Source organism: Benincasa hispida, chromosome 2, assembly GCF_027475165.1.
Source record: "Benincasa hispida cultivar pf3 chromosome 2, pf3_genome.v1.1, whole genome shotgun sequence".
In the NCBI taxonomy this organism is placed as follows: Eukaryota; Viridiplantae; Streptophyta; class Magnoliopsida; order Cucurbitales; family Cucurbitaceae; genus Benincasa; species Benincasa hispida.
Window position 1 is genome coordinate 12,258,954 of NC_143479.1, and position 144,179 is coordinate 12,403,132.

The following is a 144,179-nucleotide window of genomic DNA, read 5'->3' on the forward strand; positions in this document are numbered from 1 at the left end:
AAAACCAAACACCTTATTCACTTCTCACTACCCAAATTGGAGTTGGAGCTGGTAGAATTTGATGCAATTGGATTGCATGATATTTCAGGATATATCATATAAGCTTCAGTTGAAAGACTCCAACACAAATTGACTTAATTTGCTGAGAAATTCTGGTCGTAAACTAGTGACCTCCTCTCCTTTTTTCTATAATTCAAGCTTGTTTTGAGTCCCACAACTCAATCTAAGGCTTCAAGAGAATAGTAGAAAAGACCTTATGGTGTTTCACAAACAAATAAAAAGGAGATTGCAGCTGAAGATTAAGATTCAAGAGGTTTTTCAAAGGTATGTGTTAAAACCCTCTTAATTCTCTGTGAACGTGCTTATTTTGATGTCAAAATTAAGGAATTGGAATGCCTAATGATCCAGTTTTCTTCCGCTGCATGTATTTGTATTCCAACACTGAAATGGTGCCTCTGTCCAAAAGTACACTCCCAGGGAGGGCTCGTCGCAATATTGATTGAAGCTTTCAAAATTAGCCCTAAAATCGCCTCTCCGTTCAATTTCGACACAACATTGCATATATAGGCAGTAGTTGCAGCGTTGCGACGCTGGGAGTCAGCATTGCAATGCTTACGCTAAAAAAAAAAACACGAAGCGCACGTGTTTCCTTTCGGAGTGTCGTGACGTTCTCAGTAGCGTCGCGATGCTGCCTGTTTTGTAATCCCCTCGAGTCTTCAGCGTTGCGGGGCAGAGTTGCAACGCTACGCGTGATGTTGCCCTGTTTTCAGTCTTTGCCTTTTCTTCACTTTTTCACCCTTGATCATTGCCCTATGTCAAAGTTTTGACCTCCTTGGTGTATTTTGGCCATGAATCCTAAAAAATTGATTGTTACAATCAAATTTCTCGATTTTCTACAATTAAACATAAAAAGCATCAAATATCTCATATTAAGCATAAAGCTAACAATTCTAAGCCCAAAGAATGCACTTTTGGAGTGCGTTTCAGCTCCCTAATCAGATAAATCCCCTAAATGGTAGGCCTATTGAGTTGGCTATCATGGCCACTCTCACCCATACAAATCAAAGGAGTGTCATCATAAACACAAATTACTCAGGATTAAGGTCAAGTCTCCTATGATCAACCTAGTAAAATATTAGTTTCTTTAAGTAATGGTGTTATAGAGATAAAATAATTATTTTGTGGTCCAATCTATGTATAAACTTTTTTATACATGATACTCTCACTCACTTGACTTTACATGAACAATATGGTTCATATTGTTTGTAACACTTACATCTCATGTAACAATTATAAAGTGGGTCGTATCCGCAGTGTTACCAGGATAAGGCACCTAACCTTCATCTATTTATTGCAGACCTTTTAGGTTATTACTTGAACATGAATCACCTGTATGTCAACCACATATTGTTCAAGTGACATCGTATAATCTTGGATCTTAATTTATTAGATTGAATTATTATTGTCTCAATGTCAAATAAAATACTTTTGATTTTATTAGATAAATGATTTATGTTAACAAAGCTATAAACCATGAGATACACTAGATTTAGGACATCAATCCTAACAATCTTCCACTTGTCCAAAGCTAGTGGAATTTATCAAAATACAATAAAAGATAAGTGAGAAAGTAAAGTATCAATATACAATGTAAAGTAAAGTATTAATATACAAAACAATTAACTAGAGCATACAATATACTTAATAAAGTCTCCCACTTGCCCTATCTTAGATGACTCATATCTCGTAGACCCAAACCCTCCAAATGACCCTAAAAAACTCTAGCCGTGAGAGCTTTTGTAAATGGATCAACAATATTGCACTATGAGGCAATCTTTGTGATGATCACATCTCCCCGCTGCACAATCTCTCTAATAAGATGATACTTGCACTCTATATGATTTCCAGTTTGTGGCTAAGAGGCTCCTTGGAGTTTGCCACGGCACCACTGTTATCACAATAAAGTGTGATGGGCAAGGACATATTTGGAATAACTTCCGAATCCATGAGAAATTTTCTGAGTCAAGTGACTTATTTAGCAGCTTCACAGGCAGTTGCATACTCAGCCTCCATAGTGGAATCCATAATACAACCTTGCTTAATATTATGTCATACTACAGCTCCTCCATTCAGAGTGAGCAATGATCCTGTTTTGGATTTCCTTGAATCTCTGTCAGTCTAAAAATCAGGGCGAATGTATCCTGTAAGGATCGAATCATTAGCACCATACACAAGTATATAGTTTCTCATTCTCCTAAGATACTTGAGAATCGCTTTAACTACTATCCAGTGATCAAATCTTGAATTTGATTGATATCAACTGACTACTCCCATTGCATAACAGATGTCAGGTCTAGTACATAATATGGCCTACATAAGGCTACTGACTACAGATGCATAGGGAATTCGTCTAATTTATTCAATCTCTTATGGTGTCTTAGGACACTGTTCCTTAGACAAGATAATTTTGTGTCTGAAAGATGACAAACCCTTCTTGAAATTTTGCATAGAATATCTGACAAGCACTTTGTCAATATAGGATGCCTGAGACAAGGCTGGTGACTTGTTCTTTCGATCCCTTATAATTTGGATCCCTAGAACAATTTGTACTTCACCTAAATCTTTCATTTGAGATTGAATAGCTAGCCATTTTTTAGTGGTAGTCAGGTAACTCACATTATTCCCAATGAGTAGGATATCATCCACATACGACACAAGAAAATCTACTAACTGTTGATGATCTTCTTGTAAACATAAGGCTCATCAATATTTTGATTAAAGCATAAGATTTGATGCAATATTAAACTTTATGTTCCAAGATCGAGATGCTTGTTTCAATCCATAAATAGACTGATTAAACTTGCAACCTTTTGCTATTGATCTTGTTCAATGAATCACTCTGGTTGGGTCATGTAGACAGTTTCGTCAAGATTATCATTCAAAAAGGCAGTCTTGACATCCATTTGTCATATCTCATAGTTATAATATATGGAAATATATAAGAGAATCCATATAGACTTAATCATAGCAACAAATGAGAAAGTTTCTTCATAGTCCGCTCCTTAAACCTAGGTATAACCCTTTGCTACTAGTCTCGCCTTAAAGGTTTGCATCTTTCCATCTACATCTTGTTTCCTCTTGTATATCCATTTGCAACCTATGGGTTTAACTCCATCGGGTTGATCTACAAGTTATCAGACAGAATTGGAGTGCATAGACTTCATTTCTTGATCCATGGCTTTGATCCATTCATTTTTGTTAACATCGACCATTGTCTTATTGTAAGATGGTGGATCCTTAACCCTAACATCTAATATAACAGTTTGAGTTTATGTTAAACCCAAATAGCGAGTAGGTTGGGTTATAATCTTTCCACTACGTCAAGGCTCTTTCAACATTTGAGAAATATGTGTTTGACTAGATGAAGCAACATCAACAGCCCTTGTTGAAGTGTTGGCCTCTTCAACAACTTTTGTTGAAGTTTCAATAGTTTCTCTGGAAATTTCATTTAATACGATTTGGCTCCTTGATTTATGTTATCTAATGTGGTTTTCTTTTAGGAAAATAGCATTTATTGATATGAATACTTCGTTTTCTTTTGGATCAAAGAACATACCACCTCTCATTTCTTTAGAGTAACTTACAAATAGGCATAATCTCGAACGTGGTTCTGATTTCTTTGGATTTTCCACAAGCACATGTGTTGGGCATCCCCAAATTCTGAGATGTCGTAAACTACTTTTACGACCTCTTCATAATTCAAATGGTGTTCTAGTAACACTTTTTGATGGAACCTGGTTTAAAAGGTAAGCTGTAGTCTCCACTGCATAACTCCAGAGCGAGATAGGTAGAGAAGCATAGCTCATCATAGAGCAAATCATGTCCAACATGGTTTCATTTCTCCTCTGATACACCGTTTTGTTGAGGTGTACCAGGTGCTGAGAGTTGATATGTGATTTCATGTTTTATCAAATAGTTCTCGAATTCAATAGCCATGTACTCTCCACCTCGATGTGATCGAAGTGTTTTAATTTTTTTACCTAACAAATTTTTAGCCTTATACTCTTTGAAATTTTCAAGTGTGTCAGACTTATGTTGCATTAGGTAAACATGCTCATATCTTGAATAATCGTCCGTAAAAGTGACAAAATATTCAAATCTTTCTCTGGCTTTTACACTTATCGGACCAAAAAGGTCTGAGTGTATAAGCTCCAAGGGTTCTTTGGCTTTATAACCTTTTTCAGTAAAAGGTCGTGTTGTCATTTTTCCTTCTAGATAAAATTCATATACAGGTAAAGAATTTTCTTCTAACTCGTTTAAAAATCCGTTCTTAACCAACCTCTCAATCTTATTGAGATTAATGTGACCTAGGTTTAAATGCTAAAGATGAGAATTATCTCTAGGAGAACTTTTTTTTCTTTCTTAGTTTTAGTGGTTGTAGTGTTGAACATTTCAATATTGTGGAACATTTTAGATACTAACGACCTTAGTACATATAGGTTGCTTTTGTTTGTTGTAGAACAAATATCAATACCATTTTTTGAAATAAATGCTTTATCCCAAATCAAAGATACATTAAAAGAGTGTTCTAACAAACATGAAATTGAAATCTAGGAACAGAGTAAACATTGTCTAACAACATAAACTTTGATTAAAAAAACAATTTCAAACTCCCAACTACAACCATCGAGATAACCTCTCCTGTTTCAATCCGTATAGTCATCTCTCCCGCTGCCAACTGTATCCAGGAACTAGTTCCCTGTAAAGAAGTGTAAACATGGTTAATGGCTTGTGAATCAAACATCCAAGTACGATTATCATTTTCCACCAAACACGCTTCCAGAACCAGTAAATCATATTTACCTTTTTTTTTTCTTCTTTTATCAGTCAAATATTTTTGGCAATTCCTTTTCCAATGCCCATCTTGGTTGCAATGATAACAGGTTCCTTTTGCAACTTTGACCTTCTTGCCCTTTCGGGCAGCATCAACAGTGGTGGCTTTATTCCCCTTTCCACCTTTCTTCTTTTTCCACTTTTTTCACACTAGATGAAGAGGTAGGCACAAATTTAGTTCCAAACTTCAAACCTCTAATGACTTTTTTTTTTGTTGGAGAAGGCAACATTTGTCTCCCCATTATTTCTTTTGGCTTTCATTAAAGACTTAAAAATCTGTAGCTCGTTAAGGAGGGTGGTGAGGTTGTAGTCAATTTTATGTTGAGGTTGATGCCCTAAATCTCGTAGGTCTTATAGTTTGTAAATACTTGTATGAACAAACATTTGTGATCTATAATATATAATATTTTATTCATTTCAGTCTATGAAATATTTGATATTTTAGTTGCATTAACCACAAACCAATAACTTAAGATCCATGGTTATCATTGTAACTTAAACATGTATGTGGAGACATACAAGTAGATCTTGTTTTAAATGATAACCTAAATGGTTTGTAGTATATGGATAAAGAGGGATACCTTATCCTAATGACACTACGAGTATGACCCGTTTTGTAGGTGTTACAAATGTTGTAAAGTGCTACAAATGATCTGATCCTGATCATTCATGTATTAGACATGCGAACGGGGATATTCTATACAAAGGAGTTTGTATAAGACCGGACCACGAAATGTTTAGTCTCGTTATATAACGTCGTTCATAATTGAGACTTTCATTTCACTAGGATGACTATAGGTAACATTACCTTAATCTTGAGTTATTTATGAACTCCTGCCTATGAGGACGGTCATTTGATTTGCATGGGTGAGAGTGGCCAGATCGTCGACTCAACAAGCCTACTATTTTGGGGATTCGTCTGATTGGGGAGCTCAGAACTCAACTATACAAGATGAAATTCACTCATTCTCCGAAGCAGTGGTAAGTAGATAAATTTCTCCCTTAAGGGCTGATTCCGGGTCTTAAACAATGTGGCGCCACACCCTCTCTTGGCCCGCTAGGGATTTAGTCATATTGGGACTGTGATCTATTGTTCATTAAAGGAATTAGTGGTACTTAAGGAGTTATATGTAACTATAGAGGCAAAACGATAATTTGGCCAAACTATACTTACGAGTGATTTGTGAAGGGTCATCGTATTGTTGACTGGTTATATCCAATGGACACAGAAATATATCTATAGTGCGAAGAGTGCAATTGTCGGTCTTTAGTGGAGTGCTCGACAGTTAACGGATGGTGGATAATGTGATTAAAGAGTTTAGTCAGTTATTCACGTACCGTTGAAGCTTCAAGTTACATGTCCATAAGGTCCTTTTGGTAGCTCAATGAATTCAAGTTGAGAATCAGTTTTTGGGTTAATTTGAAATGTTCAAATTAATAAGAGAGAATTTTATTATATATGATATAATTAAATTAATTAAATTATATATGATATAATTGATATAATGTATTTGATATATTATTGTTTGATTGGAGGAACTAATATTTGAATATGATTCAAATATGATTTTTATGAATTAGATTCATATTTATTAAATTTAATATAAATATGATTTATATTAAATGCCATAAAATAAAGAAAGAAAACTATGGTTTATATATTGTATATGATGCAATATTAAAACTATAGGTTATAAATATCGCATGATAAGTTAGTTATCATATTTATTTATATTTATTTAATTATTTGATAATTTAAAATTTTTTTTCACAATAACCACCCTTAGTGGGTAGTTGCACGATTTTTATGGCAAAGTGGAATAAAGATGAAAATTTGTTTTTCTAATTATTCTACGAAACACGACTCAGATTATTAACTATCGAGTGACTATATGATAGCATCGAGTTTACTAGATAGCTTGAGAGACTAAACGATCGAGTATCTAGTCTATGTGATAGATTTCATTTTCTACATGATAGTGCTGCCCATTACTCAACTGTCTCCCCTTCCACTCTAAATCTTCCCTCAAACCCAAATAAGCCAAAGCCCACAACTTCTGGGTTCTCACACCGAGAATACCAAGGTAATCTTGTGGTTGTGTCCGATTGTTCGAGGATCGAGTTGCTGCTCATTGCTGCCTGAGGGAGATCGAGTTCTTGCTCGTTGTGTTCGTGCTTGATTGAGGGATTGAAAAATGGTTATTCAAAGGTATTGTCTCTTTATCCTTTGTATTTAATTCAAAGCATGCTGCAATTTATGATTTAATGCACAATCTGTTTAGTATGATTGTAAATGTTTATGTTCTTTCACAATAGAGTTTGGATGATCCGCTTCCGCTCATAGATCCTCTCTAATTCCTTCAATTTGTTCATAACACGACTGCTACTGAATTGCAGAAAGTTGTTTGGCAGCGATTGCAAGAAAAAGTTCACCTGACTGAGCTTATTTTTTAGACTTCCATTCATTTCAGCATTATTGAAATGGTTCATCGTGTTAAAGACATGTTCTCTAACAGGCAATCCTTTAGCCATCCGCGCACTGAAGATGAGCTTAAGAGCATCATACATGACTTGTGAGGAAGGTTTTCCAAACATGTCATGCAATATTCCATGATCTAGCGTGTAGTGATCATGGGCTCATGTTTTTTTGCCAGAACATTAGATAAGCATGCCAAAATATAGACCTTTGACTTATCATTGGCCTTGGTCCATTTCTCATAAGCACCACGAACACTTCATGATGTATTGTGCCCAGGGGCTGGAAGACATTCATCCTAAGAACGAATTTGGGGTCATCCACTGCCAAAACCGTATTCATCGTATTTTTCCAAATTGTATAATTTTCTCCAGTTAATTTTTCGACGCTAAGCAAAGTAACGATTGAGCTAAACATGCTGATACGAAAACAAATTACTTATATTAGAAACTTGTGCAAAAATTCATTTTTTATTTTAATCCAATCAGTTTAGCAAAAATTAATGAAGCCTGATATCATTGAACTTTACAATGATACATTCAATGATTGGGAATAAATGTCACTTCAGGGTGTATAATTATTCCTATCATTGAAGTGAGACACTCTCAATCAAATATTATCCCATAATAACTCCTTATTCATATAATATTTAATTACCATTCATTTGGTTAATAAATCATAACTGCCTTAATGTATTATCGTAATTGCAACCCTTCATTTTCAATCCTATAATCCCGCTCCAACCAGTCTGCCTCAGGGAAGAACATAGTTGGTGCAACTGGTTATAGCAGTTTTTTCCATTTCTGAAGTTTGTAATGCCCTTCCTCCATGCAAATATCTTCCTAAAGGAGGGTGCGCCTAGGGCACCACGAGATCGAGCATGAAGGACTTGTTACAAACCAATGAAGGAGACAACAGGATATGTTATCACACTTATTCTCCCACTTACTATAAACACTTTCTCCATTCACCTTAATATTGACCCATGTAAATACCTTCCTAAGGAGGGTGCGTCTAGGGAACCACAAGGGCGAGTATGAATCTCAACCTGTGAACTCTTTAGGAGAACATGGGTGGAAAAATGACATATCATATATATCTTTTTCCTCCTACTAAGTCTTCTACCTTTTGGGTTTATTAACTTAGAAAAAAAAAAGGCTAAATTATTTTAACTAAGTCATTGTTAAATTTGCTCAATATAACACTTATATATTGAATAGTTTAACAATATGAGTTTTTCATTAAACTCTTTTAATGAAAATAATCACCTATTGCATGCTTATAAAATATTTGCCTAATTCACCTTCCAGGTCCATTCCCAAGTAGAAGTGCTCCGTTTCTATCAACTTAAATACCTCAGCCTAGACAGGACACTCTTTAGACAAAGGTCCTTTGTGGACAATTATTTATAAATTTAATCTTTTAATTAAGTTCATTTTAATCATATTAAAACGAATAAAAGATTAACCTATTTCTAATCTCATTATAAATGCGTTTATCATAAGTCTAAGTGAATCAATTTCAAACCATTTAAAAAAAATTTGAACTTATGTTTACATACAACTCTTGATTATTGATTTTAATCTATTTCATTGAACTTATAACCTTTATAAAACAATGAATTTGTCAAAATCCTTTTTTCGTTTGCATCATGATGACTTTGACTAAATATAATGTTTATATTAATCTAAGTAATGTCATGCTCAATGCAAAGTTTATTTTTCATCTAATTATAACACTTACAATTATCATACATGAAAAATAAACAACATATTCATTTCTCTACATCATACATTATAACATTTATGATGCACGAATATGTTTACTCAAAACATGCATTCAAATAATATAACAATTATATTATAGTGCACGAGCATGCTTATGTTGATCATGTAATCATACAACATTTATATGATGCACGATCATGTTTATCCTGAGGTGGGATTTTAGAACTATATGACATACATTATGCAACATATAAAACATACAATTAAATAACATATCTCATGCATATGAAACTATATAAAAGCCATGATAGACCAAATATTGGCACCCTAATTTTAACAAAATTAAAATTACAAAGGAAAGCTACCATCCTTGCATTGGAAGAGACTTTTGCGATCAACTATTTGCCAGGTACCTTCCATGATGCACAAACTGAGTCGAACAAGGGATTTCTGCTGAACTTTACGCATAGCAGACGAAGTGTTTGATGCATGGTGCCTTGCTCGCATGGGTTTTGAGTACCGCATGTGTTGGACAATGAAACTCAATGCATGGGCATCGTCCCTCCGCATGCAGCTGTGAGCATTGCATCCACCACGCATAAGTTTCTTCACCGCATGGACATCGACTCGTCGCATAAGTATACTACCTGCCTCATGGGTTTGCGTTCAGTCTTGTAAGTGTTGACGCATGGTATGCATTGGCGCGCTTACTTTCGAGCTCCTCTGCTTTGCAAGGCCATCACCCCATTGCATGGAATGCATCCCACAGCAAGCCATCATCAAATTCCATCTTGTTGCAAGTCATCATCGTATGCCATCTTGCCTCAAGCCATCATCGCATGCCAAGATATTAGGTGCCGAGAAGACAAAATAAAACCCTCTGTTTTTCTCTGAAAAAACTGGGCTTCAGATAGCTTGTTTATGACCTCGAACGACCTAAAAGTATAGATTCGATTTCAAAAATAAAATATCCAAACAATAGGCTCTTAGATGGATAAATCAATATAAAATTTTACAATCTATGGTGCCAATAAATGAAATTATCTATCAAGCAAACTTCATATATTTTAAAGCAAAATGCAAAAAATAACCCACCTTGTGAACTGTTTTTTGTTTCAAAAAAACAAAAATGAAAAATGAAAAAAAAAAAAGGATCTGACGCCAATTGAAGGAATTGAATTCCCACGGAAGCGTGTGAACTCCTTGCATTTAGACATTCAATTTTTATGGAAACAAAAATAGTAAAATAAAGCATGCATTTGTAGGATAAACACTAAAATAAAACTATAAGCATATTAGAAAATATGAAAAAGATAATAAATCAAAACTCACATTTGTTCATTCTAGCTTTCCTCTTCCACCGTTATCAACTTGAACTTCTCCAATGAAGAAGGATGCCACCAACAAAGTTATCTTGCTATTTTTTAGGATTCCAAAGAACTTGGAATAGTGGTCTCCAAGAACTTTTGAGGATAAAAGAGTGAAAATTCTTTAGAGATAAGTGAGAGAGGAGGTGGAGGTTTTTTTTTTTTTTTTTTTTTTTTTTTTTTTTTTTTTTTTTAAAAAACCTAGCCCTAAATGGACTATAAAGATATATTTATATGGAAAAGGGTTAACCTCTTCTCCAATTATTTTCCTTTATATTCTTAGTACTAGTTAATTAAATAACCCTTATTTAATTAGTTGACACATTGGTTAAATGACCGTATATTAAATCATATTTAATATATATTTAATTAATTATCATAAATATCATATATTTATACTCACATCCAATCTCCATTATTTATTAATCAATTAATTAACCACAGACTAATCAATTAAATCATATTTAATATAGAATTAATTAACATAAAAATATCACATATTTATTCGTATACATCTCTTTATAAATCCAATTCGTATAAATCTAATATTTAAATCTTATTCAAATATATCTCTCTTATATAATTTGGATTATAGATCATATCTATAATTAACCATTATATATTAATCTCATTAATATAAAATTTTCTCATTTGATTTGAACAATTTAAATCATTTCTCATTAATATCCTTTAGTGAACTACAAGAGGACCTTATGGACCTAATTAGAAGCTCTAATGATATGAGATTAATTGATTAGATTTCTTTAATCCAATAAATCAAAATTTATTAACTACTGATCACTCCACTAAATATCGATAGTTATATATTAATGAATATAACAAATCAATAGAACGATGACCCTTCACAAATGCTCGTAACTACAGCTGGGTCAAAATATCGTTTTACCCCTGCAGTTACATCTAACTCTTTAAGTACCACTGATTCCTATAATGAACTACAATTTATAGTCCAACTATAAACTAACACATCTCGGGCCAGTGAGAGGTTGAAGCCTCGTTGTTCAAGACCTGGAAACAACTATTAAGGGAGCAATTTATCTACTTTCACAAGGAATGGGAAGGAGTGAATTCCATTTTGCGTAGCTGTGTTCCCAACTCCTTGATCAGACAAATCCACAAAATGGTAGGCCTATTGAATCGACTATCATGGCCACTCTCACCCATACAAATCAAAGGATTGTCGTCATAAACAATAGTTCACAACTCACTTAGGATTAAGGTCAAGTCTCCTTTGGTCATCCTAGTGAAATATTAGTTTGTTCAAATAACGGTGCTATAAAGAGAAACTAATTATTTCGTGGTTCGATCTATGTATGAACTTCTTTATACAGGATATCCTCACTCATACGTCTTTACATGAACAATATAGTTCATATTGTTTGTAACACTGTTATTATATTGATACTAAATCTCATTCCATGCGAAATTTCAAATCGTCATTTTATTCTATTTAAATTTTGTATATACATATTTCATAGAAATTGAATCTCAAGTCCAGAGTTTAGAATATCAAAGACTAAATTAAATTATTCATTTTTTTTAAAAAAAATTGTACCAAATTAATATTTGGTTGAAGACGAAGTATTGTTATTTTATGGGTTTTTATTAAATTTCCATAAATACATGAAATGTCGAAACAAAATTTGAAATTAAGAATTAGTCGCGTTATCTTTGTGATATTTTTTTTTCAAATTCATAAATACATGAAAATTCTTGGCAATAAAACATTTTTCTTAAAGAACAAATTTGAGAATAGTAGTATTCCTTTATGGGTTTTATTGTTAAAATTTCATAAATACATGAAATTTCTTGCTAATTTAAAATTATAAAATTGAAATCATTTGGACAAAATTAGCAATTTGAATTTCAACCATCAATAATATTTTTTTTAATTTAAAACGAGACTAAGCAATGTTCTCTTTTTGGAATTTTTAATTCCTTAAATACATAAATTTTCTCACCAAATAACGACGATGGAGATTAGAAACAATGTTTGATATTGTAATATTCTTGAGGTGTAGGAAATTATTTTGGAAATCCGAAATAAATTTCTAATTTTTCTTAATGGCTCTTATGGTACTCATAATTATTAGTCATGTCTTATTTCATAATATGAGCTAGTAAGTACGGGACATTTAAAAACAAAGCAAAATAATATTTTGTGGACCTTATTGATTTTTTTTTTTATTGAATAACAAAAGATGAAAATTGGTAACTGTTTTTTTACGGATGTTGTAGGGAGCTAGTAAGTACGAGACACATAAATGACTCCGAACTCAAATTTGGATTTTCGTAGACAAATATTTCTTTTATTAGGTGATCAATCACTCCTTTAATATGGTTGATGGTTACTCTAAAACTCTTTATTTTAAGAGAATCTTAAAAGAAGACGTCAACTGCTCTGTGTCGCGATCACACTCTCATACCATTCATTTATTACTTTTTCACTTTTTCAAATAAGTCTAAGATACAAACTACATAGGTAAAATGTTGTGGTTATTACTATTATTTCTATGGAACACGCCACAAGGTCATAAAAGTTTTCCAATGCTTAAGTACGAAGTCAATGAAGATATTAATTATTAATTTAAAAAATGGAAAAAAAGTCCAAGAAAAAGAATGAAAGATATTTCAAAAATCAAAAAGAAAAATCAGACAGCGCGTAAGAAAACCAAAGATGCGATAACGGGCGATGACAACCGTTGTTTTCCCACGACGGGCGGACTCAAGCGTCGAAATCGATTAATCGAGAGGGCACCCTAAGAGGAGCGAGGGCAAATGAGTAATTTCACAAAGCGCCACCCAAAAGCGAAAACGTTCCCTTTTGTTTCACTGTCTCCGCGTTTTATTATATTTCTTCGTGAGTTGCCCTTCTGCTATGCTTGAATGTCTGTAATTTGGAATTTCGTCTTTCGGTTTTTGGGTTTGAGCTGAAATCGATCCGTAACTTTGAAGGTGAAGTCGCTTATTGGGGCGGCTTTCGGTCGTTGATTTAGCGCCGGAGCATCATGGCGAGAGTTAACGATAATTGGGAGAGGCTAGTGCGTGCGACTTTGAAGAGAGAGCAGCTTAGAAATGCAGGGCAAGGCCATGGGAGGACTCCCAGTGGGATTGTTGGAGCTGTACCACCGTCTCTTGGAAAAACCACCAACATTGACGCTATTTTGCAGGCTGCCGATGAAATCCAAGCGGAGGACTCCACTGTTGCTAGGATCTGTAAGCATTTCATCTCTCATCCCCTCTTATGTTGTTTTTTTTTGTTTTTGTTTTTGTTTTTTTTTTGTTTTCCTGAACTGCATCATGGACATTTAGTTGGGTAACTTAGAAGTTAGATTTTTTCTATCTATTGCTGAATATTCTGTAAATGCTCTATCTTCATTTCTCACATATATGCATTGAAATATTGTTATCATTTGCCTTTTTTCTTTTTGATAGTTTTGAAACCGAGTATATGAGATATTTTAAAGACTTGCATATATTCGCATTTAATAGCTTGTGTTTTAGTAGATGGTGGAGTGGGTGGGACTTGGGAGTGTGGTCGTGTATTGTTAGGCTCTCAGTTGTCCAGATATAAAACGGAGTATATTAGTTTTTCCTAATGTAAATTTCATTTTTGAACATTGTCTTAACCTATTAGAATTTAGAATTTCACAATTTGTATTAAGTTTTTTTTTGATCAAGTCTTAAGTATCCAGGGACATGGAACAAGTGATGATGTGAAAATTTAGGACCTCTGTTTTTTAATTTTGACGATGTAACTAGCCAACTCGAGGTAGTAGTTTTTTTTTGTTTGATCCATGAGACTTTTGCAATGAAACAACCATCTGTTCTCCCATTAATCTTTTATGGTGAATGATATCTATCAATTAATTTTCAGTACATTTTATGCTATATCAAAAAAAAAAAAAGTTTCTCAAATTTATTTTTGCTCATCTCATGGAAAAGACATGGCCATGGGATAGATTCTTCTGTACGTGCATGCAATTAAAGCCGTATTTTCCCATTTTAGTGTGTGAGCAAGCGTACAGAATGGCACAAAACCTGGATCCCAACAGCGATGGTAGAGGTGTTCTTCAGTTCAAGACTGGATTGATGTCTGTTATTAAGGTATGATGTAATCTGTTTCAGATGTCCATTATCGTAAGCACTGTTGATTATAATGTAAATGTTATAATATGGTTACATTTTTGGCCTATGTTTCTGGACTATTTGTTAGTGGGATTATATTGATTTTTCTTTCTTTCTTTCATTGGTTTAAACTGGTAAGTAAAGCTTTGGTGACATGACATCTATTGCAGCAAAAACTTGTAAAGAAGGATGGGGCATCTATAGATCGTCATCGTGATATTGAACATCTGTGGGAGTTCTACAAGCAATATAAAAGACGACATAGAATAGATGATATACAGAGAGAAGAACAGAAATGGCGGGAGTCAGGAGTAATCAGTGCTAACTTGGGAGAGTACTGCCCTTATCCTTTAATTGGAATTTTCTCGTGTCCATCAATTACACATTCACTTGCACGTGATCTTTGTTGTCTTCTAAATGAACACTATAGACATGAAGGGGGGAACAATATGTTATCTGTGAATAAATGAGGAGTAGTTATTGTTTAAGCATAAATTTAGTGCCTGGTTCTTATTTCAACCCTTTGGCAGCGGTTTTGGATGAAATTTGTCTTCTCTATGCAACTATGCTACTTTCTTAAGAGATTTGCTAGAAAAGCCTTCACTTCCATAATGTTATATTGTATGATTTATTATTTTTTAAGGATACTATTATTTTGCACAATATACTATTTTTCTATCCATAATTTATTTTATTTTGCACTTAGAAAATGCCATCAGATTTGATCCCATGAGGAGTATTGTACTATTTTCTTTCTCCCTAATGTTAAATTATTTGGATGGTTGCGATCACCCTGGGTTTACCTCGTGACCACTAGGATCAGTATATTAGTAAAAGGTTTATAGAGAATGATTTCAAGTTATGGTGGTTATGTATTTAGAATTTAATATCCACGAGTGTCCTTAGAAACCAAATTTAGTTGGGGTAGGTAGTTTTACTGCAAGAATAGTCGAGGTATGTACAAGTTGGCTTAGACACTCACGAAGATAAAAAAAAGTTAATTAGATGGATGTGATAAATTCTTGAACCTCATGGTGTACTCACGTAGGGAAGAGTAAGGGTGGGGTCGATAAGGAGTGAACACTGTTGGTAGAGTGGCCTACCCCAGATATTGGTAGTAGTTAGTTAGAGAGATGTTTGGATGGGAATTGAGTATATTGTGATGGAAGGATGAGTGCATGATATGCTTTTGGTGATGATATTATATTAGATGTTGAGGACCTCTTCTCTTCTTGTTGTTGATATTTTGAGCCTGTTAATGTTGGTGGGCACGAATAAGGGTGTGGTTAAGGTTTTAAGTTGGGATTAGAGTTTGCATCTTTCGCACCTTTAATTTGCTGAGGACACCCTATTAATTTATTAATTAATTAATTATTTCTATGGGAAGGAAAGCTCCTTTACCAATCTAAATTGCTTTTGATCCTTTTTCGGAGCTATTTGTAGTCTAAATATAAATAGGGGAAACGTTCCATTATTGGCTTAAATTGTGATTCCTCAAGTTGACCCGAACTTCTTTGTTGTTTTGTGAACTAAGCTGGTTACTCGATTCTTATCTAGGGCTTCTTTTAGGTGGTGACCTGTGGAGTGTGCCCTTCTAAAACCCTGTAGTGGAAGAAGTTCAAAACAACTATCTTCTTGGAAAGTCGCCTTCTTTTCTAAGGGAGAGAGGCTTACTGGTCTAGTTGGTGTTCAGTGACGTTCCTGTATACTTTATTTCCTTGTTTAGAATCCCTGTTTTGGTGTGTAAAAATATCAAGAGATCAATGAGGAATTTCTTGTGATTAGGCTGGTGATGGATCACACTTGGTCAAGTGGGAGCTAGTTACGAAGTTAGTGGAGCTTTGATATTTAGGCATTGTAACTTCAGAGATTATGTAATGAGGCTTTGTTGTCAAAATAGCTGGAGCATTTTTACATGGAGTCACCTTTCTGGCATAGTACCATAGGTATGATCTGCACCCTTGAGTTAAGGGTTCAAGAAGAAACTTTTGAACTACTATTGCTTCGAGTTTCCATTTGTTAAATGCTCGCTTGTGGATGTCTCAAAAACCTATTCTTGGGAATATCGTTGGGTGGAAGACAAGCCCCTATGTACTTTGTTTTCCTTGCTTTATCATTTGTTGGATAAAAGATTGCATTAAGTGGCCTTTATATTACCCTCTATTGATATTTCCTTCTCGCTTTCTGTGGGCTTTTGTCATTCTGTCACTAGCCAAGAGACATCAGAGGTGGTTGCCCTTCTTCCCATCATTTCCAATCAATTGGTTTGGTTTGTCTAGGGAGAAGAAATTTCTAGGTTTGGGTTCCTTTCCTGTTTGAGGGGTTCTCTTGTAGGTTGCTTTTCCATATCCTTTGCTCCCATTCTCCCTTCTAGAGTTCCTCTACTTTATTCTCTCTTTGGAAGTTTAAAACCCTTAAGAAAGTTAATTTCTTTGCTTGACAAGTTTTGCACGTGAGCACATGTAGAATCGCTATTTTTGTAATTTCATTTAATCAATAAAATGTTCTGTTGAGACTTGTAAGAGTGAACACCTAGATCGTTTCCAACAACATTCTTCCTTTGTGTTCTGTGTTGTGCCTGAAATTGTGTATTCTTTGTAGGCAACATGATGTGGATCTTGACCATTTACTGTGTGTTTGCCAGTTCTCTTATTTCCTTTGGACTCGGGGCCTTATGTTGTTTAGGATTGCTTTAGCTCGTGGCAAAGATTGTTGTTCTATGATTGAGATACTCCTAAACTCTCCCTTTTGGGATAAGGGCAGAGTTCTATTGGGATTTTTATTTTGTTGCTATTTTGTGAGGAATTTGACGACTGGAAGCAGCAACCAGAGATCAAACTGCTCAGCCATGTCCTCTTATTGTAACTATATCCCCTTTCCTTCAGTTACATTCCGTCTCAGTTCTGCTTCCTTTTCTCTATCTATTGGCAAGCTTGAAAGCAGGTTAACCAAACAGACAGTATTCAAAGGGAGGAACTTTTCACTTATTGAGACTTTATAAGTGAACTGAATTCAATGATTCCAGAAATAAGAGTCTTTAGGAGACGCCAAATCTGTACCCAGAATATAAAAAATCTTCCAAGTCATCAAAATGAACAGTTCCGGTAGAGGAATGGTAGAATTTTTTAAGTGGCTAAGCAATTTTGGGAGGAGTTTCAAGTGGTTGCTTGGTTTAATGTATCTTTATGGTAGTCCGATAATCAAGCTTTTTTTAATTATTAGTTTGGTCCCATTCTTTTGGATTGGAGTCTATTCTTGTTCTTGAAGTTAACGTTGGGTCTCTTTTTGTAGACCTTTTATTTTATTTTATTCATTTATTTTTTTATGTCCTTTCATATTCTTTCATTTTTCTCGATGAAAACTTGGTTTCTTATAGAAACGATCTAGATGCTTGGAACCTTTTTTTTGTTTTTGTTTTTGTTTTTTTTTTGATTCGAACAACTGCTTTCATTGAGAAAAAATAGAATACAGGGGCAAAAAACACTGCCCACCAGAAACACCCCCCACTAAAGGAAAGGGGTCCAGCTAAAGATGCTTGGAACCTATTTAATAATTAGTATTGATCTACAATTCATTAATTCAATTGGAGCTCCAATGGAATTGGTAGGATCTCCTTGGAAGCATTTGGTAAATCAGGAGGTATTCTCACATTTGTTGGGTGATATTCGTTTATGAGGTTATTGTTTACAGAGGAAAACATTGGCCGAAAAATCACATCTTTTTCTCCTTAATGCTTGGAACCATGGTGCATTGGGGGAGACTACATCATTACTAGATAATAGGTTGGAAGTTGTGGGGTAAGCAATCGGAGAATAGAATGTAACACTGTTATTCAATTGGTTTAGTTTTTTTTTTTTAAAAAATTTTTTTTAGAAAGAACATTTTTCTACGTGGTGTAGCGTAATGACGAGCATTCTTGCTCTTGTTCCCCTTCTTTGGCTCTCTTATGGACAATTTGGTTTGAATTCGCAAAGCTAGTGGATGAGTATCTCTAAGTTTTGGAGTTAATTTGTGCCACTTGCGGTTTTTTAGACTTCAGATTGGAAAGAGAGTATTGAGCGTCTCTCTCGAGACAGAACACTTCTTTATTCATATCGCACTAGGATTGCTCAAGTCAAAGTCTTATCAAGTGATTTTATTGCTAAGCATTTTGATGATTATTCACCTTGAGATTTTTGTTCAACTAAACTGTTTTTACTTCTTCTTCAGAGCTTTAGTCTATATTTTGTATTATGATCCTTTCACTGTATTGACAAGTTAGAAGATTTTTATTATTGTTTCCTCTTATGTACTTTGAGCATTAGGCTCATTCATTATTTCAATGGAAAATCTTGTTTCCATTTTAAAAGAAAAAAGAAAACTACTAGTTTCATCAATACATATTTTTCTACCAAACCTCAGAAAAATATTTTTGCAACTGTTTGGAAAATGATGTGTTAGGTACTTAAGCACCTTGGAGAACCACACCCCAAAAGCTAGCTATTGGGGTGGGAGAGCCAAACCACTTAAGCACCATATTGACCATCCCATTCTAACCAATGTGGGACAAAGGCATTCCATACTACCTTGGTTCCTAACAATACCCCATCCTCAGAAAACCGACATCCCGGTGGCTACTCTGGCGGTGCTTCACTCGGCTGCACCCAGTCAGAACCCTCCACCAGTTCCACTTCAGAACATCAACAACCGGCTCTGGTACCATTGTTAGGTACTTAAGCACCTTGGTGAATCACACCCTAAAAGCTACTTTTTGTTGGGGGGGTGGTTCTCTAAGGTGCTTAAGTACCTAACATGATGTTGCCTAGATGATTATTATGTGAAAGTAGTTTTTGAAATACATTTCCTTCTGTATTTTGGTCCTCTTCTTCTTCTTCTTCTTCTTTATTTTTTTCCTGTCCACTTTAAAGTATATTATGTAAATATGCAAGTTTGACATATGGACAAGGTTTCTTATTCTGTTTATTATTAGGCAGTTGGAAGATCAAGTTTTCTTGCTTGTTGAATTTCCTTGTTTCTTGCATTTGATTAGTTTGACATCTTATCACCTTGAAATGTACATCTAATTTACATGAACTAAATATTTGATATGAGGGAGGCTAGTGATGAAATGGCTTGGAATAGAATATAGGTGTAAACCTAATGTCTGTGCATATGCCTTTTCTATATTCTTCAAGTTTCCTCGTAAGTTATGATTTTTACGTCTCTTTTTGCAGTATTTCATTAAAGTTCATATTTTTTTGTGTTCAGGTTGGAGCTTAGATATTCTGAAGCAAAGAAAGTAATTGCTAACCTTAGGGCTTTAGTTGAGGTGATGGAGGCCCTAAGCGGAGATGCAGATCCTCAAGGAGTCGGAAGATTGATTATGGAGGAGGTAGTAAATTGTAGCTGTAGCCCATTTCCTCTCAGCCTTATCATTTCTTGATTGATATCTAAGTTTTGACCTTAATTCTCTTTATGATCTTTCAGCTACGAAGAGTTAGAAGTTCTGATACTACATTATCTGGGGAATTCGTACCCTACAATATTGTCCCCTTGGATGCACAATCACTAACAAATGCCATTGGCATTTTCCCTGAAGTAGGTGAACCTTTAGTGTCTTACTCGCCTATGTGTCATTTGTTAAACTTGGCAACTTTATCTCATTCCGGTTCTTTGAATCATGCTAATCTTTCATAGTTTTATTAGGTGAGAAGTGTATTAGTTACTTCTATTTTATTTTAAAATCGAGTATTTTGATTGACTGAAAAAGTATAATGGTGATACTTAATGAATCATTAAGCTGATTAGTTATTACTAAGGCGCCTTTTCTTAGATTTTGGAATTATATTATATTTAATATGCTTACTTAGTGCTTGGTGCAAATCATATCATCTTTTTTGTAATAGCCTGACCAACTTTGTGTCAATTGGGGGAATCTTTTTATTTTATTTCATTTTATTTTTGTTGTAATCTTCCATTGACTTCACAGAGTTTAGTGCGCGACACCAGATTTTCCTATGGACTGCTCCTTTTGCCTATTCTGTCATAGAGAAAAAAATTAATGGGTAGTTTGTATTGCATTGATTAGGGAAGAGAAGGATTGGAGAATAAAGTTTAGGAGGGAAGGAATCATATATAGCGGGGTCATTGAGCTAGAAAAATGATCATGGTTGGAGATTCAAGAACACTATTCAATCCTAAGGAAGTGATTGATTCCAGCTTTTAGTAAGGCTGCACTTTTTTAAACATGAGACTGGAAAGCCTAGTTTATTTGCAACATGTTTTGAGTTATAGAAAGGAATAAGCTGTTAAAGTTGCAGTTTGTGTTACCTGTATTTGATTTGTTAGTTTGTGATTCTCAAAATTTAGTATGTAGTAACCAATCCCAACATATCTTGGTGGATAAAACTCCAGATCGATAGTTCGTGCCACTCCCCTTGCAATTGTTGAACTAAAAAGTTAGTTTGTAGTATAAAATATTGGTATCAATTATTGGAGTGGTAGTATTGAATTCTCTCTTTAAGTTTCGTCTATTTTATGATTACGTGATTGTTGTACAAGTTGGGTTTTGGCTGCTTTGGAAGATGGAAAAGCATATTGGAAAGAGAAAGATAAAAGAAAAGAATTCAGGTTGTTCAACTCCAACATTTCCTTACCATTATTCAAGGAAAAAGTCCTCCCCAAATTTCTCCAACATTCGAGATTGAGCTATGATGCTTTAGAAATTGGTTGTGTGAGGGCTCAAGTTCCAGGTATTTCTTCTAAAAAAAAATTGGGGCCTCCAATTTCGATGAAACGTTCATTGGTGTTCTGTCAGTCAACATTAAAGTTTGAAAATTCTTCAGTTCAATTTAGAAGGTACATCCCTTGCATTTCTCCTCCAAAAAGTCCTCCAATTGATTCCGACATTGATTCCACAGCAAGTGTTAGTCGTGAAGAAGAGGATTTTGAATCTCATTTGCCCATGCCAGAGATTCAATTCTTCGAAGATCATTTTGAGGAAGCAGTGAATGGCCTTTTTCAAGATTCAGCTGGAAAGAAGGGGCTGATTTCAAAGTCAGCAAGTTTCATCCCTTTGTCTCCTTCACAAATTCCATCTAACCTCAGATCAATTGTAGAAATTTGTGATATTCAACTAGGGAAATAGTTCCCTCTTTGTTTGAAGTTAAGCTTTGGTTTCTCTGGTCTTTTGTTGTCCATTTGGAATATTTGGCAGCTTTAATGTCTCAAGAAGGAAGCCTTGTCAGCCTCGCTTTTCTTCAGCATGGAGGTCTTGGCTTAGAGGTTTTATTTTTCAGTTTGCTTTGCTGACAGCGTGAGGTGGTTTTCAGCCTCGTTTAATCCCTTTGGGCAGTGATTGCTTCTGTTTTAATCGTTTTGGGAGTTGTTCTTCAGAGCTTTCTTCTTCGTATCTTCTTTGGTAGAACTTTCAAGTTCAATTTTTGAGAGCCGTTGCGGTGGAAGCTTTTCTTCAATCTGTTTTGGGCTTGTTTGAGTTAAAGGCATTTAGAATTGTGTTCATCTTGAGATATGTGTTCATTTGGAATTTTTTTAATTTTTCTTTAAAATTTAATCTTTATGATGTAATTTTATTCTAGCCTTGTATTGGCAAGTTTGTTGTTTTTATTTCCTCTCATGTACTTTGAGCTTTTGACTCTTTCATTATTTCGATGAATAGTCTTGTTTCCGTTTAAAAAAAAAAACTTCCCTTTTCTCGATTCTTCTTTTTCCTTTTCTTTTTACTCTTTTCCACTCCTTTGACCTTTGTAGAGTTTTTTTTTTTTTTTCTTTCTTTCTTTATTATTTTATTATTTTTAATTTTGTTTAGCTCGAACATTGATCTCTTCTTATTTTATCAACGGAAAGTTTCAAGTGTTCGGTTTCAGTTTTGTTAGCCATTGGAGCTGCAGGTAGTCGTTTGAGTAGCTAGATTTTTCTTGTAACTATTTTCTTGGTTTTATTGCTCTTAATTTGAGATTCTTTTTGTGGGCTTTTCTTTTTGTATGTTGTGCATTCTTTCATTTTTTTTCTTAATGAAAGTCACATATATTACTTTATTTTTGTGTTTTTTTTTTTTGAATAAAGAATCCTGGGTTTTGGAAAGAGAAATCTATATTTCTAGATTTTTCTTGTAACTATTTTCTTGGTCTTATTGCTCTTAATTTCAGTTTCTTTCTTGTTTGGCTTCTGTCGTGTGTTGTCCGATAGGGAAACGACGGAGGTAACCTCTCTTCTGTCTTTGATAGAAGAGTATAATTTTGGACTTGAGAGAAGAGATGTGCTTCAAGTTTGATCCTTTGGTAAAGTTCATTAATCATTCTCCTTTGGTTAGTTGATTGTTTTTCTAATGTTTCATGGTCCTTTGTGGAGTATTGTGGAAAGTCCGACTTTCGTGGGTCGAATATTTGTTGACAATGTTGCAATTTCTCATAGGAGGTTACTCCTTAGTCTTCATTGGTCTTATAGGCATAAATTCATCCATTTGGCTGAAGGAGAGTTGGACTCTTTGCTTGGCTAATGACTTCTTCCTACTTTTCGTGCGGATTGTGCTTCTTCAAGATTTGTTGCAGTTGTTTTAGTTGGTCGTTTGAAGATTGTTGTGAAAGATTCTTTTCAGTTTTGATTGCAAGACCTTTTGTTTTGAGAGGCCTTTATGTTTCATCTGCCTCATTAGGTTAGGTCAGCAATCCATTGTTTGTTGGAATGGTATCTTTTGTTAGTATGAGGTTCCATCTCAAAACCAATTGGCGAATGGTGTCTTTTGTTCTTGGAGCATTCTGTTTAGTTGATATCAAAGGATTTCTATTTCTTTTCAAGTGCTATTATTGGCTGTTCTGGTTGTTTTTACTATTAGTTTATTCTTTGTTTCTTTGTAATTTGAGCATTAGTCTCTTTTCATTTTATCGATGAAAAGCCTTATTTCATTTAAAAAAAAGGTTCGATCCTTTGGAGGGATTCTCGTGTAAATTTTCCTTTCGACGTTCATTGGATCCTTCTCTTGTTAGTGAGTCGGTTGGAGAATTAAGATCCCTAAGGAAGTTAAGTTCTTTACTTAGTGAGTTTTTACTCAATCATGTAGACAACTTTGGATTGACTTTCAAGAAAGACGTCAGAGTTAATGGGTCATTTCTGCTGTATTCCTTGTCAGAAGGCGGAAGAAGGCCTAGATCGTATGCTCTAGAGTTGTGATCTTTCGAGTTCCTTGTGGAACCACTTCTTCCAAGAGTTTGGCTTCGTGCATGCTTGGCAGAGGTTTGTGTAGTCCTACTTCGTGATGAAATCAATTAATCACAAAATAATAGTACATAGTTACCGGTGGAAATCTCCCTTGTTGTGATATGCTAATCACAAAGCACGAACAAAATACAAGCCTACCCACCAAACACAAAACAACCTAAATATATCCTAACTACTAGTCTACCAAATAATAATCTAAGGGTTTGGTGGTGAATTTCTCATTTTGGCCTGCTTATATCTATTTACTATTGAGTTCTCTTAGGTTGCTAGTGTTTCGATTAGGGTGTTTCTCCTCCTTTCACCATTTAGTGAGAAGGGCCAACTTTGTGGCTTGTTGGGGTGTGTTTTTGTTATGGGATCTTTGGGTAATAGAAATAACAAAGTTCTTAGGAGTATGTTTGGCCAAAGAGTTTGGAAGTAGGAGTAGAGAAGTAGGGAGTTGTGAACTTCACCACTTAAAGCATCAAATTTATACCTTATCAACTCCTTATACTGTGGGTCCTAAGAGTTCACAACTCTCTAAACTTCGTAACTCCTTACTCCTCACTATTCCACTCCTTACCCCAAACACCCCCTAGAGGGGTAGAGAAGACCCTAGTGATGTTTGGTTCTTCGTGAGGTTTCATGTTTATTTGCGGGCTTCAATTTCAAAGATTGTTTGTAATTATTCTATAGACGACATTTTGCCTAATTGGAACTCCTTTCTTTAAGTGGGGTTTTGTGTGGTGCTTTTTTTCTTGTATGTTCTTTTATTCTTTCATTTATTCTCAACAAAAGTTGTTTTTTTCTATATTATAAAAAGAAAAAAGAAAAAAAGAAAAAAACCTAGTGTTGTATGTGGCTTGCTAAATATATCTTTTTTGGCGCATCTGTTTAGGTAAGGGCTACAATATCTGCAATCAGATATACAGAGCATTTCCCTAGACTGCCTTCGGAATTTCAGATATCTGGACAAAGGAGTGCAGATATGTTTGACCTTCTCGAATATGTATTTGGATTCCAGGTTTGTATATGTATCTTTTTTGATTTTTTTCCCTGAATATTTTGAGTATAATTATGATTTAATTTAATATGCTATAGCTTGAATTATGTGGTTATTAGTTTCTTTCCCTATACAGTTCTCCTATTCTTATTGTATTGTAGCTACACCATCAAACTGGTGGAGAAACTTTTAGTCTATTGTAATAAGGCCGGTTACTCCTTGCATTTTCTCCCAACACTCATTTTTCTTTCCAATGTTTATTGAATTTATCCTGATCCATTTCTTAAAAAAAATAAAAAAAGGAACTTTTTCTCGTGAACATCAATACCAATTTATGATTGAATTCTTTGTAAGGGAACTCAATTTAATGAAGACTAAACTAAATAACGACCCCAAAAAAGCACAATGATCTGAAAACAAAACTCAACCAAGAACGATACCACAATCATCAATTATTAAATGCAGATGCTGTGGAATTACACTCTTATCAAAAGGAGTAAGTAAAGGAACTTCAGCCTTGCCAGTCGAATGAGCTTCCTCTGATTGAAATAGTTGAAAGCACAATCATCTAAAAACAAAACTCAACCAAGAACGATACCACAATCATCAATTATTGAATGCAGATGCTGTGGAATTATGCTCTTATCAAGAGGGGTAAATAAAGGAGCTTCAGCCTTACCAATTGAATGAGCTTCTTCTGATTGAAATAGTTGACAAATGTCGTTATCAAACCCATCAATTGTCTCTTCTTCATCTCGTAATTCCTCTGTTTTAGATTTTTCAAGCTCCTCACTGCTAGCACTTGCTAATGAAACCCCATCCAAGTCTTGTTTTTTGTGACGATAGTTGCTTGGAATACTAGTCGGGAGTTGTATCACAAAATTTACGTTTGAGCCAGGGATTTTAAAATCCGAAGAGGAAAAGAAGGATGAGTCAAAGAAGAGTTGTCAGACCTTTTAGGTATAAGCCCTGGGAGTTGAACTTTGACACAACATTCCTCAAGCAGATTTGAGTTCACATTTGTAGACCAAGGGTTTAGGAACAAAGTCTTTTTCCTGGCAAAATGCTTGGGGAATGGCTTGAGCAAGTTTGAACGCTTCTTTGGTTTCAACGGTTGGGAGTCGCGGAGATTCAAAATTACTTTTGCAGTGGAACAATGGAGAAGGGACTACTGATTAAAGAGGTCTGTCGTCACATGAAATTCTAGGAGAGAGATGGACTCAGCCATCCCAGTTAGTCGGCGCACCCGTTCCAGCAAGTTGGACTCAGCCAAGGTTCCCAATTCCAGCCGACGCAGCCTTCGGGTCTGCTGGACCTGATTCGAGCCACGACTGCCACCACCAGCTGAACCAGTCTGGAGCCGATCCAATCAGCGACTGCCACCTCACGCCGACCAACGGCAGCCCCCCGTTCCAGTCGGATTTGAACAGTAGCTCGGGTCAGTCATCTCCTATGATTGGTGGATTCGAAATTGGGGAGTCGTCATCATCTCACCATCAAGGTCAAGGCAGTACAATCCAAGACCAATTTACTCAACTCCAACTTCAGATTAAACAGTAGAACGAGTATTTTCAGCAACAGATAGCTGCTCTCGGAGAAGCATTGGGAATGACCTCAAATGTCTAGTCAGACCTCTCTTCAAATCCATCTATTTACTCTGGAAATTCGGTAACCTCTTTCCTTGCCTTATCTACAGCAAATTTATTTTCTGGGGCAATGAGAAATTCTACAGGTTTTTTTGTAGGGGAGAAATTAAATGGTCAGAACTACGTTTCATGGTCTCAATCCATTAAAATGGCCCTCGAGGGTCGTCATAAATTTGGATACCTAACGGGTGAAATACCAAAACCGAGACCAGGTGATCCTCAAGAATGTATATGGAAGGGAGAGGATTCTTTACTTCGGTCTATTCTAATAGGTAGTATGGAGCCTCAAATCGGAGAACCCCTACCGTCTGCTGCCACTGCGCGATACATTTGGGAGGCTGTCTAGAAGCTGTACTCCAAATGACAGAATGCTTCCCGGCTCTATAATTTACGCAAACAAGTCCATGAATGCAAGCAGGGAACGATGGACATTACGACTTACTTCAACAAGTTGTCTCTTCTCTGGCAAGAGATGAACCTATGTCGCGAGATGGTCTGGAATTGTTCTTGTAGGGGAGTCTTACATTACGAGTCTGAGGAAACCGACCGAGTCTATGATTTCCTTGCGGGGTTGAATCTAAGTTTGATGCGGTACGGAGTCAGATACTGGGACATCATCCAATACCATCCCTGATAGAAGTTTGTTCTGAAATCCGCCTCGAGGAAGACAGGTCCATTGCTATGAATAATACCTTGATTTCACCAACTGACTCTGCTGCGTTGAAAACGTCAGGTGCTGTCAATGACAAACAGAACGGCAAGCCAACTCCAATATGTGAACACTGCCAGAAGCCCTGACACACCATAGACCAGTGCTGGAAGCTGCATGGTCGTCCACCTAATGGAAAACGACGTCAGTCAGGTTCTGGACGAGCACTGGCAAGTTAACAACCAGAGGTCCTTAACCTAAGAGTCAGGAAACCAGCCAGAGTAGCTCTAGTACAGTGGGTGCGAGTGCGATCGCCCAATCAGGTACTCTTCAATCTTTTGGCCTTGTTAGTATAACTGGTAGCAAGCCGTGGATTCTAGATTCAGGGGCTACAGACCACTTAATTGGCTCCTCCAACCAATTTATTTCGTACTATCCAAATGCTGGAAATGAGAGAATCAGAATTGCTGATGGGTCTTTTGCTCCTGTGGCTGGGAAAGGCCGTCTTTCTCCCATTGAGGGTTTGATTCTACAAGATGTGCTGCATGTTCCTAAAATCTCTTATAATCTATTATCTGTTAGCAGGATTACAAGAGATTTGAAATGTCGAGTTACTTTCTCACCTGATGCTGTTGTTTTTTAGGACTTCAACTCGAGGACGACGATTGACACTGCCCGACATGATAGGGGGCTCTATTTCCTTACTGAAGATGCTTCTTCTAGGATATGTGATAGGACTAGTTTACTTTCATCATGTTTTTCTACTTCTGAAACTGATTATCTCGGACATCCTATTTTTCATTATATGAAGTATTTATTTCCCCATTCGTTTCACAATGTTAATCTCTCTAACTTGACTTGTGATGTGTATTCGGCCTAAACAACTTCGTGCCTCGCTAAGCCTTCCAAACCATTTACCCTCTTTCATAGCGACGTTTGGGGTCCTTCACTTGTTACTACCGCCACTAGCAAACGCTGGTTTGTAACCTTCATTGATGACCACACTAGACTAACTTGGGTTTTTCTTCTCACCAATAAGTCTAAAGTCACGTTGGTTTTCCAATAGTTCTATAATTCTGTAGAAACCCAGTTTAACACAAAAACCACTATGGGGTAGCTGAATGGAAAAACCGTCACTTTATCGAAGTTGCTCGCTCCTTTATGTTGTCAACTTCACTTTCGTCCTATTTATGGGGAGATGCTGTTTTAACAACAACTCATTTGATAAACCGAATGCCTTCGCGGGTCTTAAAATTTCAAACTCCCTTAGACTGTTTCAAGGAGTCCTATCCCGATAATCGGCTTATCCCTGATGTTCCGCGTCGGGTGTTTGGGTGTGTAGTGTTTGTCCATACCTATGGTCCTAATCGTACTAAGTTTACCCCCTGTACTCAGAAATGTGTCTTTGTGGGGTATCCTCTTCATCAACGTGGGTACAAATGTTACCATCCTTCCTTATGGAAATATTTGTCTCAATGGATGTGACCTTTCTCGAAGATCAACCCTTTCTCATTAGTCATCTTCTGGGGGAGAGTACTAGTTAAGAGACTAATTGGGGTCCAAGTTTACCTGAACCTGTTCCTGTCATAAGTATCAACGACATGAGTATCAAGGAATCTATTCTTCCTACTGAACAAGTCCCATGGATCAGATACTTATAGGAGGAATCTCAAAAAGGAAATAGTGTCACCTATTACTTCTCCAGCTCCGGTCTATGAGTTAGAACTGGCGTCAGTTTCAGGTACTAGTAATCTTACCCCTGATAATAGTAACGTTTGTGTTGAAAATGATACTTGTGTTGAAGATGATGTAAGTAAAGGCAGAAAAAAATGGTGACAGTACCGACGATTGTATTGAGGATGTTGTTGATACAAGGCGATTGGGTGCAAATGGGTGTTCACTTGGGACCGAGTTGTGAAGGAAATGGGGGTGCTTGAGAAAAACAACATTTGGGACCGGGTTACTCTTCCAAAGGGGCACAAGGCGGTTGGGTGCAAATGGGAGTTCACTATTAAATACAAGCATGATGGAACGATTGGCAGGTACAAGGCAAGGTTGGTTGCCAGAGGCTTTACTCAGACCTTCGGAATAGATTACTCTGAGACTTCTTCCCGATGGCAAAGTTAAACACTGTACGTGTTCTTTCAGTTGCAGTTAACAAAGACTAGCCTCTCCACCAGTTTGATGTGAAGAATGCCTTTTTTAATAGAGAATTAAAAGAAGTTTACATGAGTCCTCCCTCAGGGTTCGAGAAACAGTTTAATCACCGAGTATGTAAATTGAGGAAGTCCTTGTATGGATTGAAACAGTCTCCAAGAGCCTGGTTTGGCAGATTTACTACCTTTGTAAAATCACAAGGGTACAGTCAGGGACATTCAGATCACACCCTCTTTATGAAGAAATCAGTATTAGGGATCTGATTGCGTATGTAGATGACATTGTCATTTCAGGTAATGATGCTTCAGAAATTAACAGATTGAAGAGGAAAATGGCTGAGGAATTTGAAATTAAGGACCTCGGAAAATTGGGTACTTTCTCGGAATGGAAGTGACTTGGTCGAAAGAAGGGTTTCAGTTTCTCAACGGAAATATACTCTGGATTTACTTAAGGAGATAGGTATGACGCTGTAAACCAGTGGATACTCCTGTGGAAGCTAATGCTAAACTCAGTAACTTGAATAACAGTGTTTCGGTCAGCAAGGAGAGATATCAGTGGCTTGTTGGGAAATTAATTTATCTTTCTCATACTAGACCAGACATAACCTATGCTGTCAGTGTAGTCAGTCAGTTTATGCAGTCCCCTTACGAAGAACATATGAGAGCAGTGGAGTGCATCCTGAGATATTTAAAAACCTCTTATGGCAAAGGATTGATGTTCAGGAAGTCTGACAAACGGTGCATCGAGGCATACATGGACGCTGTTTGGGCAGGTTCTGTGGTAGACAGAAAGTCGACATCTGGGTACTGTACCTTCGTGTGGGGTAACCTTGTCACTTGGAGGAGTAAGAAACAAGGGGTTGTTACCAGAAGTAGTGCCGAGGCAAAATATAGGCCATGAGTCTGGGGATATGTGAGGAAATTTGGCTGAAATAGGTCTTAACTGATCTTGATCAAGATAGTGACTGTCCGATGAAACTCTATTGTGATAATAAAGCCGCAATAAGTATCGCCAACAACCCAGTGCAGCATGACAGAACGAAGCATGTAGAAATTGATAGGCATTTCATCAAGGAGAGACTTGACAGTGGCAACATCTGTATTTCCTATATTCCTTCCAGTCAATAGATAGCAGATGTTCGTACAAAAGGGCTTCCCAGACAGACTTTTGACTCGTGTATCAGCAAGTTGGGCCTCACTGATATCTACGCCCCAACTTGAGGGGGAGTGTTGAAAGTAAGGTTTAAGCCCTAAGGGCATTTATGTCTTTTTATTGTACTCTAGGGTTTCCTACTTTTCTATTTAAACGTACAGCCTCTGTGTATCCAGTGTATCAATTCTAATAAGAAAACTTCATATCGTGGTTTTTTCTCCCTGTACTAGGGTTTTCCACGTAACTCTGTGTGTGCCCTTTTTCTCTCTCTACCCTTCCTTTTTCATCTGTATTATTAGACACATAGTTTTCTATTGTATTTGAAATGTTCGTTTTGGGGTAAGAGGAGGATGCTATGGGTGTGTCAACCTAGTTGAGATAGCCTGGTGCACCAGTTGATCTCTATTTCTTCTTATTTGTAGTAGTTTTTTGTAATTCGAGCATTAACCTCTTTTCATTTCATCGATGAAAAGTGGTGTTTCTTTTTCTTTTTCTCTCTCTCTCCTTTTTTTTTTTTTTTTTTTTTTTTAATGTTTTCTATAGAGAATTCAAGTAATAATAAGAAGATTTACCTTTCATTCTCTCATTTGCGTTGGTTTGAAATTATCCTTGGTTGAGATGTTACTAGATTTGGTTCACGTGTTCTTCCCCAAAAAAGATTGGGAGGACTCTAGATTCATTCATTTGGCTATGTTTAAATTGTTCAGTAAAAGATATGTTGAATGTGCTATTTGGCCCCTACGGGTGGTAGGAAAAATTTGCATGTTCCAGCTGAGTAGATGGATGGTTTCATGGGAGACGATTAGAGATTTTTTGGGCAAAGCGGATTCATGTTTGCTATCCTCCTCTTGGTTCGGTGTTGGTGAGTCTGGATTTGGTTCTTTAGCTTTCGCTTTCCCAGATGATTTGAAGGTGTCCAGAAACTTACAGGACGTTTCTCAGCCATCTAACTTTGATTCTTTTTGTTGGGTTAGGAAAGATAAGAAAGTGTTGGTTATGGACTTCAACAGTGTGTTGTTTCTAGATTGTTTGCCTACTATTCTTGGAAGGATATTCGCCTCGTTTTGAAAAGGAAACGGGACTTTTCATTGAAATAATGAAAAGAGACTAATGCTCAATATACAGTGAAACAAGGAAAACGATACAAAAGGAGAACATAACAAATGCAAGTCAAATACATTTAACTATGTTGGAAAAGCAAAGATATTCCTATTTAAACTCAAATCTTGGAGAAGCTGACATATTGCTTTGAAAGAGCACACTAGGTGGATGCATTAATAAGAGCAATTCCTAGTCGATTACAAAGAACAGTCAATGCTAAAACAACCCAAACCAACCAACCACAAATTGAAAGGGAAAAATTATCTTTTTGGTCTTTGAGTTTTTAATTATAAGCCATTTTTATCCCTGAGTTTTTGAAATAAACCTTTTTAGTCCAGAGTTTTGTAAAATAGGTTTAGAAGGTCCCTCTATTAACAATTCTGTTACATACTAACAGAAAAATGAATAGATTGTTGACATGGCAAAATGACATAGAAAATGATGTATTTTTAATCTTTTTCTCTTCTTTCCTCTCTCTACCTCCTCTCTTTTTCTCTTTTAACGCAAGGAATGGATGCCCCCATTCCCTTCCCTTCCCCTTCCCTTTTTGGTGATTTCATCACCTTGCCGGACCCTCACCCTTCTTCGTAGTTCTACGTCACTACCCTAACCTCTCTCTCCCTTCTGTCTTTTTCTCTCTCATTTTTCAGCCATTTGCACACGAGCCTCAGGGGCCACCTTGGAATCAAAATCATCACCCATATAAATGGCTCAAAATCCTCATCAAAGTTGGTCAGCTCTGTTTGCAATTAGGTTATACAAAGCCCAATTGAGCAGCAAACTATCATATTTTGGGTAGGTGGAGATTGGGATTTTGCCCAACTTCTTCATGGCTAACTGATTTGGACCATCGTTCTTCTAAACTTTAAAAAATATGATTCCCAAATGAATTTCCCATCGTGGAATGGATTTTCCATTGTGGATGAATACAATAACTTTCTTTTAAACATTATTGAATTTGATGAGGTATGAGATTTTTGTTCTTGAGATCTTCTCCCACATATTCGAAGGGGATGTCTTTGATTTTGAGTGTAAGTTTGACATTCTTAACAAAAGGGTTAGCCCACATTCCATCAAGAACCACTGTTTTCCTTTGTCATGTATTTCTAAATCTTCTCTCTAGCTGAGTGAAATAAATTTACAATGATTAAGGTTTTGAGATTGCTTCAAGCCCTCCGGTGGAAGCTATAATTAAGCAATTGATGTTATGATGGCAACGTTAAAATACTTTGGGAATAAGAAAAATATATATATGGCGCAGAGAGCTAGAAAATGAGAGGGAAAGAAGAAAGAAAAATGAAGGGAAAGAAGAAAGAAAAATGAAGGGACAGAAGGGTTGGTGATGGAAGTGAAAGAGAGAGGTGAGGGCAGACACGGGTAATGAAATCGCCTGGATAGGGTGAGGGGAGGGGACTGGGGATAACCCTTCCCGGTGTCCAGGGAGAAAAATAGAGGAGGGAGAGAGAGGAAACCAAATTAGAAATATTACTTTTTCTATGTCAGCAGTCCAGCCATTTGTTTGTTTGATTTAACAGCATTGTCAGTAGATGGATTTTTTAAAACTATTTTACAAAATTCAGGGACCAAAAAGGTCTATTTAAAAATTTTAGGGACCAAAAAGGTAACTTTTCCTAAAGAAATTACAATGATACTTTTTTTTTTTTCCCTAGTATTTGTTTTTGTTTTTGTTTTTTTTTTTTCAAGTCTTCTCCTTCTCTGTATGCAACTTTCCATTAAAATAATGAAAAGTTACAACAAGCATTCAACACCCAATCCAATGACTTTGGAATCAGCTATCCTCTGAACCCCAACCAATTTCTTTTCTGTTACTGCCATTTGAGAGGTGTTCGGCGACTTCATTCCCTCTGCAATTTTCACCCATTTGAATAAAATCATACGATACTTCTAATTTAAAGAAAAAAGAATGGGTAGGACTGGGACAATGCTATCTTTTTGGTACTTCTCGCTGAAACTAGTGTTTCAACCGTTTGTTAACTCTTAATTGCTTATTTTCAGGGGGACAACATAAGAAATCAACGAGAGCATGTGGTTCTCATGGTAGCAAATGCTCAATCTCGTCTTGGCATACCTAACAATGCTGATCCGGTGAGTAGTTTCAATTATTTGAACTCTACTATCAAATTTTCTACATCATTCATAGTATGAAGTTTAGTTTTTTTTTTTCTTCTTTGTTTTTCTTAAAAATATTATTATAAGAAACAATTTCATTGATACATGAAATAATCCTACGTGTATATAAAAGACCCAGAAGATAGTTTAGGCTATGATCTTTAAGGGGCTGTAAATGTTTACAGCAAAAAGGTGCACAAAAATTAGAAGATTCTAGGATGTATTTTGAGGGCTTTGAGCCGCTCTTGAAGATTCGATCGTTTCTTTTCTCTCAAATCTTTGACAAAACCTTTGACAAAACCATGCAAATGATGTTGGTCCATATGACCGCCTTGTGATCTTTGAAGGGATGATCCATTAATGTCATTCTGATCCAACTGATTGATGCAAGAAGGGTGACCATGTTCCAACTGAGGGCACTGAAGATTTCATTCCAGATGGCATATGCAATACTTGGAAATTTTTCTTTCTTTTATCTTTTTCCTTAAAATAAAAATTGAAAGGAGACTATTGGTGGAAAAATACAAACTCCAAAAAACGAGTGAATAAGAAAAGTAATAAATAAAAGAAATTGCATAGGAAAAATAATGACATCCCGATTTAAACATGTCATATAAAGAAAAAGACAGCAAAAAGCTTAGAAAGAGAACACCATGAGGAAACATTCAAATGTTACCAAGGGAGATATTTTGTCTTAAAAAATTCTCCAATTCATTTCATCCATGGGGGCTGACGCCTGCCCAGTGCCGGAAGGTCAAGGAAGTTGGTGACCTGATGACAGGGGAGCCGGCGACCGAAGCCCCGGTGAACGGCGGCCGTAACTATAACGGTCCTAAGGTAGCGAAATTCCTTGTCGGGTAAGTTCCGACCCGCACGAAAGGCGTAACGATCTGGGCACTGTCTCGGAGAGAGGCTCGGTGCTTTGACCATATTTAAACAAAGTAACTTAGGTATTGGTGATTATAATTCCACGCCATGGAGGGAGAGGAGAATAGTATTATCTGCCTATGGTGGACTTTTTTTTTTTTAACTACTTACATGGTCAAACCATGAAATTATGCATCCAAGACTAATAGGTTAAGCCCTGCCTGACAGAGGAGAATAGTACTATCTGCCTATGGTGGACTTTTTTTTTTTAACTACTTACATGGTCAAACCATGAACTTATGCATCCAAGATTAAGAGGGACTTGAGTTGTGCATCTCATCAGCTATTGGTAGAGGAACACGTTTAACCTATATGTCTCTGTTTGCAATGCCTGACGAAGACATATCTTCCTTAGAAAGAATCACGAGGAACTTCTTTTGGGAAGGGCACACAGGAAGAAAAATAAACCATTTGGTGAAATGGGATCTGGTTACTCATTCACAGTTGGATGGAGGCCTCAGTTTTGGTGGTCTCAAAGCTAAGAACATGGCCCTATTGACTAAATGGGGTTCACGGTAGATGGAGGAAGAAGATTCGTTGTGGAGACAAGTCATAAGAAGTATCCATGGAAAAGACTCTTTTAAATGGCACACGGTGGGAAGGACCGGTAATAGCTTGAGATGCCCCTGGATTAACATCTCTAGAACTTGGAGGAAAGTGGAAGCCTTGGCTCTTTTTAAACTGGGAAATGGTACTAGAATTGCATTTTGGACTGACCCATGGGTTGATGTTCAACCCTTAAGCATCTGTTACCCAAGATTGTTTAAGATTGTTTTCTTACCAAAGGGCTCCAAGCAGCACATTGGGATCACACGTCATCCTCATGGTCTATTTTCTTTCGCCGTTTGCTCAAAGACGATGAGATTATTGAGTTTCAAGACTTGCTTGGACAAATTTCAGCTCGGAGGGTTTCGAAGAATTTCGATAGAAGAACATGGTCCTTAGAAATATTCGGTAAATTTTCTGTAAAATCCCTTACAACTCACTTGTCACCTTCATTTCCATTGGATAAATGTCTTTATAAAGCTTTATGGAAGTCTAAAAGTCCGAGGCGCGTAAATATCCTCGTATGGATTATGATATTCGGGCTCCTAAATTGCTCCGCAGTTATGCAAAGAAAATTTCCTTCTAGCTGCCTGTAACCATCTATTTGTCCTCTATGTAAAATGGAAGGTGAAGATTTACAACACTTATTCTTTGATTGCACTTATTTAGTTAACTGTTGGTGGAGATTCTTCTCCTTCTTTAACGTTGCTTGGGTAATTGGAGACACTTTCAGAACTAATGTACAATCTAAGAAGTACAGACACAGATACGGATACGATGCGATACGACAATACGTTAATTTCTAAAAAACTAAGATACGGGTATGTTGAAGATACGTTATAATTAATTGCTATAAAACTTATTTTAGGTTAGATTAAAGTAGATTCAAGAAGAGAGTGAACTTGAAAAAAAAATCCAATAACGTTGAGTGATTGTTGAGCGACTAGAGTAGATGGTAGAAAAGTAGTAGAAGATGAAGATTGAAGAATGAAGTTGAGGATGAAGGGGGTGTGAATCATGATTTAAATAGTGAGAGAGAAGGGAAGAATGAAGATTTAATTACGTTACGGGTTTTTTTTTTCAATTTTTTATGTTTTTATCATTTTTAATTTATTTTGTTTTGGATTGCTTAATTGAAGTGGTCTTTTATGTTTGGAAGTGATTTTAAAATAGGTGAAATCACTTTTGTCATTTTTAAAATCACCATGAAACGTGTTTAATCCTTCAAAACTAATTTTGACGATATGAAAATTGCATTTAAAAATGTAAAATTGAAAACTAAATTAATTTTGAGTAATTAAAAGTGTGTTTTCGAGTGATTTTAAAAATGAAAAAGTGATTTTTGATGATTTTAAAATCACTCCTAATCATGTGCTAAAATAAAATGGGTTGTGGGTTGGGCTTAAATTTGAAAAAAAAAATTGACCCACGTATCCCTTTCATGTATCTGGAAGCAGATACACGTATCTAAAAATTAAAAATAAAAATAAAAAATCAGATACTTTAAATCACGTATAAGACACGTATCTACCACATATCTGGACGTATCCGTATCTGATACCGATTCTCTGCACAATTAAAAGTATCTGTGCTTCCTAATGTGCAACGGATTTTAATGGGTTCTCTCTTAAAGAAGAGCCCTCGACTAATTTGGGTCAATATTGCTAAGGCCTTACTTGCTGAACTGTGGTTTGAAAGAAACCAGAGGGTTTTCCATGATAAAGAATCTGGTTGGTTGGATCGCTTTGAAACAACACGTTGAAATGCTTCCTCTTGGTGCACATTAAGCAAGGATTTCAAATATTACTCCATTCATGACTTATGTTTAAATTGGCGGGCTTTCATTTTCCCAAAATGACGGAGGATTGCCTCTCTGATCACTTCTATTCTAGTTTTAAATTGTCTCTTTTGTAATTGGTTTGTCAAATTGTACTTGGTTTTGTGGAGGTTTTTGCTCTGTTTTGTTTTGCCCTTTTCTTGGCTTATGTTGTAACCGTCTAATATTGTTACTCCTTTGTATGGGCTGAGTTTTAGCCTTAGATTTTTTATATTGAGGTTAGTTTTGATCGGAAATGATGAGGGCGCTAAGGGGGTGTCAACTTAGTTGAGATGTCCGGGTGTGCCTTTTGATCCTCTGGCCTATTTGCTTTTTGCTCTTAGTACAATTCTCTTGTACTTTGAACATTAGTCTTATTTCGTTTTTATTAATGAAGAGGCTTGTTTCCATTAAAAAAAGAAGCAATTGTAGAATTATACCATCTGCATAAAATGGAACTCTTTGTTTACTGCTAATATCGTCGAACCATGAGCTTATGCATCCAAGAGCTACTTGCGGTGACTTGAGTTGTGAATCTCCTTAGGCCTTGGTAGTGAAACGAACTTTACCTAATTGAGCCATAAAGCAGTTGAAGTGGCTGCAGCAACCAAGCAGCCGCTGTAGTGGGAAAGGAAAAGAAATGAGACTTACAAGATCATGAGGGTGAACCTTATAAATATTTTTGTTTTTTCTTTTTCTTGTTGGGGGGTGGGAAGAAGGTTGTACTCTCTAGTTTCTTTTTCCTGGGGCATCATATTGACTTCATTTGCATATAGATTTATAAATATTTTATTTGGAGCTTATGCAGAAAATAGATGAGAAAGCAGTCAACGAGGTTTTTTTGAAGGTGCTTGATAACTACATCAAATGGTGTAAATACTTACGTATTCGCCTTGCGTGGAATAGGTTATTTGTGCTATTCCTTTTATTTATATTTTCTTCTTAAAACATTTTGTTTGTTTATTATACTGAATTTCTTTTTTGTCATTCTATTCAAACAGCTTAGAGGCAATAAATAGGGACAGGAAGCTCTTCCTTGTTTCACTGTACTTGCTGATATGGGGTGAAGCTGCAAATGTCCGCTTCCTTCCTGAATGCATTTGCTATTTGTTCCACCATGTAAGACTTTAAATACCTCTTTCTACTCATGATTTCGCTTGAATGCAAGTCTCACTATTATACTCGGAACCATTGCCATCTAATTAGATTCTAAATGGAGTACAGTCCAAGTATTTATGTGACTATCCTTTTTTTTTGGGTTATACTAATTAGGGAGGTTTGTTGTGGCCTTGATTGGAGGAGGGGAGGACCAGATATTCCTTATCTTTCGCCCTTTTCTTTTTAATCATATATATATGTATATATGTATATATATATGTATGTATATGTATATATATATGTATGTATATGTATGTATATATATATATATATATATGTATGTATATGTATGTATATATATCTATCTATATATATGTATGTATATGTATGTATATATATCTATCTATATATATGTATATATATATGGGTGAGAAACCGAGCTTTCTATACTATAGAGGAGGCTTTCTCGAACTTATTTGCTTTCACAAATGTATGGCTAATGTGGCATGAGGAGAGAATGTATATATAATTCATCCTTGCATTGTCCTATATATCTTTTGTGGAATAAGGTGCTTGATATGTTTGATTTAACTTGGATGAAACCTTACGATTATTTACTGAGTTTGGGTGTTGAAGATGAAGTAAGAGGATGGAATTTTTAAATGATACAAAAGGAAGTACCAGAGGAATTAATGAATTTCTCTCGATAGAGGGGATACTAAAATTACATCTTGGCGTTGGCATGTAGCTCATTTTAGCACCCCTATGGGTTTCGACTTCCATACAAAATGAATTTTTAAATATTTCTGCAAATATTGATTAATTTTTATGAGATGTCTTCTTGCACACTGTGCCCTTTCTTTATGTTTCATAGTTGCAATTTCCATATACAAGCTTGGAATGTTCTTGGCCACAAGTCAGAGATGAAATGTTAGTTCTTTTTCTTGGTTTATGAATAATCACATGATAAATTTGGTCATAGATGGCAAAAGAATTGGATGCCATACTTGATCATGGAGAAGCAATTCCTTCAAAGAACTGTATGCTGGAAGATGGTTCCATGTCTTTCCTCCAACGAATCATTTGTCCTATCTACAAGACACTTGTAGCTGTAAGTAGATCATTCTTCCACTAGTGCTGTAATGTTTAGATGTTTTTTTTAGATAAGGCTGTAATATTTAGATGTGAAATGGAACATTTGTAAGAAAAAGAATTTCTTAATAAAAAAGATTTTAAAGTAGGTATTTACTGTTTGCAGTTGGAGGTGGCGGATTAGTCCTGAAGTTTGTCTTTTATTCAATACTTGTATTTTTTTTTTTTGGAAAGAAAAAGAAACTTTTTATTGATATAATGAAAAGTGGCTAATGCTTAAAAATACAAGGAAACAAAGCAAATAATAATTGAAAAGAAAATTAACTATAGCATTCAAGCATCTAATAGGTCAATGCGAAGACAAAGTTCAAAGAGAGGAGATAAAAGCTCCCTAGTTTAGACAAATATCTTGAATGGAAAAATTCACAAAAGATTTGGATAGAGAACACCAAGCGGAAGCATTGAGTCTAGCCACTTCAGATCGATTGGACCATTGAAGATGCTAATCAATCATGAAAAACTCTATGATTTCTTTCAAATCATAGTGTATTTATATAGCATATATAGAATTAGTTAATTGTATTTTGTTTTTTAATAAAGTTGTTGCCAAAAAACCAATAGGTATTGCTTCTTGTTGATATTGCGGCTTTAATTTTCTATTTTTAATTGATTTATTTATTTCTTAAATGAATAACAAGACCATCATTGAGGGGGAAAAAAAAAAGAATACAAGGGTTACAAAAATAAAGCTTACAAAAGGAGGAAACAATCTAAAAAGGATTTGTAATTGAGTAAAACAAGACCTAAAGGGTAACTACAAAAAGGCTTTGCCGCTGAAGCCTATATAGAAACATAAACTTTTTATAATTTAAATAATTATCTCCTATGAGGCTCATTTCCATCTTCTCGAAGTGCAGGAAACTGAAAGAAACAAAAATGGGAAAGCTGCACACTCAGCATGGAGGAACTACGATGATTTCAATGAATACTTTTGGTTGGTTTCGTTTAGCTTTGTTAAGTTTATTACTTCCTTTTCTGACAAGTTGACTCACGGTTTCCTTGCTAATGAGTGTGATACTTATGTAGGTCCCCTACTTGCTTCGAATTGGGCTGGCCAATGAGGAAGGAATCAAGTTTTTTACAGGAGCCGAAAGGCTCGAAACGGGTTAGAAAGTTTGACTTCGTAACTTCTTCTAATGTTCTGAACTTGCATTGCTAAGCTTTTCGGCTGTGAATTTGTAAGTTGAGAAGACTGACATGGAACATACTGTTTTCTACATATAAGATAATATGTTCAATTCTCAGCAAGCATTTTGATGCAGTAAGATGGGCGAAATGTTCTATAGAAGTTTGTTGTTTGTTCCATTAGTTAGTTATTTTTTTTTTGTTGGTCTGTTTGATTATTAAGTAGTTTGCCGTTTTGTTACTTAGCTAATTACTAGTTGGTTAGCAGATGACCACTCTTCGAGGACACTAGCCAACTGACACGTGGGTTCAGTTCAGACCAAGCAACTGATGTTGGTTTGATTGGTTTTAGTCAGAGTCAGTTTTTTGAATTTGAATGTTCACTCTAGGCCTTTGTATCTAGGTTATGATCTTGATTGAAGAATAGGGGCTGACAGCAATTGTCAACCCCCATGTTTCGTTAACTAGCTGTGTGTTATTTCCAAGTTGACATCGATCATTTGAACAACATTTTTATGGTGCCTTGTATATCTTCTAGAGTCGCTGCTATCTGCAACTTGTTTGGTAAATGCCTTTAATGGTAGGGTGCAGGTTATGTAGTTTGAGAATTTATTGAGTTTGTAAAAGATACTCCAAAACAAAACACGTCAGGATTTATAGTTAATACTTGATTGGAACTGGTGGGGTTGTGTATAATGAGTTAACCTCCATCCAAAAAGTTATATGGAAAGCTTAAATTATAGCTTTTTCTATTTGTTTCGGGCTTTTTCGAGTTTAAGTCTTATGGAATATGGGTTTCTAAGATGTGTTTAATTGGATTGTTTTATTTTTTTTTCTCCAGAATTTTAGTCTTTATGATGTAATTTGGTTCTAGCCTTGTATTGGCATGGATGAAGTTTTTTCGTCGTTTTCTCTTTTGTACTTTGAACACTAGACTCTTTCATTTTTTTTAAAAGGAAAACAATCTTTTTTATTCATATAAATAAAAGAGTCTAATGCTCAAAGTACATGAGTTATGTACTTGAAACAAAGATTTTAAAATCTAAGGATCAGGAGGCGCACCCAGACATTTCAACTAGGTTGACACCCTCTTAGCGTCCCCATCATATCCAACAAACAAACTCAATGATCAATCCTAAAAAGGAAACCTTACAAAGAGATAAAAGAGATACAAAAGACAATGTTCAACCAAAACTTCTTTAACGAAAAACCAAAGACAAAGACGAACGACAACAATATCCTAAGACAAGACCACACTATGCTGTAAAACAGAATCCAACAGCTTCCACCTTCAGTCAGTCATCGAGTGTGAATGCCTGCCAATTTAAGCTTATATCTTGTAAAGAGTAACCTGCAAAGGTTTTAGAAAGAGAGCACCATAATGAAGTATTGAGTCTAGCAGCCTCAAAACGAGCAAACCAAGGAGTTTATTTATCTTGGAACACTCTTTGATTTCTTTCCAACCAAAGTTCAACTAGCAAGGCTTTTACTACATTAGTTCACAACAGATTTAGAGATTTCTGGAAGATTGGCCCTATAAGAATCTGCTGCACATTGTTCTTGAAAACATTATCAAAGACCCAACGAATATTGAAGCCTTCAAAAAGAGATCTCCAACAATTAATGGCATAGGCACATTCAAAGAATATGTGTTACGAAATAAATCAGATTGATTTTTCGATCAAAAGTACTATGTGAAATCTTTGTTTTTTTTCCTCTTTCTCTATCCCTATCCCACGGGTACAGTGTGTGAATCAATAGAGAACCTTTTCTTCTGTATCTATATGAATTGATATTATTACATTCCAATTCCTTCCCGATACCTCCCAAGGAAAATTCCAAATTGGATCCCAAATTGATGGGTTAGTGTGAGCTTATCCATGCGGTTATGCACTCTTCGAATAGGAATCCATTTTCTGAAAGATTCTGGCTTTCGTGCTTTGGTGGGTCTCCGAGATCCTTTCGATGACCTATGTTGTGTTGAAGGGATATCTATATGATCTGATTGATTGCGTAAAGCCCGCGGTAGCAACGAAACCGGGGAAAGTATACAGAAAAGACAGTTCTTTTCTATTCTATTAGTATTAGATTAGTATTAGTTAGTGATCTCGGCTCAGTGAGTCATTTCTTCTGAAATATGTGTTGGAGGTCTTCCCCTTCTGATTTGCATAAAGCACACCGATTGGGAGACAAACAGTGAGAAGGCAGCTTCTGCTGTAAAACTAAAGAGCAGTTAAGTGCCCCAAATAGCATGATCCAAACTGTAATATTCACTCTCTGAGGACAATTGAGCTTCCATAATGCTTTCTGAAGGCAATTATCGAGTGGTGAAGCCAAGGAAAGATGCTTGACCAATGATTTTACTGAGAAGGAGCCACTAACTTCAAGGGACCACGAACGTGAATCTTGGCAGTTCTTTAACTCTTTCTTGGAAGCAATGATTAGCAAATTTTGGAAATCTATAATCTCTTCTTCTTTTAAGAGTCTTCTGAAGGTGATGGACCAAGAAGAAGTGTGATGATCCCAATGATTCGAAACTGAACCATTTGGGTTTATGGCTATTCCAAACAAGGACGGGAAGCTGTAGACTCTTTCATTATATCAATGAATAGTCTCGTTTAAAAAAGAAATTAACATCCTACAAAGCAATAGAAATCTACTAAACAAAACAAATACAAGATTCTAAACCCTTTTGACTTGAACTAAAGATCAACCAACTGAACTTACGAAAACTTGAGAACGTCCATTGCTCCAGAATTGAATAAGGCAAACCGCATTCTAAATCCCTTTCCAACTTAATTAATTTCCTTTCACCTTTGGACACTTTACAAATTTGATGACCTCAAAAAAAAAAAAAAAAAAAAGGAGCCAATGGAGACCTCCATCCTACTAACTTTGAATTAATCAACAACCTGTCACTTATCTGATTAACCTTACTCTGTTTCGACATAATGGCCACGTCATGGTGGAGTCATCTTTTGTCTGTAGGAGTGCTTTGAGTTGTTTAACTGACGTCTGGTGTTTATTGAGGAGTTCTAGGTTTTTTTTATCTAAGTGCTTCATGGGATGTAGAAGATCGTTTGAATGTTTTCTTTGTGATATGTCAGATATTCCATTTTGGTGAGATATGTCTGTTTCATTTTTTCCACTTTAGGTTTCAATTGAAATATAATACAACTATGGAAGAAAAAAAAAAAAACTATATTTTTGTACACAAATAAAATATAACAATTTATCGTAGGACTTTATGGAATGACTTCCCATTATTTGGTTGTAATTACTTCTTCAATTTAAACATTTCTTTGGGTTTATTATCCCTAATTGGTACAATATTTTTGTTGGTGTCACTATTTTTCAAACATTGTGCAGACTGGCAAGACTTCTTTTGTTGAGCATCGCACATTTCTTCATTTGTATCGCAGTTTCCACCGTCTCTGGATCTTTTTGGCAATTATATTCCAGGTTACTTATGATTCCCTTTTTCTGTGAGTAGCGTACTTCTGCAGCTCTCTAATTTGAGTCTGCTGACTTGTTATACACAAATTGTAGGCTCTGACAATTTTTGCCTTCCACAAAGAGCGTATTAATTTGGACACTTTCAAAGCTATTCTTAGCATTGGGCCAACATTTGCGATCATGAACTTTATTGAGAGTATGGATTTTAAATTCTCAACTGATGGAATCTTACCCTTGTTTGAATTTTACTTTTCCTTTTTCACCTTGTTTGTTGTTATCATAGGCTCCTTAGATGTATTGCTTACTTTTGGGGCATACACCACTGCAAGAGGAATGGCTATATCAAGGATTGTTATTAGATTCTTCTGGTGGGGATTGAGTTCAGTTTTTGTGACTTATGTTTATGTGTAAGCATTTTATCCATCCTTTTTCACCTTTTCTTGGAAGTGATTATTCTACTATCAAGTATTTACTTGTGCACAAATTATAACGTGTTTAATCTTTTGATTTATAATTTTATATTGAATTATGTATTCACTATTGGGATTTTGATGATGTGCCAAAATGACGCAGGAAGGTTCTTGAAGAAAGAAATACTCGAAGCTCAGACAATTCATTCTATTTTCGAATATATATTATAGTGTTGGGTGTTTATGCTGCTTTACACCTTGTGGCTGCAATGTTGATGAAGTTACCAGCATGCCATACTCTTTCTGAGATGTCCGATCAGTCTTTTTTTCAATTTTTCAAATGGATCTATCAGGTAAGGGTGTAAACAAGGAATGACTTAAATTCACTCTTTTCTGCCCAATTTCTAAAAGATGATATTCATCGTCTCTTTTTCTACCTACCTCAGGAACGTTATTTTGTTGGTCGTGGTCTATATGAAAAACCAAGTGACTATTGCAGGTTTATCTCCGACTCTGGAACTGGGATTTTCATTTTCTTAATTAGAACTGTGATATCGATACTATTCTTATTTATTTTCCCCTTTAGTACTCCCATTGTACATTTTGAAGTTTTACCTCTGATCTGATCCGATAGAGTAGGGTTGCATCCCTGATTAGTTACATTTACTTTTTTAATGGATAAAGGTAAGGTAGACTTCTGTTTCGTTTTGTTTTCCTTTTCTTCCTTTCCCGCTGGAACTAGAAGTGGATGAGTGCTTCTATTTTCTTTCAAGGTTCTCGGGATTTTATGTAATTGTGAACTTATGTTCTTTTCTACTGCAGATATGTAGCCTTTTGGTTAGTGCTTTTGATTTGTAAATTCGTTTTTGCTTACTTTCTCCAGGTATTTCTTTCTCAGACACTAAGTTTCCTTCAGATTCATGTATAGATCTGCCTTTCTGATGACTATGATTGAGTTGATATTCGTCAGTTATGTTTTTAATGCAGATTAAACCGCTTGTCCAACCAACCACTATTATTGTCAACCTTCCATCTCTTGATTATTCGTGGCATTCTTTCATTTCCAAGAGTAAGTTCAACTATTTTTTGTAGTTTTATAAGGTATTTGGATTGAGAGGAATAATAAGATTTTTAGGGAGGTGGAGTGAGTGGGTGACGAAGTATGGGAAGTGGCTATATTTAACACCTCTTCGTGATCTTTAGCTACTAAATCTTTTTGTAATCATTTTCCTGGTCTTGTTCTTTTGAATTGGATTCCTTTTCTGTAGTTAGGGTCGGACTTGGATGGTGTAGTCCTTTTTTGGATGCTCTGGTGCATTTTTACATTTCTCTCCAGCACAGTTCCTTACCGAAAAAAATTACACCATTCTTTAGTGGAGTTTAGAAATGTCTTGGAAAACTCTGTTAGAGGTTATCCAGAAGGTTTCATTTGTACACCATTCCTTTGGTTTATCTTCATGGGTTGGTCTTTATTGCAAGCTATTCCTTCCATTCTACGTTGACCAAAAGGAAGGCCCTAGTGAATTTCAGCCAGAAAATTTCCTTTTCCCCTTCTGAATGGCTGTCCAACCAAAAAAAAGGCCAGCAGCTCGAAAGGGTCACCTGATAGTGTAGTCGACCAACTGCGGGTGGATAAGGACCCTAGTGAAGTCTGGTCCTTTGTCCACTTCCATGTTCATTTGTGGGCTCGGTTTCGAAGACCTTTTGTAACTATTTTATAAGTGTTACTTTGCATAGTTGGATCCCCTTTCCATAGGGATGCTTTTGCTGGTTTTTTTTGGTCTATCAGTCTTTTTTTTTTTTGTTCATTTTTTCTCAATGAAAGCGGTTGATTTTATTAAAAAGGGTAGTGGACCAATTAAAGGATGGAAAAATTCAGTCCCCAGGAAGCTGTGGGCATGTTAAATGTACTGATACATTTAGTTACCTTTTATCAACATGTTCTTGTCATGTCCATGTCCAGGTTTTTAGAATGATGAAGCGTGATTCCTATTTGCCTCATGCTTCTTATAAATTCCATGTCCTAGATTTTTTTTAGAAGCTCATAACCACCTATTATCTGGTGTTTCTGTCAGAAATAATTTGTCTTAAACCGTATTGTAATGATGCCTTATTTTGTTTTCACAGATAATAATAATGTGTCGACTGTAGTTAGCTTATGGGCTCCTGTTGTGGCTGTGAGTATTTTAACACCTTGTTTTCATCCTAACCCATGTCATCTTTAAGGAATGGTGCTGATTTTTTTACTAAAGCTATGATTTTGGGGTGAAACAATTCTTTCCTAACATTCACTTCTCAATTATGGATGTTACAGCTCTATCTCTTGGACATTTACATATGGTACACACTCTTGTCAGCCATCATTGGTGGTGTAAAGGGTGCTCGGGGTCGGTTGGGAGAGGTATAATTATTTATATGTTTATTTTCTGTATTTTAGCATTGTAGTTGTTCATATCAGATTCTGCCGGAGTTTGGTCATTGATTTGTTCAAATCTCTTATTGTAAGTATAATATGTCCTTTTCTGTTACAAATAAGTTGGGGATGTAGAGTAGATCACATCTTTTATACTTCTCATTCTTTTTCTATTTAAATTTTTGGTGCATATTTTCACTTCAATGATTGTTTTCTCATCAATTTGTGGCAGATACGATCACTTGAAATGATGCACAAACGTTTTGAGAGCTTTCCAGAAGCATTTGTGAAGAACCTTGTCTCTACGCAGACAAAAAGGTACATCGTTAAGATGACAACTCCTTAATTAGAACTTCTTCTGTTGGGCATATATGCCATGAGATGGTCAAATGGTATGTATGTGTGTGTGTGTATATGTATGTGTATGTATATGGAAGGTTTTCTTCGCATCAAGTTCAAGCCTTCACGATGCACTCATATGCTCATAGAACTAGCAGTTTTCTTGGCTTGACTTATCCTATGGACTTCTTTGAAAATGAGAAACTCATAACCATGGTTTAAGGTTTGACATACTGTAGGCTAGTAACCCAAGGCCCAAACCCCGTTTGACTAGATAGTTTAGGGTCTAGTTTTAAATAATGGGTTTGTAATTTAGTTGTAGAAGTCATTTTTGGCTCAAAAAATCCCTTTTCTGAATGGGGTGGAGAGAGTTTTTTTTAGGCCCTATATAAATGTTTATAAAATTCTGGAGGATGTCTTAAGATGGTTGCCATTGTTTCTTTAATGACTGTTCTCTTGTTTATATATCTGTTTATTACTAAGATGACTATCTATGGATTCCTCGTATTTTTTTCCGTTGGGTAATAATTTTTTGTTCACATGGACAGTTTGCCACCCAATGGACAAGCACCTCAGGTATGTAATTAGTCTGCTAGTAGTTGTTTATTTTTTATGATACAGCGTTTAGGCACCGAGCATGGATTTATAAGAAAAGCTTGAATTTCACATGGCAATCAATCATGTTTGTGTGGATCTGTTAATATAATGGTATCTGAGTGCTAGCATACCCAACATTTTTTATAAGAACGAAAATATTTGATTCAAAGTGTCTGGGTACAAAAAAAATGTATTTAGGAAGGCAATGCTTGAAAGTAGCTTGACTAAATTTAGTGTGGGATTGATTGTACCCAGGAACAACTTACAAATTTGGTTGGATTGGTCTTGCTTGGTGTGCGAAGTTGGCCTTTGGTTCTTCTTGGGATCTCCCTCATCAAAACTCCAGAATTAATTATTTTTAGGATTAAGAAAACTTTAATCAAACTTTTCAAATTTAGAAGCTCCCTTATTGATCACGTGCACAGCTTTCATAGAGACAAACTCGAAAAGGAGAAATGAACAATCAAGGAGCAAACTCTAATGATCCCTTGTTGCATGACGATAACCCTATTTTGGTTGTTGGAGTTGAAGTGATTGATCTTTTGGAGAAGCTTATTATTCTTCCTCCGGTGATCTCTCTCGCCCCTATGATTCTGATAAGGACTGAGCAGTGAAGAATCTGATTTTCATCATCTGGATTCAGTTCCTAAGGAACTATTCTCAGTACATCATATCGGGAAAGCTTTTGATATTTTGTTTCAAGGGGTTGAGGAAAAGCAGTGTGTTCAAGATACGAAGTAGAGTGCTTCTCCTTTGTCTCCTCCTCAGATACCATCCAAAATTTTTTCAATTGTTGAAGCTTGTGGTTTTCAATTGTGTAGAGTGGGTTAAGGTCTTTCAAAATGCTCTTTTGCACATTGTTCCGGACGTAGTCCTTTAGGTTTAAGCTACACTTTCACTTTTCGAAGATAGTCGAAGGCTGTTGTTGTATCATTTGGGTTCTTCATTCTCCAGCTTCCTACCCTTTTCCTTTGGTAATTATATAGTCTTGCAACGTCTCTGTTTTTGCGTGCATGTTCTTAAGCTTAGTTGGTGTTTATTTTAAGTTCTTTTATTAAATCTTTGATTTGAAAGAGTTCAACGGTTTATACTAGATAAGTCTCTTCCTTCGATTGTTCGCTTTTTTCAGCTCGGGTACAACCCTTTTCACATTTGATCTGGATTGATTTTGTGGATGTTTGGGAGTGGTGGTTGGAGTAATGATTTTAGAAAAAGAGATTTAGGTAAATTAATTTTAATATAATATTGATGTTTGACTCCAAATTTTTAGAAGTGATTTTTATATATTTAAAAGTGATTTTGAATTATTGTGTTTGATTTAAAACATGATGTTAGAATGATTAAATGATGTAGAAGTCTTATTCAGTATATTATGTTCGGTATTTATCCTTGTCCAGTAGGTTGTCATCTTTTAAAAGCCTTAAAGCCTTCTATTTTGTACAGACTACTGGTTGTTCAAGTTATAAGTTTATTTATAATTGTTCTAACCGGCTGTACAGTGTTGTGTATAAGTAGGCTCTGGCTCTCAGCCCTGTTTTCATCAAAGGACATTTTCTATTTGTGAAATTATTTAACTGAGAAGGGCAAAAAAAATATTCATAAATGTAAGGGCAACTTTGGTATTTCAATAAATGAATGAAATGAGGACAAATTTTTGGGTTGATTCCCAGTCAGTCACCCCACCAAAAATCACCTCTCAACTAATTATTGGAAAATCAAATTTAGATCATTTAAGATTTTTCTAAAATCAATTTCAACATTTGCGGAACATCAATATTTGAAAGGAAAGTGATTTTGGCAATGGCAAAAATGATTTTAGCCATGTCAAAATCATTCCCATACATACCCTTTATTTCTCCTACTTAGTCCTTTCCTTTTCTATGTATTTGTTTGGTATTCTTGGTATTTTAGTTTATACTTTGAACATTAGTTTCTTTTCATTTCATTAATTAAAAGCTTTGTTTCCTTTTTTTTTTCTTATGCCTAAGTTGATGGATACTCAATTGATTATAAAAGGATGCTCTCTCTCCTATACATACGTATATTGATATATTTTTTATAACCCAAAAACTATTCATTGGTACAATGAAAATATACAAAAAGTGTTCAAAGGCACACACTTCAAAAAGAGAAAAAAAATTGATCACGTGCACAATTTTCAACCTGTCTATGTCACGTCTATGTGAATATTTCCTCTTCTGTTTTTTTATTACTTATTGGGCTTCCATAGGGGACTCAGGATATGAGCAAGACATATGCAGCAATCTTTTCTCCATTTTGGAATGAGATCATTAAAAGTTTACGTGAGGAAGACTTCATTAGCAATAGGTATGTTGGAAACATTATTTACTAAAAACAAAAAAAGAAAAGTTTCGTTTGTATTTTGTTTAAACATTTTTAGGCTTGTTTTATTTTGTTTATATACTACATTTACAGATATTTGTTGTCCAGTTTTTGCATTTAGTTTACCATTGATATTATTTCCAGGGAGATGGACTTGCTTTCTATTCCCAGCAACACAGGGAGCCTCAGATTGGTCCAATGGCCTTTGTTTCTTTTAAGTAGTAAGGTGCAATTGACTTTCATACTCAGTCAAGCACGTTCAACTTTCTGATTAGGACGGTGCACTTGAAGGCCTCATCAAATTTCAATTTTTGTAGATATTCTTGGCTGTTGATCTGGCTTTGGATTGCAAAGATACTCAGACAGACCTATGGAACAGAATATGCCGGGATGAGTATATGGCATATGCAGTTCAAGAATGCTACTACAGCGTTGAAAAAATCTTATATGCCCTTGTCGATGGTGAAGGGAGACTTTGGTATTATTTTACTGTTACTTTTTATCTTTTTGGATCTAAATACTTCTGTATGTATGATGTATACAAGTTTTCTCATGTCTTCCTTCTGCTCTCTCTGTAATTTAACTAACTCACATGTAAACTTATTTATGTTAGGGTTGAAAGGATATTTCGGGAGATTACCAATAGTATTTCAGAGGGTTCGCTGGTTATAACATTGAACCTTAAAAAGATTCCAATTGTGTTACAAAAGTTTACAGCGCTTACAGGGCTTTTGGTATGCATTCTGTTACCTGGTTTCCCTCAGTATCTTATTGTTAATTGAGACGTCAGTTTGTTATTTCATACTTCAGATTCTCTGGGAAGTTCTGTTGTAAATATGTTTGTCTGTTAAATTTTGTATTTCAATTAAATTGTAAAGCTCTGTGTCAGACTCGAAATGAAACTCCTGAGCTTGCTAGAGGTGCTGCAAAAGCTGTATTTGAGCTTTATGAGGTTGTTACCCATGACCTGCTTTCATCAGATTTGAGGTATGATTCCTAGAGCAGGTTTACTTCGTTAGGCAATTGTTAATGTGCTAAAGTCCTTTACACTTTCAATGGTCTAGGGAGCAGCTTGATACATGGAATATCTTGTTGAGGGCAAGAAATGAAGGTCGCCTTTTTTCTCGGATTGAATGGCCCAAAGATTCAGAAATTGTACGAATGAGTAAAACACAATTTGTTCTAATAAATTTTCATTCTTGACAATCTTCCAACTTCTCCACGCACCTTATGACTTTTAGACGTGAATGCCAACTTTTTCCTCAGTTATTATTTTGTAATAACATTCTGTCACCTTTTTTGTCACAGAAAGAGCTTGTGAAGCGTCTGCATTTACTTCTTACAGTGAAGGACTCTGCAGCTAACATCCCAAAAAATCTTGAAGCAAGAAGAAGACTACAGTTTTTCACAAATTCATTATTTATGGACATGCCTTCGGCAAAACCTGTCAGTGAAATGGTGCCGTTCAGGTTTGAGAAAGTTGATTGCTCAGACAAGTTGGGGTTCCTATGTTAAGTAATTTATATGCTATTTTCTGTTTTGTGCAACAGCGTCTTTACTCCATACTACAGTGAAACTGTGCTTTATAGTTCCTCTGAAATACGAATGGAAAACGAGGATGGCATATCCATTCTTTTCTATCTCCAGAAGATTTTTCCAGGTAGCTTATTTGCATGTTTAATAACCTTGTTAGAAAAATTATTTTGTAAGACAACCTTAAACAGAAAATGAAATGTCGAACTAGTTGTCATTTTACTGTTTGTTCTCCACTGCTTTGTCCTTGATTGAAAGTGAAAACGTGAGGAGGTGGTTCTCGTTGGGAAATGTCTAATCATCTATAAAGACTACTACCACCACCGAAATTCCAAATACCTGCTATACTACTATAGCTTGGGTGGTCTTTGATTGGGACTTTTTCACTAGATTTCTTGTTACGTTGTTCGATTGTGGATTTTCTATTGTTGAATTTGTATTGTTGAGTCATTTTATTTCTTGCAAGTGGGGAACGATCCCGTGCATATAGCTGACTTACACCATAGTTTTTCTTTCCTTATAGCTAATGGGAAACTTCTTTTTTATTCCCTTTGAATAGCCCCTTTTGTATATCTTCTTGATATCTTTGGATATTTAATCCAATCAATGAAATGGTTTCTTTTTTAAAAAAAATAATAATAAATTACAAGTTTAGTTCTTGAACTTTTAGTTGTGAATAGGTTATTGAACTTTAAGATATGTCTAATAGGTAATTAAACTTTTAAGGGGTGTTTAGGGAGCTGAGTTGGTTATTATAGTCCGTGGGTTATAATAGTCTGTGTTTGGAGTGCAAACTATTTTATTCTGGGTTATAATAGTGTGTGTTTGAGGTGCAGACTATTTTAGTTTGGGTAGGAAATAGTAAATCCTATAATAAAGAGGGGAAGAAAAACCAAGCTCGTCCACCTTTGTAAAATGACCACATCGCCGCTCATCCACCTCCGTACGCCTCCGTCCACTTTTCCAGTTGTCCTCCGCTGACCTAGCGTTTGGCCACTGACCTCCGTCTGTCGGTCCTCCTGGCCGACGGACCTTTCGGCTTCTCTTTCTCAAAACCCTATCTGTTTGACTCCGACCACTTTGCATTTACCAATCTTCTTCATCGCCTCCTTCTTCTCCCATTTCTTTCTTGCCCCGAGCTTGCCCAACCAGTCGTTGCCTTCTGCATTCTTTCCACCAGTCTTCGTCGTTGGTTCCGTCCGTCGATCCCCTTCCCTGTCTTTCCTCCGTTCTTTTGCCTTTTCTTTCTCCTCTCTCCGCTTTCCGCTCTCCTTTCCCTTTCTCCGTCCTTCCCCAAATCTCTAGTTCCAACCACCCTATTACCTTCATCTCTTCATCCTAGCCCCGGTCGCTAGTTCCAGCCAATAGCTTCGATTTCCCTTCATGCATAGAAGTGAAAAGTTGCAATGTGAATGGGATCCCTTATTGCATATGGAATGACATTGGTTTGTTTCTGGTAGAAGATGTGGCGGCAAGTGAGTTCCTAATTCTTTCTAAGTCTCAGCTAAGTTGGTTTGTGGATAATATTGTTGAACTACTTCAGGGCTCTGTTTCTCATTTCTTTGAGAAAAACGGACGTGATGATTATGGAGCAATAAGTTTGTCTAAGTTCTATGGTTCCTTGGGTTGGATTATGCGATGTGTTGTTTGGCCATCAAGTGGGGGTCGGTTTTTCATTCATGTTCCTTCGGGCTTTTTGCAGAGTGGTTGGCATTCTTTTGTGGATATGCTATTTGATTTTCAAGCGCCTATATGATGTTGGACAGGTACCAGCACGCAGCGGAAGCGACGAGGATCGATAAGCACTCTAATTCATTAATTTTGGCAGAAACGAAAACATGCTTAAACAGAATTTAATGGGTTTCAAGACATATCTTTGAAGAACTGTTGAAATCTTGATTTCCAGTTGCTAAATCCTCCAAATCTTTGTGCAGACCACCACAAGATCTTCCCTACTATTCTCTAGGTGCTCTAGATTGAGTTGCGGGACTCAAAATAAGCTGGAATCAAAGGGAACTTTGAGAATGCTCACTACAACAACCCAAATGAAGAACGCCTTCTCAAGAATTTTCAGCTAAAATTCCTTCGGTTGCAACACAACAAAATCACTCCAATCTCTTCAATATATTGTAGACTGTCATGCAAAGAGATTTGCTGCATGGGATGCAACTCATGCTTGGAGTAATTGAAGGTTGAAGATAATGGGTTCTTTGTGAGAAACTTGAAGATGATGTTGAAAAAACCATTTTTCCTTTTGTGTAATTTCCTATTTCCAAAATCTAAAATTGATTTTAAAATCATATTTTATTTCTAAAATCAAATTTATTAATTTTACAAATTAATTTTATAAATTAATTTTCTAATAAAATTAATAAATAATTATTTAAACAATTTAAATTATTCTAATTAATTTAATATCCAATATTAAATTAATTTTTACATAAATTCATCTTCATATATTTAAATCATATTTATATATATATATTCTCCAATTTCATTAAATTCTAATTTGAATGTTTCAAATTAACTTATCTCGCTACTCTAGAGCTAATCCATTTCCGAGCTAGTAGGGGAACCTTGTGGACCTACAGATCATAGGCTTCAACGATCCGAGATTAATCGGTTAAACTCATTAGACCGATCTAACCCTCATTCGTTAACTAATGAGTCACTCCACTAAAGCCTATAGTTGAACTCCTCTCACTGTAGATATATTATGTTCACTCGATATAACCATGATTAGTAAGTTAACCCTTCAAAGGTTGTTCGTAATAACGGTTGGGTCGAATCTTTGTTTTACTCCTGAAATTATCTCTTGTTCCTTAAGTCTCCACTGATCCCCTAACGAACAATTGTTTTGTGATCCAATCAACAAAACCGAGTCCCTCTCGGGCCAATGAGAGGGCGGGGCCTCTTGTTCAAGACCTAGAATCAACACTTAAGCGACTAGGAGTGAATTTCGTCTTGCACCCTATGTCCCCAACTATCTATCCGGTCTTACCCCTGAAATGAGAGGTTTATTGAGCTATCTATCCGATCTTGTACAAACCCTTTTGCACAAGGACACCCCCATTCCTCATGTCCTAACATGAACGAATTAGGATCACTTCGTTTGTAGCACTATATAACTCCTTGTAACAACTACAGAGCAGACCACATCCAATAGTGTTACCAGAATAAGGTACCCAACCTTAGTCATATACTATAGATCATTTTGACTATTTACTCGAACCTGAACCACCTTTATGTCTCCACATAAAGTTCAAATACTCATCCAATAGTCGAGGGACTTTCAGGTCTATTGGATTTCTATTCAATAACACCTTATTGAACTTTCAGAATAAGTTCCATTGTTTACATACCACGAGTTTTAAGACATAAAACCCAACATACGATTCATCTTTAAAGCCGTCTTTTCAAAGTTTGGAGTTGAATCTTGTTGAAATACCGATCATGAGTAATAGTCATGGGATAGATGTGTTGACAAGAATTGTTTTTCAAAGCCTTGCCACTATAACGAAGAAATAGAGTATGGTTCTTGTTAGGTGCTCACAACCCCTTGGTTTGTCACCCAGAAAACAGAGCAAGAACCAATATTGGGTTCAAAAGAGTCGTGATGTTTTTAAGGAAGATTTTACTAAGTTATGGATAGTTACGAGACTATTTGAGTTCAACGATTGGGCTGAGATTTCTGAAACTTAAGATTGTACTTTCAACCAGATGTCATTGTTAATCCACTGTTTGCGGAAAATGCTTTGATCAAATTAGATCAAGGAGACCTGGAGGAATTAATTGAGAGCCCAGGCAAATGGCAAGAAATTGGCTCATTCCACCTAAAATTTGAAAAATGGAATAAGCTCACGCACAGTCGGCCGTTGTATACAAGAGGTTGTGGAGGTTGGATTACGATAAGAAACCTTCCTTTAGATTATTGGAGTAAACAAACGATCGAAGCCATTGAAGCTTATTTTGGTGGATTTGAAAGTATTGCTTTAGAAACTTCGAATTTTTTTAGCGTCTCGGAAGCTAGAATTCAAGTTAAGAAAAATCTTTGTGGTTTTATCCCTTTGATTGTAGGGGTTACAGATGAAATGTGGGGAAAGAATTTTTTGAATTTCGGTGGTATTGTATCAATCGATCCGCCAAGTAAGATCAAAGGTGCTTTATTTGTTAAAGATTTTACTAATCCAATTAATATTGTTCGCTTGTCTCAAGTTATAAAAGATGAAAAAGTGGGTTTCAATTCTCTTAACTCTGAATTGGATTTTCTTTTACCTGCTTGAATACTTCCAAATTTTTCAAGATGTCCTTCAGTTTGCAAATTAAGGAATGGGTACTCGTTGTCAAATACCTTGGCTTCTTATTAGAAACTTTCCCTGGTCGATGACTCCGGTTCCTCTCCACACAGGAAAGAGTTTTCAAACAAGATTGAGATGAACTTGGTAAAGGATAAGGTGGAGTTAGATTCTCTTTGGAGAGAAAAAGTGGACTACCGTGAGTTTCCAAAGAAATCCAAGAAGTGTTCTTACCTGTGGAAGCCTTTCCCTAAACATTTTATTAGAAAAAAGACATCCTTCTCCAACTCGTGGACAACATTAGCCAACTCAGATTTGCTCGAGAATTGTTGTGTCAAGGTTCAAATACCTGTAAATTTGGAATTGTTAAGATTGTTTCCTTGTATATTCTATTTCCATTTATATTTAGATTGATTGCTTAATTTTAGGTCTTTGATTAAAAAATCTTTTGTTTAAATGCGAGGCACCCCTCGATGATAAGAAATACCATTCTCTCATACATAGCTTCATGGTCTATTAGACACAAGCTTGAAGGGTAGAGATCTTTTAAATACAAACTTAAAGTTGAGTATTAGCCGCAAATTTGTCCTTTTTATGTTTGTTTGTTGGATATGATGAGGGAATTATGGGGTGTCAACCTGGTTGAGATGTTCGAGTGCGTCCGTTGATTCTTAGTCTAAGTGCTCATTGTATAATCCTCTTGTACATTGAGCTTTAGTCTTACTAATTTATAAATAAAGAGACTCGTTTTCTTTTCCACAAAAAAAAAAAAAAAAATACAAATTTAAAGTTGAAAAACTAAACTTGCAATTTGACCAAAATTTTAATACAAAGTGTAGTTTTTATTGTTTTAGTGTCTTACTCGGGTTGTCAGGCACAGGCAGCTATTGCCGTTATAATTATTCTGTTTCTTTAACAAAAAGAAAAAAACAAAAAAACTTGATATATGTTAAGGGATACAAACTCAGGGAATGGAAATAAAGAAAAAATTACAAAGAATCAGCTATTGCTGTGACTATTCTGGTTACTATTAATTATTTTTATTGATAGAAGATTCTGGAAACAAATCATTTCATTGAATTAATGGAAAAAGTCTATGGCTCAAAATACAATTAAAAAAAAAAAAATGAAAGCAATCAAAATCAATGCTTCAACCATAATACATAAATCTAAGCAAGAAAAAAAAAAAGCATTCCAATTTAAACATAAGTTCATAAATTTCTGAGGGGCTCTGTATGGGAGACAAATGCATTTTTTAGGTGTATTGGTGCTTAATAACAAATTTTATGAGAGAGGCGATGATCTTTAACCTGTATGGGAGGAAAATACATTTTTTACGGAATATTCAAGATAATTTTGACACCTTGTGGCTATGGGTAAGTTTGACACCTTGGTAAGGTCTTCTTTTAACAATTTGACCTAGACAAGACGTCCTGCCTGGCCTATTGTACAAACATCTGTTTGCTTCTTCGTGTCCTAAGAAATTCAAGTTATTCTCTGGTCTCTTAGCTTGGGTGGTCTCCTCACCAATAAAAAAAGTAAGATTAGATATTGTAACATCAAGCTGAATTTTGATTGGTGTATACTCTGGAAGGAAAATTTGGAGACAGTGAATCATCTATTTTGAACTTAACCCAATATATAGGATCCCTGGGTCAAGCATTTTTCAGCTACAAATCCATTTTGTGAAAGTCGATCTAATACTTTAGGATTCTCTGTTTCATCATTTAGTCTATGCACAGGTATTGAAAGCTTAATATCAGGACACTTGAGTTTCTCCATGTTGTGGTCCCCCTCCACCCTTCCTCTCTTTCTCCCCCATATTCACGACTTAGTGAGACATACTTTGTATTTTAGATGAATGGGAGAACTTTTTGGAACGGATTGGACGTGATCATGCCACTGGTGAAGCAGAGCTCCAAAAAAGTCCAAGTGATGCGTTGGAGCTTCGATTTTGGGTTTCTTATAGAGGCCAGACTCTGGCTCGGACAGGTTAGTTTTCTGTGTAAGGAATGTTTTGTTGTGATCTTTTTTTTGGATCTAATTCAGTTGCATGCTTGCTTAGACATTTGAAATTAATTGCTTTGATATTTTCTGGTTGTTTTAATTCTCGTGAACATGTACAGTTCGTGGTATGATGTACTACAGAAGAGCTTTAATGCTTCAGAGTTATTTGGAGAAGAGATCGTTTGGGGGTATTTTAGCTTTTTAAAGTATTTTGTTAGTGTACCCAAATTGAGGAATATGGTTTTTTACACGTTGTTGTTTAAAATTAACAGATGATTATTCTCAAACGAACTTTCCCACAAGTCAGGGCTTTGAGTTATCTCGAGAATCAAGGGCACAAGCAGACTTGAAGTTTACTTATGTCGTTTCCTGTCAAATATATGGGCAACAAAAGCAGAGAAAAGCTCCAGAGGCTACTGATATTGCTCTTTTGCTGCAGAGGTATACAATTAATTATTTGCTTTTCTTCTATTAACAAAAATACATAACATTCTGTCCTTTCATTTTGTGGGATTATAAATTTGAGGAAGGCCCAATAAATAAAAATCAATATTAATGGAGAGGAATTGATGTTCCAGGGTTTGCACCAACAGAATATTTAGGAGTGGTTTATTTTCATGTTGTTTACCCTCCATTTAAATTATATCTTTTTTTTAAAAAAATAGAAACAAAGCTTTTCATTGATATAATGAAAAGAGACTATTGCTCAAGATACAATGAGATATAGAACTCATATAGTTCAAAATGAAATAACAACTATAGTCAATAACCTGGTCAGTGGGGGCACACTGCTAACTCAACTAGGTTGATACAACCTTAGTCCCCTCATCATCCACCTATTAAAATACAGCCAAAAGAGCAATGTTTAGGAATGATTACATCATCCCAAGCTTATTTCAAATAGCACATAGCCCTGATGGTTTGGTCTTGGACCATTGGGATCGTGCAACATTCTCTTGGTCCATCTCCTTTAGAAGACTCTTAAAATTAATGATATTATAGAATTTCAAAGCTTAAGCATCGTAGCCACGGAAAAAGTGAAGGATTGCAATGATAAGCGTTTATGGTCCTTGGAAGCAAACGACACCTTCATCGTCAAATCACTAATCACCCATCTTTCCACTGCTTCACCAATTGAACAACCTTTAAGGGAAGGCGTTATGGAAGTCCAAAAGCCCCCGACGTATCAATATTGTCATATGGATAACATATGGATAATGTTATTTGGGGAACTCTCAACTGCTCCAATGTCTTGCAAAAGAAGCTGCCCTCTCATTATTTATTTCCAAATAGATATGCACTGTATAAAGGAGATTAGGAAGACCTTCAGCACCTTCTGTCTGACTGCTGCTATGCTCAAAATTGCTGGCCTTTGCTATACAAATTGTTCAATATTAGTTGGGTTTTTGGAAGAATATTCAGAGACAATGTTTCCCAGATTTTGGTGGGACCAAAACTCAAAGAAAAACCAGCAAATCTGTGGAATAATACAGTAGAGGAAGTTCTGGCAGATTTATGGTTGGAAAGAAACCAAAGAGTTTTCTATGACAAGGAAACTCCTTGATTTTCCAGATTTGAGACAGCTCGTTTGAATGCATCCATGTGGAGCTCACTCTCCAAGGCTTTTGTGGACTACTCCAGCCAAGATATTAGCTGGAATTGGCACGCTTTCCTCTCCCCGGAGCACTAATGTTGCTGCCTCAGATGGTTGTTTCTAGGAATTAGGGCTGGTTGCAATTTTCTCAGATGACAGAAGCTTCTTCTTTTAGTATTTTATTTTAAAATACCCTGTTTATTTGAATTGAAGTTATCTTAAGTCTCAAGTTTCTTGAATTTGTATTGCTTTATGATCTTATACGTCTGGGCTGTATTGTATTGATTAAGTCCACAATTTTTATCGTTCTTCTTGGAGATGATGATAGTGCTAAGGGGGTGTCAACCTAGTTGAGATACCCGGGTGCACCTTCTTCTCCTAAGTCTTTCCTTCTATTGTATCTCTTGTACAATGAGCATTTGTCTCATTTCATTATCTTAATGAATATGTGGAACGATTCACCATATTGTTGAAGGTAAACTCGGCTTGTGCAAGAGGAAGGTCCCTTTGGTGAGGTTTGTCTCCACTTAGGCATCTTAGAAGATTTCCAAGTGTTCGATTGGTGACCTCTGTTTGTGGATGACTTGTGGAGCTAAAAAGAAGGATAGTGCTGAATTTTTTCCACAAGGATCTCCAAAAATAGCTCATAAACTTTACGTCTCTATTTGAAACTATGCTTTTGGGAATTCCATGCAGTCGAACAATTTCCCTACAAAATAAATTTGCAACATTCAAACAATCATTAATATTTTTACAAGCTAAAAAATGTGTCATTTTGCTAAATCTATCAACAACTACTAAAATGGAATCATAACCACGTTGGGCTCTAGGTAGACCAAGAATAAAATCCATGGATAAATCTTCCCAAATATTTTTTGGGATAGGTAATGGTGAATAAAGTCCTTGGTTGGAACTAGAACCCTTTGAAATTTGGCATATGAAACATCTTTTAACAAAATTGACAACTTCTTTCAATTGGGGCCAATAAAATTTAGATGAAAGGAGGTTTAGAGTCTTATCCCTACCAAAATGTCCACCTAACGCACATGAATGAGCTTCTTTTTGTTGAAAATAGGGTTTGTATCCTAGGGGTATTTTTGTCTTTTTACAATACTCTAGGGTTTCCTACTTTTCTATTTATATGTGTAGTCTCCTTGTATCAATTCTAATAAGAAAATTCTATATCGTGGTTTTTTTCTCCCTGTACTAGGGTTTTCCACATAAATCTGTGTGTGCCCTTTTTCCTCTTTTCTCTTTCTTTTTTCATCATGGTATCGGAGCATGGAGACGAAACCTTGGCCACCATTGAGGAAAACCCAACAGGAGAGTCACAATTGCCATTAGTTGACAACAATGGTACCGATATAGCCATTATCATGCAGAACACCATAACACGGTATTTTCAGACGGTTCTTCTGCATCTCCACAGATTTGACCAGCCGACCGAAGCAGGTATTCACAGCACGCCTCAGACGGTTGGAGTCCAGCAGCACTGATCAACGCGATCCACATTGCGCAACAACAGCAGATTGGCGCGACCCCACCTTAGCAGATTGGCGCGATCTCGACCGCGCAGCCCTTCGATCAACGATCTTTGGCAATCGCAGCTACAAGCGCAACCCTTCCGGCGAGTTGGATTCAGCTGCAACAGCAGCCCACTTCCAGCCGGTTCCAACCGATCCAAGCTGAGACTTCCACCCTACTAGAGTCGACCCTAGTCACGACTCCCACCACCAGCCGAGGTTTGTTGGAGTCGATCCAAGCCGCGACTGCCACCCAGTGCCAACCAGTAGTAGCCTTCTGTTCCAGTCGGATTTGAGCAGTAGCCTGGGTCAGTCGTCTCCTATGGTTGGAGGGTTTGAAGTTGGGGAGTCATCATCTCACTACCCTCGAGGTCAAAGCTGTACAATCCAAGATCAATTTACTCAACTTCAACTTCAGATTAAACAACAAAATGAATCTGTTCAGCAACAACTAGCTGCCCTCGGAGAAGCTCTTGGAACGACCTCGAATGTCCAGTCAGACCTCCCTTCCAATCTATCGATTTACTCAGGAAATACCTGCTTTACCCACAACAAATTTATTTTCTGGGGCTATGGGAAATTCTGTAGGCTTTATTGTTGGGGAAAAATTAAATGGTCACAATTATTTATCATGATCTCAGTCTATTAAAATGGCCTTCAAAGGTCGTCATAAATTCAGATACTTGATGAGTGAAATACCGAAATCGAGACTAGGTGACCCCCAAGAATGTATTTGGAAGGGGGAGGTTTCCTTACTCCGGTCTGTTTTAGTAGGTAATATGGAGCCTCAGATCGATAAACCTCTACTATATGTTGCCATTACGCGAGATATTTAAGATGTTGTTCAGAAGCTGTATTCCAAACAACAAAATGCTTCCCGACTCTATACTTTACGCAAGCAAGTTCACGAATGCAAGCAGGGAACAATGGATGTTACAGCTTACTTTAACAAGTTGTCTCTTCTCTGGCAAGAAATGAACCTATGTCGCGAGATGGTCTGGGACTGTTCTTATGGGAGTCCAACACTTCAAGTCTAAGGAAGCTGATCGTGTATATGATTTCCTTGCTGGGTTGAACTCTAAGTTCGATGCTATACGTAGCCGAATACTGGGACATCGTCCAATACCATCCCTGATGGAAGTTTGCACTAAAATTCACCTCTAGGAAGACAGGTCTAGTGCTATGAATAATATGCTGATTTCGTCAACTGATTCGGCTACTTTTAAGACGTCAGGTCCTGTCAATGACAAACAGAACAACAAGCCTCCCTCGGTGTGTGAACACTGCAAGAAGCCCTGGCACACCAAAGACTAGTGTTGGAAGTTGCATGGTCGCCCACCCAATGGTAAATGGCATCAGTCAGGTTCTGGACGAGCTCTGGCAAGTGAATCAGCAAATGGAGGTCCTCAGCCTCAAAATCAGGAGACTAGCCAAAATAACTCCAGTGCTGTAGGTGTGAGCACGATTGCCCAATCAAGTACAATTTAATCCTTTGACCTTGTTAGTACAAATGGTAACAAGTCGTGGATCCTAGATTCGGGGGCTACAGACCACTTAACTGGCTCCTCTGACTAGTTTATTTCTTACTATCCAAGTGCTGGAAATGATAGAATTAGAATTGTTGATGGATCTTTCGCTCCTGTGGCTGGGAAAGGCCATCTTTCCTTTTTCGAGGGATTAACTCTACAAGATGTGCTGTATGCTCCCAAAATCTCCTATAATCTATTATCTATTAGTAAGATTACCAGAGATTTGAAATGTCGGGTCACTTTCTCACCTGATGCTGTTGTTTTTCAGGATCTGAACTCGGGGACGACGATTGACACTGCCCGACATGACAGGGGCTCTATTTCCTTATTGAAGATACTTCGTCTAGGATATCTGATAGGACTAGTTTACTTTCATCATGTTTTTCTACTTCTGAAAAAGATTATATGTTATGGCATTATCGTCTCGGACATCCTAGTTTTCATTATATGAAATATTTATTTCCCCATCTATTTCACAATGTTAATATTTCTACTTTGATTTGTGATGTGTGTATTCGGGCTAAACAACCTCTTGTCTCGTTAAGCTCTCAGCCTTATAAATCTTCCAAGCCATTCACACTCTTCCATAGTGATGTTTGGAGTCTTTCACTAGTTACTACCTCTACTGGCTAACTTGGGTCTTCCTTCTCACCGATAAGTTTGAGGTCTCGTCGGTTTTTCAATAGTTTTATACTATTGTAGAAACCCAGTTTGACACAAAAATTGCTATCCTTCAAAGTGATAACAGTCGGGAGTTTTTCAATAAGTCTTTTTGGGAATTCTTAGCCTCGAAGGGGATTGCCCACCAGAGTTCGTGTGTGTATACTCCTCAACAAAATGGGGTAGCAGAACGAAGAAACCGTCACCTTGTCGAGGTCACTTGCTCCCTTATGTTGTCGACTTCCCTTCCTTCCTACTTATAGGGAGATGCTGTTTTAACAGTAGCTCATTTGATAAATCGAATGCCTTCCCGTGTCTTAAAGTTTCAAACTCCCTTGGAATGTTTCAAGGAGGCCTACCCCACTAAAGGCCTTTACTACAAGCCTGGACACAGATACGATACCAAGCAATATATATGCAGCGATGGAGATTCCTGAATGGAAAACTGCAGTTATGGAGGAAATGGGGGCTCTTGAGAAAAATAACACTTGGGATTGGGTTACTCTTCCAAGGGGACACAAGGCAGTTAGGTGCAAATGAGTGTTTACCATTAAATTCAAGCCTGATGGAACAATTGGCAGGTACAAGGCAAGATTAGTTGCCAGAGGCTTTACTCAGACCTTCGGAATAGATTATTCTGAGATTTTCTCCCTCGTGGCAAAGTTAAATATTGTTCGTGCCCTTCTTTCAGTTGCACTTAACAAAGACTGGTCTTTCCACCAGTTTGATGTGAAGAATGTCTTTCTTAATGGAGAATCAGAAGAAGTTTACATGAGTCCTCCCCCGAGGTTCGAGAAATAGTTTAGTCATCGAGTTTGTAAACTGAGGAAGTCCTTGTATGGTTTGAAACAGTCTCCAAGGGCCTGGTTTGGCAGATTCACTACCTTTGTAAAATCACAAGGGTTCAGTCAGGGATATTCTAATCACACCCTATTTACGAAAAGGTCAATATCAGGGAAAACTGCAGTTCTTATTGTGTATGTGGATGACATTGTAATAACAAGTGATGATGCTTTAGAAATTGACAGGCTGAAGAGAAAAATGACCGAGGAATTTGAGATTAAGGACCTCGAAAAATTGAGGCACTTTCTCACAATGGAAGTGGCTCGGTCGAAAGAAGAAATTTCAGTTTCTCAACGGAAATACACTCTCAACTTACTTAAGGAGACAGGTATGACAGGTTGTAAACCAATTGATACCCCTGTGGAAGTTAATGCTAAACTCAGTAACTTAAATAACAGTGTTCCGGTCAACAAGGAAAGATATCAGCAGCTTGTTTGGAAATTGATCTACCTTTCTCATACCAGACTAGACATATCGTATGCAGTCAGTGCAGTCAGTCATTCAGTTTATACAAGCTCCTTACAAAGAACACATGAAAGCAGTGGAACGCATCTTGAGATATTTGAAAACCCCTCCTGATTAAGGGTTGATGTTCAAGAATCTGACAAACGGTGCATCGAGGTGTACATGGATGTTGATTGAGCAGGTTCTGTGGTAGACAGAAAGTCGACATCTGGGTATTGTACCTTCTTGTGGGGTAACCTCGTTACTTGGAGTAAGAAACAAGGAGTTGTTGCCAGAAGCAGTGCCGAGGGAGAATACAGGGTCATGAGTCTTGGGATATGTGAAGAAATTTGGCTGAAAAAGGTCCTAACTGATCTCGATCAAGATAGTGATCTTTCGATGAAGCTCTATTGTGTTAATAAAGCCGCAATAAGCATCACAAATAATCCAGTGCAGCATGATAGACTAAAGCATGTGGAAATTGATAGACATTTCATCAATGAGAGACTTGACAGTGGCAACGTTTGTATCCTCTATATTCCTTTTAGTCAACAAATAGCAGATGTTCTCACAAAAGGGCTTCTCAGACCGAACTTTGACTCTTGTGTTAGCAAGTTGGGCCTTTTTGATGTCTATGCCCCAACTTGAGGGGGAGTGTTGAAAGTAGGGTTTGTACCCTAGGGGTATTTTTGTCTTTTTACAACACTCTAGGGTTTCTTAATTTTCTATTTATATGTGCAGTCTCCTTGTATCCTGTGTATCAATTCTAATAAGAAAATCCTATATCGTGGTTTTTTCTCCCTGTACTAGAGTTTTCCACCTAAATCTGTGTGTGCCCTTTTTCCTCTTTTCTCTTTCTTTTTTCATCACTTTTAAAAGTGATTCTCTTAATGAAGTGTGTGGGATGCATAAAGTGTCATTTTTGAAAAGAAATCCATCAAATGTGAAAATAATTAGCTAGAAGGTGACTAGAACAAGCATACCAAATATCCTTGAAATCGGGGTCAGTAGGGTGTAAGTCAATGATATGATTAAAAGCTATAATTTCTCTTTTAAGTAGAGTTAGAAGTGTACCTTTACGACTTAAAGCATCAACCACTTTGTTAGTGTTACTTGGAGTGTGTTTGATGACAAAGTCAAACCTTTGAAGAAATTGTATCCATCTAGCATGCATGCGACTAATAGATTTTTGAGATTGCAAAAATTTTAAAGAAAAATGGTCAGTTAATAAAATAAATTCTTTTCCAAGGAGGTAATGTTCCCACTGTTTTAGTGCTCAAACTAAGGAACAAAGTTCTTGCTCATAGGTTGACCATTTTTTCCTAAAGACGCTTAGTTTTTCACTAAAAAACTCGATGGGGTGTTTATCTTGACTAAGGACAGCTCTTATCCCTATGCCAGATGCATCTACAGAGACTTTAAATGGTTCTAGGAAATCTGGAAATCCTAGGAATGGGGTTGTAGTTGATGCTTTTTTGAGTTCTTGGAAGCTATTAGTTTGAACATCACCCCAAGTGAAAGGTATTTTGGCTTTTAAACACACAGTTAATGGGCTAGCAATGGTACTAAAATTTTTAATAAATCTCCTATAGAATGATGCTAAACCTAAGAAGCTTTGAATTTCTTTCACGGATTGAAGTTGTGGCTAATCTAGAATAGCTTCAACTTTCCTAGGGTCTACTCCAACTCTGCTAGAACAAATTAGGATTCCTAGAAAATATAGCTGATTTTGGAAAAAAAAAAGGACCATTTTCTTAAGTTAATATACAAAGCATTTTCCTTTAGCACTCGAAAAATAGTAGATAAATGTTTAATGTGTGCTTCGTGATTACTATTGTAAATTAAAATATCATCGAAGTATACTACTGAAAACTTATTCAAGTAAGGGAGCAAGATTTGGTTCATTAGGCGCATATAGGTGCTTGGAGCATTTGAGAGGCCAAAAGGCATGACTAACCATTCGAAAAGTCCCTCATTTGTTTTAAATGTCGTTTTCCATTCGTCTTCAGGTCTTAGCCTTATTTGGTGATATTCACTTCTTAAATCTATTTTAGAAAAGATTGATGCTCCTCCTAATTGGTCTAATAAATCCGATAATTGTGGGATATGGAACCTATATTTAATAGTGATTTTGTTAATTGCCCTCCTGTCTACACAAAGTCGCCAAGAGCCATCTGTTTTGGGTGCAAGTAAAGCTGGCACGCACATGGGCTTAGTCTAGGTTGTATGTGCCCTTTCTCTAAGAGACTGTATTTGAGTGTGTAATGCTTCATATTCCTTGGGGCTCATACGATAATGGGGCAAGTTTGGTAAGGTACTACCCGGTATCAAATCTATATGATATTGGATATTTCATAAGGGAGGTAATTGTTTAGGTTCTAAAAAGGAGGGAAATTCTTTTAGCAAGTTAGATACACATGTACCAGCCGGTTACAATTGGTTAAATGCTGATACAGCTGGTTTGAACAACCTGAGCAACCGGTTACAAGAAGTCTAAAATGAATTAACTAAGAAGATATAAAACTAAGCTTCAATATTACAATTAAAAGGAGTATATAGAGCTTCCTACATCAAAGTGACATGGAAAATTGTAATAATTTTTACTTTCCTAATCATCTTTCCCTCCCATATCGTTCTACTTTTTATTCTTCCTTAAAATCCATTTGTTTCTTCGAAGTTCAAACCGATTTGGTCACCAAAATGATAGACAGGTCACCATCTTCCTTCTCTCCATTGTAATCTACCACACTTCGTCTGACTCGTTTCTCAGACTTGAGGTATTCTCGAATAGCACTGTCTAACTTTATATGAATGGTTCCAAATAAATAAAATGGGAATAGAAAAATGGGTGCTCCTCAGGGAAATGATTTTAATCGGTGACAAAAAACCCACATTTGGGTCGTGATGGAAATGAAGAGAGATAGGCACCGGAACCCACCTGCCCATTCCCATTTTATAAAATTTCCCAAGGCTTGAAACCTTTGGTTTGCTTATAAAAATTACGAACTTGCACTATATATGGGTTTGAGTTCTGATATTTTTGTTGTATGGGTCAATCCATGTTCATGGGTTGAAGGAACGGAGAGTGGAAGACTGGAGAAAAAAACAGAGGGTAAGGTGCACAGGAGAGGGAAAAAGTAATGAGTAATTTTAAGTATAAAATTATTTAACTTTTGAATGCCATTTAAAATTGTACACATCAACAAGAATCTAGTTAGCACTAAACCGATGGTCAATTCTTCTCTAGGACCATTTAGAACTATTTTTTGGATTTTAGAGACTAAAGTTTTTCTTTTAAAACTTTGGAAAACAAATAGAAATCTAACCTTAACCTCAAGAACCTTGAGTGTAATTTGCCCAAAATATTTTGTCCTAAATAACATAAAATTGTTTTGAAAATAGTTTCCAAATAGGCCTTAGATTTAGAAGTATGCACAATGCTTATGAATTACGTTTCATTTTTCTTGGATTTTAACAGTGTTACCCTTTGTTTTTCTTTTATACATGGAGGAAGTATTAGCTCGATGGCATTTATCTTGTAGCCCTAGACAAATAGAAGATTCTTGATTGCCTGAACTAGTTTATGAATATTCTTCTCTTTCTTGTTGCAAGGAATGAGGGACTTCGTGTTGCTTTCATTCACGTGGAAGATAGTGTTGCATCTGACGGTAGGGCTGTAAAGGAATTTTATTCGAAGCTTGTGAAAGCTGATATACATGGAAAAGATCAGGTGATTGTTGCCTCAATTTTGAATTGTTTCATTGTACTTGGAATATTTTGTTTCCATAGAAAAAGCTTTTGATTTACAATTTCTTGTTGCAACTGATATGGTATAATATGCTGAATATATATGCAGCTATACAAAAAGGAGAAATATTCTGACTACAATCTTGGAACTAATTATGGAAGGAAATCCATATATGTAATACCAGCATTACAGAAAGATTCAACAACTAATAGTTGATGTAGCCTAAGAGATAAAAATGAGAGAAATCTCTAGTAATAAAATCTATTATGAATCAAAAGTTATCGACACAAGAAGACAATTCCTCTGTTTATAGGGAATTAGAAAGCAAACTAATCCTAATCCTAATCCTAATTAATCAAGGAAACTAATCCTAATATTAATAGTCCAAGGAAACTAATCATAATCCTAATCAATTTGGAGGTGTTCGGGGCAAGGAGTGGAAGCTCCAAAGAGTTTGATATCCCAATTGCCCATAGGAAAGGTACCCATAAGTGCATCAAATATCCTATTGCAAATTACCTTTCCTATCGGAGGCCCTAAATGATGGGAATTGGGAATTAGTAGTGAAAGAAGAGATAAATGCTTTGAAACAAAATTGTACGTGGGACGTAGTTGAATTGCCGAAGGATAAGAAAATAGTGGGATGCAAATGAGTGTTCACTAGAAAGTGTAAAGCCGACGGTAGCATTGATAGTATATATATTATATATATATTTTTTGGAAAAGGAAATGAGCCTCTTTATTCATTAAGATAATGAAAGAGACTAATGCTCAATGTACAAGGGATACGACAAAAAGGACTAAAACTAAAACTTAGGATCAGTAGGTGCACCCAGGCATTTCAACTAGATTGACACCCCCTTAGCACCGTCTTCATCTCCAAGAACAAAAGACTGTAGACTTGATCAGTTTAATTCAGTACAATACAACCCAGACAAGTAAGATCTTAAACAAGTCACAAAACTAATACAAGAAACTTACACAGGGTATTCCAAAATACAGTACTAAAGGAAGAAGCTACTGTCCTCTGAGAAAGGAGCAGCCAGCTTTTATTCCAAGAGCAACCAACTGAGACAACAACTTTAGAACTCCAGGGAGAGGAAGGTGCGCCAGTTCAAGCTAATTTCTTGGCTGGAATAGTCTGCAAAAGCCTTGGAGAGTGAGCTCCACATGGATGCATTTAAACGGGCTGCCTCAAATCTGGAAAACCAAGGAGTTTCCTTGCCATGGAAAACTCTTTGGTTTCTTTCAAAACATAAATCTGTCAGCATTGCCTTTATTGCATTATTCCACAGGATTTTCTGTTCTTTCTTGAGTTTTGGTCCCACCAAAATCTGCAAGACGTTGTCTCTGAAAATTTTCCCAAAGACCCAGCTGATATTGAACAATTTGAGTAACGAAAACCAGCAATTTTGAGCATAGCAGCAGTAAAAAAGAAGGTGCTAAAGGTCTTCCCAATTTCCTTTATATAGTGCACATCTATTTGGAGATAAATAATGGGAGGGCAGCCTTTTTTTTAAAACATTTGAACAGTTGAGAGATCCAAATAACATTATCCATATGACAATGTTGACTCATGGGGGCTTTTAGATTCCCATAATGCCTTTCTTAAAGGTTAATCGATTGGAAAAGCTGTGGAAAAATGGGTGGCTTGTGATTTGACGGTGAAAGTGCCATTTTCTTCCAAGGACCATGATCATTTGTCAATGCAGTCCTTCACTTGTTTTGTGGCTATGATGCTTAACAAGCCTTGAAATTCTAAAATCTCCTCATCTTTCAAGAGTCTTCTAAAGGAAATGGACTAAGAGGAAGTTGTATTATCCCAATGGTCCAAGACTGAACCATTGGGGATCTGCTATTTGAAATAAGTTTGGGAATCTGGTTTTTAGAGGGATGTTGTTAGCCCAAGAATCCAACCAAAAAGCTATTCGGCTGCCATTACCGAGTTTGAACACTACCAAAGCCTCTGCTTTCAGCCATGACCTTGAGATATTGATCCATAGGCTTCGAAGACTACAACTTACCTTGCCTGAAGTGCGCCAACCATACTCTTATCATGGATACTCTTGACAACTTTACACCAAAGAGAGGAATCCTCATTCATAAAGCGCCAGCCCCATTTGGCTAGAAAGGACAGATTCCTTTCTTTTAAGCCTCCCAAACCAAGCCCTCCATCCTCTTGGACCTTAGAAACCAGCTTCCATAGCTAAGTGATTAATCTTTCCTCCTTTATGACCTTTCCAGAAGTTCATCATCATTTTCTCCAACTTAGATAGCACCTTTCCTGGCATAAAAAGGGAAGCCATATAGCAAGCAGGAAGATTTGAAAGTATTAACTTACAAAAGGGTTGCTCTTCCTCCACAAGAAAGGTTGTATCTTCTCCTTTTGTCCAGCTTGCCTTGTATTTTATCAATATTCGGCTGCCAAAAATCCGTCTTCTTTGGGTACCCTCCCAAGGGTAGGCCAAGGTACATAAAAGGAAGATCTTCAAGTATACAATTTAATCTAGCAGCCACTGAAAACAGCTTGTCATTTTCAATATTTATGCCACATAGGGCTTATTTCTCCTAATTGATTTTTTGGCCGGAGCACCATTCAAAAAGATCCGGAGTTTTCCGAAGATCATCTATCATTTCGTCTTCATATTTGCAAAAAATTAAAGTGTCATTTGCAAATTGTAAGATTGAGACATGGATTTTTTCTTTTCCCACCATAAAGCCTTCATATTTCGTCTTTTCATGCAGTCTTGTAATTAAACACTAAGCACTTCACTTACTAAAATGGAATAAGAAAGGAGAAAGAGGATCCCCTTGCCTAATTCTTCTAGTTGCTAAAATTCTTTCTCTTGGTCTTCCATTTATGAAAATGGAGAACTTTGGATTGGAGTTGCATCCCATTATCCAAGAGATTCATTTGTGATTGAAATTTTTTCCGTGAAGCATCTTCTCAAGGAATTCTCAATCCACTCTATCAAATGCTTTTTTAAGTCAAAGCGGTAGGTTTCACCCTTTTTTCTTTTTGGATCTATAGTTTTCCATGGCTTCATTGGCGATGAGGATGGGGTCAAGAATTTGTCTCCCCTCAATGAATGCACTTTGAGTTGGGCCAATTAGGAGATATCTTCACGGTAGCATTGAATGGTATAAAGCCAGACTTGTTGTCAAGGGGTTCATTCAAACCTATGGAATTGATTATCGAGAAACTTTTGCTTTTGTTAATAAAATTAACATTGTAAAACTCTTAGGTTTGAAAGAATTAGAATACATAATTCCATTCACTAAAGTTATGAATATGTACAAGTGTACAAGAGTGACCAAAGAAGGAAAGCATAGAAAAGGAAAATAATATAACAAAGATATTTACCATAATGGAAAATTCTAACAATAGAACTATAACACTATCCCTCAAGTTGGAGCATATATATTAATCATACCCAACTTATTACATAGATAATCTATATGTGTTCCATCCAATGCTTTCGTGAAGATATTTCCTAATTGTTCTCCAGTCTTCACATATCCTGTAGATACCAACCCTTGTTGAATTTTCTCATGTACAAATTGGCAATGAACTTCAATATGTTTAGTCCTTTCATGAAATACTGGATTAGACGCAATATGAAGTGCTGCTTGACTATCACACCACAACTTTGTCAGTGGTGATTTCAAATCCCAGCTCAACAAGAAGTTGATATGTCTAAATCAATTCACACACAGACTGTGCCATTGATGTATACTCTGATTCCACAGTTGAACGTGACACCACATTTTGCTTCTTACTCTTCCAAGAAATTAAATTACCACCAACAGAAACACAATACCCTAAGGTTGATCTTCTGTTTTCTTTAGATCTTGCCCAATCGGCGCCTGAGAAACATTCAATATTAGTATGACCATAATCCTTATATAATAAACTACGCCTGAGAGCACCCTTCAGATAACATAGAATCTGTTCCAATGCAACCCAAGGATCAACTATAGGGCATGACATGTACTGACTCACAATACTTACTGAATAGACTGTGTCGGGTTGAGTCACTGCAAGGTAATTAAGTTTTCCCACTAACCTCCTATATCTTTCAGGATCTTTTAGCAATTCTCCATCTTTTGTGAGTTGTAAGTTGGGCATCATTGGGGTACTACATGGCTTAGCCTTTAGCTTCCCTATTTCAGTCAACAAGTCAAGTACATATTTTCTCTGTGATAATAGTATTCCTTTCTTGCTTCTTATTACCTCAATTCCTAAGAATTATTTCAACATGCCCAAATCTTTTGTATAGAATCGACTATGAAGAAAGGTCTTTAGGGACTGGATACCTAAAACATCATCACCAGTAATCACAATATCATCCACATAAATGACTAACAAGATGACACTACCCTCAGATCTCTTAAAAAAGACCGAATGATCTGACGTCCTCTTCCGTATTCCAAAGCTTTCAATCACCTGACTAAATTTACCAAACCAAGCCCATAGACTCTGCTTTAATCCATACAAAGATTTACGAAGGCGACACATCGTTCCATTCTCCCCTTGAGCAACAAACCCTAGTGGTTGCTCCATATACACCTCTTCTTGAAGATCATCATGAAGAAATGCATTTTTAATATTAAGCCGATGTAAAGGCCAATGATTGATTGGAACTAATGAAATAAACAACCTCACATATGCCATTTTTGCTACATGAGAAAAAGTATCAGCATAGTCAACACCATAAGTTTGTGCGTAGCCTTTCGCTACAAGGCTCGCTTTTAACCGAGCAACAGAACCATCGGGATTGACTTTAATTGCAAACACCCATTTGCAACCGATAGCCTTCTTTCATGCAGGGAGAGAAACTAAATCCCAAGTACAATTGTCATGAACAGTTTTAGGGATGGATACAGACTCTTAAGGATGCAATGAATGAACATGTGGAAGGCGACAAATGGTTATATGAAACAAAAGAGGAAATAGCATGAGCACATGTACGTTTACCTTTACAAAGAGCAATAGGAAGATCATCACTTGTTTCTGGATCCAATGACGAAGAAGACTCTGGTATAGGGCATGGAACCGAAGGAGACGAAGAAGTCTCTGGTACAGGGCATGGAACTGAAGGAGGTTGTCGTCGAGTATAGACCTTAACGATGGGTGAAAGAGTAGAGGTAGCCACAGGTAGAGATGAATCAGGAAGAGGATCGGAAGGACAAATAACTGTGTAGACAAGGAAATCATCCTCTAATTCCTTATGCTCCCCTTGACTCTTATTCGAAGAGAAAGACGGTGATGAATGAGGTATGTTCAAAAAACGTGACATCAGGAGAGACGAAATATTTATTTAGACTAGGACAATAACACTGATACCCCTTTTGAACACGAGAATAACCAAGGAAAATACATTTTAAGGACTTTGAATCCAGATTGGTGGTATGCTGAGGTTGAACATCTCGAACGAAGCAGGTACAACCAAATATTTTGGGTGGAATGGGAAACAAATGTTGCTTGGGGCATAAAGTACGAAAAGGTATCTCACCCTTAGGAATGGAAGAGGGCATGCGATTTATTATGAAACAAGCTGTGGAAACATGCATCTGAAACATCAAGGTCTGGCTATCTCAAGGAGATGACGATTCTTTCGTTCTGCAATCCCATTTTGAGATGGAGTATCGACACAAGAAGATTTATGAAGAATGCCATGGGCATCTAAATAAGACTTGAGTGCATGAGAGAAATATTCCTTAGCATTATCGGTCCGTAGGATTTTAAGAGCACCACTAATATGAGTTCGAATTTTAGCATGGAAGTTACGAAAATGAGAAGGTAACTCATAACGACTTTTCACTAAATATAACCACGTAACACCAGAATAGTCATCGACAAATGTAACAAAATACCTAAACCCTCCTTTGGACTCAATAGAACATGGACCCCAAACATCAGAATGGACTAATTCAAAAGGAGCACTCGCTCGTTTATTGACTCGAGGATACAAACTCAAACGATGAAATTTAGCAAATTGACACGACTCACAATCTAAAGAAGACAAATGTTGAAGTTGTGGATGAAGACTCTTCAACACAGAGATAGACGGATGACCCAAACGACAATGCTCTTCAAAGGCAGACGACACGCTTAAGCATGTGATGGCCGTAGGTGTTTGTGGTTCAAAGATGTAAAGACCTCCAATTTCACGCCCTTTACCAATAGTCTGCTTCATCGTAAGATCCTGAAATAAGCAATAACCAGGAAAAAAAGGAGACAACAATGAAGATCACGAGTGAGTTTACTGACCGAAATCAAATTAAACAAGAAATGTGGTAAATTTAAAACTAATGACAAAGAAATTGATTCAGTAAGATGGACGGTTCCTAATCCTAAAACGGGAGTGGAGCTTCCATCAGCTATAGTGACATTAGGTGAAGAGATAGATGTACAAAGGTTAGAGAATAAACTAGGGTTACCTGTCATATGGTCTGTAGTGCCAGAGTCAATGACCTATTTTGACGTGGAGGAAAGAAGGCATTTAGAAATGTTACCTGTCTCTACGATGGCCATAATGGGAGTATAAGATGATGCCTTCAATGACTCTTGATACTATTGAAATTTAGCAAACTCCTCTGCAGAAATCGTAATTGACTTGTCAAGATTATCAGGAGTAGAAGCGATATGTGCAGAGGGTGATGACACCCTCTGACCATTATTCATCACTCTTCTGCATTCACGTTTTGTATGGTCAGGTTTATGACAGTAATAGCAAACAACACCTCCTGGATTTGATCTTTGATTATTGGGATGACCTTTGGAGCTATTTGATTCAATCCCCTTATTACCTCTATAATCATTTGTGCGACCAATCAAAGCACTACTAGAATCGGATGACATAACTGCTTGTGTCTTCTTTGTACGAAGTATTTGAGTGTAAGCTTCTTCTAACGATGATATATTTGAGCTCGACAACCCTTGATCTTTGGCCATCTCATATTTATGTGCAAGACCTACTAAAAAACTCATGTTAAACAACTTTTCACGTTGAGCCATTAGAACTTTGGATCTGTGCTAATTGGCATCAAGGCATTGAATTCCGCACATGTATTTTTAACCTCTATGAAGTAGCTTGTAAGAGATTTTTCTCCTTGATCAAGTTGATATAGAGTCTTACAAACATCAAACATTATTAATATTCTTTTTTCCAGAATAAAGGAAATCCAAATATTTCCAATAGTTCCTTGATTGATTCTCAGTAATTTACTAGTTCAACAATTTCACGGTCAATAGAATTCTTGATTTGTAGAAGCATTCTTGAATCGTCCTGCCACCAAATTATTTTATTAGCATCAATCGGTGGCTCTTCCGTGGTGTGATCATCCATCTCTATGCTCCTAATAAAGTGGCGAACATTTGATCTCCATGAATAGTAGTTGGATCCATTCAACTTATGTTCAGTTACTTCTGACACCATAGGAACCATCTCAGACATGACTACTAGTTTCTTATCAGCCATTACCTCAAACAATAGACACTGAACAGAAGAGAATCAAACCGTAATTTACCAAAGAGATGTCTTTAAAAGCAATGAGTATATAGCCCAAACGAATACACCACCGAGAAGAGTTAACAAAACCGAGGAAACCCACAGAAGACGACCCAAAACAGGTGGCGCACGTGCCTACACGCACGGCATCTAGATCAACGACAGAACGGAAAAGGTGGCGTGTGAACCTCACGTGCTGGTCAGATGGAGTCCGGATTTTGGGGTTCTGTACATCGATGGTTGGGCTCCTTGACAAACTGGGCGGTGTCAAAAAAAATACTTTTTTTTTTTTTTCTAGTGGCGGCGGCAGCGGCTGATGGCTAATGGTGGTGAACAAACCGAAGACGATGACTGTGAGCAAAAGTTTAAACTCACCCCTCCACAAAATCCTAGACGTAAATTTTCAAACCCTAAGGTTCACAAAACCCTAAATTTGTTTAGAGGGCTCTAATACCATGTAAAACTCTTAGGTTTGAGAGAGAATCAGAATACTCTATTCATTCACCAAAGATATGAATACAAGTGTACAAAGCATAGAAAAGGAAAGAAATATAACAAAATATTTACAATAATGGAAAACCTTAACAATAGAACTATATCACTCCTAATAAATGGCGAACATTTGATCTCCATGAATAGTAATTAGATTCATTCAACTTATGTTCAATTACTTTTGATACCGTAGGAACCATCTCAGACATGATTACTAGTTTCTTGTCAGCCATTAACTTAAAAAAGAAACATTGGATAGAAGAGAAGCTAACCCTAATTTATCAAAGAGATGTTTTTCTTTTTTTGAAATGAACAACAAACAGTGAGTATATAGTCCAAACAAATACACCATCAAGGAAAGGAAGCAACTCCGATGGCACCTCCAGAAGACGAGCAAAAATAGGTGGTGCACGTGCCGGTGCGTGGATCCACGATAGAAGGAAGAAGTAACGCTTGAGCTTCATGTGCTGATTATATGGATGTTGGACTTTGGGGTTATGTAGATTGGCGGTTGAGCTCCTCGGTGGATTGGGCGGTGTCGAAAAATAGCGAAGAAAAACGACCCTTCCTTTTTTTTCCAATGGAGGTGGCTGACGGCTGAAGACGAACAGGGGTGGCAGCTAACGGCGGCGATGAGCAAAAATATAAACTCACCCCTCCACAAAACCCTAGATGTAACACAAACAGGTTCTAAATTCTCAAACCCTAATTTTCTAGAGCTCTGGTACCATGTAAAACTCTTAGGTTTGAGAGAATCAGAATACATAATTCCATTCACTAAAAATATGAATATATACAAGTGTACTCCCAAAGAAGGAAAGCATAGAAAAGAAAAATATAACAAAGATATTTACAATAAAGGAAAACCTTAACAATAGAACTATAACAAACACCATTAGAATCCTTTTATCTATTGCAATTAATTTTGATTGGCCACTCTATCAACTCGATGTTAAGAATGTCTTTCTCAATGGAGATCTTGAAGAAGTATATGGACTTGCCACTTGGCTTTGAGGTGGATCTTGGAATTAATCAAGTTTGCAAGTTAAAGAAATCATTATATGGCCTCAGTCACCTAATTCCTGGTTTGAACGATTTGGAATAGTAGTTATGAGCCATGGATTCATTCGAAGTTAGGCTGATCACACTATGTTTTATAGACATACTAGAAGTCTGGAAATGTCAAAGTGGTTGTTATGATAGTGTATGTTGATGATATTATTCTTATAGAAAATGATGACATAGGATTGACTACAGAGAAAAAAAAACCTAGCTAATGATTTCCAAATTGAGAAGTTTAAAGTATTTTCTAGGGTTGGAATTTTCTAGGTCCAAAAATGGCATCCTGGTCAACCAAAGGAATAAGGAATTATATTATGGATCTACTAGAAGTGACCAGATTACTTGGGTGCAGAACAGCATTCCATTGAGCATAATTTAAAATTGCAAATTGTAACAGAGAAGGAGATAAAAAACAAAGTACAATATCGAAGGCTTGTAGGAAGACTTATATCTCTCTCTCACATACGCTCAGAAATTGCTTTTACAGTTAGTATGGTAAGTCAGTTCATGCAAATTCCTGGATCAACTCACTTTGAAGCAGTTTATAGAATCATCAGATATTGGAAAGGTACTACAGGAAATGGCATATTGTTTAAGAAATATGGTCACCTACATGTTGAAGTTTACACTGATGCTGATTGGGCAGGTGGCACCTTGGATAGAAGATCTACTTATGGTTACTGCTCCTTTGTTGGAGGGAATCTAGTTACATGGAGAAGCAAAAAATAAAGTGTGGTGGCTAAAAGTAGCAGAGAAGCAGAATTTAGGGCGTTAGCCCATGGTATTTGTGAACGTATATGGATAAGAAGTTGGAAGAACTGAAATTCTCTCGTATGATGCCCATACGTACTTATTGTGAGAACAAGGCAACAATTTCCATTGCCCCACAATCTAGTCCTCCATTATAGGACAAAACATATTTAAGTTGATCGACACTTCATAAAAGAGAAGATTGATGCTAGAGTAATTTGCATGTCATACCTTCCCATAGCAGAACAAATTGTTGATGTGTTAACTAAAGATCTCCTAAAGTGGCAATTCAATAATTTAATTGACAAGCTAGCAATGAATGATATTTTTACACCAGTTTGAGGGGGAATGTTGATTATTTCATTTGTTTGTTAAATATATTTTTTGTATTTATTGTAATCAGTTTTGATGTTTTTATATTTTTTCTTTATTTTATCGAGGGTTTCTTTTATTTAAGAAACCCTTTCATTCTCAAATAATAATAAGTGAAAAGTAATATTTTAAGCACTAATTAATCAAAGAAACTAATCTTAATCCTAATAAACCAAGGAAACTAATCCTAATTTTAATCAATTAAGGATTAGACGAAGATAAGCTTCCTACTACATCAGTAGTTGAATTACAAGTTTGGTCCTGAACTTCTTGAATGTTTGTCTCTTTTCACATCAATATTTTTAGAAGCAAGCAGAAAGGGACACATCTCTGTAATGATTGTCATTCTTTCTTTCCTTCTATACTACTGTAATAAATTGTAAATGTCTTGACATCTGTCATCTACTTGTCAAAAAGTATTGGCATTCGCTTTGAGTAGTGAATGGCTAGATTAATGGCTAATTTGTATAATTATACTAAAAATGAGGTTGAAGTAATTGTATATTGCATTGATCTCTATCTAATATGCTTGTGTTCTTCTCTTTCACACCTTTTTCCCATAATTTTTTCAACTTTGTTCTTTGTGGTCTTCACATTTTCTATATATTACTGAAGGAACATTTGATTTTGTCTCACGCACAGAAGTTAAAGTGCGTGGGTTTTGGTCGTCAGAATTTTTTTATTCAGTTAGCATGGGATTTTAATTTCTTATTACGTCTTTTCTAAATGCATAGGAGGTATATTCGATCAAACTTCCTGGAGAACCAAAGCTAGGAGAAGGAAAACCTGAAAACCAAAACCATGCTATAGTTTTCACTCGTGGAGATGCTGTTCAAACTATTGACATGAACCAGGTGCGTACAGTTCCTCTCTGGTGCACTCACAAGCAGCTACTTCTATTATAATAGTAGTCCCTAATTGGGAGTGTTTATCAGCAACTGGGTTCAAAGGATAAGTTAACAATTCAATATTCAATGTGCATTCATCGACGATGCAGAAAGGTCAATAAGATGCTAGTGCATTGTGGCACATTCTTATAGGAGAAGTTGTCCTTCCTTTGACTTTCTGGGATGCTTTATTCTTGTTATTTGCATTGTTAACTTAGTACATAACTACTTCACTGTAATGCATTGTTCGAGTTGTTTGTATGAATATACAATCATAATTCTGTAAAATACTCTTGGCTTAAGTAGGACAACTATCTTGAAGAGGCAATGAAAATGAGAAATCTTCTGGAGGAATTTCATGGAAAGCATGGGCTTCGCCCTCCTACCATCTTAGGCGTGAGAGAGCATGTATTCACTGGAAGGTTTGTTTAATTATTTTGTGGCTTTGGTGATAGGGGCTTTGCTCTGTATTAATGTTCTTTAAGCATATTCTGTTGGATGTGTTCATGCAGTGTCTCTTCGTTAGCATGGTTCATGTCCAATCAGGAAACTAGCTTTGTAACCTTGGGACAACGTGTTTTGGCAAGTCCACTCAAGTGAGTTGTCTCAATCTGTTCTTGATTGTGTCTTGTTTTTTGTGTCTTCTGTCTTATAGGTCTACATTTTGTAGTCTGTTAATATTGATGTATTTATTTTCTTTTCTTCATTAAGGAACAGATATTTCCTTTTCAAAAAAAAAAAAGAAAAAAATCTATTCGTGATTGATTTATAAAATGTTATACGATATGATAGAGTTGATATAGTATTACCAAAGGAAAGATTGTCGAAAGAAAAAAAAAATCTCTGTTTGACAAAAAAATCTCTATTTGACAGGGTTTCTTCCAATATTAATTGCATTCCAAAATTCATTCCAAAGTTTTTTCAGATGTTAAATCACCAAATCTAAAAGCTTAAGCGGATGGGTTATGATAAATTTAAGTATATCAATACTTCAACAAAGGTTTTGTGATCTGTATGGAAGGTATTTTAAATCATTGATTTGATGCTTGATGTCTATATTGTTATTATTTAGTGTATAACACGGAGGTGCTGCTTTAATTGCTGAGAGGTGAAATGTCTTCCTCAACTAGCCATCCTCAATTTTTGCACTCATGTTAAATCCACAATTTTCGTGAAAATTTTTCAGAGTTCGAATGCATTATGGGCATCCTGATGTGTTTGACCGTATATTTCATATAACTCGAGGTGGCATTAGCAAGGCATCACGTGTGATCAACATTAGTGAGGATATATATGCAGGTTATTTATATTGTGGAATTTTGTTTAAGTTTTTACAGCATTTATTTATTAATTTGCAAACCATCTCAAGTCTTTTTTTTTTTTTTTTTTTTTTTTAATAATCTGCATTTATTTGTGTACTCGGTGGTAACAGGTTTCAACTCCACTTTGAGACAGGGTAACATTACACACCACGAGTACATTCAGGTTTGATGTCATTATGTTCGTCTATTTCAGTTGAACCTCCTTTGACTTCGGATTTTTAATGATCAACTACTCCGTTAAGGTTGGAAAAGGAAGGGATGTTGGGTTAAATCAAATAGCCCTGTTTGAAGGGAAAGTAGCTGGTGGGAATGGAGAGCAAGTTCTCAGCAGGGATGTTTACAGGCTTGGGCAACTTTTTGATTTCTTCAGAATGCTTTCGTTTTATTTCACAACTGTTGGTTACTACGCATGTACAATGGTTGGTTCACTACCATTTCTTTTCCCTTCCATTATATTATTGTTAGTCAGTGCAAATGATTTTGCTAGTGTCCGAAGTTTTCTCCTTACTAAGTTCTTTTTGTTTAACGCAGATGACAGTTCTTGTGGTTTACATTTTCTTGTATGGACGGGTTTACTTGGTAATTGACATTTTTCACATCCATGCATGTCATAATTTTGTTACAAAACTAGTAATATTCATGACCATTTGGACAGGAAAAGTTTTGTTTCGTGTTTTTGCAAATGCTTCCTTCTATGATTATATTTTGGGTGCTCTGTTTTTATGTAATATTTCAATTGTAATGTACGTAGTATGATTTTACTTAATGCCATTAAGTATTAAGAAAAGTTATTTGTGCTTGTGATTTTCTTAGTTATTTAGTGAAGATGTCCATACCATTGATTAATGCGTCTATATCTATGTGTTAACAATCTGTTTATCACTATATATTATTGATCAAATACTGTTAATTATGTTCAAAGTTTGATTAGTTAAGTTTCTTCGTGCTCAATACTGCCTATTTAGTTTCCTCCTACAATGGTATATTCAAAGATTGATTAGTTGTGAAAGAGAGACATATCAATTTGTCTTAAAAAATTTCAGGCCTTTGCTGGACTTGACGAAGCAATCTCAACAAGAGCAAAAATGCTGGGAAACACAGCATTGGATACTGCACTGAATGCTCAGTTTTTGTTCCAGATTGGAGTTTTTACAGCAGTCCCTATGATAATGGGTTTTATACTTGAACTTGGACTGCTGAAGGTAATCTATCAATTTGTTTTAACAGGTTGTTTTCGTTAAAAATGATTTATTTTGATAAAAATAAGGAACAGTTTTTATTCTTGCTCACAAGAAAAATCAAAACTATACGCAAGACTAAGGAGACTGCAAAAAATGGATGAAAGGTTGCTTAAAAAGTAAAAATTTCTGTAGAGGCAAAAATACTCTCTTCCAGACATGAAAAAGGAACAAGATTCTATTACTACTGGAGATATTTTTTTTATTGCTATTACTACTGGAGACTTACAAAGCTGGACTTCTAGCCTTTTAGTTACAAAAGTCATTCTCTCAATTATATTTCATTTTATCTTGTTTATCCTAAAATTTCTTCAGCTACTATCCTTCACCATTTTTCTTCAATTACATTGTTGATATAATGTGGATAACTCTGACTAGGCCTTTAATATTTATGCCTCCATATAATTTGGATTAGCCTTATCCTTTTTCTAGGAAAGATTTAAGCAAGATCTTAGGTTCTCAGCTACTTGCACCACATTCTAGAGAGAGAAGATAATCCCAGGAGCAACTGGTGAAAATATTCCAATCTTCACAATAAACCGTAAATGGGGGATTCAGATTTATTTGAGGATGTGTTTGCTATTAATTCTGGAAATCAATTCTTCACTGGGTAATAACAACCTAGTCTTGAGGAACTGTTTTATGAGCCATAGATCTCCTTATTGAATCCACCATACCTTTAGCCAACATGTTATCTGAATCCACCAACCTAGTCCTGAGGAACTGTTTTATGAGCCAGAGGTCTCCTTATTGAATCCACCATACCTTTAGGCAACATGTTATCTGATGATTTAGTGGTCTCAATTATATGGGGAGAAAAAATATATATAATTCTTCCCAAAATCTCATTGTCCCGCCAAATTTCATCAGGAGTTTTAACTCAGTAGAATTAGACTCAAATTTTCTAATGTCATGGACTTCCATCACTCGGTAAAATTAGGTCAAATTTTTTAGGCGTGTAGGACAATGTGCACATTATATAGGTTCTAAGGTGATCTTTGGGACATAGGGTAACCAATGGGTCGGACCATATCAAATCGGACTCTTTTGACGCACTGCTAAATTATTACTCCAGATTCATTAAGAGCTTTCTGGTAATATTCATACAATATTTTTGTTTGTATTATTTTATATTTGCAGGCTGTTTTTAGCTTCATAACTATGCAGCTTCAGTTATGTTCTGTCTTCTTCACATTCTCATTGGGGACCAGAACACATTATTTTGGAAGAACTATTCTCCATGGTGGTGCCAAGGCATGTCTTGTTCCATTTGTCTAATCTAAACAAAAAACAACAAGTTATTGACATTTTTCTCATTACAAACTTCAAACATTTGTGTTTGTACAATTCTCCAGTATCGAGCAACTGGTAGAGGTTTTGTGGTCCAGCACATCAAATTTGCTGAAAATTATCGGCTCTACTCAAGAAGTCATTTCATCAAGGCGTGAGTGATTCAGAGTTTTTTTTTTAGTTCTTAGGATTTTATTGTGTTGGCTTGTTTGATAACCACTTAGTTTTGGTTTTTGGTTTGTGGTTTTTGAAAATGAAGCTTATAAACACTATTTCTTCCATCAAGTTTCATGGATTTGTTATCCACTTTTTACCCATGTTTTCAAAATCCGAGCTAATTTTTTAAAACTAAAAATTAAAAAATTTATAAAAAAAAATATCTTGTTTTTGTTTTTGATTGACTAAGAATGAAATTGGGTAGAAATAAGCATAAATTTCAAAAATATCAAACAAAAAAGTCATTATTAGCCCCTAACTTTTTGTTTTGGATTTGTTATTGCTTGTCACTGTGAATGTGTAAATTATGATAAGAGCTTTTCTCAGGCTTGAGGTGGCATTGCTTCTTATTGTCTACATTGCGTATGGGTATTCAGAAGGAGGTGCAAGTTCTTTTGTTTTACTTACTCTCAGCAGTTGGTTCCTCGTAATTTCGTGGCTCTTTGCTCCTTATATCTTCAATCCATCTGGTTTTGAGTGGCAAAAGTACGTCTGACTATAGTTGTTCTAATTTTTCTTTTTTTTAAAAAAAAAAAAAAGAAAAGAAAAGAAAAGAAAGTTCCTTTTCAAGTTATATTTAATCAGAATGTTCTGGTTCTTACAAATCGATACTCTGATTTTACTTAATTATCAGGACTGTAGAGGATTTTGACGATTGGACGAGCTGGCTATTCTACAAAGGGGGAGTAGGGGTTAAGGGAGAAAACAGCTGGGAGTCATGGTGGGATGAAGAACAGGTGAATGAGCTTTGATAGAATATTATTAAAGAGCTCATATTGTATTTCGTGTACTTTCGAAGCATCATTTTTTTATCTAAAGTAAAATTTATCAATATATTAGTTAAGTTTTCATTTGTGTTTGTTAGTAACTCAAAATTGCAAATTAGTTTTTGAGTTGGTCTAGTCAATTCCTAGTTTCTAAGAAATAGTTAAGTTATTTTTAGTTGTAGTCAAGTCTAAGTTCCTATTCTTGTGGAGTTAGTGTGATTAGTTGCTAACATTGTGGAATCTATTTTTAGATTCAAGATATGTATTTATATGGAGTTTTCTAGAATGAAATTCACTCACTTCCCATTTTTCTCATTTTCCTCTCATTAGTTAGAACAACAGTGGTATCAGAGCTCTCAATTCTTAAGGGACTGTGAGTGAGAATCAGTGAAATATCTCCGAGAGAAACTGAGTGATACACCGGTGAGAGTTGTTAGAAATGGAATTAGGATCAAACAGTCTTTCTTCATTGGCTCCATCTGTGTTTGATGGTGAAAACTACTAGGCATGGGCTATCAGAATGCAAGCCTACATGGAAGGTTGTGATTATTGGGAAGCAATTGAGCAAGACTATGAGATTGCTCCACTTCCTGATAACCCAACAATACATCAGATCAAGACTCACAAGGAGAGGGTCACCAAGAAGACAAAAGCTCGAGCTTGCCTATATGTAGCGTCTCTCACCATATTTAACAGAATTATGGCCTTGAAATCGGCAAAGGAGATCTGAGAGTTCCTCACAGGTGAGTATGAAGGTGATGAGAGGATTAAAGGCATGAAAGTGTTGAACTTGGTGTAAGAATTCGAGAGAATGTAAATGAAGGATTCTGAGTCCATTAAAGAGTACTCAGATAAGTTGATTGAGATTGCTAACACGGCAAGAGCATTAGGAACCAATTTATCTGACAATAGATTGGTTCAGAAGATTCTAGTTTCAGTACCTGAGAGATATGAAGCAACCATTGCTTCCTTAGAAAATACTAAAGACCTCTCAAAACTCAAGGTGATAGAAGTGGTTAGTGCTTTGCAAGCACAAGAGCAGAGGAGGTTGATAAGACAAGAAGGAAACATTGAGGGGGCATTGAAAGCTAGAGTGCAGCAAGGAGAAGGTGGAAGAAAGAAGAAGGGAAGTGGTAGCAGTAGCTCAGGGTCTGCTGCAAAGGATGCTAGTAGTACATGCAAGCACTGTGAGAAGCAGAATCGTCCACATTTCAAATGCTGGAGAAGGCCAGATGTGAAGTGTAAAAGATGTCATTTATTGGGGCACATTGGACGATTCTGTAAGGAAGCAAAAACTCAACAGCAAGGAGGAGCACATGTTGTAGTACAGCAAAAAGAAGATGAACTCTTTGTGGCTACTTGTTTCTCATCGGTCATTCAATGTGATGGTTGGTTGGTTGATAGTGGGTGTACCAATCACATGACAAGTGACAAAGAGTTGTTCAAGGACCTTGACAAGTCATTCAAGTCAAGGGTGAAGATAGGAAACGGTGAGTATCTAAAAGTAAAGGGGAAGGGCATAGTGTCAATAGAGAGCTGTGCTGGAATCAAGTTGATTACTGAAGTGTTGTTTGTCCCTGAAATTGATCAAAACTTATTAAGCGTTGGTCAATTAGTAGAGAAGGGATTCAAAGTGTTGTTTGAAGAAGGAAAGTGCCTAAATTCTGATCCCAATGGGAATGAGTTGTTCAAAATAAAGATGCAACACAAGAGCTTCTCGTTGGATCCACTCGAGAAGGAGCAGATAACTTTCAAATGTCAAGTAAATGACATTGAGTTATGGCACAAGGGGTTGGGGCATTTTCATCAAATAGGGTATTCACAAGTTTGGAGAATTGATTTTTCTGAAACTTTTGCACCAGTTGCAAGAATGGACACAATTAGGTTGCTACTGGCTGTGTCAGCCCAACATGGATGGAAGGTGTATCAGCTAGATGTGAAGTCAACATTCCTAAATAGAGTGTTAGAAGAAGAGATCTATGTTGAGCAACCAGACGGATTCATCATACTAGGACAAGAGTAGAAGGTTTATTTGTTGAAGAAGGCTCTCTATGGGTTGAAGCAAGCTCCTAGGGCATGGTACAGCAAGATGGATGATCACTTGCTGAACTTGGGTTTTGTGTGAGTTGTTTTCAAGCTCTTAGGAGCAAGTTAGGTGTTTGCAGTATTTGAGTTAGGAGGAGAATGTTAGTAACTCAAAACTGCAAATTAGTTTTTGAGTTGGTCCAGTCAATTCCTAGTTTCTAGGAAATAGTTGAAGTTATTTTTAGTTGTAGTCAAGTTTAAGTTCCTATTCTTGTGGAGTTAGTGAGATTAGTTGCTAACATTGTGGAATCTTTTTTTAGATTCAAGATATGTATTTATATGGAGTTTTCTAGAATGAAATTCACACACTTCCCATTTTTCTCATTTTCCTCTCGTTAGTTGGAACAACAGTGTTAAATGTTCAGAATTTCATACATTAATTTTCAAATGTTAAAAATTGGTTTCATATAGTCACTTAGAAAATTTTATGTTACTTTAATCAACCATGTGAATCATTGCTATTTTGAAAATTCAAATTTCATTAATATTTATTGATGATTTTTATTTGAATTTAGTTCAACTAACAATAATTAAATATATTTACCAACATAAAGTATACTCCTTTTTAGTCGATTTACAAAATAAAATGCATCTGTTCAGGATAAGTCAATTTTTAATTTTTTCCAGATATGTTTGTATCTTACAATTAATCATTTTCTTTTAAGGAAAAATATCAGTTCTTTGACCAATGTGGATGGTGTTTTCCTAATTATAAATTTTGAATATTATACCGGTGATGCTATATCTAAATCAAAACTTCATCATAGTGTAACGTGCCTCTGTTTTCCTTAACTATTTTCTATCTTCTGATTTTTCCTCTTAGGCGCATATTCAAACATTCCGAGGTCAAATACTGGAGACAATTTTGACGGTGAGGTTTTTCATATTCCAATTTGGAATCGTGTACAAGCTCCATCTCACAGGAAAGGACACATCACTTGCGGTAACTTCGCATCCATGGCTGGCCTTTTCTTTTTATTGATAAGAAAATGAAAAAATCTGTGTTTAGTCAAATATTGAATTTAGACCTGTTTGCTGAACACGGTTGACGTAATTGTATTCTTCGTTGGTTTTGGCTGCTGGTATAATGAGCATGATCCAATTTAATTTAGATTTCGTATTCGCAGACTTACAAGTTTGTTGGTTTCTAATTGTGGAGAATTACCATAAGTACTTGGTTGTATTAAATTAATTGAAGTAGGTTACTTGTGTTGTGGATCATAACATTTCGGCTTGAAATATCTTTAGCTTGTACCTTGAAAATATAACTGTAGATTATGGGAATTGCTTCGACTCTTTATAGCGTGCAATCTTAGCTCAAATTGAGATCAATTACCTCTCTGTTCTAACAATTGTCTTCATGTTTAGTTATATGGTTTCTCGTGGGTTGTGCTCGTTGGGATTGTTTTGATATTCAAGGTTTGTACAAGTTCCTCGCTAACTCTTTACCTCACCCAATGATTTACTTTGCTCAAAGTTTTTTATACAGCTCATTCTAATCCATCTTTCTCTGTAGATCTTCACCTTCAGTCCTAAAAAATCAACGAACTTCCAGCTATTGATGAGATTTATTCAGGGTGTCACAGCCATTGTTCTGGTTACAGCTCTTGGTCTAATTGTTGGCTTTACTAACCTGTCAATAACCGATTTATTTGCAAGTGTTCTGGCATTTATTCCTACTGGATGGGCCATATTATGTGTAAGTTAAATACCAATAAATCGAGTAGATAGCGAACTGCTGGCAACTTTGTTTCTGATTGTTTGTCTCCTGGTTGTTTGGAACAGTTAGCAGTTACTTGGAAGAAAGTGGTGAGAAGTCTAGGCTTGTGGGACTCGGTGCGTGAATTTGCCAGGATGTATGATGCTGGGATGGGTTTAATAATATTCGTGCCGATCGCATTCTTGTCTTGGTTTCCATTCATTTCCACGTTCCAGTCTCGTCTGCTCTTCAACCAAGCTTTCAGCCGTGGGCTCGAGATCTCCCTCATCCTTGCTGGAAACAAAGCTAACGTCGAGACGTACTGATTTAACTAGAGGGCTCATTGCCAGTAATGTAGATAGATATAGTGTTGTACACTTTACTCAAATTTTCTGCATCATATATTCATTTCGGGGTTTTGATTCTTAGAAAAGCACTTAGATTTTTAGAGGGTGATCATGTATTGGTGTTTGTTTCAATAGGTTGGAGTGTGAAGTCAAGACTCAGTAATTTGTTTGATGTGTAAGGGTATTTATTAAATTACGGGGGCTTGGGGTTAAAATTAAGTTTTAGTCCTATTTTAGTTTGTTACTTTCATACATCAATTTTGTCTATATATTTAATTTAGTCTCTCAAATTGATTTTTTTTTTTTTGGAAAACCAACAATACAACAAGATTTAACAAGCTTTACTATTGAAAATACATAAATTAAAATTAAACATAGAGGCCCAAAATAACCGAATCAAATGGATATTTGAATTTAAACTTCTATTTTTAAGCACTTATGAAAAGAAAATGATTGAGTGGATGAAACACTGACCATAAATCAATTTGACATTTAACATGAAATTTAAACTTTCAACTCCAAAATAGGAGTAGGTATAATTTATTGAGTTATGAACAAGATGGTGGTTTGATATTAAATATCACTGACTAGAAAAATATCAATTTTTCAATGATGTTTGTGTCACTCAACTCCATATCGGTATTTCTAGAGTTTTATAACTGAATCAATTTTATTTAAGTGGAATAAATATTTTTAAGTTTTGAAGTTGTTTCATTTAAAATTCCAAAAAATTAACAATTGTATAAAATAAAATCATAAACCTAAATGATTGAATCAATTTAGACCTTTCATTATAATTCTATTTTCAAACCATTAATACATAAATTTTACATAGGTATAAGACTTCTTCCTACGGAAATGATTAACATTTATTATAAAGAGAGGTTAAAATCTAAAAAAAAAGAAGAAAAAATAGTAGTTATAGAGGAAAAAAACTAAGAAATAATAGCAAATCTCATCTCATTTACATTCAATTTTTTTACTTTATTTTACAAAAATTACCTATATTTTTTTCTTTTTCTTATAATCGAATACTCTAAATTGAGTTAGAGTTTAAATCAATACAATTATTGGTTTAGACTTTTAATTAATATCATTCAAAGTTTAGAGTTGGGGTGATCCGTATGAAAACATCCTAACAAAATGGAAAAATTTGCATGGATGACCCTTTGTAAAAGTATTAAATCTAATCTTTTGATTATGTTAAATCCTTGCTTATCCACAACTTATCACGTTGGGATATTCTAATAAACTAGACTAAGTGATAAAAAAAAATAAGCAAAAATTTAGATTTTATAGTTGTGTAAGGGATGATGGGTCATGGTTAGATTTTATAGATTTGTGAAAAGGTCGGACAAAAACCTCAACAAAATGTGAAGACAACGGAGGTGTCTCCGTTGTCTGGTTCGTAAAGCTAGCCATTGATGTTTTGGCGGGAAAGATTTTGACGGAGAAGAATTTGGTAAGTAAAATCGGGTATGGATTCTTGAGAACGATTCCTCCTCCTTCCATTTGATATTTGGCTTTTGCTCCATAATTGCAGCATATAAACTTGTCACCTCACTTCCTCTGCACCTGACGTATGTTGCTTCTCACAGCCCGTCATTTTCCTCCATGATTTTGATGTATTGGATTTTGTATTATCGTAACATTAGTAGTTTCTTTCAAATGATTTCATGTTCTCTCTTATTTGCAGTCAGAGAGGTCGACCAGATTAAGATAGGATGAAGCGAAACGATGGCGCTACCGCTGGAAGCTCAGAAGCGAAGGTTAGGTTTTCCCTTGTTTTATTGTTTTCTAATTGATTGGAGTGGGGGAACAAACACCAGTGGGACTCAATATTCAGTTGAACGATTTTTATTTTGTTCGTCTAGAAGGCAAAGGAAGTTTCCTCAATTTCTACGAGAGAGTTATGTTTACCATCTGAAGAACCAGAAAACAAGGTTAAGCATATTCTCTGTGATTTTGTATTTTATTTGAGTGCCAATGTTTGCACGCAGGATTAGAGATGTGTTTTGAGACTTGATAACTTGCGAGAATGATTTGTCATTTGGCTGTTAGATTGTTTAGTTCAATTTTTTTCTATATCGAAATGACATTTCTACATTTCTTCTTTCACATGTTTCATTTACTTCTTGATTATCCCGCTTCTAAATTCATGGTTTTCTATTTCATTGTTTATAATGATAGAAGAGGTTTGATCGTTCAGTGGACTCTATAAGCCAGCTGCCGCATGATATTCTAGTTTTCATCCTTTCTCTTCTACCACTGAAAGAAGCAACGAGGACCAGTACTTTGTCACATAGGTGGAGATGCTTGTGGTCCTATATCCCTTGTCTGAATTTTGATGCTCGGAAGAAGTTAATTGATCTACAACTTACAGACGAGAACTTGGAGAGTGAGGGACGACAGTATGTAAAATGGGTGAATCGAGTCATTGACTCGTACAAGGGTTCTAGTTTAGAAACATTAAGAATTCGGTTTAGTTTGGATTCAAAGTTTCAATGTGATGTTGATAGATGGGTCCAATTTGCAATCCAGTGGAACCTCAAAATGTTTGAGTTGAACTTATCTGATAGTTACGATTCTGGAAAGTATAGTCCTTGTTCTTTTCCACAATTATCTGGTGGACCAAAGGAGCATTTACCAAGAGCTATGTTTTCTAATTCAAGTGCTCTTACAACCCTGAAGTTGATAGCTGTTAATGTGGGTGGAGAAGTTCTGGAATGCTTTCTGACGAACTGCCCTCTCCTCGAAGTATTGTGTGTCGAGTATTCTCATTGTCTTGTGAGTCTCAGAGTTGTTGGTGCATCACTTAAATTAAGGCAGTTGGAAGTATGCATGTGCAACTACCTGGAGAGTTTAGAAATTTCTGCACCAAATCTTGAATCTTTTAAATATGTTGGACCCTGGTTAAGCATGCCACTCAAGAACACACCCAAGCTCCTGGAGACATATTTTGGAAGCGAGTTTGGTGTAGAGATAATCGACAACTTTTTCCTGCTCTCGAGGTACCCTTCACAACTGCAGAAACTTGTTCTGGACCTTGAGTTTGACTTCGTGGTTCGTATTGTATGTTTGTTCATTCCATCTTGATTCTTGAAGTGCAAGGAAGAATACATTTTTTTATGTACACATTCTTTTGTTTGGTCAATAGGAAAACCAAGGATTTCGCAAATGGCCTATTCTAGCAAATCTAAAGGAACTGAAGTTAATTGTGATAGCTGAAGGTCATTCTTCCCTTATTGGCTTCACATCCCTTATAAAAGCATCTCCTAGCTTGCTGAAGTTCACACTGAAGGTGAATGATTTTTTTTGCATTTTGGCCTATCTAAATTGTTGATGTCTGAACGTTGATTTTTTTTTTTTTTTTTTTTCCCTTTTCTTTTGGCCAAACTTTGAAAGGGGAAGATAGTTTTTATGTGAAACACTTGCTATTGCTGGTGTTATAGTCTAAGAAGTACAGACATGGATACGGATACATGATATAATACGATATGATATGGCGATTCATTAATTTCTAAAAAACTATGATACGGATACGTTGAAGATACGTATTATATATATATATATATATATATATATATAATGTTTAATTAATTGTTATAATACATATTTTAAGTTAGATTATAATAAGTTCAAGAAGAGAGTGAAAACTTGAAAAAAAAAATTCAGTAACGTCGAGTGATTGTTGAGTGACTAGAGTAGACGATAGAAAAGAAGTAGAAGATGAAAATCGAATAATGAAGTTGAGGATGAAAGAGGTGTGAATCATGATTTAAATAGTGAGAGAGAAGAGAAGAATGAAAATTTAATTATGTTTTAGGTTTTTTAAAAAAAAATTTATGCTTTATCATTTTTAATTTATTTTGTTTTGGATCGCTCGACTTTTATGTTTAGAAGTAATTTTAAAATGGTTGAAATCATTTTTGTCATTTTCAAAATCACCGTGAGACATGTTTAATTCTTCAAAACTAATTTTGATGATATAAAAATTGCATTTAAAAGTGTAAAATTGAAAATTAAATTAATTTTGAGTAATTAAAATTGTGTTTTTGAGTGATTTAAAAAATGAAAAAGTGATTTTTGATGATTTTAAAATCACTCCTAAACATACATTAAAATAAAATGGGCTGTAGGTTGGGCTTAAATTTGAAACAAAAAAATTGACCCACGTATTATCTGAAGCAAATATGCGTATCTGAAAATTAAAAATAAAAATAAAAAAATCCACGTATCTGTCACGTATACGTATCGTATCTGTATCTGATACCGATTCTCTGCACAATTAGAAGTATATGTACTTGTTAGGTTATAGTTTTCTTTTTTTCTTCAACCTGAATTGCTTCTAAATTATGTTGCAGTTAGACTATCTTGATATGTTTGAACAGCGAGCACTACGCAAGGTGAGAAAATTCCCTCATCAACACATCAAAGTGGTAGAATTGGTTGGCTTTGTTGGGAAACCAATTGATTTGGAGCTTGTCCAGTATTTCTACAAGAATGCTGTTGCACTTGAGGAGATCGTCTTTGATACGCGCAAGCCAAAATATATGGGAACTATATTTGAAAAGAAGCAAAATGCGGAGACTCTAGCAGGTAGAGAGTGCGCAAACAGTCTTCGATCGGATCTTTTTTCGGGAGTGAAGGTAACAATCATTTAGATATGGGATCAAAATTCTTGGCTAGTATCTGTGTACATATAGAACTATCCTTTTTGTATAGCTGAGGTTTTTTTGGAGGAATTTAGTATATTAAACCGTATGGAAAGTTCAGCCTGCAGTCCATTTTTGTTGTGTACATCCAAGAAGTTGGCAATGGATAGAAAGACTCTTTAGCTATCGTCTTGCTTCTGTGGTTTATGAAATGGTCTCCTTTAAATCAAACCATCAAAGACAGCTTAAAAGGCTATGTTTGTTGTTTTTTTCGCATTCTGCCGATAAGCTGGTTGAAATATACTTGGATAATATATGGATGTACCCATGAGTACGAATTCTATAAATTATGGTTGGATAATTTAGTAGATGTATAAAGAAGTACTTCCTCAAATGTAAATAAATATTTTCCTATTTTCAGTTATGCTTGGAGTGTCAAAGTGTTTATTTGATTCATATTCAAATCGATTATATTATGCTTTTATTAAGTTAGGTTCATGTTGACTATATAGCTCTCGTAATTCGAACATAAATTTTAATTTATTTCAAATAAAAGTAAACTAAATTATATACATGTAATCTTGTAAAATCCTCTAATAGATGAATAATTTATTTGTAAAGGAACACAACTCATCTCTTAGAAAATATTTCTTTTTAGCAGTTGAACATGGGAATTAAAATTGAAAGATTCAAACACTTACTTGAGTATACATATCTCAATCAACTTAATGTGTAACTAGCTTACAATTTTTGGTACAAATAGAGATTTTTTTGTCTTGTTTTAAAAAAAAAAGAACAAAAAGAAGAAAAACGATAAAAAAAAAAATATTAAAAAGAAAGTAATAAAATATGATGCAAGGGAAAGAAGTTTACAAATAAAATGGACGGTGAGGATCCAGGTCCACAACCGAGCTCATGTAATATTATTGTAACATCGAATAACTCCCAATTTTTTAATACAAAACTTCATCCATTTCCTATCATGGAAAATTATCTCGTTCCCGCTGGAAGCTCACTACAATCTCTTCTGTTACAAACCAAATGCAAACCCTCTTAAACCCTTCTCATTTCTTCACATTCCCCAACCTCCCAGCCTCTCGAAACTCCAATTCTCTTCATTCTTGCTTTCAATGGCGTCCTCTCCTTTGTCCACCGCTTACCTTCTCCGGCAAGTTCAGTTTAAAGTGCTTCAGCTCAGACGAGTTCCCTGTGGACGAGTCCTTCCTCGAGAATTTTGGTCCGAAAGACAAGGAAACAGAGGACGAAGCTCGCAAGCGTAACTGGGTTGAGCGTGGTTGGGCCCCCTGGGAAGAAGTCTTCACTCCAGAAGCTGATTTTGCGCGGAAGAGTTTGAATGAAGGTGAGGAAGTGCCGCTCCAGACGCCTGAGGCGATTGAAGCTTTCAAAATGTTGAGCCCAAAGTATCGGAAGCAGAAGATGGAGGAAATGGGATTGACGGAGGATGACTATTACCGCAGCCAATGCGAAATTAAAGGCGAGATACCGGAGCCTCTTGAGACGACGTGGACTAGGCCGCTGGTCCTTCAAGTCGTTCCTCCACGGGACTGGCCTCCGAGGGGATGGGATGTTGATAGAGAAGAGATGGAATTTATCAGGGGAGCGCACAAATTGCAATCTGTGAGGGTGGATTTGGATCGGCTTGAGAAAGATGTGAGGACGGATACTAAAGATTTGTGTTTGGACAGATACAAAGTGTTTTTGAAACAGTACAAGGAGTGGGTTGCTGCGAATAAAGATAGATTGGAGGAAGAGTCCTACAAGGTTTGTCACCTCCCCCCTGTTTTTAGGAGGTGAATTGTAGAGTGGTGTTGAAAAATAAAGATGTTAATAGATAGTTCAAATTTTTGAGCATTTTGTGTTGACTGTTCCATCCATCTTATCATACCCAACTGATACTTTTTTACAGTACGACCAAGATTATCATCCTGGTAGGAGGAAAAGAGGGAAGGACTATAAAGAAGGCATGGTGAGACTTTTGAATTGCCTATATAGTTCTATAGTTTGATGAAATTTATTTAAACCTTTAGGATCTTGATCGTTCTTTTATATATTGTATTTTGCAGTATGAACTTCCGTTTTATTATCCAGGACAAGTAAGTTCCGTGCCCGATTCCTTCGACAACAGTATGACTGTGTCTGTCCTTTTTATGTTAGCGCAAAGATGCTCTCTATACTATTGTTAGCAACACATTTAACTTTAAGTCGAAGAACTCTTTTATTTTGCTAGTCAATTTTAAAAAGAAAAATAAAATGACCTATCTGTTGATTTTCTTTTTATAGTAAGAATTTTTTTCATTGATAAAAAAAAATGAAAGAATACTTGGGCATACAAAAAATCAAACCCACAAAAAACCCAGTAAAGAAAGGGGTACCAACTAAGTAAGATGTTACCTGAAGAATAATTACAAAAGCTCTTCGAAGTCGAAGCCCAAAGAGACATGGAACCTCACAAAAGACCAAACCTCACAAGGATTCCTCTCCACACCTCTAAACACTTTGTTATTTTTCTCACCCTAAAGATCTCGTAACAAATCATACACCCCATCACTCCATAAAAACCAAGCTTTTTCACCAAAAGGCTGATGGAAGAACTCCTCAATTGACTCTAACAATCCCCTGACATAAGGAATATATGTTGTTAAATGTACATGAAACGAGAAGATGTAATGACACTCACCATGCAGATTTGTGAAGGGAAAGTAACTACTTTACACCTTTATCAAGGAGCTTTTATTGATATAGGAGGCGTGTATGATGGGTAAGTATGGCTTTTATGTTGATCTTCTTTAACGTCGATGGTCTCATTCTTTTGAATTGGAGTCCGTTCTTGTAGTTAGTGTTAGGACTCCTTTTTGCGAGTTGGTTTTTTGCTTGTCCTAATACTTTATTCCATTTTTCTCAATGAAAGCTTGGTTTCTTTTTTTTAAAAAAAAAAAAAAAAAAAAGTATATCCTTTGATGTCTAATGAAGTTCTAGTTCCTAATAGTTAAGAGCACAAAAGTCGAGCAATCTCAACTTCGTTGTCTCATTGAAAGATTTTCACTCATCACAGGAACATTTATTGATAGTTTTCCAATTCTTACCCACTTTGTTTAGATATTTTTATCTATATTTACTCTTTTTCCCACTCACTACATTTTCTTTCTTCTTTCTTCTTTCTTCTTTCATCCCTTCCTTCATATGATCTTAATGTATCATTATTGATGGAATTATTTCTGTTAATGAAAAAAAGTGTGTCATTTCCTTGATCCTCTATCATTCTCTTGGATTCATCCAGCTTGAATAAAAGGAGATCTCTAGGAGTTCAACTTGTATTTTGCGTGAATGTGTAAATGCTTTCCTTCAGACTCATGCCTACAATAATTGCAGGTGGGTTCCCATAAAAGGTAATGATTGGTATTGGATTCGCCATCACATAAAAGTCGGTATGCCTGTGATCGTAGAGATTCTGGTGAGTGTTTTGTCAATAGCATTTTATAAATTTTATTTACATTTTAGTACATTCATTATTTAAAAATTGCACCATGTGGGAGAACAGATTAATATCATAATATGAATCCGCAAGGGTAAAGAAGCTCATAATAAACTCATTCAATATTGTACCTTATTTATAGGATAAGAACCTCCGCAATTTTTGTAACTTGACATTCCCCAAAGTCAGATAGTAGGTTGACCGTTTATTTGGGAGAAAAAAAAAAGACCTTGCTCGTTGATTTAACAATACATATCTGTGTCAGCATAATTTTCTTCTGATCATTGTTGTTTTCTTTTCAGGCAAAGCGAGATCCCTACCGGTTTCGATTTCCTATTGAAATGCGTTTTGTTCATCCTAATATAGATCACCTAATGTATGTAATTTTGACACCAGACTATTCTTAATAATGATCAGTAGGACATCTTTATATGCTATTTCTTATTCATTCTGTTACAATTGAAATGTTGATAATTTTCCCTCAATATGTTAATCCTTTAATGTAAATTTCTTATGCAAACATTTGATTACGTTGATAATGTACTGTTTCTTTGTGTCCTCTTCTCTAGCTTTAATAGATTTGACTACCCACCAATATTCCACCGCGATGAGGACAGTAATCCAGATGAAGTGCGGGTGTGTGCCTTTCAATCCTGAAAATGTTTCACTCTTTCCATTTACCCTGCATTTATGTTCAGAGCTTTCCTGTACTATTTTTATTTTGGGCTCTGTCAGAGAGAGAAACCCGCGGAAATGTTTGATGTTATATAATATTGTCAAAGGCAGAGTATTGTATGCTGTAGTTATTCGAGCATGGAGAAGTTCCATTGTTTACAGGAGTCCCCGAAGAAGATATATTATGAATTGAAGTAGAATGATATTTTTCTTTATTTTAACTCATCCATTGTGTTCAAATCTGATTTTTGTGATATTATAGTCTCTCCGAGAGAGAGAGCAATTTATATGAATCTTTTATGCTGTATAATATTATTCAAGCATGAAGAAGTGTGCTCGTATACAGGAGTCTCACAAGCAGTTCTAATAATAGTCCTAGAAGAAGATTGATCTTTTTGTTTGTTATCCCACTGTGCTAATCCAATGATCTCTCTTTAGCGTGATTGTGGAAGACCTCCTATTCCTAGAAAAGATCCGGGAATTAAACCAGAAGATGAAGCCTTATTGTCAAATCATCCATACGTTGATAAGGTAATTCTTAGTGGTTAACTAACTCTTAGTGTATGAAGTCATGCCATTTTCTAGCTGAATTTTGAAACAAGAGTGTTTTGACTATTTGTAGTCCAACTGTATATTCCACTTAGAAAAGTGAAAAAGAATAAAAGAATTTCTTGATGGACTAAATCTAGTGGTGTGAATAATTCTTTATCTTAGATCATTTAATTAGTATCCCTGTTTTCCAGTTCACTTGCTTCTAAAGTTCTTATGTTAATCGATTGTGTTCCTTCCATATCCAAACTACTGCATGGTAGAATCAACATAATGCGTCTCCTTTTAGGATACTTAGGTCTTTCGTATTTCTTTAATTCTCTAAATCACTAATTGTTTCAATCCTCGTTGCACAATGCAGCTGTGGCAGATACATGTTGCGGAACAAATGATTTTGGATGATATGGAGATGAATCCTGATAAGTATAGGAACAAAAAACTTTCAGAGTTATCTGATGAAGAAGATTTTGATGAAGAAAACGATATTGAATATACCAAAGTACGTTATAAGAACAGCTTATTACCAAAGAAGATTCTGGTGAGCAGTCTCTTTTAAATGCATTGACATTAAGTATCACTGGCAATTGAAACGTTTACTAACCTTGTAGTCATCTTTGATTATTAGAAAACAAGTGTCAAAGAACTTGATTTGGAGGCAGCCTTTTCTGAGCGTCAAGTAAGTGTTTGGTGAATTTAAGTTATTAAGCCTCTCATATTTCGACTATAACTTGATCCTATTTGCTATATATAAAATATTATGATTCTTATCTCACTTTAATTTTAATTTCTCCTCGGGTTTAGGTTCACAATAAACTAAGACAAGAAGCACAGGGTAGAGGAGAAGAGTACAAAATTGCTAAATTGAGACGGAATATTGAAATGGATGAATATGACCTCATGCATTGGCGTAGATCTTTCGAGGAAAGAGAAGCATTAATCAGAGATATTAGTTGGTAAGTTATTTACGTCGCATTTTGTTTCCTCATGGCAATTTTTTCATTCAGGCTATCTTTTGAGTTGTTATTGTCAACGAAGGCTGAATGTATTTACATTGTTTGGATTCTATTATGTCCAATTTTCAACCATAGATTGGCAGGCACACGGCACGCCTGTCTAACTCCAACTTAACAGCAAAAATATTGGACATTTTCTTGGATAATGATGCCAGTCAAGATAAACTATACAGTTCACTATATTAGAGAGTACTACCTTTCCCCCCTGTTCTTGCATTAGGTTCCCACCTTGCCACGAGATTCCTTTATTTTGTTAACTGAAAGATCCGTAGTTCCTAAATTTCTCAATGGCTCCGTTTATCTGAGACACGTCATATTAAACTTATAGCCCGGAGTAACACTCATTGTTTTATACTGCTATATAAACTATCTAGCTCTATTAGCGTTTCTGAATCCGTAATAAAATGTTCTCTCTATTTGTGGACGCAACACACTGTTAATAAACCAAATAAATGGTTGTTTGTGTCGATTCCTATTGTGTGTGTTTCTGTTTATTTTGATCATCGCTTTCTCAACATGTTTGAACTTATTTACTAGTTCTATGATGTGTCAACTTCGAGCCACCTGTCCACTTCTCATCTTTCTAAAGAGATTTTGCTTTTCTGTAGCCGACAAGCTCTTGGTCTCCCACTGGAAGAACCTGGAAGATATGTAGATGCTAGTTACTTCGGGAAGGATCAGTATGACCCATCAAACCCTCTCTATCGGTATGACTACTGGGGTGAACCCAAGAATTCAGAGAAGAGCAAACAAGAACGGATGACAGATGCCCACAACAAATCTATAGTAGGCAAAGGCGTTGTTTGGTATGAAATCTCATACGAGGATGCAATTAAGGAGAGGATGGAAAGAGAAGCTCGTTCGAACGTTGCAAAAGAAGATGATATAGACCAAGATGAAGACGAGGAGGATGACGATGATGACGACGACTTTGATTTCAGTATTTTACATGACTCAGTAGATGAATTTTCATCGCAGCCTCACGTGAATGGGACTGAATCATCTAGAATTTCAGATGAGGGTATGTTCGAGGATTAGTGTTTTAAGTAATCGGGGACATATGATTGAACAGAAGAATCTCTGATAAGAGATTTGGAGAATGGTAAAATGTTCTCTGAATTCCTTAGTTTAGGATTAAAAAAGATAGAAAATAGAAAATATTCCTGTTCTTCCACTCACAAATTTTGTTACTTCTACTCATTGTGTACTAGAGATATAACGCACCCGTCGGACCTATGAAAACTGAACCAAAGCTTCCATACAGAAGCTTGTGATGAAAACCAATGTTTGTCTTCTTTCTTTTCTTCTTTTCTTTGATTCTTTTAGGGGCGTTTTCTTAAAGTCCACTCTCTCTCTCTCATTTTAATACATAAATTTATTCTTTTATTTATATTCTTAAAAGTAATTAATATATAAACATTAAATTTATAATTTAAAAAATTGTAATATTTGAATTTAACTACTCCATACTCAAATTAATTAACTAATTGTATAATAAATCATAAAAGAATAGCTGCTATTAATTCATTAATAAATTATATAAGTAATTGATTAATTATCATTATGATTAAATTAATTTATCATTGATTAATTATAATTTATTATTTTTTAATTATAAAATATTATATTTATTTTTTAAACATGATCTTGATGTTTTATTGATTTATACTCATATTTATATAAATTTATCAAATTGTCGATTAATTTTAATTATAAAATAATTATTATTTAATAATTAAATAATTAATTTTAAACTGTTTATCAATTGTATTAAATTTTATAGACGTATCCATTAATCTTATAAATAAAATACAATACAAAACTAATTTAGTATCCTAAGATTTTGATAAGTGATCTTAGTAATCTTATTTCCAGACTTTTGTTCACAAACATATTTAATTCTACCAAAAAGCCCCTTCAAAGAAAAAAAGGGAAGTTGATTTGACCCTTTGCATACTCTGGGTCATGGATGGATCATTACCGATAGGAAAAGCTATAAGATTAAAGTAAATACAAGAACTAAATCTGCGTAAAAGGACACAAAATAGCAATACACTAAAATCGATATGGTAATTGAAGTCGGGTGGAGTTAGACTCTTAACTATATCTAGTCCCCAAGTCAGGTGCCTTGATCCTTGTTAGCTATATCTAGTTTGGTAAGGACTAGTTCTGTTTGATGATTTTTGTACGAGTAAGGGGCACCTTTGCCAATATATAAATGAATTTTTTATACAGACAAAACTGAATATTCTAGCCACAGTATCTATTCTTTTTCTTTCTTTTCATTAAGATCCCCTTATGTGTTCATACATTGCCAATCCATCGCTTCCAACTCTCGTCCTAACCCAAAAAATCAAATCAATTCAGCAAATACCAAATACACGTCCGAGCAATTATCCCCAACGGCAACTTCAGCTGCGCTCTTCCTTTTCCTGCCAAACCTGCTTCGATTTGAACGTTTTGAAGCCAAGGAAAAATCATGGAGCACAGAAGGCCATTAACGGATCTTTAAAGAGATCGTCTGGATATCCATTTACCATGCTCAGACATCTATAGAGAAAACGAAGAACAAAACTTCGCATCTAATCAATTTCCCCTTCTTCAACATCATTTGCTGGCTTACTAACACTTTGGGGTGGTTCACTCTCTTCTTCTTCGTCTTCCTCATCCACCTTCATGTACAAACCAAGTTGTTCTAGGGGGTTACTGCCTTGAAGTTTGAAACTGCCGAATCCATTCTGAGAATGTTCTGGGCTCGACTCCTCTATGAAGTTTGGTAGATGTTCATCGTTGGAAGCCCTAAGCATTTCTAGGTCCTCCATGAATTGACTGTTTTCATTAATATCAACAGTCTTCTCCATCTGCGTAATGGTAATAAAGATGTGATGGCTAGCACAAGTTTATGATTATATTTATATCCACTATATACCTTAAGTAAGGCCTGACGTGCAGCTTCTCTATCCAACTCCCTTTTCTTCCTAGCTTCGGCTGCAGCTTCAGCTTCAGCCTTCCTGCGAGCATCCTCTGCAGCTTTTGCCTCTGCTTGCAACCGGGCTTTTTCTGTATTGAGAAAAAAAATTATTATCGACCTTCTGAAGAAGTTTTGATCACTCTACTTTCTCTAGTGTGATTATGTCCAGTCCTGTCGTCAAACACAAAAGTACAAACTCCAACCTTCTCTTTGCTGTCTTTCGAGTTCTTCCCTTTCCATTCGCACTTTTTCAGGATCCCGTTTGTCACCCTGTAGCCATGTCAGTCAGTGACTTTCCAAGCAGAAATATCATGAATATATATATATATATATATATATATATATATATATCACTGGTCGGCCTAATACTGGACCAATCATAAGTAGAATCTCAGGTTTAACAAACCTTTTCAAGTGCCTTTTCTCGAGCTTTCAGTATAGTGTCAGCAAAACGGTTCCTTAATAAAGCTGCACGGTAAAGCCTGTCGGGGGAGACTTGCCTCTTAGATGGAGCACTCTCCCCTATAATGTTAAGCATCGAAGATAAGATGAAGCCCTGAAACCCTAAGGCAGATAACTTTTATCACGATGTTTTCATTCTTACCCTCCTCTTGGTAGCTATCTGACTCATTAGTGTTTGTATTGGCCTGGCCGGTTTGCTCAACTACTAGACCAATCTCATTTTCTTCATCTGTACAGTTACGGATAAAACAGCTTACTTCCTTAAAAGAACTGATGGTAAGCAAATCGCTGGAGGCAAAACCCATCAGCGGACTGAAGATACAAGATTTAGCACATCATACTCACAATTTCCAATTTCTAAATCACCAAGTTCACATTGCTTCTGATCCATATTTGTTTCAGAACACAAAATTTCCTGCCAAGATAAAAGAAGCCCGAGTAAATTTTGTGCAACTCATTCTACGCAGCTCTTTTATTAGAAAGAAAGGTAAAAAGTACAACGGCATGCACAATGAACTAAATGCACGAGGAGATCTCCAAGGATAGAAAATCCTGCACGTGGATATTTCACAAAGCATCACAACAATGAGCAATAAAAAAATAAAACACTAGTGCCAACTAGAAAATTAAGTTGCAACTCTGAATATTCAAGTTTTCACAGTGACTGTTAATTTTTAAAGAAAGAACACCACTGCTATCATCCCAGAAACTAAAGTTGAGAAAGGTTGAACGAGAAACACCTAGCCCTATTGATGTGGTAAGATCAAGGTAAACCTAGCTCTACGGTGGGATTAGGATAAATTAAGGTATCTTGATCTAATTCTTAATTAATTAAGATAATTAATTAAGATTAGGGTTAGTTTCCTCAATTTATAAGATTGAGATTAATTAGGATTAGGATTCTATCACCTATTAAATACGAGGTAAGAGACCAACCTATTAAATACAAGGTAAGAGACCAACCTATTAAATACAAGGTAAGAGACCAACTTGGCTAAAACCCGTTTCCTCCCATTATGCCAAACGGTTCGTTAGAACTCATCCAAGGTACTCAAAATTTAGAGCAACCCATTTAACGTCATCAAAATCTTAGACCCTCAGGCCCGTGGATAAATTGCAAACACTCATACTTATAATGTCTATGTTCCAGCCATGAGTTATCGGCTGACAGAGTTATGGGAGCCGATGGAGGAAAATTCTGTACAAACTAGAAAAATGGAAAATTTTCAGTCTTTCTAGAAGTAGGAAATTGTCACTTTTCTATTGCACGATTCTGGTTGATAACAACTTCAATACACTTTGTCCAATGACCCAAAATTGGGGTTTTAACTTCCAAAAACTGGATGATGAAATTGAAGAGTGAGAATCATTATCAAAAATGCTAGCTAACTTCTCTATCATAAAATAAACAAGAATATTAGCTTTGGACTTGAAGGCAACAAGTCTTTTCAGTTGGATTCCCTCCTTCAACAGTTAGCTTTCATGTTCTCAGTGTTCTCTTTGTCTGCAAGCAAATAAAGTAAAGCATCTCTTTTTCTAACATAGGTAACAAAACAATTTCATTGACAAAATCTTTTCTGAGTACAATGGAGGGTAGGGATTCAAACCATGGTTTATTGCACATCTGTAGAAAGCTCATTTTGGCCATTTCATTGATAGAATAGACCATCTCTTTTTCCTTCATTCTTTTATAATAGGAAAATTTTGTGTTTTGTGCTCTCTAATTACATATTTTTAGACAGTAGTGGGTTCCGGCATAACTCCGTAGGAAGAAATTTGTTTTAACTGCTAAGTGACAACCCTTCAAAAGGAAGGCTACGGCGCTTTAATATAAAGCTATTAAATTGTACTCCGAAGAGTACGATGAGAAAGAATAGAATTTTAAAATAAAAATTCGAAGGATTGTGCAGAAATAATTGAAACAACAAAAATCTCATGTCATGTTTTGAGTTTCGATAGATATAGAGTTTAGTATTCATACATCCCGGGTTACAGGGAGTTATCGTGAGCTCCATTTGTTTACTTACTGAGCACTACTTGGTAGATTAACTTCTCTCTGTAGATTTTCACTAAGCAACGAATTATTTTGTCAAAACAAGGATGATCAACTGATTAATCTTCAAACTATGCACTAAACTCAAATGGATTTTTATTAACCTCCCACTAGAATCAGACAACCCAAATGAGATTATGAAAATAAGGAGGAAAAAAATGAGAACTTGGAAGAAAAGCAAGCCCCCAACCCACTTGCATCTCCTCCCAAGATCTGACTATGATCACATAACTAAGAGAACACTTGATAGCACAGAAAAATCACCGTGCACCAATGAGTGATCTACCATGCACATAAAAATAAGGAAATATAACATTCTTCAAGTCCTGTGTAAACAACCGTATTATATGTAATAAAGATTACTTTAACACAGAATTCGCTATAATAAATTAAAATTATTTACCAAATAAAAGTTGGTCTAGTAAATAAAGTTGCATTTTTTGTGAAGAGTATATCAAACAGACAAAAGCAACCTTAAAGCTAACTCTTTACTTTAATAAAAAGATACTTATTAAAAAAATCATATTAGAAGAATCTAAATATTACGTGACAAAATAATTCTGTGAGTATTACTTTTCGTCATGCATTACATTAAATCTTTTAAGTTGACATCTATAGGTCATTTCTAATAACACCAAAGAACCAAAGAACCACACATCCAGTACCCCTGCCTCACCACTGATTTTCCCCTTGAGATGGGTAAATATTTGGTAAAGAAAAAGGGTCGTGTGAAAAGCGAGAGGGGAAAACACTGTCCATATAATTTAGTCCTAAGCAATGAATGTTTTTTGGTTTTTCAATACCTTTGTAGCCACATTAAAATCTAGAGCTTTAACAGCATTAGATTCACTTCCCGATAAGCTTTCTGAGCCAGAATCTGCATGATCATGCACCAGCAAGTTAATAATCTTCGTAAAAAATTGATTAAGAATGAATGAGAAGAATGTGACAAGGTTCATAGTTTTAAGCCAGAGCTAAATAATAATGCCAGAAATTTGTAAATAGGAATTATGAGCAAGTAACACCACCAACCACTAGATGAAGAACCTGATTCACTACTCGAGCTACTGGAATTACTGCATTTACTATCTCTACGGACTGCATCTTTTTCTATCTCTATTGGAGGATAAATTGAAACAGGGGGGTCATTTCCACCAACAATGTCAACATCCTCATCAATGGGATCATTTCCTAACAAGAAAAAAAAATGACAATTAAAACAGATACAGGGAAACAGCCTTCATTTCGAGCATAAATCAACCCGTGCACTACCTTTACTGGGTGGCATTGATGAATTGCTAAATCCTGATTCGTTACGAAGCTGAGAAAAACATGGCAGCAATCAGAAACCATTGAATAACACATTATAATCAGTGCAATTTGAATGGTAAATGTGTGAAAAATGAGAATGGAAATATACCTCCACTACACATGGTTCAGCCTTTGTGTGTTTCTGCTTTTCCATCATATAATCATCTAATAGCTTCCTCAATGCAAACAATGTATCATCACTAAGAGCATCAATGTCAATTTCAATCTCATCCTCGCCAGCTTGAGAATTAGAACTGTGCTCCTTTAGGAAATCAATGATGCTTTCAGGCAACTCTCCCAGCAAACTCTCCAACTCTACACTTAGTTTATGCTTCTCCTGGTCGGTCATGATTTTTACCACACTGTTTGGCTGAATATCAGGGTCATTCGTAGGCATTTTTGTCTTTTTTGAAGGTGGCACTGGCAGAGTACTTTCAGTTTCTTTAGGAACAATTGTGGCTGAAGGTACTTGTCGTTGTTCTTCAGTTGTCACAGGGAGCTTCTTCTCTATAGTCTTCCATCGAACTTCAAAAAATTTACTTAGTGTCTTAGCCATGGTATGGACGTCATTCCCAGGAGGGTTGTAAGTCATCGCATTCGAAAAAGTAAGTCTAACATCCGCAGCAAAATCCAACGGATGTGTGTATTCTCCTGCAGTAATCTTAGACTTCACCGTGCCCAAATCCATTGGATGCTTTATAACAGTAAAGTAATCTGGAATATTCAACTTGACCACATCCACTGGAGTGTTAAAAACCCAACCAAATGTATGTGACATCAAGCGTTGCAGCAGCTGTTCACATTGTTTCAATGATGCTGTCGAGGAAGCAGATACAGCAGCTGGTTTAGCAGATTCAAACCGCCCAGAGGAGCTTCTTTTAGCAGAAGGCCCATTGCGCCCAGAGGGCAGTGGCTTTTTAGCAGGAGGAACTGATACCTCAGTCAACCTATTAAAAGTCTCTGGAGGAGCTCCCCTGTGCTGATCACTAGAACTCTGGATATTACTAGATGATGAGACAGCAAAAATTGAACTAACATTAGAAGCTCTTTTTTGCAGCAGTCGGACCTGCTCAAGTTCTAACTTTAACCTTAACTCTAAATCCTTCCTTTCAGATCGAGACAATGTTGATAGAGAAAAAACTTGAAGAGGAGCACCAAAGCAATCGTAACCATCTGCATTCATACTAATACGTTTCTTCTTAATGGCCCGTGAATCATCAAGAGCAGAGATTCCAGTATCCAATCGTCCAGAGCTCCCAAACCCTTCTGATTCGCCAACTGTTTCCACAGCATGTCGGTAATCTGGAACAAAACCAAAAGAAAGCCCTTTGGAATATTTCCTCGATTTCCCCATTGCCTGTGAAAGTGAATACTTTCGAGATTCCTTCTGTCCAGCAAACTCTATAGGAACAGTCGGAGCCATAGGATTAATTCCCAGCAACTGCACATGTCAAACGCAACCATAAATTTTGTCCCCAAACTGTAATCTCAGAATCCAGAATTTCAAAATAAAAGCCCAGCCCAATACTACAAAGGTCCCGGTATGAAGAAATATATCCCAGTTATTAGTTTTTAGCAACCAATGAATTAATTTTAAGTTTGCCCTTTTTATATTGGCAAAAAAATCTACAGAAATTAATACTTTATCCGGACAACGGAGTCCTTCTGTCGTCTACCAGTGTACACAAGGGTTGCCATTTGTGGGAATCTCAAGCTCATGGAACGAATTCACTATTTCATCCCTGGGTGAATTCCAACATCAACAGGTCGACAAAGAACAGGTTCAGATAACTTCCCAGAAGTCACTAAAACAATAGACAATGACTAAACAACCCAATCCTCAAAAAATTCCACTGGCCCAGTTCAAGCAATTGAAACCCTCGCAAACTTAAAAGCTTCGACCACATGACCATATATTTCCTAAAAAATGAAATTGCTTCTTCAGCCCATCAATCTTCCTGCTGTCGCAAACAACAACCTCACTCCTCAAATGAAATACTTCCGCTTCCACCTTTGGAAGAAGCAAAAAGAAAAAGAAAAAGAAAGAAAGATCGAAATATAGCAAAGGCAGAATCTAATCCAAGAACAAGATAAACCCCTCGAAACGAAACCCTAGATCGAGCAGGAGTAAACGAAATCACACCAAAATTCAGAAAATGAAACACAATAGAGGCAAAAACCCTATGAAGGCGCTGGTAGAAATCCCATTAGAAACCTGGATCTCGAGCAGAGCCCGTCGCTCGCAATGCGAACCAACCCCCGTAAAGACGAAAACCCTTCGATAACGTCCTTTACAGAGAGAGAGAGAGAGGAATGAGAAACCACAAAGGAAAATAGACAGTTGAGACCTGAGACTCAGATTGTTGGGCTAGTTCGCTGTCTTATTTAAAGGCCCGCAGGCCTTGATACCCGCCGCTAGCAAACGAATCTCAACCGTCCATTCTCACCCCTTCCAAACATCTTAGGCATACTATCCAAACCCACTCAGACACGTCCGATTCAGATCTGATGGTTTGTATCTTTAACAAATTATTTTCAATAAATTAAACCTAATCTAAATCCTGGAAAAAACTCTCGCGAGTACGAAACTGTTGCAACTCGCGCTGGAATGCGGCAACGTGTGACATTGGCTCCATGTTTTGTTTTACCCGCGAGTGAGGATAGTTTGATGGGGACGTGGACCACGTGTCTATTTGACTTCTTACCGCAGCAAAAAGCTATGTGCTTAACAGAACTTGGCATCACTCTCCTTTTATTATTATTTTCTTTTTTCTCCTTCTTCTTTTTAAGTTTCTAGTATCTACATTCTCTTTGATTATGACACCATGATAAAGTTTAACGGTTAAAGTCTCGTTTAGTAACTATTTTATTTTTTGTATTCGTTTTTTAAAATTAAGTTAATAAACATTACTTTTACCTTTAAATTTCTTCATTTGTCATCTTATTATCACCAATGATTTAAAAAATCAAACCAAATTTTGAGAATTAAAAATATAACTTTCAAAAATTTGTTTTTATTTTTAGAATTTGGCTAAGAATTCAACCATTTTACTCAATAAATATGCAAAATCATAGTAAGAAATGTGAATGATATAGACTTAATTTTTAAAAACAAAACCATAAACAAAATGATTACTAAACGAGACCTAAACTTTTCGACTGTTCGAGGTATTGAATTGATTATTATAATTTGTAGTTTATAATAATCAGTGTTGTGTTGAGAATTCTACATTAGAAAAACCAAGGGATCTCACTTCTTAGAAGATATATGAGGTACTCCTCTTTATTGTCAATTGGTTTCGAGATAGAGCCTCACATTGTCAGATATGGAATCAGAGCCCATAAAACTCAAATGCGTATTCAAGACACTAAGGGATTATATTTTTTTAATAACCTATGGATTGCATTTTGTTTTATTGTTTTATTTAAATACACATGTATTGTTAGTAGTTTTGGAAAATAGAGTTTAGAGTTTATTTTTGGATCATGCATTTCACTTTTTTTCTATTTAAGCAATCATTTTACATATGGGTACATTCAACGTTTCTAGTCAGGTTTGTCAAAATTATAGTGGATTCATTGTAACAAAACAAATTTGGATTTATATTGTAAGTGAAATATTTGAACATGTAAGTATACTATAATGATCTTATTAATGATACCATAAACATCCATCCAAATCCTCTACATATTCGACAACTTCTTTTTGCCCTCTAAGCTTTAGTTCACACTTATCTTTTTGTCATGATACAAGCTTCTTTTTGAACTAACTTCGAAAAAAAGTTTTTTTTTTTAAAAAAAAAAGTCATTTTCATTTAAACACTTTTGATAAAAACTGTTTGAAATGAAAATAATCGTGTCTTGAGCATCAACAACACCACAAAAAAATAATAATAAATAAAAACTTGTGCATCAACAAAACTCAAATTTGCAGTAACGATAATTAGAATTAATGGTCGTTGGAGTTCATGGAGGTCGCTAGAGATGGGTGTCGACGGTGGTGGACAGTTGTGGTCAGAGTTAGTTGTCGGAAGTGATGGCCAAAGTGGCAGTAGGAGCATCAGTGATAATGCCCCTATTGGTGGATATGGGTATAAAATGTTGGTGACATACAAAATTGGCTCCCCAAACATTGATTGAGTAATGCATATCAATTTATATCCTCACCCAAAATAATCTCTAATAATTCATTTTAACTCAAATTTCATAATTGACAACATTTTTGATATCTTTTACATTTATAGTGTTAAGGTGTGTTTGGATTAAATTTTTAAGGGGATATTAGGGGCAAAGAATATCATAAGATTCTAATAACCACATCTTGCTACAGTAAAACACTATTTCAAAACCGCAAACACTATTTCAAAACCCTCATTTGCTACCGTATTTACTATTTGCTACAGTTTTTACTATTTTACATTAATCATTTTTTACTCTTTCCTACAATGTTTACTATTTTCTTCTCAAATTAAAATAATTTACACTTCAAATACATATTATTATAATCCAAACTAAAATAATCTACACCCAAAACACAAACTATTAAAACTCAACTATAATAACCAACTCTTTGCCTAAGTGTTAAAATGAGTATTTATAAGTACAAAAAAAAAAGGTGCTTATAAACATTTATAAAGTCAATCTAAATAGCCCTTAATTCACATGAATAGTGATATGAAATGAATCATACTATATAATTTTATATATTAGTTACCCATCAATTTTCATCACCATTTTATTAGAAAGAAAAACTCCCAACAATATTTCAAAACATTCTATTAAATAAAACTTTTCAAGGTATGAGGTCAATTTAAAATCATCTCAAAAGTTTAGAACAACTGGGTACAATTTAACCATAAAGAAATGGATAATCAATTAGTTGATATTCAGATCATTCTACTTGTTATTATTGAGGAATGAAGTTATACCCTTGAAAGTATTAGTACAAATTTTATGTCAATTAAATTATATTCATGTTGACTTATACTATATAATGGAATCTAAGTTTTTGTTTGTTTGTGTCTTTTTTTTCTTTTTTCTTTTTTTTTTTTTTGTAATACATAGCTTATTTTTGTAAAAGTAATACATTAATCTTGATGTAGACATTCAAACATTACGATTTGTGCTTTTAGTGTAATGTTGTTTAGTGTTATTCAAATAGAGCATCTCATTGGTTAGAGCTGAAAGCTTTGATATCGTCCATAGATTCGTAGTACCTCCTAATTATCCATTTTGTTGCTCAAAATTAACTAAAAGGAATAAATGTTGTATGATACTCCAAGGAATATATGATGGACATACACATACTCACTGTGATTTTAAAGTTAAGAATCAATGAAAACCATCAACATCGCACCATGGATATTTGGCACCGGTAAAATATGTTAGTATTCCCAAATATGATGTTATTCTTTTGCATACGTATATCTGTTTGAAAGCCTACAGGGGCCCGGAACAAATAATATTAAACCACTCTCACAAGCTTGTAGCAAGTAGGAATAGGTCGTCTCTATAGGAAATCAAAGACAAACTTAGACCAATTTGTAAATTCAAGTAACAAGGGTTGATGATAAAGTTGAATTGTAAATTTAAACAAATTAAATTGCAAGGCATTTAAATAGAACAAGATTGCTTGTGAAAATTCCGTTTTTTGGCCAACAAGAGTGTAACTCAACTGGCATAATATTCATACTATAAACCTCGTGGTTTGAGGTTCGATTCCTCCACCCCACACTTTAATTACAATATCTTTCGGGAAAAAAAATCCGTTTTGACAAAATCTACCCAGGGATAGGCATGAATTAGTTTACTAGTTACCTTAGCCACTCATATTCATGAACAATCCTTCAATACAATGTGAAAAGATGCAAAGAAATAAAGGGGATGAGTGGAAGAGAGATTAGAAGGTGAAAGGTGGCAGAAGAACTCTGTGGAGGCTGAAAGAGTTTTGATTTTGAAATGGACTTCTGCCCTAAAAAATTGTGCCACATTTATAAGGATTAGCTGAATGCAACAGTGCTCTTATCGTAGTTCTAACCTCGAGCGTCGTGGTCCCCATCGATGCGCTCTCCTCATTGCAAACGTGCGCGCGCACAAGGTTGTCCTTCCATCAAATTTTAGAGCATGACTCTCTCCTGCAGCGCAGCGGCGCTCCATGAAATGGCACATTCTACCTTTGAGCGCCAAGCAAGGTGTAGGGCAGAGCACGAAGATGCTCTACTGAATACCAACTACAACCTTTGAGCACCAAGGGTGTCGAGTACAGGGCAACTGTGCTCTCAGGGCACTTTGTGAATCCTTGTCTCTTCATTTGGTTTATGCTTTCGAAGCTTTGCTTTAATGTATTTTAGCCTCAATTCAACTCCAACAGTCTGGTCTACCTTCTAGATGCTCAAGGCTGACAAAAACTAATAATTAACCCAATAAAATCAAGGAATGAGCATGAATTAAGCCGAGAAAGATAACTCTTTTAGAGACCAATCAAACCACCCCCAACTTAATTCTTGATCGTCCTGAGCAAGGCAGAAAATGCAATCAATCATACATTGTAAAATTTGCTTAGTTACATGGCTCATGATTATGGTTTTAACCGTTCCCTAGACATGTTTGTAATCAAATAGGAAATTCAAAAAAAAAAAAAAAACAATCGATTTGAGTTAAATTTAAACATGATTATCCAATTCATCCATGCAAGAGCGCAAAGCTTCGTTAGTTTAACTCTAAGTCGAAAAAGTTTTATGAAGCTCTCAATTTGCTTTCCCCTACTCTGACTCGATTATCGGCCTTCAAGACACCTAAGTTTATCAAGAGGGTAATACATCGACTAGGGTGCTTAACACACACACATTAAAAGGTAAAGGATATATGTTTTACTTAGAGGGCTAGCTTTCACACATCTACCATAGGGACTCATACCCACTCTTTTCTAGCAGGTGTCCTAATTGATCATGGCAAAAGTAGCTCTTTTCACCTCTACCTATACACACACGCCACACTTTTTCTTCTTTCTTGTTGTATTCATTTTTTTCAATTTTTTTTATCACCCATTTTTTCTCTTTTTTTTCATCATTTTATTTTTTTCCACATATAGGTCCAAAACTCTTTTTACTCTCCCAGTCTTGCATTACACTTAATCAAGAAATGCTACTCTCTAGTGAAGGTGTGTCTTTCAGGGTAACAACAAAATTATGAGCAATATCATCCAATTCTAAGCAATGAATGCTCAAAATGGCTTAGTAAAGCACTTAAATTTGCATGAAGGAAAATGAGAGATTTTTCTAAATAGAGTTAAAAATCATAGATGATTTCTTCATCCACGTTAAGAGAAGTGTATCATCAACCTTCATACAAATGGCACAAGCAATGAAGTGAATAACAAGCAATTCAAGCAATTCCACAAAAGCTCGAGCTTAGATGCTTAAGGGCTCACCAGACCAATTCATCAATTCAAACATAATTATCAAAAAAATCGAATAAATAATGTGTAGGCATGCAAAACCCAACCACTCCTAACTTTTGAAACATGCATTGTCCCTAATGTATAAAGTTAAATTAAAGCACATGGACAAAGGAAATGGAGGTAAACAAAAAAATTCCCTGAATTTGGGCGTGTGCAAAAGCTGAGCATACCACACAACTCGAACTATTAAACTACTAGAAAACCAAATAAATCTCTCAATCAATCAAAACCTAAAAAAAGAAAACTAGAAATGAAAGAAAGTAATAAATTTAAACGTCTAGCTTCCTCCAGAAAGCATAAATGTTTAACGCCGGTTGCTCGATAGTTGGCAAACGAGGCCCGAGTGTATGAGAAAATCGCCAAATCCATAACTGAGGAATATGGGTCAACCTCCCCTTCATTGAAGATCTTCAAACTTGAATACTTTTCCTGTATCCAAACTCTTGATTTCCACTACACCATGGGAAAAGACATTAATAACCTCAAATGGACCTAAACAACTAGAATGTAACTTACTAGCCATAAGCTTCAAGTAAGCATTGTAAATGAGGACTTTTTGAACAACTTGAAAATCCTTCCTTACTAGTGCATGATCATGGAGGAGCTTTGTTTTCTCCTTCTAAATTTGGGCACTCTCATAGGCCTCCAACCTCAGCTCTTCCAACTTTTGGAGGTGCAACAATCTCAACTCTTCAGCTTTATCCAACTCCATGTTTCCCTTCTTTACCGCCCAATAGATCTTGTGCTCAATTTCAACATGGAAATGATCTACCTTGCCATAGACAAGCTTAAAGGGAATGGTCCCAATAGGCATATTGAAAGTCATTCTATATGCTCATAAGGTGTCATCTAAGCACAAATTTTAATCTTTACGTCATGGACTAACTATCTTCTCCAAGATACTTTTCACCTCACAATTTGAGATCTCAGTATGGCCCGTTGTTTGAAGATGATAAGGTGTTGAGACACGATGGTGGACACCATATTTTCTCATAAGTGGTTCAATTGTTCTATTGCAGAAGTGCGAGCCCTAATCGCTTATAATGGCTCTAGAAACTCCAAACCTGATAAATATATTAGATTTGATAAACCCTAAAACCACATAAGCATATTAGTCTTGTGGGGATTGCCTCAATCTACTTTGAAACATAATCAACGACAAGGATAATAAACAAATAACCAGTAGAAGAAGAGAATGGGCCCATAAAATCCATATCCCAAACATTGAATATTTCACAAATTAAGATCGAATTAAGGGGCATTTCATTCTTCTTAGACAAAGATCCAGACCTTTGACATTTCTCACAGGATTTGCAAAAAGCATAAGCATCAGCAAAAAAGGTGGTCCAGGAAAGACCGCTATCTAGCACCTTACGGGTTGTCCTCTTCTATTCACTTGGCCAACACAAAACTTCCATGAATATGGTTCATCCTAAACATAGTTTTTAGAATCACTCTTGATTTTTGCCCTCCTAGATCTACTCATATTAAGAGGAAAGTAACATGTGACTAGGTAGTTAATAATGTCAGCATACCATGGATCAAAGCCAGCTACCTGAAAAAGATACTCATCAGAGAAGTTCTCTCTGATCAGCTGACTATCCTCCTCTTGAATTATTCTACTCAAGTGATCTGCAACGAAGTTCACTCCCCTTCCTGTCTCAAATCGTTAGGTCAAAGTCTTGGAGAAGAAGTATCCACCTCACAAGTCTAGGCTTTGACTCTTTCTTCCCATAAGGTACCTAAGTGCTGCATGATCAGTGAAAACAGTTATTTTATAACCAATAACATAGGAGAAAATTTTATCTAATCCAAAAACAATCGCAAGTAGCTCTTTTTCGTGGTAGTGTAATTGCTTCGAGCCAGATTAAGTGTCCTAGAGGCATAGAAAATGATATGGCTCCTCCTATCAATCTTCTATCCAATAATAGCTTCCACCGCCAAGTTACTAGTGTCGCACATGATTTTGAAAGGTAAATCCCATCTAAGGGGCTGCAAGATTGGGGCACTTGTCAGCTTGTTCTTGAGAAAGTCAAAAACTCGTATGCAAGCATCATCAAACACATGAGCATCCTTTTGCAAAAGAGAAAATAAAGGCAAGGAAATCCTAGAAAAATCCTTAATAAAACGATGGTAGAAACCGGTACTACCAAGGAAGGATTGTACTTCTTTAAGGTTAGTAGGACATGAAAGATTAGCAATAACATCTACCTTCGCCTTATCCACCTTAATGCCTCTGGCCGACACCATATGCCCTAAAATAATTCCCTGTTTGGCCATAAAATGGCATTTCTCATCTCATAATTCAAAACAAGGTTAGTTTCAATGCAACGTTTCATGACTAAAGATAAATTATGCAAGCAGTCATTAAAAGAGGTACCGTACACTGTGAAGTCAGCCATGAACACCTCAATACATTTCTCAATGTAATTAGAGAATATACTCATCCTACACATATGAAACATACTAGGTGTTGGGGTTGATGCCCTAAATCTCGTAGGGTTCTCTAGTTTGTATTGTACTGTACAAACATTTTATTTATGTAATAAAATATGTGATGTTTTATTTCAAAATTAGTTGCATTAACCACAAACCAATAAACTAATATCCAAGATTATCTTTATAGCTTAAACATGTATGTAGAGACATACATGTGGATCATGTTTGAGTGATAACCTAAATGGTTTATAGTAGATGGATAAGGTTGGATACTTTATCTTGGTGACACTGCGAGTATGGCCCGCTTTGTAGATGTTACAATTGTTGTAAAGTGCTACAAATGATCTGATCCTGATCATTCACATTGAGACATGTGAGCGGGGATATTCTATAAAAAGGAGTTTGTTTAAGACCGAACCACAAAATGTTTAGTCTCATTATATAACACCATTCATAATAGAGACGTTCATTTCACCAGGATGACCATAGGTAACATGACCTGAATCCTGAGTGAGTTGTGAACTCCTGCCTATGCAGGCGATCTTTTGATTTGTATGGATGAGAGTGGCCAGATCACCAACTCAACAAGCCTACCATTTTGAAGATTCGTTTGATTGGAGAGTTGGGAACACAACTACACAAGAAGGAATTCACTCCTTCCCCAATGTTGGGGCAAGTAGATAAATTGTTCCCTTAAGGGCTGATTTCAAGGCTTGAACAATGTGGTGCCACACTCTCTCCTAATCTGAGAGGGGTTTTAGTCATAGTTGGACTATGATTTATTTTTCATTAGATGGATCAGTGCTTAAGGAGTTAAATGTAACTACAGGGGCAAAACGGTAATTCTGTTCCAGCCGTACTTACGAGTAATTTGTGAAGAGTCATCGTATTATTGATCGGTTATATCAACTAGATACAGAAAATATATCTATAGTTCGAAGAGTGCAGTTGTCGATCTTTAGTGAAGTGCTCGACAGTTAACAGAGGGTGAATAATTTAATTAAATGAGTTTAATTAATTATTCACATATTGTTGGAGCTTCAAGCTATAGGTCCATGAGGTCCTCTCTGTAGCTCAATGGGAATTAATGATAATCAATTTCTGGATTAATTTGAATTGTTCAAATTAATTGAGGGAATTAATTATATATGATATAATTAATTTAATCAATTATGTATGTGGTATAATTACTATATTGTATTTGATACATGATAATATAAATTTTATTTGAGAGAAAATAAATATTTGAATATGATACAAATATTAGTTATATGAATTTGATTCATGTAGTTAAATTTAATATAAATGAAATTTATATTAAATGTCATTGGTGAGAAAATAGAAACTATAGGTTATGTGTTATATTTGATATAACATATAGTTTAGTATATATATATATATATATATATATATTGAAATTGCAATAGAAAAGAAAATGGGGGGTTTGTGATGATTTTAAAATCTTTTATACTAGGTAATCTAGTACCCTTATGCATGAAGAAAAGAAGATCTTTTATGTATAATCCTGCATAATCTCAAATGTTATCAGTTCTAGGTTCGAGTCCCGGGCAACCCATATTAATGATGATAGTGAAATAATTTATCAGATCGAAATAATCTATCAAGTCTAATTCGATTTTTTAATGAATGAAAAGAATCACACTTCAATAACAATAATAGATTGTATGGTAGAAGGTAGTTATCATATTAATATATATTAAATTGATTTATGAAAATAAATTATTTTATTTTATTTTATTTTTCTTTTATATAAAAAAGTTCATTTTAGGAGGGAGTTGTAACTCCCTCCCCTATTTTCTCTCTAAAAGCGTGGTAATGGGGAAGAAAATAGCAGTTGTTCTTCTTCTTCCTATTGTGGTTTCCACAAGTGAGACGTACACAGAAAAGTTCTATGAGAATATTGGAATATCATCTCTTCCTTTCAACACTCTCAAAACCCTCTCTTCTAAAATAGCCAGAGCTCACAAAACTCCTAGATTATCATCCAAAGAATACAGGGGAATCTTTCGAGATGGTGTCCTCGTAGATGGTTAGAGGGTTCGAGATTGTTCGTGACAAGTTTTGGAGAAGGAATCTCATGAAGAAGAGTTCTTCGAGGGTAAGATTTCTTAAATCCCTTTTCTTTTCTGTAATCTTTATTTTAAAGCATGCTGCAATTTTCTTTTAAATGCATAATTTGTATGTTCTTATTGTAAAATTTATTTTTTGTAAATTTTGGATATTTAGTCTGGTCTTATACTTCCGCTCAAGGACCTTTAATAGATCCTTCAATTGGTATCAAAGCCAGGTTTCTAGCCCAAATTTTTCCAAAAATTTGAATTAATTTTATACTATGGTGGGATTTTGCATTCTATAATTCATGTGATGAATGTTATGTGGAATGTATGGTTTTGTGATTATTGAATGTTTTCGTGTAACATCCCACACTTTTTTTTTTTTATTTATTCATTAATAATGTAAAACTTTTCCCTTTTCAGTAATTGTCCTTAGTTGAAGGACATGTTTGGAATTCTGAATTTAAAGTATAAATGTGAGGATTTAAGTGTTGTCGTGGAATTTATTCAAAAAATATTTCAATTTGGAAAAAAAGTTATGACAGGAATTAATTATTTTTGGAAAAAGGAAAGGAATTAAATAGTATAAAGTGGGTCAAGGAAAAAAATCTAATTAAAGTTATACTATTTTCCTTTTTTTATTATTATTATTATTATTATTATTATTATATAAAAAGGCCCCCCACACCCACGCGAGCCCCCCCCCCCCCCCCCCGATTTCTTCTTCCCAACCGCCACACCCAAGTTGCCGTGCGCCTCCAACCGACCGCTGTTCGTCGACCTCGAAGTGCCGCACGTCCGCTTTCAATCGGTCGCACCACTGTCACCAATCGCCCAGCCGTCAACCTCCCTCCAACTGCGTTGCTCACCGTTCGTGGGTTTCGGCCGACCAGATCCCGCCGATCAGACCACGCTGCTCGTCGTCGCACCTCTCTTCGCCGCACGAGCCGGACTGCCGCCGCTCCCTTCTTAGACCACTGCCCTATGTCGTTTTCGCCCAGGTCGGAGCCCAACCACCGGATCTGTGCGTCCATCGCCCTCCGTTCGCCGTCCGCCACTGCTGTCACCTTTGGGTTCGTCGGATCTGGCTGTTTTAGGTAAGCCTTTTGTTAAGTTGGGTGGAAGTTTGGGCCCTATTAAGTTTGGAATGAAGGTTAACTTATTCGAATTATTTTTGGCCTTAGTTTTGAATCGAGGAAACTATTAGAGTGGTTATCCAGCGGGTTCGAGATCGTTCGACAAGAGTTTTGGTAATGGGCATGCTCTGATTTCTAAACTAGGTTTGACTTAACCCTTGTATCTTTAAGGTTCCAAGTTGTCGTCCTTTGGGGAGAAAATCTGTTGGAAGGAGATTTTGGAGTGGTTGTTAACCAAGTTCCTTGGGTAAGCTATTGGGTATTGTGGTTTTGAATCTGAGTTGTCGCAATTATTTTTGGACTGAAACTTAATAGTTGTATTCATATGGTAGGGTCGTTTCTTCAAGCCGTAGCCACCGTTTGATTGTTTGAGTTTATCTGTGGATTTTCGATTAAGGTAAGTAATCTTATCACTAGAACCGCCCACGGGCCAGGCTCTAGTTTCATGCTAGCATGTTAGGCGTATGTTATGGTAACTGTTAGCATGTTGATTGACAGTATGACTTGAATCAAAATATATTCTGGCACAAATTTTGATTTGTTTACATACATACCTAAGTGCTTGATCGTTAGTATGTGATAGTATGTGTTTTCATATGTCGATATCTGATCTGCTGGCGTTGAGGCATACTTGTATGTTGTGGCTTTATGATATAAGTTATATATGGATGATGTATAATATGTTGTTAAGAATTATGGGTATGTGATGCAGCCATGGTATTAAGGATTTTTATGTATGCTTTAGAATCGTACAATGTTGAATCTTAGCATGTTAAGACTGTGTGAATATCCTCATTGATTAGTTAGATGCTCACCAGTTTGTGTTTCCTTCGGGATTCACCAGTCTGTGTTTTCTTCGAGATTCACCAGTTTGTGTTTCCTTCGAGATTCACCAGTTTGTGTTTCCTTCAGGATTCACCAGTTTTGTGTTTCATTCAGGATTCACCAGTTTTGTGGGCATACTTAACTACAATAGGATAGGACTCCTTCTCTTATATGTTACATGTATTTATGTGCCATATGTGGGTATCTAGAAGACACAGATGCCTAGCCTGACCCTAGTGGTAGGATTACTTACTGAGTATTTTATACTCATTCTTTCTTATGTTGATGTTTCAGTTAAGGATAGAAATGCACCAGCGATAGCGCAGCGGAATTCATGATCGAGCCACTGGGACTAGTTTTTACGCTTCCGCATCATGACATTTAGAGTCCTTGTCTTTCCCTTAATGTTTAGTTTTATCGTTTTAAAATTTTATATACTTTATATACCTTTAATAGTCTTTACGAATTATGGGTACCCTATTATTGTTTTAAGAATTGCATTTAATAAATGTCTTTTGAACTTCTCTTGTTTAATTAGCATTTATTTCAACATAACTGGGCATCGTTTTAAATTATATGTATGCATTTATTTTAGTAACGACTTAACCTAAGTCCTAGGGGGTCGGGTCGTTACATTTCGGGATTGAACTGTTTAGATTTATCGCTTTTAATTTACAAATTGGTTTGTAAGGGCCCACATTTTTTTAGCGTTTAGATGCGATCGAGTCTTTATTTAAAGTTTTAAGCCGTTCGTGCTATTCCTGATGTATTTTCTAGAGAAAACGAAGTCCACTTTGGAAGAACAAGAAAGTTTGTTCGTTCGTTGCTAGGCGATGCCTGTTGTGCGATGGCACTTAGCGTGAGGTGCTATGTGATAGCACGGTGCGATCGTGGCTATGTGATAACATTATGCAATTGTGGCTATGCGACAACACTATGCAATTGTAGCTTTGCGATAGCATTATGCGATCATGGCTATGCAATAGCACTATATAATCGTTGCTATGCAATAACACTATACAATCATGGCTTGGCATGGTATTGGATGATCGTTGCTGTGCGATGGATGTGGGTGATCTTTGCTGGGCGGTTCAAGACCCAGTTCACTTGTTTCAAATCGGCTGACTATTTATTTGTAATAGGTAGATTTAAATTTCCTTTTAGGTGTTCAATCTGTCCATTAATTTCCTTTTAAATTATGCATGTGATGCATGATTATTTTATTATTAAATGTCATATTGTATGTCATATAATATAAAACCCCACCATAGGTTAGCATTTAATTTCATGCATCATTTATGTTATAATTGTTATAATATGTGTTTAGATACATGTTTTAATATTACAGCATGCTCATGCATCATATAGTATAAATGTTATAATATATGCATGCATGCATTAATAACATATACATGCATCATTTATATTATAAGAGTTATAATATACAGTATGAATATATGTTTAATGTACGTTAGTAATAATTTCATTACTATAGTATATAATTGTTATGTATGTTAGTAATGAATGAAATTGCATGAAGCATGTCACCACTTTAGGATAATTTATAATTGTTATAAAATTACCTAAGTATATTTTACATGCAGTGAATGGTTTTAATTTATCTCGTGCTTATAATTGTTATAACAAAATGAAATTAGAAATTAAAATCAATAATTCAGAGTTGCATGCAAACCTTAGGTTAAAATCATCTTTTAAAATTGTTTTAAAACATTATTCAGATAGACCTAAGATCGCATTTCTAATTAGATTAGAAATATAAGTTTAATCTTTTAATCAATTTAATAGGATTAAATTGGTTCTTAATAAAAGATTAACTATGTAACAAATGTATCTATAAGGGACATTTTGTCTAAGGCGAGTTCTGTCTAGGCTGGGGTATTTAAGTTGGCGGAAACATAACACCTCTACCTGGAAACTTACCTGGAAAGATCAATTAGATAGATTTGTTATATGCATGCAAGTTTGATTAAAGTTTGTTAAAGAGTTTAACAGATCTTAATCAAAACTATTTAACTATCCAAAGGCAAGTGTTGTTTTTGGACAAATTAAATAATCACTTAGATAAAATCATTTGTCGGAATTTTCTAAGTTAATTAACACTAGGTAAAATGCTCAATGGAACAAAAATGGGATATATGATACTTCATTTCGTTCTCTTCACGTTTCTCCTTAAAGTTCACACCGTGAGGTTTATACTCGGCCTCGAGGCACCATGGTGTTCCCTTAGGGGTGGCATTTGTATAGATCAATATCAAGGTGAATGGAGAGAGTGTTTATAGTAGGTGGGAGTGGGACGTGTGACAACACATCCCTCGGTCTCTCTCATTAGTTTGAAGAAAAGTTTTACGCATTGCCTCGTGGCACCGTGGGTGTCCCCCTAAAGAATGGCAATTTTGCATGACACTTTATTCAAACTCCAACAATTGATAGGGTTGCTTTAGTTTCATGTCCTAATCGATATTTTTCCTATGATTGGCTCATTAGGGCAGAACTTTAGGACCTAAAATGAGGGTTACACTTACAAGAATTGTTAAGCGTGTTTAACAAATTCTGGACCGAACAATGATGACTAATGGTGACAGTAACAAGAAGTTGTTTTGTCTGTTAGTTGAGATTGTCTCATTTCAATGAAGGGGCATTTGATCACCCTACGGTGACTTTTGTCCTGCCTCACCGAAACATTATTACAAAATAGATGTCACTTATAGTACATTAGACCATTTTGCTGAAATTGATTAGTTATCTTGTTGATTTAATGCAAATAAACTAATAATAAATAATTTGTATGGTTTCAACAAATTTATTTCATAATGACTTCCCCGACCTTAAATCTACTCACCGCTGATAAATTAATGGGTGAAAATATACTTTATGGAAAAGCACAATCAACACAATACTTATCATCGATGACCTTCGTTTTGTCCTGATGGAGGACTGTTCTCCAATTCTAGCTTCAAATACTGCTCGAAATGTTCGAGAAGCATACGAGTGTTGGACACGGGCAAATGAAAAAGCCCGAGTGTATATTTTGGCAAGTCTTTTCGATGCTTTGGCCAAGAAGCATGAGTCCATGCTCATAGCCCGTGAGATCATGGAGTCCCTGAGGGGAATGTTCGGACAACCGTCCGCACAGCTGAGGCATGATGCTCTCAAACACATCTTTAATGCTCGTATGCAAGAAAGGTCATTTGTTCGAGAACATGTTCTCAACATGATGGTCCACTTCAATGTGGTGGAGATGAATGGGTCCGTCATCGATGAAGCCATTCAGGTTAGCTTCATTTTGGAATTTTTACCTAAAAGTTTCCTACACTTCCGTAGCAATGTTGTTTTGAACAGGATTGACTACAATCTAACCACCTTGCTCAACGAGCTACAGACCTTTCACTTCTTGATGAAAAGCAAGGGACAGAAGGGTGAAGCAAATGTTGCTTCATCCTCTAAGAAGTTTCATAGAGGTTCGACTTATGGGACAAAGTCTATGGAAGAAGAAGAAAGGTGGAAAGGAGAAAGCTAACCCACCAGTTGCTGCTCAAAAGAAAGCCAAGGTTTCAAAGGGAATTTGTTTCCATTGCAACCAGGAGAGATGTTGGAAGAGGAACTGTCCCAAGTACTTGGCGAAAAAGAAGACGGCCAAGCAAGGTAAATTCGATTTACTTGTTTTGGAAACCTATTTAATAGAGCATGATGATTCTGCCTAGATTATAGATACTAGCGCCACTAACCACATTTGTTCTTCATGTTAGGGAATTAGTTTCTGGTGGCAACTTGATACGGGTTGGAACTGGGCACGTCATCTCGACTATGACAGTAGGAGGTCTCTCAGAATAAATTTATTCTACTAGAAAATGTGTATGTAGTTCCTAGTTTAACAAGGAACCCAATTTATGTAAATTGTTTACTAGAACAATCTTATTGTATCAATTTTCATGTAAATAAAGTGTTTATTTCCAAAAACGATGTTGATATTTGTTCTGTGAAACTGGAAAACAACCTTTATGTGCTAAGACCGTTAGCAACTAAAGCTCTCCATAACAGTGAAATGTTTAAAACTGTGGTAACTCAACATAAAATATTTAGAATTTCTCCTAAAATAAGGCCCAAATTTGGCACCTACGATTAAGACACATCAATCTCAATAGGATTAAGAGATTGGTGAAGAATGAACTTCTAAGCGAGTTAGAAGAAAATTCTTTACTTGTATGTGAGCCATGCCTTGAAGGCAAAATGACTAAAAGGCCTTTTATTGGAAAAGATCACAGGGCTAAAGGACCTTTAGTGTTGGTACATTCAGATCCTTATGGTCCGATGAATGTTAAAGCAATGATAGGTTTTGAATATTTCATCACTTTTACCGATGATTATTCAAGATATGAGTGTGTTTATTTAATGTAACATAAGTCTGAATCTTTTGAAAAGTTCAAAGAGTTCAAGACTAAAGTTGAAAATGCATTAAATAGAACTATTAAAACATTTCGATTTGATCGAGGTGGAGAGTTTATGGATCTAACATTCCAAAACTATTTGATAGAACATCGATTGTATCCCAACTCTCAACATCTGGTACACTTCAGTAGAATATTGTATCAGAAAGGAAAAATCGAACCCTGTTAGACATGGTTCGGTCTATGATGAGTTACGCTTCCTTACCTGATTCGTTTTGGGGTTATGCAGTAGAGAATGCAACGTACATTTTGAACTATATTCCATCCAAAAGTATTACCATAACACCTTTGGAGTTATGCAATGGTCGTAAAGCTAGTTTACGTCATTTCAGAACCTAGAGTTGCCCAGCACATGTGCTTGAGGCAAATCCTAAGAAACTGAAATTTTGTTCAAAATTGTGCCTATTTGTAGGCTACCCTAAAGGAATGAGAAGTGGTTTCTTCTTCGATCCTAAAGAAAATAAAGTGTTTGTATCAACAAACACTACTTTTCTGGAAGAATACCCATAAGAGAGCACTAGCCCAGCAGTAGAGTTGTGTTAATGAACTTTCCAAAGAAACTATTGAACCTTCAACAAGAGTTGTTGAAGAACCTAACATCTCAACAAGAGTTGTTGAAGTTAGATCATCTAGGTCAAATCCAATTCAAGTGTTGTGGGAGCCTCGATGTAATTGGAGGGTTATGAATCCACATGTTCGTTATATGGGTTTAACAAAAATCCTAGCTATGGTAGTTGACAGAGATGTTGATGATCCATTATTTTATAAGAAGGCGTTGGAGAATGTTGACAAAGATAAGTGGATCAAATCTATGTATCTCGAAATGAAGTCGATGTACTTCAATTCAGTTTGGGATCTTGTAGGTCTACCTGATGGGGTTAAACCTATAGGTTACAAATGGATCTACAAGAGAAAACGAGGTGCTAATGGGAAGGTGGAAACCTTCAACGCTAGACTAGTGGCAAAGGGTTATACCCAAGTTGAGGGAGTTGACTATGAGGAGACTTTCTCACCTGTTGCCCGCTAAAGTCTATCCAGATCCTCTTATCCATTGCCTCATATTATGACTATGAGATTTGGCAAATGGATGTCAATACTACCTTTCTGAATGACAATCTTGAGAAGACCATTTATATGGAGCAGCCTGAGAGATTCATAACCCAAAGTCAAGAGTAAAAGATTTGTAGGCTTAATCAGTCCATTTATGGACTGAAGCAAGCTTCTCAATCTTGTAATATAAGGTTTGATACAACGATCAAACCTTATGGCTTTGATCAAAATGTTGATGAGCCTTGTGTATATAAGAACATCATCAACAGTTCAATAGCATTTTTAGTGTTGCATGTAGACGATATCCTACTCATTGGGAATGATGTAGGTTTACTAACTGAAGTTAAGAACTGGCTAGCAACTCAATTCCAAATGAAATATTTGGGAGAGGCTCGGTTTGTTATGGGAATTCAGATCTTTAGAGATCAAAAGAACAAAATGCTAGCTCTGTCTCAAACATCATACATAGACAAGATGCTTGTCAAGTATTCGATGCATAACTCTAAGAGAGGTTTGCTACCTTTTAGGCATGAAGTAATATTGTCTAAGGAATAGTCCTAAGACACCTCAAGAATTTGAGAAAATGAGACGGGTTCCCTATGCATCGGCTGTTGGCAGCCTGATGTATGTGATGTTATGTACTCAACTTGACATCTGCTATACAGTGGGGATAGTCAGTAGATTCCAGTCTAATCCAAGAAATGATCACTGGATCGCCGTTAAGAATATCCTCAAGTATCTACGGAGAACGAGGGACTACATGCTTGTGTATGGTTCTAAGGATTTGATCCTTATAGGATATACAGACTTTGATTTTCATACTGATAAGGATTCTAGGAAATCCACATCAGGATCAGTGTTCATTCTTAATGGAGGAGCAGTAGTCTGGAGGAGCACCAAGCAAGGGTCCATTGATGACTCCACTATGGAGGCTGAGTACATAGCGGCTTGTGAAGTTGCTAAGGAAGCCGTTTGACTCAGGAAATTTTTGATTGATCTAGAAATTGTTTTAAACATGTCAAAGCCCATCATATTTTATTGTGATAATGGTGGTGTTGTGGCTAATTCCTAAAATCCTTAGAGTCACAAATGCGAGAAGCATCTAGAGTGGAAGTATCATCTAATCCGAGAGATTGTGCATCGAGGAGACGCGATCATCATGCTGATAGCTTCAGAGCACAATGTTGTTGATCCATTTATAAAGGCCCTCATGGCTAAGGTGTTTGAGGGTCACCTGCAGAGTATGGGTCTATGGGATAGGCCACGTTTTAGACTAGGGCAAATGGGAGATTTGTACTGGGCGTGTTATGCCATTGTTTATTGTTTGTATACTTTGTATTTAGTATGACTTTACATTATACACCCCACTAGCTTTAGGTCAAGTGGGAGATTATTGTGGTTGATGCCCTAAATCTCGTAGGGTCCTATAGTTTATAATTGTATTGTACAAACATTTTATTTATGAAATAAAATATGTGATGTTTTATTTCAAAATTAGTTACATTAACCACAAACCAATAAACTAACATCCAAGGTTATCTTTGTAGCTTAAACATGTATATAGAGACATACAAGTGGATCATGTTTAAGTGATAACCTAAATGATCTGTAGTAGATGGATAAGGCTAGATACTTTATTCTGGTGTCACTACGAGTATGACCCGGTTTATAGATGTTACAATTGTTGTAAAGTGCTACAAATGATATGATCCTGATAATTCATATAGAGACATGTGAGCAGGGATATTCTATGCAAAGGAGTTTGTCTAAGATCGGACCACGAAATGTTTAGTCTCATTATATAACACCGTTCATAATAGAGACTTTCATTTCACCAGGATGACCATAGTTAACATGACCTATATCCTGAATGAGTTGTGAACTCCTGCCTATGAAGACGGTCCTCTTGTACTGGGCGTTTGTGCATTAGTTTATTGTTTTGTGTACTTGTAATTTGATTATCTTGTACACCTCACTAGTTTTAGGACAAGTGGAAGATTGTTGGGGTTGATACCCTAAATCTCGTAGGGTCCTGTAGTTTATAAACACTTGTATGAACAAATATTTTGCGATTTATAATATATGATATTTTATTCACTTCAGTCTATGAAATAATTGATATTTTAGTTGCATTAACCACAAACCAATAAACTAATATCCATGATCGTTGTAACTTAAACATGTATTTGGAAACATATAAGTGGATCGTGTTTTAAGTGATAACCTAAATGGTCTGTAGTATATCGATAAGGTTGGATACCTTATCCTGGTGACACTACGAGTATGGTCTGCTTTGTTGCTGTTACAAATGTTGTAAAGTGCTACAAATGATTTGATCCTGATCATTCATGTATTAGACATGCGAGCGGGGATATTCTATACAAAGGAGTTTGTATAAGACCGAACCATGAAATGTTTACTTTCATTATATAACGCCGTTCATAATTGAGATTTTCATTTCACTAGGATGACCATATGTAACATGACCTTAATTCTGAGTAAGTTGTGAACTCCTGCCTATGAGGGCGGTTATTTGATTTGCATGGGTGAGAGTGGTCAAATCGTCGACTTAACAAACCTACTATATTGGGGATTCGTCAAATTGGGTAACTGGGAACTCAGCTACACAAGATGGAATTCACTTCTTCCTCGAAGCAGTTGTAAGTAGATAAATTGCTCCCTTAAAAGCTGATTCTGGGTTTTGAACAATGTGGTACCACACCCTCTCTTGGCCCGAGAGGGGTTTAGTCATAGTAAGACTATGATCTATTGTTCATTAGAGGGATCAGTGGTACTTAAGGAGTTAGATGTAACTACAGGGGCAAAACAGTAATTCTGTCTAGCTGTAATTACGAGCGATTTATGAAGGGTCATCGTACTATTAATTGGTTATATTCAATGGACACAAAAATATATATGTAGTGCGAAGAGTACAGCTGTTGGTCTTTAGCAGAGTGCCCGGAAGTTAACGGATGGTGGATAATGTGATTAAAAAATTTAGTCAGTTATTCACCTATCGTTGGAGCTTCAAGCTACAGGTCCATAAGGTCTTCTTAGTAGCTCAATAGATTCAAGTTGATAATTAATTTTTGGGTTAATTTGAAATGTTCAAATTAATTAGAGGGAATTTGATTATATATGATATAATTAAATCAATTCAATTATATATGATATAATTGATATAATGTATTTAATATATTATTATTTGATTGGTGGAACTAATATTTGAATATGATTCAACTATATTTTTTATGAATAAAATTCATAGTTATTAAATTTAATATAAATATGATTTATATTAAATGCCATAAAATAAAGAAAAAGAACTATGGTTTATATATTGTATATGATGCAATATTAAAATTATATGTTATAAATATAATATGATAAGTTAGTTATCATATATTTTTTTTATATTTATTAATTATTTGATAATTAAAATCTTTTTCTCAATAACCACCCTTAGTAGGTAGTTATTAAGTTTTATGAAAAAAGTAGGATAAAAAAGAAATTAGTTTTTATTATTCCACAAGACAAGTGAAATGAACGACGTTTATAGCAATCGAGTAAGAGAGTCTTACTACACGATCACTTGAGACCCTAAACGATCGAGTAGCTAGTCTATGCGATACACTTTATTATCTACACGATAGTCCTGTCGTATACTCGATCGTCTTCCCCCTTCACTCTAAATGTTTCCTCAAACCAAAATATATATAGTGTGAAGAGTGCAGTTGTCCGTCTTTAGTGGAGTGCCCAATAGTTAACGGATAGTGAGTAATTTAATTAAAGGAGTTTAATTAATTATCCATGTACCGTTGGAGCTTCAAGCTACAGGTTCATGAGATCCCCTCTATAACTCAACGAGAATTAATGAGAATAAATTTTTGGATTAATTTGAATTGTTCAAATTAGTTGAGGGAATTAATTATATGATATAATTAATTCAATTTAATTATATATATGATATAATTCCTATAATGTATTTAATACATTATAATATAAAGTTTATTTGAGAGGAAATAAATATTTGAATATGATTCAAATATTAATTATATGAATTTGATTCATATAATTAAATTTAATATAAATAAGATTTATATTAAATGTCATCGGTTAGAAAATAAAAACTATAGGTTATATTGCATTTGATACAATATAGAATCTATAGGTTATGTATTATATTTGATATAACATATAGTTTAATATATATATATATATATATGATAAGGTAGTTATCATATAAATATATATTAAATTGATTTATGAAAATAAATAAATTTAATTTAACTTTTTATATAAAAAAATCATCTTGGGAGGGAGTTGTAACTCCCTCTCCCCTCCCAAACCCCATTTTCTCTCTAAGAACGTGGTAGTGGGGAAGAAAAAAGTAGTTGTTCTTCTTGTTGTTGTTGTGGTTTTCACAAGTGAGACATACACAAAAAAAGTTCTATGAGAATATTGGAATATCATCTCTTCCTCTCAACACTCTCAAAACCCGCTCTTCTAAAATAGCCAGAGCTCACAAAATTCCTGGATTCTTATCTAGTGAATACAGAGAAATCTTTCGTGATGGTGTCCTCATTGACGGTTATGAAGGAACTCTTATACAAGAGTACCTCTGAGCGGAAGTGGATCTTTCCAAAGACATTGTGACAGAATTACCACATTCACATTCAAACAAACAAATATGCATCATACTGTAAAATTACCGGCATGCTTTAAGATTAACAAACAAGAGAACAAGTAAACTTATCAGTTGAAGACTCTCTATTCACAGCAAAGCTCGTTCTCTCCAAGCGAACAGACTCCTCTCACTCTCGCTGGAACGTTAAGCTATCGTTCAGCAACACCACCGGTCGTCTACCACGAACAGTCTCCACACGAACAAAAGGATGGGGACGACACCACCACTTGGAACCCTAGGTATGCTCGGTGTGAGAATCAAAAGAGTGGGCTCTATTTGGATTTGGTAGAGGGAAGGAGGATAAGAAGATCATATACAACGATCAAGCAAGTGGGAAAAAGCTTAGTCTATCGTATAGACAAAATGCTTGATTGTTTAGATGAAGTACACGATCGTGTAGTAAATAGGCAGCGATCGTCTATATGATTGTTTAGTAAATGCTTAGCACAAGACGATCGTTTAGAGAAACGTAGGTGATCGTTTAGAAAGATGCGCGCGCATGTAAACGATCGTGTAGTAAATCCAAGCTATCGTATAGTCTCTTAATTTACTAAGCGATAGGAAACAAACACTTCGTGAGCAAATAACGGTGATCTCTTGCAAAATGAAAATGATTTTCATTTTATTCTTCAGTTACGAAAACTGATTGGAAGTTCCCACTAACGCATGGTTATGGAGAAAACGGTGGCCAAGTAGCCTATAATTGTCCAATTAAAAAAATAATAAATATAATCATATTATATTCATTAACCAATAGTTTAATATCACATATCAACCATAGTGTTTTCTATTCCAGTAGATATAAATCATATTTATATTCAATTTCCTCCAATTAATGTATCTCATATATAAAGTCAACCATATCATATATAATTAACTAGTTCAATCATATCATATATAATCGAACTCACTGTTGTCAATTTGAAAATTTCAAACTGACCCAAAAATTGATTCTTAACTTGAATCCATTGAGCTACCAAGGGGACCTTATGGACCTATGCCTCGAAGCTTCAATGGTACGTGAATAGCTGACTAAACTCCTTAGCCACGAGATCCACCATCCATTAACTGGCAGACATTCCATTAAAGACCGACAACTAAACTATCCTTATCACAGATATATTTCTGTGTCCATCGGATATAACCAATCAATAGTACGATAACCCTTCATAGATGCTCGTAAATACAGCTGGGCTAATTTACCGTTTTGCCCCTGTAGTTACATCTAACTCCTGAAGTACCACTAATCCCTCTAATGAACAATACAGAATAGTCCTACTATATATGGACACCTCTTGGGCCATGAGAAGGTGTGTGGCGCCACATCATTCAAGCTCCGAGATCAACCCTTAAAGGAGCAATCTATCTGTTTACCCCTACTTCGGGGAAGGAGTGAATTCCATCTTGTGTAGCTGAGTTCCCAGCTCCCAAATCAGACGAATCCCCAAAGTGGTAGGTTTGAGTCGGCGACCTGGCCACTCGCACCCATGCAAATCAAAGGACCGCCCTCAAAGGTAGGAGTTCCCAACTCACTCAGGATTGAGGTCATGTTACCTATGGTCATCCTAGTGAAGTGATGTCTCTGTCATGAACAACGTTATATAACGAGACGTTTAACACTTCGTGATTACGTCTTATACAAACTCTTTGTATAGGACGCCCCCGCTCGCATGTCCTCACATGAATGATCAGGATCAGACCATCTGTAGCAAGTCACAACACTTGTAACTATTCCACAAAGCGGGCTGCATCTGCAATGTTACCAGGATAAGGTTTCCCTCCTATATCCATATACTACAGATCATTTTGGTTGTCACTTAAGACATGATTTACTTTTATGTCACTACATACATGCTTAAGTTACATAATGACAACTAGGGATTTTATTTTATTGGTTTGTAGTAAAGCAATTAAAACATCCAATGTTCCAAGATAAGTAGTGAAGTAAATATCATATATTATACATCATAAGCGTTCGTATAAAATCGTGTTTACAAACTACAGGACACGAGATGTTAGGATCCCCTACAGTTTAAAGGGTTCAAGATTGTTCGTGACAAGTTTTGGAGAAGGAATCTCGTGAAGAAGAGTTCTTCGAGGGTAAGGTTTCTTAAACCCTTTTTCTTTTTTGTAATCTCTATTTTAAAGCATGCTGCAATTTTCTTTTCAATACATAATTTGTATGTTCTTACTGTAAAATTTATGTTTTGTAAATTTTGGATATTTGGTCTGATCCCATTCTTCTGCTCAAGGACCTTCAATGGATCCTTCACTAGGGTCGTTATAGAGACCAAACGACATCCTTTTGAAGGCATAAGTCCCATAGGTACATGTGAAATGTGTATTTTCCTAGTCCTTTAGCACTATAGGGATCTGATAAAATCCTGAAAAACCCATCTAACGAACAAAAGAATGGCTTCTCGACTAGCCGTTCAACCATCTGGTCAAGGAAAGGTATTAGGAAATGCTCATTTTTTGTTACTTCATTTAGTTGTGGAAGTCAATGCACATCTGCGACATATTTTGAATGCACCTAGAAACCATCTCTCTCTCTCTCTCTCTTTTTCATTTTCAACCACCGTCATACATGTCTTTTTGGGAACCACATGGATTGGACTCACCCAATTGTTATCAGGAACCGGGTAGATAATTCCTGCATTATAGAGCTTAAGGATTTCTTTCAACACTACCTATTTCATGGATGGGTTCAATCTTCTCAATGGTTGCCTAGAAGGCTTGGCTCCCTCCTTCAAAGCTATTCTGTGCATAAGAGGGTCGAGTTTATACCTTTGATATCGTCCAACGTACACCCAAAGGTATGTGTCAATTCTCTAGAAATTATCGTAGGGAGTGTGTCCACTTCACCCAAGTAGTCATACTTGAGGTGGTTAGGAAGGGCTTTAAGCTCAACTCCTGGCACTTGAGAAGAAACAAGGATATCATTAGCAGAATCATCAAGATCAAGATCAACAACAGAAGCAGACAAATTATCACATTCACTCTTTTTAGAAAGGAAGACTTCTTTAGTAATAGTGTCAACAATACCTAGAAAACATAAAGACATGCATTCCTTAAGGAATTTCATGGCATCATATATGTTAAACTCCAAAAAATCTCCATCAAACTCAATGAAAAGGGTGCCCTCATCAACATTAATTCTTGTTTTGGCGGTTTTCATAAAAGGCTTTCCTAATAGTATAGTAGTAGATGAAGGAGAAATATTATTATCTATATTTAGAATATAAAAGTCAATTGGGAATAACAAGTTTTTTACCTGCACTAGGACATCCTCAACAACCCTTAAAGGTTGGATATATGATCTATTAGGTAACTGGATAACAACAGATGTCCTTTGCAAATCATTCAGTTTCAAATCAATATATACGTGATAAGGCATGACATTTATTGACGCACCAAGATCAAGCATGGCATGATATTTTTTTTTCTATCTCCTATCATGCAGGGTAGAGTAAACATATCTAGATCTTGGTATTTTTCAGGAAGACTACGTTTAAGCATTGCAAAGATATTTTTATTTACCACTGTTCGCTCTCAATCTTTTCCTTCTTTTTAGTACATAGTTCTTTAAGGAATTTAGCATACTTTGGGATTTGTATTACCACATTGAGGAGAGAGATGTTTGAAGGAACGAAATTCCCCGCGAAAGTGTGTGAATGTTGTACAATTAGAATTTAGTTTATACATAGAAAAGCTGAGAAGAAAAAAGCATCAAAGCAAGATAAACATTCAACTCCTGAGCATACTTTCTACAAAGAATTGAGGGAGAAAGAAACTCACCCTAGATGAACCACAAAAACTTCACGAGAATCCCTCCAAGATCAACAATAGAACTCTTCTTTCAAGTTGGGCACCACCAAGCAGAGACCTTGTTATTTTCAGGGAAATAAGGAAGATGGAAGTGTAGGCTCCAAAAGAGTTTTTGGTAGAGGGAATTATAGAGAGATTGAGATAGTGAGAGAAGTCTGTGTGATTTTTCTAATTCTTTTGTACTGTGTTTTTCTCAACAACACAGGTAAGGGAAGAGGGAGGGAAAGAGAGTTATGTTAACTCTCTATCACGTTCTGTTGAAATAACTTCTCATCAGGGGAGTTATTTTCAATATTATATTAATATAAAAATATTAATATAATATTTATAATATGGTTAAATAACTATTAATAAACCATATTATATGCATCAATAATCATGTTATAATGCAACTTCCTCTTATAACCTATCGTTTTAATTTGATAAGAATTCATATTAAATTTTAATCTACAATATAAATCCTATTTATATATAATATTTGAATATCATTCAAATATTTTTCTTTCATATATTATATAGTTTTAATTATAAGTCATTTTTATAATTAAATATATATTATAATGTAACAATATACATTATACATTATATTAATCATATTAATATAATTAATTACTAAATTTCTCATAAATGATTTGAACAATTCAAATTATTCCAAAAACAATTATTTCTTTGTCTTTATCCTTAGTGATCTAACAAAAAGACCTTGTGGACCTACAATTAGAAGCTCCAATGGTGCGAGATTAGTCAACTAAACTCTTTAATTGGATTAATCAACATTCATTAACTGTCGATCACTCCACTAAAATTTGACATCGACACTCTTCGCACTGCGGATATATTTATGTGTCCATTGAATATAACCAATCAACAATAAGTCAAAAATTCACAAATTGCTCGTAACTACGGCTGGGACAAAATTATCGTTTTATCCCTATAGTTACACCTAACTCCTTAGATGCTATTGATTTCTCTAATGAATAAATGTTTATAGTCTAACTTGTACAACTGGGATTATTGAGAATCAAATTAATATTGGGTTAATTTGGATTGTTCAAATTAATTGAGATAATTAATTATATTTGATATAATTAATATAATATATTTGATACATTATTATATAATGTTTTTTTTAGAGGAAATAAATATTTGAATATGATTCAAATATTAATCATATAAATATGATTCATATAAATACTAGAGGTTAATTTAATTTGAATTTGATCATATTAAATACTATATATTTAATGAGAGAAATTCAAACTATAGGTTATATTATATTTGATATAATATAAATTATAGGTTATATATTTTATATTAGATATAACATATAGTTTAATATATATAATATAATAAGTTAGTTATTATATAATTATATATGTTATTTAATTAAATAAAAAAATTAGTCTTTTAATTTAACTTTTGAATTAAATTAAAGAAGGGAGTTATGAAAATAACTCCCCCCTTAATTTTCTCTCTTCAATCGTGAGAATGGAGTTGGTTGAGATAAGTCTTCTTCTTCCCCTAGCTTCTCACGCGGGGAAAGTGATAGAGGGATTTTTTTCATCCCAAAATTATTCTTTGGAAAAAGCTTTTCATCTAAAAAACTTTCCCTCATCTCTCAAATAAATACAAAGCCCACTACTCTTGTGGATCCTCACCACACAGGAAAATACAAAGGTTTTCGATTGGTCTATTCAATTTGGGTGTTTAAAGTGTTCGTGTGTTGCAAAATTTTGGAGAGGAATTTCGTGAAGATTTTTGTGACTTCAAGGGTAAGTGAATATTAACCCTAATTTCCTTTTCTATTATATTTAACATGTTGATTTGTGATTGCATAATTTTTTCGTCCTCTGTAATTTTATCTTTCTGTGAAAATCGATTTTGGGACACAATCACAATTCCGCTCTATTTTCACAAATCTTTAGAGACATACAGGGATTAGTGCTCAAGATACATCCTAAAGGGTCTTTAGTATAGGGATAAGGTGGGTACCTATCTTTGTGACACTATGGATATGACCCACTTTGTATTTGATACAAACGCAATAATCCAATGCGTTCATGTAGGTGACATGTAAGTGTAGGTATCCTATGCAATGAGTTTGCATAAGACCGAACCACGAAATAGTGACAATTAGATGTAGAACCGTTGACTAGTTAGTTTTCTATTTCAATAGGATGATCTAGACAACTTAGTCTTAATCCTGAGTATATTATGAACTCTTATTCACGAGGATTGTCCTTTGATTTGTATGGGTGAGAGTGGCCAGTTCGTTGACTTAATAAGCCTATCATTTTGGGGATAAGATCGAGCGAAAAGCTGGGAACATAATAATACAAGACGAATTTCACTCTTTTTCAATTTTAGGGTAGATAGATGAGTGTTCTCTTAAGTGATTTTTATGAGACATGAACAATGGGCCCTACCCTCTCATTGGCCTGATAGGGGTTTCTGTTTAATGGTTGGACCATAAATAAGTTGTTCATTAGAGGAGCACGGTACTTAAGAATACAGAGGTCACCTAAATGTAACGGTAATTTGACCCAACTGGTGTTGCGAACACTCGTCAAAGACTAACTTGATTTTATTGGTCTATATCCATGGACACAGAAAAATATCTATAGTGAGAATAGTGCAGCTGTAGGTCTTTAGTGGAGTATACACACAGTTAACGAATATTGATTAATTTGGTTAATGAATTTAGCCAATTAATATCATAATGTTGAAGCTTCTGATTTGTAGGTCCATGGAGTCCCCTTCCTAGCTCGTAAAGGAAATCAAGATAACTATGTTTCGAATTGAGTTTGAAATGTCCAAATTCACGTAGGAAAATAATATAACGTATAACGATACCTTATAATATAAAGTTTATATTTTATTTAAACTTTATAATATAAATTTAATTTTGGATATGATTCAAAATTAATTTATGGGAGAATTAAATATTTGAAGAAGTTCAAATATTAATTAAATGTGAATTGGATTTATATTAAGACTATAGGTTAAAAATTAATGTGTATTTGATGCACATAAAAACTATAGTTTTGGAAAGAAATACAATTGAATATGATTCAAATGTTGGCTAAATGGAATATTTGATATTTAATTTGGTAATTAATTAATTGATTATTAATTTGATTTGCTTTGATTTAATTAATTGAATTAAAACTATAGTTTATGTGAGAGATGTTTCATTTAAATATAATTTAAATGAAATCATTAATTAAATAAGATCTAATTAATTATTAAATTTATTTATTTATTTTTATCAAGAACGTGGGATGAATTTCATGTTTCACTATATCTTTCTCTCATTTGATAGGACTCCTGCAAATCTTTTACAGGAATGTTGGTCGCAGTGAGATTTTAATCTGAGTACACAGAAGAGTTTTGTATTCCTTTTTCCTATCTAAAAATTCTCCAAAATTTTCCAATTTTGATATTTTGTTTCCACAAACCTCGCCTCAAGTTTCTTAGAGGCTAGAGAGGTAACTTTCGTGGTGGTGTTGATTTGACCATTTCATTTGAGTTGTCAACGTAAATAAGGCTTTCCATCCTCTTTGTATTCTCTAATTGCATGCTTAATCTAGGTTATTTTTACAGTAGGCAATTTTTGATTGGTCTCTATAATTTTATGGAATTGTCCAGTGTATGGATATTTCAAAAAATCCAAATTAATAACGAGTTTGGTTCTGTGTTTTCCACTGCAATTAGGCTTACATCCCTATAATTAGTATCAGAGTCATTTCGTTATATTAATTTAGGTTCTGAATTTTTCATTGAGTTTCGGTGGGATTAAATTTCATTCTGATTTTTTTTTTTTTTTTTTTTTTTTTTTGCGAATGAATGTTTACCGTAATTTTTATGGCCATAGATTTCATGTTTTGATTTCATAAAAATTATAAACGCCTATGTGTTTTGGGCATTAATCATGAACTTCGTTGTATTCTATAAGTTGCATCTAGAATTAAGAATGTGTTTGATGAAGATCGTGACCCTTTTTGGTCAAAACGAAGAACAGTTGTAGTTTCTGCCCAGAAACGCAACCTGGAGTCACAGTGTTGCAACGCTGCTCAAGGCATTGCAATTTGATAGCACTACAAACTTCTTATTTTCCTCTTCTTAATTCTAGATCGTTACTATGTTTAATGTGTTTATTTAGTGTTTTTATAAGTGTCGAGCATCTTGGAGGTAGAACCAGTCGTGAGGAGGTTTTCAGGGTTAATTTGGAGCAATTAGAAGCTAATTTGAACAATCAGACTTCAAAATGATGTGAAAGGACGAAGCGTACGCTATAAGGCAATAGCGACTTGATGTTGGCAAATAGAACAGCATTACACGCTCCGATTATTAATTGAGGCACGTTCAAGGCCTTGCAGCTTTGCAACACTACGATTGCTGTATAAAACCTTTCTTCTTTGTTTTAGGGTAGAAGTGCAATGGAATAGTCACCTCCCAATCGGTTCCTATGCTGATTTTCTCCTCTTCTCACCTCTCCACTTGTATTTTTCTCCATTTCTCCCCATCTTATGTAATTAGTGAAGACATTGTCGGGTTCTTCTCTTCTTCATCTATATGGGAAGGAAAGACGTAGCTCTCTAGTTTAGGGATTTGGAATAATGTAATTCTTGGGAGTTTTATTTGAATGTAATTTCTATATTCTTTTCTATAAGTTTCAATATGAATTTTGTGTTATTAAATTGCATAATTTTATTATTGATTGACAAAAAATAATTTGTTGTGTAATTTTAATGCTTAGACGATTGTCCTCCCAGATCCGACATGAAGCCCTGTATGTTTATAACGTGCGCATAAAGGAAGGTCAGTTATTTAGAGAACATGTTCTCGATCTGATGGTTCACTTCAATGTTGTCGAGATGAACAGTGCGGTCATCAACGAGTAGGACAGGTGTCCTTTATTTTGGAATCTATTTCGAAGTTCTTCCTCCAATTCTAAAGCAATGTAATTATGAATAAGATTGAGTACACCATGATTGCCCTCCCGAATGAGTTACAAACTTATTAGTCTCTTATAAAATGTAAGGGACAGTAGAAGGAAAGGCAAATGTTGTCCATTCCAAGAAGTTCCATAAGGGTTTATCCTCTGGAACTAAGTCTGTTCCCTTATCTTCTGGTTCTAAGAAGATCCAGAAAAAGAAAGGAGGGAATGGGAAGGCTCCCGCTTCTGGGAAAACCAAAGCCAAGGAAAAGGTGGCCAACAAGGGCAGATGCTTCCACTGCAATGTGGATGGTCACTGGAAACGCAATTGCCCCAAGTACCTCGTCGAGAAGAAAAAAGAGAAGGAAGATAAATATGATTTATTGGTTTTAGAAACTTGTTTAGTGGAAAATACCATAATGCTTGGATACTTGACTCGAGCGCCACTAATCATGTTTGTTCTTCTTTGTAGGGAATTAGTTCCTTTTCAGCAGCATGAGGACGGTGAAATGACGCTCAAGGTAGGAACGGGAGACGCCATTTTAGCATGTGCAGTAGGAGCTACTAAGTTTTTTTTTTTAGGAATAGATACTTAATTTTGGATTATTTGAAAATAGTTCCCAAAATTAAGAGGAACATTGTATCCATTTCTTGTTTAATTTAACAATCATATTCCATTTCTTTTTCATTTAATGAAGCATTCATTATGAAAAATGGTATGACTATTTGTTCAACTAAACTAGAAAACAACTTATATGTGCTAAGACCAACTAAATCAAAAGCACTTTTAAATCAAAAGGTGTTTAAAACTGCAAATACTCAAATTAAAAGGCAAAAAAATTCTTCAAGTACGAATAATACGTATCTTTGATATTTGAGATTAGGTCACATAAATCTTGATAGGATCGGGAGTCTGGTAAAGAATGGATTTCTAAGCGAGTTAGAAGATGATTCATTAGCTCAATATGAATCCTTTATTGAAAGAAAAATGACTAAAAGTCCTTTTAGTGGAAAAGGTTATAGAGCCAAAGAGCCCTTAGAGCTCATACGTTTAGATCTTTGTAGTCCAATGAATGTAGAAGCTCGAGGAGGGTACGAATACTTCATCTCTTTCATAAATGATTATTCGAGATATGGTTACTTATACCTAATGGAACATAAGTCTAAAGCCCTTGAAAAGTTCAAGAAATATAAAGCTGAAGTTGAAAACCTGTTATGTAAAACGATTAAAACACTTTGATCAGATCGAGGTGAAGAGTACATGGATTTAGCATTCCAAGACTATTTGATAGAACATGGAATCCAATCCCAACTTTCAGCACCTAGTATAACTCAGCAGAATGGTGTATCAGAAAGAAGAAATTGAACCTTGTTAGACATAGTTCGTTCTATGATAAGCTATACTCAATTGCCTAGCTCGTTTTGGGGGTATGTAGTAGAGACTGCAGTTCATATATTGAATAATATTCCATTGAAGAGTATTTCTGAAACACCTTTCAAATTATGGAGTGTGCGTAAACCTAGTTTATGTTATTTCAGAATTTGGGTTTATCTTGTACACGTGCTTGTGAGCAAAAAGTTTGCAAGCTTAATCGATCCATTTATGGATTGAAGCGGGAGTCAAAATCTTGGAACATTAGATTTGATATTGCGATCAAATCTTTTGGTTTTGGTCAAAATTTTGATGAACCTCGTGTCTACAATAAAATCATCAACGATAGAGTAATTTTTTTTAGTACTTTATGTGGACAATATCCTACTCATTAGGAATGATGTATGTTGCCTTACTGATATTAAAAAATGATTGACAAATGAAATATTTTGGAGAGGCGCAGTATGTACTTTGGATCCAAATTATTAGAAATCGCAAAAACAAAAGGTTGGCTCTGTCTTAAACAACTTATATCGACAAAATGTTAACTCGATAATCGATGAGAACTCTAAGAATGGTTTATTACCTTTCAGGCACGGGGTTCACTTGTCTAAGGAACATTGTCCTAAGACACCTTAAGAATTTGAGGATATGAGAGTATTCCCTATGCCTCAATTGTGGGCAACTTAATGTATGTTATGCTTTACACTAAGCCAGACATTTGTATGCAGTGGGAATAGTCAGTAGGTACCAATCTAGTCCAGGGTTAGACCGCTGGACTACGGTCAAGAATATCCTCAAGTATCTTAGAAGAATGAGGGACTACAAGCTAGTGTATGGGTTTAAGGATTTGATCCTTACAAGATACACCGACTCTGATTTCTAAACTAACAAGGATTTTAGGAAATCCACATATGGATCAGTGTTTACCCTGAACAGGGGAGATATAGTATGGCGTAGCATCAAGTAAGAATGCATTGCAGACTCCACTATGAAGGCAGAATATGTAGCTGCTTGTGAAGTAGTAAAGAAAGCAGTTTGACTCAGGAAGTTCCTAAGTGATTTGGAAGTGGTTCCAAACATGAACTTGCCTATCACCTTATACTGTGACAATAGTGAGGCATTTTCCAACTCTAAAGAGCCTCGCAGCCACAAACAAGGAAAACATATTAAGAGAAAGTATCACCTGATATGGGAGATTGTGCAACGAGGAGATGTTTAATCTCACAAAGATCGCTTTGGAGCACGACACTGCTGATCCATTTACGAAGAAGGTTCTCTATGCTAAAGTGTTCAAGAGTCACCTAGAAAATCTAGGTATGTGAGACATGTACATTGTATAATATAGGACAAGTGGGAGATGCGTAATGGGTATATGGATGTCCTAGTTTATTGTATTTATTTACCATTCTCGTCGTTTTGGATATTGATATTATGTACATCCTACTAACTAGAGTTTTAGTTCAAGTGGGATTTTGTTGGGTTTTATGCCCTAAAACTCGTAGATAGTAAATAAAAATAATTAATCGCCACCAATAAAGAGTTATTGATGTTATTCCAATAAGTGTTATTGATTGTGTTGTATTCAATTTTTTCTTAATAACTCTAAATTCAATAAACTAACATCCTAGGTTGTCTGACGAGTCTTGAACAATATGTGGAGACATATAGGGATCAATGCTCAAGATACAACTTAAAGGGTCTATAGTATAAGGATAAAGTTGGGTATCTCATCCTAGTGACACTATGGATATAGTCCACTTTGTAGTTGTTACAAATGAAATGATCCAATGCATTCATGTAGGTGACATGCGAGTGGAGGTATCCTATGCAATGAGTTTGCATAAGACCGAACCGTGAAATAGTGACCACTAGATGTAACACCATTGACTAGTTAGGTTTCTATTTCAATAGGATGACCTAAGCAATTTAGTCTTAGTCCCAAGTATATTATGAACTCCTGTCCACGAGGGATTGTCCATTGATTTGTATGTGTGAGAGTGGCTAGTTTTCCGACTTAATAAGCCTACCATTTTGGGGACAAGACCCGGTGGGAAGCTGGGAACATAATAATACAAGATGGTTTTCACCCATTCTCGACTTTAGGGTAAGTAGATGAGTATTCCCTTAAGTGTTGTCTTCGAGACTTGAACAAAGGGTCCTACCCTCTCACTGGTCCGATAAAGGTTTCTGTTTAATGGTTTGACCATAAACAGGTTGTTCATTAGAGGAGCATTGATACTTAAGAATACAGAAGTAACCCAGGGGTAAAATGGTAATTTGACCCAGATGTTAATACAAACACTTGTGAAAGACGAACTTTTTGCTATTGGTCTAAATTCATGGACATGGAAATATATCTGCAGTGAGAAGAGTGTAGTTGTGGGTCTTTAGTGGAGTATACCTACAATTAACGAATATTGATTAATTTAGTTAATGAGTTTAGCCAATTAATCTCATATTATTGAAGCTTCTGATATGTAGGTCCATGAGATCCGCTTCCTAGCTCATAAAGGGAATTGATGTAACTATATCTTCAATTAAGTTTGAAACGTTCTAATTTACTTAGGGAAATAATATAATGTATAATGATTCCTTATAATATAAAGTTTATATTTTATTTAAACTTTATAATATAAATTTAATTTTGGATATGATTCAAAATTAAATTATGGGAGAATTAAATGTTTGAAGAAATTCAAATATTAATTAAATGTGAATTGGATTCATATTAAAACTATAGGTTAAAAATTAATATATATTTGATGCACATTAAAACTAAAGGTTATGAGAGAAATACAATTGAATATGAATTAAATGTGAGCCAAATTAAATATTTGATATTTAATTAATTGGAAAACTAGTTAATTAATAATTTAATTTAATTTAATTCAAATTGATTTAATTAAATTAATTAAATTAAAACTATAGGTTATATGAAAGACATTTCATTTAAACATGATTTAAATGAAATCATTAATTATATATTTAATTATTAGTTTAATTAATTAATTTTTATTAACTAATAGTTAACTCCCACGTAGGGAGTTAATAATTTTTACTATCTCTCTCTCCTTTGATAAAACTCCTACAAATCGTTTGCAGGAGTGTTAGTTGCAGTGAGATTTTAATCTAAGTACACAAAAGAGTTATGTTTTTTTTTTTTTTTGACTCTCTAAAAAATTCTCCAATTTTTTCAAATTTTGATATTTGGTTCCAACAAAACTTACCTCAAGTTTATCATAGTGATGGTGTTATTGATTTGGGCATTTCATCTGAGTTATCAATGTAACTAAGGCTTTCCATCCTCTATGTATTTTCTAATTGCATGTTTAACCTAGAGTTGGCAAAAATCTCTGCGGGTCCCTACCTCGATCAAGGCGGGAAATCCCCGATTTGACTAGGGATGAGGGTCAAACCGAAGTTTATAACTGGGTCCCTTGTCGGGGCGGGGAGGGTATCTCCACCCCGTCCCCGTCCACGATTAACTTATATATATAATGGGATTGGGTCCCCACGGGGACCCGTTTCCCTGGAGGGGAATCCCCGTCCCCGTCCTTACCTTCAATTGGCAAGGACAGGGGAAATATCCCCCACAGGGATGGGGAGGGGGAGTCCCCCTCATCCCACCTCGGCCCCATTGCCAATCCTAGTTTAACCTAGGTTATTTTTACAGTAGGAAATTTCTTATTGGTTTATGCAATTTTTTGGAATTGCCCAGTGTATGGGTATTTCATAAAACCCGAATTAATAACGAGTTTGGTTTTGTGTTTTTCACTGCAATTAGGGCTTTTATCCCTACATTAGGAACAACTGAATCAGAAGAAGATGGGGAACTAGTAATTACCTGAGTGGTCGGTAGCGAGGGCATTGTCTTCTAGCTTTCTTCACTATTACTTACCTCATTGGAGGTCTCCACAGGAAGAGAAATGGGAATAGCAAGTGGTGGTAGGGTCACTAAGGGAAGCTCATTGCCACTTCTCAAGGTAATGGCACCGACATTGTGATGGTTAAGTTGAGTGGAAAGCTTACTTGAAGTCTTACTGTCTAATCTGTTGGCCGTAGTTGCAAGCTAGGTGATTTATGTACCAAGGTCAACCTTTTCCTGGTTTCTTACTCAAATTAAATGGAATCCTTCTACAACTAATGGATTTCCTATAGAAATTTCAAAGAATTGTCTACAATGGATTTAACCATGTCTTCAAGAGACATACCTGAAGATGAGGATGACTTTTGATTATAATTTATATTGTCATTTCCCCCCTTGACTGCCCCATTTGAAATTGAGATAGTCTCTCCACCCTGGATTGTATGTATTGTTATGGAGGTCATATTTCTGTTGAAACCCTCCTATGGCATTGACTTCCTGATGGGTTTGGGGGCATGCTTCAAACAAATGGCCAACTACACCACATGCTTTACAAGACTTCATTTGTTGAGTTACTCTAGATGTAACCTGTTTAAGAAGAAAAGTTAAGTTAGAAATATGAGATTTCAATTCACTTATCTCTCTAGAGTCTGAGTGGCCATCATTTGCTCTAGTCCAAAATGTTGAGCATTTTTTGCCATAGTTGAGATCAACTCCTGAGCTTTTATTGGAGCTTTGTCGGAAAGAGTGCCTCTCGCCGTCGAATCAT

The 144,179-nt window shown here is 35.7% G+C and overlaps 4 protein-coding genes across 24 annotated transcripts; 3 read left to right on the top strand and 1 right to left on the bottom strand.

Moving 5' to 3' along the window:
* The first annotated feature begins 13,228 nt into the window (after positions 1-13,228).
* GSL8 (glucan synthase-like 8) lies at positions 13,229-88,374 on the top strand. 2 transcript variants are annotated; one of them, XM_039022919.2, is made up of 51 exons: positions 13,229-13,700; positions 14,494-14,591; positions 14,783-14,946; positions 19,860-19,983; positions 20,079-20,189; positions 24,706-24,831; positions 33,532-33,621; positions 37,743-37,840; positions 37,936-38,053; positions 39,015-39,143; positions 40,042-40,118; positions 40,211-40,289; positions 43,679-43,771; positions 43,859-43,961; positions 44,049-44,172; positions 44,339-44,528; positions 44,622-44,674; positions 44,998-45,058; positions 45,163-45,244; positions 46,303-46,352; positions 46,490-46,576; positions 46,821-46,906; positions 47,476-47,503; positions 49,755-49,852; positions 50,012-50,093; positions 50,185-50,345; positions 50,481-50,601; positions 50,757-50,854; positions 50,932-51,022; positions 51,176-51,336; positions 51,418-51,527; positions 57,553-57,687; positions 57,822-57,890; positions 57,975-58,143; positions 67,908-68,025; positions 78,968-79,087; positions 79,427-79,542; positions 79,633-79,716; positions 80,307-80,419; positions 80,553-80,605; positions 80,685-80,861; positions 80,974-81,021; positions 81,486-81,644; positions 82,821-82,934; positions 83,036-83,124; positions 83,514-83,672; positions 83,821-83,923; positions 86,862-86,981; positions 87,407-87,457; positions 87,555-87,737; positions 87,824-88,374. In XM_039022919.2, exons 1-51 carry the CDS (start codon positions 13,493-13,495, stop codon positions 88,061-88,063), a joined length of 5,721 nt encoding a protein of 1,906 aa, XP_038878847.1. In that variant the 5' UTR covers positions 13,229-13,492; the 3' UTR covers positions 88,064-88,374. The 2 variants fall into 2 exon arrangements, with proteins under 2 accessions (XP_038878847.1, XP_038878849.1); XM_039022921.2 differs by having other exon boundaries at positions 13,273-13,700; positions 49,764-49,852.
* A 986-nt stretch (positions 88,375-89,360) lies between these two features.
* LOC120070965 (F-box/LRR-repeat protein At3g26922-like) lies at positions 89,361-92,993 on the top strand. 16 transcript variants are annotated; one of them, XM_039022924.2, is made up of 7 exons: positions 89,373-89,546; positions 89,628-89,664; positions 89,781-89,853; positions 89,959-90,027; positions 90,275-91,147; positions 91,242-91,385; positions 92,449-92,993. In XM_039022924.2, the coding sequence occupies exons 3-7, from the start codon at positions 89,809-89,811 to the stop codon at positions 92,746-92,748; spliced, it is 1,431 nt and encodes a 476-aa protein (XP_038878852.1). In that variant the 5' UTR covers positions 89,373-89,546; positions 89,628-89,664; positions 89,781-89,808; the 3' UTR covers positions 92,749-92,993. The 16 variants fall into 16 exon arrangements, with proteins under 16 accessions (XP_038878861.1, XP_038878852.1, XP_038878850.1 ...); XM_039022928.2 differs by having other exon boundaries at positions 89,435-89,546; positions 89,962-90,027; XM_039022922.2 differs by lacking the exon at positions 89,628-89,664 and having other exon boundaries at positions 89,405-89,546.
* A 709-nt stretch (positions 92,994-93,702) lies between these two features.
* On the top strand, positions 93,703-99,764 carry PDE312 (Nucleic acid-binding, OB-fold-like protein). Its single transcript, XM_039023510.2, has 12 exons — positions 93,703-94,521; positions 94,667-94,726; positions 94,824-94,853; positions 95,445-95,518; positions 96,130-96,211; positions 96,535-96,608; positions 96,802-96,868; positions 97,346-97,438; positions 97,818-97,994; positions 98,082-98,132; positions 98,258-98,409; positions 99,078-99,764. Exons 1-12 carry the CDS (start codon positions 93,781-93,783, stop codon positions 99,505-99,507), a joined length of 2,031 nt encoding a protein of 676 aa, XP_038879438.1. The 5' UTR covers positions 93,703-93,780; the 3' UTR covers positions 99,508-99,764.
* Positions 99,765-100,649: 885 nt separating this feature from the next.
* LOC120071921 (transcription factor GTE10) lies at positions 100,650-107,623 on the bottom strand. 5 transcript variants are annotated; one of them, XM_039024347.2, is made up of 11 exons: positions 106,909-107,623; positions 105,376-106,707; positions 105,228-105,276; positions 104,988-105,146; positions 104,759-104,832; positions 102,248-102,317; positions 102,045-102,131; positions 101,847-101,962; positions 101,644-101,710; positions 101,399-101,529; positions 100,650-101,330 (listed from the first exon to the last, which is right to left on the bottom strand). In XM_039024347.2, exons 2-11 carry the CDS (start codon positions 106,687-106,689, stop codon positions 101,052-101,054), a joined length of 2,346 nt encoding a protein of 781 aa, XP_038880275.1. In that variant the 5' UTR covers positions 106,690-106,707; positions 106,909-107,623; the 3' UTR covers positions 100,650-101,051. The 5 variants fall into 5 exon arrangements, with proteins under 5 accessions (XP_038880275.1, XP_090166825.1, XP_038880276.1 ...); XM_090310699.1 differs by having other exon boundaries at positions 105,003-105,146; positions 107,482-107,617; XM_039024348.2 differs by having other exon boundaries at positions 107,482-107,617.
* Between the last annotated feature and the right edge of the window lie 36,556 nt (positions 107,624-144,179).

Coding starts and splice junctions, on each gene's coding strand:
- GSL8 (XM_039022919.2), top strand. CDS start 13,493: ATGGCGAGAGTTAACGATAATTGGGAGAGGCTAGTGCGTGCGACTTTG. Junction 37,841..37,935: donor ATTCGCCTTGCGTGGAATAG/GTTATTTGTGCT, acceptor CTATTCAAACAG/CTTAGAGGCAATAAATAGGG. Junction 50,855..50,931: donor CTGCTTTCATCAGATTTGAG/GTATGATTCCTA, acceptor TCAATGGTCTAG/GGAGCAGCTTGATACATGGA.
- LOC120070965 (XM_039022924.2), top strand. CDS start 89,809: ATGAAGCGAAACGATGGCGCTACCGCTGGAAGCTCAGAAGCGAAG. Junction 90,028..90,274: donor CTGAAGAACCAGAAAACAAG/GTTAAGCATATT, acceptor TTATAATGATAG/AAGAGGTTTGATCGTTCAGT. Junction 91,148..91,241: donor ACCTTGAGTTTGACTTCGTG/GTTCGTATTGTA, acceptor TTTGGTCAATAG/GAAAACCAAGGATTTCGCAA.
- PDE312 (XM_039023510.2), top strand. CDS start 93,781: ATGCAAACCCTCTTAAACCCTTCTCATTTCTTCACATTCCCCAACCTC. Junction 94,522..94,666: donor TGGAGGAAGAGTCCTACAAG/GTTTGTCACCTC, acceptor ACTTTTTTACAG/TACGACCAAGATTATCATCC. Junction 97,995..98,081: donor TATTACCAAAGAAGATTCTG/GTGAGCAGTCTC, acceptor TTTGATTATTAG/AAAACAAGTGTCAAAGAACT.
- LOC120071921 (XM_039024347.2), bottom strand. CDS start 106,689: ATGGCTCCGACTGTTCCTATAGAGTTTGCTGGACAGAAGGAATCTCGA. Junction 104,833..104,987: donor ATCAGGTTCTTCATCTAGTG/GTTGGTGGTGTT, acceptor ATGATCATGCAG/ATTCTGGCTCAGAAAGCTTA. Junction 101,711..101,846: donor GAGAAAAGGCACTTGAAAAG/GTTTGTTAAACC, acceptor ACATGGCTACAG/GGTGACAAACGGGATCCTGA.